At 37.7% G+C, this 125493-nt stretch overlaps 3 protein-coding genes across 4 annotated transcripts; 2 read left to right on the plus strand and 1 right to left on the minus strand.

The window, feature by feature from the left end:
• The first annotated feature begins 1689 nt into the window (after positions 1 to 1689).
• SIRT5 (sirtuin 5) lies at positions 1690 to 23696 on the plus strand. Of its 2 annotated transcripts, none has more exons than XM_036737138.1 (9): positions 1690 to 1971; positions 8049 to 8191; positions 10608 to 10741; positions 14154 to 14379; positions 16030 to 16117; positions 17087 to 17140; positions 19554 to 19677; positions 21200 to 21315; positions 22058 to 23696. In XM_036737138.1, the coding sequence occupies exons 2-9, from the start codon at positions 8068 to 8070 to the stop codon at positions 22131 to 22133; spliced, it is 942 nt and encodes a 313-aa protein (XP_036593033.1). In that variant the 5' UTR covers positions 1690 to 1971; positions 8049 to 8067; the 3' UTR covers positions 22134 to 23696. The 2 variants fall into 2 exon arrangements, with proteins under 2 accessions (XP_036593033.1, XP_036593026.1); XM_036737131.1 differs by having other exon boundaries at positions 1721 to 1829.
• A 6024-nt stretch (positions 23697 to 29720) lies between these two features.
• On the plus strand, positions 29721 to 34560 carry NOL7 (nucleolar protein 7). The gene is made up of 8 exons (XM_036753671.1): positions 29721 to 30031; positions 30173 to 30233; positions 31341 to 31399; positions 32379 to 32410; positions 32963 to 33014; positions 33547 to 33668; positions 33760 to 33837; positions 34421 to 34560. The coding sequence occupies exons 1-8, from the start codon at positions 29763 to 29765 to the stop codon at positions 34507 to 34509; spliced, it is 762 nt and encodes a 253-aa protein (XP_036609566.1). The 5' UTR covers positions 29721 to 29762; the 3' UTR covers positions 34510 to 34560.
• A 908-nt stretch (positions 34561 to 35468) lies between these two features.
• RANBP9 (RAN binding protein 9) lies at positions 35469 to 121263 on the minus strand. Its single transcript, XM_036753663.1, has 14 exons — positions 120645 to 121263; positions 103204 to 103315; positions 76299 to 76351; positions 74771 to 74938; positions 71058 to 71080; positions 66702 to 66886; positions 62148 to 62260; positions 60793 to 60901; positions 59879 to 60069; positions 58529 to 58673; positions 58151 to 58272; positions 56420 to 56571; positions 39600 to 39711; positions 35469 to 36979 (listed from the first exon to the last, which is right to left on the minus strand). Exons 1-14 carry the CDS (start codon positions 121225 to 121227, stop codon positions 36849 to 36851), a joined length of 2199 nt encoding a protein of 732 aa, XP_036609558.1. The 5' UTR covers positions 121228 to 121263; the 3' UTR covers positions 35469 to 36848.
• Between the last annotated feature and the right edge of the window lie 4230 nt (positions 121264 to 125493).

Below are 125493 nucleotides of genomic sequence, written 5' to 3' on the forward strand. Positions count from 1 at the left end.
AAAAAAAAAAAGTTTTCTCTTTGCCTATGTTTAATTTCCGCAATTTATTTTTCTTATTGCTATAGCTAGCATTTCTAGTGCTACATTCAATATCTGTAGTAATGATAGGCATCTTTGCTTACCCCCTATTCTTATTGTAAAAGGCCTCTAACTTCTCTCCATTACACATGATGTTTGCGCTTGGCTATAAATACTATTTACTATATTAAGGAAAGGTTCATTTTTTCCTATGATTTCTAGAATTTTTAATAGAAATGACCATTGGATTTTGTCCAAATGGCTTTTAAGTAACTATTGATATAATCATGTTTCATTTATATTATTAAAATAGTTAATTATATTTGTAGTCATCCATATGTTGAACCAGTCCTCCATTATTGGTATAAACTCAATCTGGTAATAGTGTATCATCCTTCTAATATGTTGCTGTAGCCTAATTGCTAATATTTTGTTTAACATTTTTATTTCAAATAGGATACTAGTCTATAGTTTTGTCGCTCCACTTTGTCTCTTCCTGGTTTAGGTATCAAGACCATATTTGCATCATAGATTTGGAAGATTGGAATTTGGGACATTGGAAGAGTATCTTCTTTTCTTATGCTGCATCTTATATATTATTGGAATGAATTTTTTTAATTGTTTCATCAGATTCACTTGTGAATCCATCTGGTCCTTGAGTTTTCTATTTAGTGTTCATTTATGGTTTATTCAATTTCTTTTTTTTTTTAAGTTGGGTTAAAGTCAATTTGTTTCTTTCATTAATCAGCATATTTTATGTTTTTTTGTTAAGTATCCTTCTACTCTTAAGTTTCTGTTAATGCCAAGTTAACAGCCATTCAAAAATAAAGAAAATGTTCTCTTTTCTAGGAAGAGAAAGCGAGAGACAGTATTCAAGAAAGGAATCCACCATATCAACAAAACCAGGGGTGTCAGATGTCAATGAACAAATGCACAAAGTATAGGTAATAAAACAAGGTGACCTAGAATGCCTAACATAAAGAGTTATATTTACACTTAAACAGTATCACTGAGATTTGGTGGGATGGTAGCAATGATTAGAGTATGACTCCCCTTTAAAAGCAAAAAAAGTACACATGATAGTGGAGTAGTACTCTCTATTATTCCCATGAGAAAATCTGGAAACCAGAAGAAACAAGCAGGGTGGAGAGTAGTTGGATAAGGGTCAGTAGAGGAAAAAAACAAAAACAAGGCTGTTAAACCAGGTCCTCCTTAGTCTTAATGCCTTCCCTCATAGATTACGTGCAATTGCACCCGGACATATCCAATAATTTGTTCGTACCTAGTCTTTCCACTAGATTCCTTCAGGAGAAGGATTGTCTTTCACCTCTTTTATCACATCCCCACGCTTAGCACAGTACGGGGCACTGGTTAGGCACTTCAATGTTTGTTGATTTGACCTGACTCATGGGGAGTATACTATTCATTACCGGTCAGCAGCGTTTCAGACAAGTTTTCCTACAAACAGATGGAAAGTGTGACATTCCCTGCCTAGGCAAGGGAATGGAATATTCCAGGTGGACCAGAAATCACGCTTCCACGGCTACACCACACTTTGGGGTTGGTGCTTTGATTGACTCCTGCGGGATGCGTTCTCTCCCCTCCCCCACCGCATTCTGCAACCAGAGAGGGCTCCGCCGGATGGCACTAAAGCACCCGGAGCGTGATTGACAGCAGAGTCTCCGCCTTCCTCCCCGCCCCCTTCCTCCTTCGCCTCTCCCGGGGGCGGAGAGCCGGAGCCGCTGCTGGGCTTCGGGGGGTGGTCTAGCACCCGGCACTTCCTCCTGGCCCGCCTTCACCTTCCCCTGCAGGTGGGTGCTTGCCTGGGGGTTGCCAGGCGGAGCCCACCTCCCCGCTCCCGGGCCAGCGGGGCTCTGCAGCAGAGGTGGGGCCGAAGCCACCTGCATCCCCCCGCCCCTCCTCCTGCCGCGACGCCGTCGGGCTTTTGCCACGGTGGGTGCCCCCTCCTCCCCAACCCTCAGGTCCCCGCCCGGCCCCCGCCCTTAGCTGAGGCATGAAAGGGAGAGTGTGAGCTACGTCCCAGCCTGCAGCCGAGGCAGGCCCCGGGGGTGGCCGAGGGTAAAAGGAGGCTGGGAGGAGAGCGCGGTCCAGGGAGCCCCGGAGGCGGGATCTGCCCACGGGCTAGGAAGGAAAGATTCCCGCCTGTGCCGGGGGTGGGGATGGGGGTGGGGGCGGGGAAGAAGCTGCCTAAAGGCGGAAAACGCCGTAGTCGAAACTACCACCACCCCACCATCCCCCGGTAGGCTAGGGAAATGGCGGTCAGGCTGGGGGTGGAGAAGGGGCGGTCCTTCTTGTTGTCGGTGGTTGGTTGTTTCAGGGTCAGACCCGCCCCTTTCCTCCCCAGCTCCAATCAGGGAGGCCCTTGGGCCGCACGCGCTCACGTTCCCCCTGACCTTGACTGGGGCTCTTTACCAGGTGAAGCGTGGTAGGCGCGTGCTGAGCCCCGCAGCCAGGGTCCAGAGAGTGCAGGCTTACCCCGGGAGCCTCTCACCTGAAAGAGAGAAGTGAGACCTAGCGAAGGGGCCCCAGCCCAGGGCAGTGGGGACTGAGAGCGAGACGCTGCGGGGCGGGCGGGCAGCGGCGTTTCAGGGCCTACTTGACCGTTTTATCTTCAAAGAATTCTTGATTAGTTTCATTTGCGTATACGTCACCTTCTCCCAGTATCTCTCCTGCCCAGACAGCCATCATTAAAATAAATTAAAACAATTCCAAGCTGGGAGAAGGATCCAGCTTTATCGAGCATGTATTAAATGGTTTCATTAAGCTAAACCTTAGAGATAGAAAGAAATAGAAAACAAAAACAAACCAAAAAACCCCAACCAGGGCCTGCCTTCGGGGAGCCCACATTCCAGTCCCCCTGTGGACTAAAATGGACAGTAGGTAGGTGGTTTGAGATGGGGCAGTTTGACACCCCCACTAAATGAGAGAAGGGAGGAAGGTGTGTTCTCATCTTTTCTTCACAGGCAAGCCTAGTCCTTTTCCAGTGCTTCCATGCCCTGGGCAGTTGTGTTGTAGTCTCATTCTCCATACTTTCATTTGGTATTAGTCTAAATATAGCCACTTCATATAAGTCTTCCCACCCTTCATCCTTTATATTCATATTTATATTTCATATTTTTTTCCAACTATGTTTTCATCCTCTATCAGTCAGATCAGCACCTTCTCTCCAACCTAAAAGCACTGAGAATGAGAATGAGGGCACAGTGCCCTGGGTCACATTGCCAAAGGGTGTTAAGAGAGCAGTGTACCTGGCTCAGCTTCCTCTCCACCGCAGCAAGTTGGCTCTCACTCACTTTTTTTTTTTTACTACAGAATAATATTCTATTACATTCGTTGTGAGAGATGGGTAAAAATTAGGGAAAGTTGGGTTTCCACAGAAGAGTTGAGTTCCACAGGATAACTAATTGTCAGCTTGATCAAAGGAGGAGTAAAAATCAACCAGGTTGAGGGTCCCCAGCCAGTCAGAATAAAGTTTGTGGTTTTGCAGAAACCACAGATTCAGGATGTTAAGAAAACTGGTCAGATAACGGTCAAGGTTGAAGAGAAAACTGGGTCAAATGGCTACCATGCATGCTTAATTGGCTAATTGAATATTACCTTACACACTCATAGGGAGGAGTTTTCCACCATATTTGAACATGGGACATATGTTGAAGAGGGGGGAACATACCAAGGAATTGCATGTTGGGGGTGTATAGGGAAGACTGTTAGCCAGAAGGGAGAGGACCAGTCTGTTCTCTGAAGGGAGGTACTGAGCTGGTGGTGCATCAATCTATGTCAGTCTAACAGAATAAAGTTGGTCTCACTCCTGTACTCCCTGCTCCTCCTTCCTAAAGAAGGGTGGATTCCACTCCTGGCCAGGAACATTTATCAGTTCCTTTGAATTCCTCAATAATAATAAATTGCCCTTGATACCTGAATTTCAGTGTCAAGCGTATTTCTAACATTCATATACCACAGTTTGTTTAGCCATTCCTTGGTTGATTGACATCTACTTTGCAGGGGTTTGTTTTTTGCTAGTACAAAAAAATGCTGATAATATTTTGGTGTACCGTAAGGGATCTTTCTATCTTTGACCTCCTTAGGGTAAGATGCCTAGGGATAGGATCTCTGGGTCCAAGAGTATGGCCATTTTAGTCACTTTCTTAGCATGGCTCTACTGCCTTTCCCTTTTAACTGAACCTCACTAACTTTGCTGGAAAAGGCTATGAAAAGAGAAATAATGAGTTTATGTGAAACACAACTTTTATTGAACTTTTGAGCAGTATGTGTGCTGGGGAGAACGCTGAATTTGGACCGTCCTGACTCCTGCCCTTCTTCAAGTAATTTTACTGAGTCTCACTTTCCTCCTTTATAAAATGGAGATGACAGTATTCATGCTACCTGTCGCACAGGGTTGTTTTGAAGGAAACGCTACAAAACTTTTTGCCCTGAAGACATTGGATCTTAAAATTTCACGGTGGTGAGTCAAGAAGTATGGAAAGTATACTGGACTTGGAGCCGGAAGACCAGGTTTAAATCTAGGTTCTAGGAAAATAACTGCCCTGTACCTCAATTTCCTCATCTGTAAAATGATTTTAATAACATTTCCTACAAAAGTTAATGTAAAGCAGTTACCACAAGAAAGAGGAAAGGGGAATTTTCACTTGTTCAATCAAATCCAAAGGCTGGTAGCTAGTTGCCTTCCTTCTCTCTTGAGACGATTACGTAGGGAAGCATTTACCAATAGTCCTTTTCTCTAAGACAGTCATCTGAGAAAGGTGATCGTTAGCTTTATTAGCTGCCCTTTTCTTCCTCTCACTTGAGAGAAACAACACATCATTTGAAAATTATAGAATCACCTGTCAGTAAGAGTCACAAAAGGATTTGTTAAGTATATCCCTACATTAGCCTAGCTTTTTGAGAAGAGCAAGTCTATGAGTTCTCCTTACTTGGAGATGTTTTACCTGAAGTTACTAAAAGTAGAGGAAGAGTCTCTGCTAAATATGCCAATGAATTTCTCATGTCACTTGTATACTTTGTTAATTACATTATTTTATTCAGAAAACCAGATGTATTAGGAAAAGGGAGTCACACATAAATATGGAAGCTGTGAATATGTGCATGCAGATGCATATCTGCACGTGTACATATCTGTATATATTTTATATGCTACATAGCATGTCTATTATGTATTTATAGATTACATATACACCTGTATTTGTCTATTTCTTTGTACCCTGATTTAGTTGAAAAAAAAAAGCCTCATGGTTTCTTATTAATCATTGACCTTTAATTCCTGTAGATAATATGGCCTTTCCTCATTTTTTAGTAAAAACTGTGAGGTCATGGATTAGTCCCCCTCATAGGCCAGGGTGAAAAAGTGATACTCCTTTATGTATGGAGAAGGACCAAAGTCCTACTTTCCAACTGTTACTTTCTTCTAGGACCTGCATTAGCAGAGCCCTGGATACCTCGGTGACACCACTGGCCTGGCAGAATATATACCAGTTGGAATTGCCTAGGGTACAAATCATATCTGTGTTCCTCCATCTTGACAGTTGACTGGCCCCAGTAATTTATCTCATGTTCAGTTGGTTTTCAGTCATGCCCAACTCTTCCTGACCCCATTTGAGGTTTTCTTGGCAAAGAGACTGGAGTCGTTTGCCATTTCCTTCTCCAGCTCATTTTACAGATGAGGAAACTGAGGCAAACAGGGGTAAGTGACTTGCCCAGGGTCACAGGGCTAGTAAGTGTCTGAGGCCAGATTTGAACTCGGGAAAATGAGTCTTCCTGACTTCAAGCCTACCACTCCATCCTCTGCCATCTACCTGCCCCATCTCACATTACTAATGATGATTTGTATACCAAAAGGAAGAGTATAGCATACAAGCTAGCTACGTAGTAAAAGTTTGGGCACTGATAGACAGCACAAGGGCTGTTCTTTGACTATAATTGGAGAATGTCTAATATAATTATGTATTAAATGGGATCGGTTAGCTTCTCCTTTAAAGGAATCTCACTTTGAATCACTTTGTAAAGTAAAAACTATTTTGCAGTGTGACTATACCTTGTTTGTTTTTTCAATTAACAAGCATTTATTTTCTCTCTTCAACTACAATTTTAAAAGAAAAAAAATAAAGTTCTTGTAACAAAAATACATAGTCAAGCAAAACATAGTCCTTACATTGGCCATGTCCAAAATAATTCACATCTCTGTCTGTACCCTGGGTCCTTTCACTTCTCTCTCAGAAGGTGGCTCACATATTTCATCATGAGGCCTCTGGAATTATGGTTGGTCATTGCATTATCAGAGATCTTAAATCTGTATTTTTAATATGGTTATTCAGAAGTATGTTGAAGTTAGCCAGAAAGGCTCCTGAGAACTGATTTTTAAATATACCTCAGAAATTGGCAAATGCTACAAATAAGGACTTTATTGTTTTATTGTTTCCACTGAAGAAAGTGATGGAGAAAATGTTAATAGTGCAGATTAAACTTAAGGGTGTGTCATGTGTACATTTCTCCCCCCCCTTCCGGGAGATAGTTGTTAAATATTTACTACTGTACTCCTGTGGTTTATTGTATAAATTGTTCTCCTGTTTCTGCTCACTTGGCTCTGCATCAATTCATACAAGTTTTTACAAGTTGCTATGAAATTGTCCTCTTTATCATTTGTTGTGAAACAGTAGTAGAATATATGTGTATGTTGCTCATTTAATTTATGTGTATACACATGAGTGTGTCTAGATGTGGCTTGCAGGAAGGCATAAATAGATGAGATTTTTTTCCTTCCACCCTTCTCTCCAAGAGAGATTAAAATTTAGCTACAGACCCCTTGGTTAAGAACCTCTTCTCTTGGCAGATTTCAGAAAAACCTGCAAAGACTTAGATGAACTGATGCTGAGTGAAGTAAGCAGAACCAGGAGAACACTGTACACAGTAATACCAACACTGTGATGATCAACTCTGATAAACTTAGCTCTTCTCAGAAATACAATGATCCGTGACAATTCCAAAGGACTCATGATGGAAAGTGCCATCCACCTCTGGAAAAAGAACTATGGAGTCTGAATGCACATAGAAGCCTGCTATTTTCTCTTTTTTTTCCCTTTCTCATGGTTTTCCCTTTTGTTCTGATTCTTCTTTCATAACACGACTAATGTGGAAATATGTTTGATATGATTGTAGATATATAACCTATATCAGACTGCTTGCCATCTTGGGGAAGGGGGTGGGGGTTGGACTCAAAATCTTATAAAAGTGAATGTTGAAAACTGTTTACATGTAATTGGAAAAAATAAAATACTGTTAAGTGGCGGGCAGGGGGAAAGAAGCCCTGCTCCATCCTCTCCTAGCATTTTATCTGTACCTCTTCCATGCATTTGTCACATCATGTGTACCTCATATTATTTTCAGCATTTGGGTTTGTGTTTTATCTCCCCTACTAATTGAAAAAGGCATCCATTTGACAGGTTTTAATTAAACACAAAGCTCTATAGTAAGTTAGATACACAAAAATAACTAAAATGTTGCATCTGTTGCTCTCATGGAGTTTACAATCTGGTGAAGGCTGGGGGAGAAGGAAGAGGCAGGAAATAGGACACATACACGAAGATGCAATGTTGTACAATAAATGCATGCATAGAGATAGGAAATATCTGCATGTATAGAATACAATGTGAGGAGTATAAAAGGACTTTGCACGGTAATCGAGGTGTTCAGAAAAGGTGTTCTAGAAGAAGAAACATTTGGAATAGGTCATGAAGGATGGGTAGGATACAGAAGAAGACAAGAGATACTTTTGTAACTGGAATAAGCAAAGATAGGAATGAATCAGTTGATCGATCGATCAGTCAAAAGCATTGAAGTGCTTTGTGTGTGTCACGCGCTGTAGGTGCTGGGGGTAGGGAGGACAGAGGTGTACCCTTCTTAGTGCCTAAGAAATCCCAGTGAGTGCTTGGTGAATGAGTAGCAACCAGAGAAATGTGTTTTCTGATCATGTCCATTATATTTTTTGTCCCTTCAAGAATTATTAAGGAAATCCTGATGAGTCTGCTCCATCTTGCAACTAGACATGTGATTCTCCAAGTGCTTCGTGAATTGGGATTGAAGGCTCGCCCAGCCCATAAAACCTTAAAGACTTGTGTAGCGATGTCTCATCCAAGTACAAGTAAGAGAACTTTATAGCTCTTTCGTTTTCCACGTTGAGTTCTGAAAGAATGAAAGTTATTGTTTATTAGAGAGCTAAAGGTGGCATAGGGAGATTCGATAAACATTTACTAAGGACCTGTTGTGTGCCAGGCACTGTGCTTAGCTCTAGGGATTCAAAAAGAGGCAAAAGACGGTCCCTGCCCTCCAGGAGCTTACCATCTAATGAGGCTTAATGGTGAAACTGGCCCTAGGGAAAACTGAAAATATAGGCATCCTTGTTTTCATAGCCCCCCTGTGACCCTTTCTGTGCTTTGTACCATCCTAAGCACTCCACCCTCCCCAGAGCCTACAACCTGTTTTCAGTCATTTATACCTTGATGTGAATTTCATCTGTGTGTTAGCATTTAATACCTTTTCTCTAAGTGTGAAATGAAAGCCAATTAAGGAATTTCTGGTGTCAGTAGGGAGGGATTGGGAGGGGATTTTAATTGTCTCTCAGGGTTAAGGAATTTACGAGGGTACCTCCTCTCAATCCTATGTTCTTTCTATTATATTATTTCTCAAGGTTTTTTTTTTTTGGTTTGTTTTTTAAAATCAGCTGAGGAATATATTTTTGTTTAAGATTTTACAAATCTTTAACATAACTAAATTTGAAGCCTAGTCATCAAAGAATCAAAAAATTATTTTTTCCCTTTTTTATGTGGTAATTTTTTAATTAATTAATTTTTTAAAATTAATTTAATTTAATGTGGTAGTTCATTTTTAATAGTAACAACCTTTTCATATTCTGTTGATCCACAACATGAGAATGCTTTGGAAAGACTTTCAAGGTTAAAGAATTTTAAAATATCCTTATATTCTCATATTTTCTTGCCCCTCCACAAAACCTAATTTCAGGAATGAGTTTAGTATTAGTATCAGTCACTTGCAAACTATTCATATAGAAAACATGGCCAGAGAAAGGAAACACAACAAAATTATAGCTTTTAAATCTTTGATCACATGGGGTATCTCTCTTTAGGAGGTTTTTGAATATTAACCTCACCTGGTCATATTTATTAAATTTCACAAGCTACAGAATAAGCCTTTTATTTCCAGAATATACTTTAAATAGTTTTCATTTTTGTTCTCCAAACACTAGGAGTATTCATTCAGTGTTTATGATTTACTTAACAGTATTTGAAGGTAGCATCCATATAGACAATTAGTAGCTAAGTGCTGTTACCCTTTTAAAAATATTTTTTAAACTACTTACACATTTTCATATTGGCTTTTGTAGTGTTTTAGTAGATTAGATCGGTGCAGACTGCTTCAATGAGTCAGTTATCCTTATTTGAGTTCCTCTAGGATGAACATTTGTAGTCCCAATGTAGCCATTTTGGGGTAGTTGTTTTTTTTTAAATGTCTTTTCCCAGTGATTTCCCAAAGTTATGGATGTTCAGCAAAGGGTTGAGGTAATTGAGACCAAACTGGTATGAAGGATTAGATGAACTGTTTAAGTTTCTTCTAACCCAGTGATTCTCAAAGTGTAGTTTTCAGAAGAATGTCCCCAAAATCCTTTCAGGGCATCTTTAGGGTAAAATTATTTTCCTAACAATTCTGAAACATTACCCGTCTGTTAAAATACTCTTCCCTTTTCCAACTACGTCTGTCTGTGAGGCTGTATTGTCTTCATGTGCTTCAGCCAAAACAGTGAATCCCAAGAGATTAAATACAGAAGCAGATATGAGAATCCAGCTGTCTTTTATGACTTTAAAGAGATTTGCAAAGATATATGAAATATTTTCTCACATAAAATTTGTAAAAACAGTTAATGTGTAATGGTTTTCTCTTGTTTTTATATGAATTAATAAATGTTTTTAATTTCTAATATTGATAGATATATAATAATATAAATATAGATATATGTAAATAAATATATTTAAATCATTTGAATTTAAGTATATTTATATAACCTAAATTTAATAATAAATAAATATAAATATAAGTCACATAAACAAAAGATCTTTGGGAGCCTCAGAAATTTTTAAGAGTGCTTTTTAAAGGAGTCCTGAGACCAAAAAGTTTGAGAACAACTGCTTTAGCCCTCTACCATACTAAGCACATAGCTCCAGGACTATAGGAGGAGTTCATTTCCTTTCTCTCCTTGACAGCAGAGCAGGCATTTCCCTTTTATTTTTGTTGATACACTTTACAAAGTGGTGGGGCAGGAAAGTGGTAAAATAGAATCAATATATACAATATCCTGGATTTGAGACATATTTCTAACTGCAGAGTAATTTTTTTTAGGTTAAAATGCACAAGCCCAATTTTAAGGTATGCATCCTAAATGTGAGGTTTAGAACTATAGGAAATGGGCACATGTAAATATGTGGCTATGTGTGCATATGAGTAATATATCAAGTTTATCTTTTTTATGCCTCCTTGTTTTTTAGACATGGCAGATTTTCGGAAAGTCTTTGCCAAGTCAAGGCATATAGCCATTATTACAGGGGCTGGGGTCAGTGCTGAAAGCGGTGTGCCAACGTTCAGAGGACCTGGTGGTTTCTGGAGAAAATGGAAAGCTGAGGTTGGTGTTACATTCAGAAGTTTAAAAGTGTTCTGTGACTAGCCTGATGACTGATAATGTTAATTAAAGTGGGCTTTCTCCTAATTTTGGTATTAGCCCTATGTACTGGGTGAGGCTGATCCAGTGGCCCAGGCCTGGAATTGGAAGGAAGAATATAAGACAGAGGATATAAACAGGCAATTTGCAAAAGAAGAAATAAAAGCTATCAGCCATCATATGAAAAAACATATTCCAACCCATTTAATAATAAGAGAAATACAAATGAAAACCATTTTTAGGTTCTAACTCACCCACAGGACATGAAAAAGATGACAAAAAGGGGAAAAGATAAGTGTTGGGGGGATTATGAGGGGACAGTCACTAATGCACCGTTGCTGGCACTGTGAATCGATCCAACTATTCTGGAAAGTACAGTAATTTGGACAAAAAGTCCCTAATACATCTACATCTACACACACATATGAATATGTATGTGTATGTACATGCATGTGTGTATACATGTGTGTATATGTATATCTATACATACACATGTGTAAAATGTATTTTAACCTAGAGATACCACTACTAAGCATATACTCCCCTCCCCCAAAGAGGCAGAAAATCAGATATAAAGGTATTAATAGGAACAAAAATATATATATAGCTACATATATCACTGTGTAAAAAACTTAAAGTGAGTTGATGTTCGGTCATGTCTGACTCTATCTGACCCCATTTGGGGTTTTCTTGGCAAAGACACTGGAGTGGTTTGCCATTTCCTTCTCCAGCTCATTTTACAGATGAGAAAAGTGAGGCAAATAGGGTTAAGTGACTTGCTCAGGGCCACACAGTAGGTATCAGGGGCCAGATTTAAATGTCTGAATATAAATCTTCCAGACTCAAGGCCCAACACTCTAGCCACTGCACCACCAGAGGGACTGGCTAAAGACGTAATGGAATTGTGCCATAAGAAATGACAGAAGAAACAAATTCAGAAAAACCTGGAAAGACTTGTATGAATTAATGTAGAGTGAAATGAGCAGAACCAGGACAGCAATTTATGCAATGACTACAATAATGTAAAGGAAAATAACTTGGAAAAACTTGAAAATTACTGAAAAATCAATGTACTGACTTCATAGACTGAAGATGAGGCATGCCTTCCCACCTTTTGGTAGAGAAGAAACTCTGACAGTCTTCCCTTATGATTCTGATTCTTTTAAGAAGGTAAACTAGGCCATCTTTTGCCACGGTTCTTACCTAGCCTTTAATTACTTAATGGGAATTGCCCCAGACAGACTGAGATTTGGGGAAGACTTTAAAAGACCAAGATCTACTGCATCCAGGGCCATCTCCAATAGTCTTGACTTATATCTTGCCACTGGACTCCGATGACTGGAGGAGAAAGGGAGGTCAGTGACTTTGCACAGCTTTACCTCACTTGAATCCAGTTAACTCACACCTCAAGACATCACCCTCCTGATGTTATCAGTCGTCTTTGAGAATGAAGGATGAACCACAGCAACAATGAACTAGAGGTGATGGTTGAGACACACACATTTCAGACTTGACCAGAGTACAAATGTGTTTTGCTTGACTAGTCTTAGTTGTTATAAGGAAGAATTTTTATTTGGGGGTGGGAGGTTGAGTTAAACTGAGAGTGAGTAATAATATGGGGGTGAGGGTGGGGATGAAAATGAATGAAAAGGGTGTTGATAAAACGCTTGCAAATTTACAAAGAAGTGAGCAGCAGGCAGTTCAGAAGAGGAAATAAGCGTGGCAATGCTGGTACTATCATGTTAAATTTACTATACTTCATTAATTTTTTCACTTATCAAGCATTTATTTTCTTTTGTTTCTACCTTCCTCTCCTATTGAGAAAGAAAAAAAGAAAAACAAAACTTCTAACAAATAAATATACACTTTTTAAAAGCTATATGTAATAGATAAACAATTTTTACACAACCTTCTTTTCTATTACAAAAAATTTTTACAATTAATATTTAGGTTTAGGTCCTTGCCTTCAAGGTTGAGGAGTTTAAACTTTGTGCTGTAGACAATAGGAAACCATTGAATTTTTTTTTTTTTTTAGCAGTGTAGGAGCATGAGCAAAGAGATGTTTTAGGAAGATTTATCTTAGCAATACAGGATGAATTAGAATGGGGAAATACCACAAACAGTGGTTACTAGTTGGGAGATGATTAAATAATCCACACTAAAGTGACAAAGCTATGAACAAAGCAGCACTGGTGAAAATGTTAAGGAAGAGATGATTGGAAGAGCTATTTTGAAGGAAGAATCAGAACAGCATGATGATAAATCAGATGTGTTAGGGGCAAAGGATAAGAGTCAAGTGTAACAGGTTTGAGACTTGAGTGCCTAAGGCAGTGTGGTATTGAAGAAGTAAGAAAGGAGAACTGGTTTTCTGAGGGAAAATAAATTTTATTTGGTGAATATGATGTGATGGAAAATTGACAAGAACAGAAATACTCCTGGAAGATTGCAGAGTGAAAGACTAGAGGGATAACTCTACTTGATCCCTTTCAGAAATTACAGGAAAATATCAGGCATGTGAAAACAATTTTAGAAGTCATACTAGAAACATCAAAAGAAAAATCCCAAGCGATATGGTTCAACAGAAAACAAACACCCAAGAAATTAAAGGAAGAACTCAGATTAATTTTTTTAAAGTCACGAGAAGAATTAAAAGCAGGATTCAATATTTTCTTTTAAATCCCCTGAGGATCATAGAACTGATGGCAGCTAAAAATCTCAAGGGGAAAATATCAAGGCTCAGGTAAATAGAGATTGGCGTGGAGAATTTGGAAATATCAATGGGTACAAGGTAAAAGCAGGATCAGTGGAGAGGGAGAAGGGTGAATGCCTCAGCTACTTTGGGCCCGATAGCCCAGTGTTTGTATTGTTACATATATACATAGCAACTTATAAAATGTTTTTAAATTTAAATTATGAATTTGATAAACATCAACAAATGAGCATCTCATCTGCAAAGAATAACATAAAAAGAGGATGGTATATGAAATTGTGACTGTTATGTATGGCTTATTTTTTAACGTTCTGTATTAAATTTAACATGGTAGTACCAATGTTTCCCCATTGGTCTGTACCCCCTTCTGAACATCCTTCTACTCCTTTATGTAATTATCAGATGTACTGTTCCTTCTAGAGAGAACCCCAGTTTGTCCTGGCAGGGGTTGACTATCTCAGGTTGAAAGTACTCTGAGAGTCAGTACTGCTAAAAACTACAGTGCATGAGCCCCCACCAGTGTGGTTACCTTTAATAGTTCCCAGCCCAGAGCCTTGAGAGATAGGTAAGAGACATCTTCTAGTTCCCAGACTTGGTGCCTCGGCTTCAGAGATGGGGCTGACTGATCACATTTTGATAGTTCGTGTGTATTTATTGCCCCTCTAGGACCTAGCTACCCCTGATTCCTTTATGAAGAATCCCTCTAGGGTGTGGGAGTTCTACCATTACCGGCGCGAATTGATGCTGAAGAAGCATCCCAACCCAGCCCACACAGCAATTGCAGAATGTGAGGCCCGGCTCAGTGCGCAAGGAAGGCGTGTGGTGGTCATCACTCAGAACATCGATGAGCTCCATCGCAGAGCAGGCACCAAGAACCTCCTGGAAGTTCATGGTAGGGACTCTGTCAAGGAGGTCTGCTCAGCTACATACCCTGATTTGGATAATATACATTTTTTATCCGCTTTATTTTTTCCATTTCAGATGGTTAAACCAATCTCTTTTGAAAAATTACACATTCATTCATTAGCACTTAAGTCTAAATTGCTAAGTAAGAATTAATAGGTTATTTTTTTCAAGAGCATTTTCATTTTAAGAAGGAATAAAGTCAAGGAAATAAGTGAATAATTATTGGGAAGTGGGTATTTCAAGTGGGCAAGCAAAATTTAGGGCTGCCAAAATTTAGGTAACCCATTCCATCTCGGGCATAAGGCAGTAACAGATATAAGTGAGGCTTACATATTGCCACTCTCCTTCATTCTGCTGAGATCAGCTAAATTACTGAAGTACTAATTAGAAATACTAATATGCTAATTACTAAGTAGTTATAGACACCTAATATGGGCCTAGCCCTACAAGAATTGGGTTTTTGTGCACTCTTTTTTATTTTCGTGTAGAGACATGGAATGTAAACAGTGGGAAAAATACTCTGCTAAAGAATTCTTTCCCTCTCTACCACTGTTGTTTCTTGTTCCAAAGAAACAATGTCAAACTTTTTTTTAAGCAAAATTTTATTTTAATAGTCAAAGTTGTCAATTTTTTTAAAATCCCCATTTGGAACATTAATCAAATGTGGTCCCTGCCCTCAAGGAGCTAAAACCTAGTTGGAGAGACAAGGCATAGATATGTTTAACATTTGTCAGTGACTTGGATAAATACACAGATGATGTGGTTGTTTATTTTTCAGATTATCACAAAGCTGGGATGAATAGTTAATATCCTAGATGAGATAGTTAGGATTCAAAAGGACCTTGACAGATTAGAAACTAGACTGAATGTAATTAGATGAAATTCAACATAGGTAAATGCAAAGTCTTGCATTTGAATATGACACAGATATTAGATGGAAGTTAATAAACATTACGAAGCTCATCACCCAAAATGTCATCATGGAGATTAACTCAGGTTAGATACCCACACCTTCTCAGATGCCTCTCTCCTCTGATTGGAGTGCCGAAGGGTGGAACAATAAACTCTGCCCAAAGCCTTCCTTTGTAGAGGCTTCCTTTTTGTTATTTATTTACTTTTCAGCTTCAGAATTTTCCAGCTAACTCTTTATCTTCCATCAGCTGCTCTGCTTGGTTTTAATACCTCCAAAATCACACCCCATTGCGGGTACCCTCTGGCACCCTCATATGCACACACCTTTTCAGTTTTCTGTTGTATATTGCCTTTCTTTATTAGATCGTAAGTCTCTTGTGGGCAGGGACTGTGTTTTTCCGTTTTGCATCCCCAATGCTTAGCACAGTGCTTGGCACATAGTAGGTGCTTAATAATGTTTACTGACTATGACAATGATTGTGACTGTGAGGGGCCCACAGTCTGGCAGTTACATGGAAGGCCGGGTAGAATGAGGGAATGACAAAGTAGATAGGGCAGTAGTGCTAGAAACAAACCCAAGCCTTCTTGGCTCATTTGATGGTGCTGACTTTGAAGGCCTCTATACTAGCTGATCTCTCAGGTCTCTGCTGCTTTAAAATCCTGTGTTCAAAAATAGAATGACTTTATCAAGAATGCCGATTGTTACTTGATTTATGTTTTTTAGGCAGCCTATTTAAAACGCGATGCCTCAGTTGTGGAAATGTGGCAGAGAATTACAAGAGTCCAATCTGTCCAGCTTTAGAAGGAAAAGGGTAATTACACTATGCTGTTAAAAACAAACAAAAAAAAGGTATATGCTGCAACACTGTTATCTTCTTCTTAGTAGATGTAGAAGGGGTCGTTTGAAAGCTTTCTTCATGGACTTTAGACCCCGAGATTCACACAAAGAGTAACTTGACTTAAGGATATGTCCAAAGTTTTAAAACAAAAGAAGCTAAATAGGATTAGTATTTAATACAGGGTATCCCAAAAGTCTTAATGCAGTTCTAGGCTTTAATAACCTAATATCCATTTTTAGCTTTTTTAAAGCTGTATGAAGTTTTAATGGCTTAAAACTTAAGACACCCTGTTATGACAACTGTAGGGCTAGTACTGTTAAGTGAATATAAAAACCTAATTATCCCATGTAACTCTTTGAGGAATGAGTTTCATTTTTATTTAACTATTACAGTAGAGGTGTGTTCTCTCTGGACTACTGAAATAACCTCCCAATTGGTCTCTCTGCCTTAAGTCTCTCTCTACTCCAACCCATCCTACCCATGGGTAGCAAAAATTTTTCCTAAAGCTCAGGTCTGACCACTTCATTGCTTGAGCCAATTCCAGTGGCTCCCGTCGCCTCCAAGAGATTAAATATAAACTACTGTTTCTGGCACATAAACTCGTGATTTGTCCCTACACTTACACTGCCCTCCCTCCTCACCTGCATTTCTTAGAATCCCTAGTTTCCTGGAGAACTCAGGTCAAAGCCCACCAAATGCATGAAGTCTTCCCTGATTCCCCATAGCTGCTAGGACCTTCCCTCTTTACTCCCCCCCCAAAATTACTTTGTATTTATTTTTGGTTTATCTATCTATGTGCATGCTGTCTCACTCTATAGAACGTAAGCTTCTTGAGGGCAGATCTTAGCCCTTTGTATCTCCATTGCCTAGAATAGTGCCTGTTACTAATAGGTGCTTCATAAAGGCTGGTTGATTGATTGATTGATCTTATTTTAACTCTAGTGCCCCAGACCCTGATGTTCCAGATGCTGAAATCCCCATTGAAAAGCTTCCTAGGTGGGTAAAAATTATTGCCTGTCTCCAATGTTCCAGAAAAGGAGGAAGGAAGAACCAGGGACAGAAGTCTGGAAGTTTGTGTAGTTCTTTCTTTCTTCAGTCAGCTGTGAAAACTGGCCTTTGTCAAAGAAGAGAGAAATGTTGGCTGTGTCTCATTTACCATTCCTCTTTTTTAGTGTTTTGGGGGCCAGAGGTACTCTCAGTAACTATGCTGTGAAGGAGCTTTTGTTCTCTCTATCTGAGCTTCTGTTTCCTCCGCAGTAGAATCGAAGGGTAAATCTATGATCCTCTTAGAACGAGACAGTAAAAAGAATTAGAGAATTTATGTAATAAGTAATGGGTATAATATCAACGAAAATCATGTAGACTTTTCAAAAATTGTTTCCAAGAGTGTCTTGTGGTAATTTTCAAGGAACCAGACACAAATCATAACAAGACAGAAAGAAAGGAAAGACAAATTAAGAAAGTATAGTTGGTAGCTACGGCAAGGAGGCACAGTGGACAGTGTCAGGCCGGGAGTCAAAAGGACCCCAGTTCAAATCCAGCCTCAGATACTTACTAGCTGTGTGACTCTGGGCAAGTCACTTAACTGCCTCAGTTTCCTCATCTGTTAAGTGAGCAGGAGAAGGAAATGGCAAACTACTCTAGTATCTTTGCCAAGAAAACCCCAAGTGAAGTCATGAAGTGTCAGACATGACTAAACAACAAAAACAGTGGGTAACTAGAAAATTAATACTACATGCAGAAACTATAAATAAGAAGGTCTATCTAAAAGGGTTTTTATTTCCTTTACTCCTTCCTTGAGAAGTCTGGATTTGATATATTAGCAAGAATTCTTCATCCTTTTTGAGTCATGGACCCATTCTCAGAAGAATATTTTTAAATGCACAAAATAAAATAAATAGCATTACAAAGGAAACCAACTATATTTTAAAGTACAGGTGTCAAAAAAAAATTTTTTATTTGAGGACCCCAGGTTAAGGGGCCCTGTATGAGAGAGTAAATAGCAGTGATGTGGTGAAAATGGTGTTTAGGGGGGGAAATCATTATAATAATTTCTAATTTCTAATAAGTTGGGCTGAAGAAGAGACAGAAAGAAGACCAGTTAGGAGTCCAGTGTGGTAGCAATAACAATTTTAATTTATTTGATACTTTAAGGTTTGTGGAATTTTGTCGTTCAGTCATTTTTAGTTGTGTCTGACTCTTTGTGACCCCATTTGGGGTTTTCTTGGCAAAGACACTGGAGTGGTTTGCCACTTCTTTCTCCAGCTCACTTTACAGATGAAGAAACTGAGGCAAATAGGGCTAAGTGACTTGCTCGGGCTCACACAACTAGTAAGTGTCAGAGGCCAGATTTGAACTTAGGAAGATGAGTCTTCCTGACTCCAAGCCCAGCACTCTATCCACCGTGCCACCTAGTTGCCCCACACCAAACACTCTACGTGTATTACCTTATTTGAGCTCCACAACAACCCAGAGAGTTAGACACCTCTGTTATTTTACCTCCCCTCCTCCCTCCATGTTTTATAGAAAAGGAGATCAGCACATAGAGAACAGTAAGTGATCTTCCCATGTCATACAGTCCCCTCACTTAGTTCAGCTTTTTCCCTCTTTTCCATAACTCAAGATTTAAAGTGATGAGCACCTAAACTGTTGTGAGAGGAAGAAAGGATGATTCTTTCGACATACTTAAGCACTCAGACGCGTTTGTGATCTCACTAGTGTATCCCCTCCCTCCCTCTGAGGGAGCAGATCACAACCACAGGGTCTTTCACGTCCTTCTCAGTTCTTCTCCATATTTGTTTGTTTTCTGCGACAAGACTCAGTACGCTTGAGGAACATCTCAGGGTAGTGATACAACATTAGATAAATAATATAATTACGAGTATCCTTGATGTGAATGGACGCAGCAACAGTCTCTTGTGTGAACACCAGTCTAGGTAGTGACACAGAGGCTCATACTAAAAAAATTGTCCACCAAGGGAAGTTTTTGTCTTTGTATTGTCAAATACTACATTAAACCCCTGAAATGTGAGAGGTTGTTGAGACATTAATGGGGAAAGGGGCTGTATGAAAAGAAGTGAGGTAAGTTAAAAATGGCTTTAAAGCCCGAGTTAATAGGAACAAAATAGTGCTCATGATAGGAAACTGAGGAAAAAAGGCACGAGATTAAGTTGAGAGAGGCTATATAGAATATACAACAAAAATAAAATAAAGTCACTGCCCAAAAAGACGGTGGAAAACGTATAACATACACAGGTCAGGGAGGTATATTCTCCAGTATGAGTGCAAGTGCAGAATTGGTGGAGTGAGTGGGGATGGTGGTTGTGGGGGTCTCACGGATGCCAAGAAGGCATTAACTTTATTCTAGCTAGGATTTCAGCAGCTAGGTGACTAATGTCCACATTCACAGGTGTGAAAAAGAAGATTGCAGTGGGCCCCTTCGACCGCATGTGGTATGGTTTGGAGAAAATCTGGACCCTAACATTCTTGACAAGGTCAACAAAGAGCTTGCTGTTTGTGATTTATGCTTAGTGGTAAGTGATTTCCCTGCTTACTCAGGCCAAGTATTTTCTAAAACTTTCCATAAGGTTGTTTAGAGGTCCAAAAAAAAAAGTATATTGAGGTCTTCTACCAAATAACAAAGTAGAATAAAGGTGTTATTTTTTTTTAAATAGCATTATCAGACTTATGGACAGGAGAAGAAATTATGAATAAAAGAGATAAAGAATATTGTGAGGTATAAAATGGTTAATTTTGATTACGTTAAATTAAAAAGGTTTTGTACAAATAAAACCCATGTAGTCAAGGTTAGAGGGAAAGCAGAAAATTTGGGAAAAATTTTATAGACAGTTTTTCAGAGGTCTCATATCTCAACTACATAGAGAACTTTGTCTAATTTATAAGAATACTTGTCATTCCCCGGTTGATCAAAGGATATGAACAGGCAGTTTTTTGATGAAAAAATGAAAACTACATATAGTCATATGAAAAAAAAATGCTCCAAATCATTATTGATTAGAGAGATGCAAATTAAAACAACTTTGAAATATCTCACACTTATCAGATTGGCTAAAATATGACAGGAGAAAATGACAAGTATTGGAGGGGATGTAGAAAATTGGGACAGTGATGCTGTTGGTGGAATATCAGATCCAGCAGTCTGGAATTATGCCCAAAGAGTTATAAAACTGTATACCCTTTGACCCAGCAATACCATGATTAGGTCTGTTTCCCAAGGTAATCAGGGAAAAAGGAAAAGAACCTACATGTTCTAAAATATTTATAGCAGCTCTCTTTGTGGTGGCAAAGAACCGGACATTGAGGGAATGCCCATCGATTAAAAAATGGCTGAACAACTTGTGGTATATGATTATGATGGAATACTACTGTGGCATAAATGATGAGTTGGTTGATTTTAGAAAAACATGGAAAGGCTTGCATAAAATACTGATGAGTGAAATGAGCAGAACCAAGAAAACATTGCAGACAGTAACAGCAATATTATTTGAAGAACACTTGTGAACAACTAAGTTATTTTGTGTATTACAAATACTCAAATCAACTACAAAGGACCTAGGAAGGAAGATACTATCCACCTCCAGAGGAAGAACTGATAAAGAGAAGTGCTCATTGTATGGTTTTACATATATACGTATCTATGGAAAATGGTGTTCTTCTCTAGGGTGGAGTGGGGAGGGAGGGAGACAGTTCAGAACTTAAAATGTAACAAAAAATAAATTAAATTTCAAAATTTTTAATGACATTAAAATATAAAAGACTAGACGCGATGTTTTATTCCTGTAGCCTTTAATACAGTTTTAAAGGCATCTTCTCATCTCTTTTTTCCCTCTTGTATAACTAGAAAACACCTAGAGATTTTTCTGTTTTGTTCTTTTCGAACACCTGTCCCTTTGTATCCATTCAGCTTGAGCTGTTGCCACACCCCTGGATCCCCAAACCTTGTCAGAGTTTGTGGAACTGGGGAGTTGGGGGTGGAAATAAACTTAACTATCAGCAGTGTAGTGACATTGCTTCTTTGATCCTGCTGCTCTCTAGGTGGGAACATCCTCTTTGGTTTATCCTGTGGCTATATTTGCCCCGCATGTATCAGCTCGGGGAGTACCAGTGGCTGAATTTAACATGGAAACCACCCCTGTTACGAAAAACTTCAGGTAAAGACATGAAACTAAATGACAAGAGGGGCAAGGTGTGGCAGGTGTGTCTGCAGTGACTTCATCCTTTCACGTCTGTGCTAGAGGAAGAGAATCACCACACAGAGGGCCCCATTTTAAAAGCTGGCCTGTATCAGCCGTATCGGGACCAGTTACTTCAACACAGACATTTGACTATTATTGGCCATTTTGAATGTTAAGAGAAATATTCTGTTATTTAAATTTATAAGTAGAAATCAATTGGAAACTGATTTTTCAACTACTTAGTTTTGAGCATTATATTGTTTAGTTCCCTATAGTGGACATTTGGAACCCTATCTTTTTTTTTGTCCCTAAGTAAATACCATACCTCAAGTATTTATTGCCCCCACATATATCACACGTGTGGACTTAATAATTTTCATACTTATTGTATTCTCTTTTTTTAAGATTTGTGATTGCTGGTAACATTTAAATTTAAATACTCTGTCCCTTTAACTATCTTCTGGCCCTTTTAATTTGCTTTTTATTAAGCAAATAAAAAGAAATAAAATACAGCCCTCAGTACATAGCTGCATAATCTGAAAAGACAAATTCCTGCATTAGCCATGTCTGAAAATGTATGTCTCTTTCTGGATTTTAAGTTCATCACATCACAGGTCCAGCCCCTAATGCTATAATAGATAAGAATTATTTTAAAGAAATACATGATTTCAGTGTGGTAAACCATATTTCATTTCAGTATTCTTCATTCTTGTTTCAGGTTTTATTTCTCAGGGCCCTGTGGCAAAACTATCCCTGAAGCACTTGCCTGCCATGAATCTGAAAAAGTTTGTTGATTATTTGTGAGCATGAGAAGAAAAGAAATTCATTCACAACTACTAGGTTACACATAGTTAAACTAAAGGGGGGGTGGGAAGAAGGTAGGGGGAAAAAAACCTTGTAGATAAACAGAGAATGGCCCCCTGCCCTCAGACCTGGGAATGTAACCAATCAGTAGATATTATGGTGGTCAGTCACAATGATGATATCAAACACTGACCAGCAAACTACTCATTACATTTGTGTTGGACTGAAACCTGACTCCCAAATGATTATTCCATATTTTATAGTCATGGCAAAAACTATTTTCAGCTATCTAGATTTATAATATGTAATTTATCTGTAATTCTAATAGTATTTTTTTATGTTTCTAATGTGAGCATGTGGATTTGCTTTTTTGGGCAGGGGCTAAAGTATTGCCTTTCCTCAGTTCTGGTGTTTACATAAGTACTTTGGCAGAAAATAAATTCATTATAATTTATTGTGTAAAGAGGTTCACCCAAGGTATTCCTCTGCTGGTATACTTTATTACTATGTTTTCTGTTAATGTACTTTAATGGTGTGGCACATGTTATTTATGTTTGATCTTTATTTATGTTTGATCTTTATCTTAGCATCACCCATCCTCTCAGCCTTCTGGCTTTTTCATAGTCTAATAGGCCAATTTCATCATCATCCTTGACTTTGCCTTCTCATTCTTACATCCAGTCATTTGCTACATCCTGTTGTCCACTTCCATAGCATCTGTGGAGGGGGTTTCTACAGTGGGGTATGAGAGTACCCCCAAGATCAATATGTCTGGTTTTTTTCCCCTTCACTCTGGGATTACTTCCAAACTAGCTGTCTTCCTTCTTGGTATTAAAACAGTAAAGCCATCAATTTTCAGGAAAAATTTATCTAGGTGCTATTTGCCTTAAAAACTTTTACATGTAAAATTTAGTTCTTATTTTTTCTTAAAACAGATTCTGGAAGTATCCCAAAACTCCCTAAGATATTTTAGAATGGGGGGAGTTCCTAGAATTACCCAAAATCCTCAGAGTTCTCCCCAGCAATCTTAAAATGATTAACCTCCAAATTCCTTAAAGATTAATTGGCAAAACTCCAAAATCTACTAAAATATTTTTAGCAGTTCTGCCAGTTTTGTTTCTGTAATTCCAGTGTGGCCAAGGCTAAAATGATAGGAAAAAAGTGTCTTGTGGGTTTTTTTCTCCTCATAACTTAATCTCCTGAGGAAAGTCTAAAGTGGGAGTTCTGCTTACTGGGACAGTTGACTGAGTATGAAGCTTCATGAATCGTCCCCAGGATTCTAAACTCTCCTGCTTTCAGCCTTTTAGCAGTTTTTCTCACTGGCTGCATTTTCCCTTTTAGAACTCTCTCAAGGTAACAGAATCTACAAACACAACACATGACAAAGACTTCCTACATTTTACAGAGATACAAAAACAGAAGAAATCATAAGACAAACACATAGAATATAAAGAAGAAGCCCCTTTTGGGAGCAGATGGGCAGAAACTATCACTTAAAGTTGTTCAGCAAAATCAAAAGTTCATCTGATCAGAATAAAATTTTTCAGTCACTAGTCATAATTTCTTTAATTTGCAATAATGATAAGAACTGAATTAGAACTAACACAAATTACCTGTTAAATCACTTACATATTTATGTCAGATGTCACAGTCTCCTCGATTTGAAAAGGGAATTGGTGTATCAGGGCTGTGGCTTCAAGGGCCTCCCCCTTCCTTTCTTCATCGTCAGAGTGAGGGGGTGAATCTTTCCCAGGGAGGAGCAAATAAATGTTTTCTGGGAGAAGTGGCTTATAAGAACACAAATCTCCAATCTCCCATTTTAACTCAGTGATATAATCCTGATTGTCCAGGGAGTTTGGACGATGCTTTTAGAGGACACAAATTTGGGTTTCTCACTTTCTTTTCACTCCACAGTTTGTTTGATGTTTGTTTAACAGAAGCTAAGTTACTTTTGGGTTCTCATTTGGTGGTTTGAGTAACCGTTTTGCTAAAAGCATCCCACTCAGGATACTTAATTTTCTTGGTAGCTTCATCAAGAAAATTCTTAAGGTAATTTACTTTATCCCAATCAAAAGTACTCCAGGTTGGCCAATAATGATTGGGAGTGGAGGGGAAGAAGGCACAGGAATCTTGAGTCAATTTCTGCCAGTTCATCAAATACCTGCAGATTTCAGGCCCATGATGTAAGAGACATATGGCCGGCCGCTGTCTCCTTTAGAGGGAGACTTTAGCATCTTTGGATGTTTGGTTACTTATGGGAACTTGACCAAGATCTTAATTTATTTTGGAATCTTTTCTTCACCAAGTAATGTGGACTATCTAAAATGAAAACCAGGCCTTTAATCTGTCCCCAACTCTAAATAACCTATAAAACCTGAGACTTACCAGTCTCAACCATGGGATCTTCACCAGTCTCCTGCCATGGCCACAAATTCCTGAGCCCCTTGGGCCTCAGAAGTTGATCAATGGTATCCCTGCCTGGCCTTTACCAGCCCTGGTGTCCATCCATATCCAATCCTGTTTTTCTCCTAATAAATGGACTCAACAGAAAGATGGGAGTTTGGGATTCAAGCTGAGGGCACTTAACCAAACTCCACAGGGGGAGATGGCAAGCTGGACTGGTACTAAAGCACCTGCATGGCCCCTTTGGGGGACACAAAGAAGCCCCTCACCATGATGACTCTTACTTCTGACACCAGAATGTGGGCAGCCAGGTAATGGAGTCCACAACTTAGAAGAAGTAGGAGCAGTTTATGCTTGAAAACCATAAAGGGGAGGGGTTAGGGTAAAGAATGGACAATCTTTCCCAGGAACAGGTGGGACACAGAAGCAGGATGTTTTGCAGGAACAGTGACCACAAGGCTGGTTTGGGCCAGTTCTGGGGGCACAGCTCAGCAAGTGATTACCAGCAAAGGTGTCTGGGGGTAAGCAAGACTTTGGTTCACTTCAGGCTCCTGATTGGCCCCTTTGACAAATACGCTTACTCTGTGTCCAGTGCACCTGTCAGGTAAGGTAACTCCTAGAAAACTGGCATATTAGTCTCAGGGATACCCTCACAGGGAGGTACCCTACACTGATGAAACTCTAGGTGGAATAGTAAATAGAGTGCTAGCTTTGAAGTCAGGAAGACCTTAGTTCCAATCCTGCCTGAGACATTTACTAGCTGTGTGACCCTGGACAAGTCACTTAGCCTCACACTCAGTTTCCTCGTCAATAAAATGGGGATTGAGACCAGATCGTCCCCATGCATGCCCTGTTACAAGGGAAAGCTTCTCCACCCAGGTGATGAATTTTTACTAGGATTGTTGTCCCTTGGGTTTTCTCCCCACTATTTACTTGGAAAGGAGATTTGAATCCTTTGTATGAAGCCCATGTTTATTCCTTTGCCAATTATTTAAATCCAAACGAAAACATTTTGCTTTATTAAAAATGCTCTAGGTAGGATTCCTAGCACAACCATAAATTAGCTCAGTACTTTTAGAGGTACCCAGTCGATCTGGGTTAGTGGATCCAGGCAGCTGGGGAAACTTTCCAAAATACCTCATAGTTAAGGAAGGAGCCTGTGGGAATTCTAGAGCAGAATGAAAAGTCAGCTACGAGTCAGAGATATGACATAGCATTAACAAAATCTAATATCAGTTAGGCTACATTGTCAGTTTATTCTAGCAGTACAAACTGAAAGACCAAAGAAGCTTCAGGAATAGGTAGCAATGTCAGAGCCTTTGAGAGTATGCATAGAACCCATAGTTTGTTTTATTACTGCCTGAATGACCGTAGGCATCCGTTTTTCAGTGAATGAGGATTTTTTTGTGTGAGCGGAGATGTATATCATTGTATGGATAGTGTGCTATTAACAATGGGTAGTAGTAAATATTTTTATATCCTATTAGCAAAATATTGCATTAAATAATATTAAAATCTTTCTCCTCAAAAGCAGTTCAAGAATTTATCCGGAAAATGTGGCTTTGTTCTGACAAAAGCCCAACCTACACAAAATGATTTAGCACAGACTAGATTTAAATTTTAATTTTATGTATTTATATATTATTATATATTATGTGTCATATAACATTATATTAATATAATATAGAATATAGAATTAGTATGATATATAATATATGGTTATATATTATATATAAATATATTTTTGTTTAATTAATACATTTAAATTTTAATTTAATTTGCTCCTTGGGGGAAAAAGGTGTTTCACAGATAACACACCGGAGGCACAGGAGCTTTTGGACTCCAGCCTCTAATAGGTTCACTCTTGATCCGGTCAAACAGGAAGGCTAGGAAGACAGCTTTGGAGGGGTTAATAATCTTTCTTTATTCTAGTCTAGTCTTCTCAAAGGGAGTTGCTGATGGCGGAAGCACCAACTCCTACAGCATTCCCTAATCACCCTTCTTGCAGGGGCCAGCAAGAAGTGGGGTGGGGGGGGGCAACTACCCCTACATCTTGATGGGGTCAGCTGAGAGAGTTCACTCCCCTAAATCCCCTCAAGCCTCAATGGGGGCTGGTCAAGGCACACTCAGATTCCACTATGGGTTCCCCGTAGTTCACTCACTGACCAGTGCCCACTTGCTTTATAGGGCAACAGCCAAAGAAGACATGTTGCCCACATTAAGCTCAGAGGTTAACTTTAGCAATACGTCATTCAGCGCAAGTGTAGTAAATATCAGTGATGTCACCCCCACATCTCATGGTGCAGTCACAATAGGACTGTCTATTGCTACGATTCCAGGAATTACTGTCTAGGATCCTTGGGGCTATTCTGGGAGTTATTATCTAACACCTGGAAACTAGACATTGCCGTGGTCTTGGCTCCTAGGAACCTGAACTCTTAAAAAGGATGACAAAATCTTCCTTACACACAAAAGGGTTGGGTTTTGAGCTGAGCCCCTGAAGTCAATTCAGCCAATAAACATTTTGTAAGCACTCACTATGTGCTATGCTTTGGATACAAAGAAAGGAAAAAGTCCCTACCCTCAAGCAGTTTACATTCTGATGGGAGAAGACAACACACCAGAAAGCTACAAAGGTGGGGAGGGGAAAGTTACTTAGGAAGGGAGAATGGCAGAGGAGCACAGCCAGGTGGGAAATGTTAGAGTTGGCTGGTTTGGGCTTTCTCCTTAAAGAGAGGTCCTGAGAGGAGCTCTCCACTGTCCCAAAAGAAGGAAGGGGCCCAGGACCAGAGGGTACCAATGAGGCATGAAATTCAGTAAAACATTTATCAATTGCTTTCTATGTAAAAGGTGCTGTTGCTGGGCCTTCAAAGACAAAAACAAAAGATATGTAAACAAGTAAGTTCAAAATATTATAAAATAAAAGTAATCTCAAAAGGAAGAGAGTACAAATAACTGAGGGGAAGAAAACATCAGATAGAGGTGGCACCCAATATGTGTTTTGAGGAGCTAGGATCCTACAAGGTATAGTAAGGAGAGAGTCAATCCATGCATAGGAGACTACTTGTGACAAAGGAGGCAGGAGACCAGACTGCTGTCTGGGGAGCAGCTCTCAAGCTAGTCTAATTAGAAAAGAAAGCGCCTGAAAGGGGCAGCTAGGTGGTGCAGTGAATAGAGCACCGGCCCTGGAGTCAGGAGGACCTGAGTTCAAATGTGCCTTAAGTCGCTTAACCCCAATTGCCTTTCCCCCTCCAAAAGAAAAAATTAGAGCTATAAAGAAAGTCTGTGAAGGAGGAGCAGAAATTAGTCTGGAAGAGTAGGTGAGAAGGGATAGTTTTCAGTGTCTGAGAATTTTCTGGTTTATTGTCAGGCCTATGAAGAACGACTCTGTTATTTTTTGGAGGGTGGGTGGGGGGGTGGGTAACATTCTCATGCGTCAGGAATATTAATTTGGTAGTGTCAACAGAGCTTTGAATGCAATCCAGACTGGATGGTCTCTAACCTGGGAATGACTGGAGCCACAACAGAGTAGCCAGAGGCAGGTGTGTCAGGAATCAAGTAGCTGTTTAATTAGTTTCAGAGAGAGGAAAACAGTTGCCAGTGCAGGAGGCATTAACCCGTTGGGTACAGGCAGTGCTTATGGACATGCTGGGCTGGATGACAACATAGTCATTTTTAGGTCTTGAGTTACTGTTCCCACCAGTCCTGTATTGTCCCAAGTGTTTGGGGTCATGATTACCCTGTGGGGTACAAAGCCAGAGTTCTGTGATGGGGGCAGGAGTTCAGTACAAGGAACAGGGATTGTGAGCATGTCAGAGATGTGATGGATGTAGGTCCCTACATCTCAGGTCCCTGGGAAATAAGGGGAAGGAACACCTAGTGCAAAACACTTTGCCAGAGGGTGAGATCCTCCAGAGTGCAAAGGATCATTGTTATGCCAAGCTCAGGGCACAGTCTGCTTGCTGAGCCTTAGCTCTGGGAAACGGGGTGTCTCCAAAATATTTTGACAGTAGCTGTGTGGAGGATAAATTAGAGAGGGAAGAGACTGGAAGCTGGGATACTAATGGGGGGTGGGGTATTGTGATGGTCCAGGTCAGAGGAAATGAAGGTCAGCACTATGATGATAGCTGTGTGAGGGGAGAGAAGGAGACCTGTGGGAGAGATATCTTGGAGAGGTAGAAGACAAAACACTTGGCAATTGATTCGATAAGGATTCAGGGTGGGAAACTTAGATGACTAGAAGGATGGTGGGGGTAGTGCCCTAGAGAGAGGAAAGGAAATTTGGAGAAGGATTGAATGGGGGAGGAGAAGAGAAATTTAATAATAATGGCTAACAGTTCTATATTGCCTACTATGTGCCAGGTGGGAGGTAGGTGGGATTATTATCCCCATTTTACAGATGAGGAAATTGAGGCACACAGGTTAAGTGATTTGCCCAGAGTCACACAGATAGCAGGCACAGGAAGTTAGATTTGAACTTGGGTTTTCCCTATTCCAGGCCCAGCGCTCTAGCCACGTGCCATCTAGTTGGAACATAAGTGCTATGTCACATTTGAGGTTCCTATGGGGCATCCAATCAATCAACAAACATTTATGGAGTACCTACTATGTGCCAGGCCCTCTGCTAAGCACTGGTGATACAAAAAGAAGCAAAAGACAGCCCCTGCCCTCAAAGACCTTACAATCTTACAGGAGGCAATAGACAAATACCATGCAAACATATACAGGATGAATAGGAAATAATTAACAGAGGGAAACAGTTGTAGCAAAGGGCTAGAGTAAAGGAGAGGGATTCTTAGTGTATTCTTTAACTCAGGGGTCCATAAATTACCACAGAACAGTTTTTATATTTTGAAAAACGTTAAAATTTTAAAATTTCATCCAAGCTCAAGAGCTGTACAGAAACAGGCAGCACCGTAGTTGGCTGACTCCTGACCTGGCTGAACAGCACTTGAATCAAATTAACCAACAAGATCATAAAAATTAGTTGGGGTGGGGAGGGGATTGGGGAAGGAAGGGACAAGTAAGTTGCAGACAGCCTCTCTCGCAGAGAGGAGCGCATGCGCAAGTCCGGGCGGGCGCTTACCACGTGGCGCGCGCCCTCCAGACCTGTTGGGGGCAGCAGCAACCCCTGCACGTCTCCGTATCACGTGACTTCCTCTTGATTCTCTACTCGGAGCCACTTCCGGGTCACGGGGCCGGAGGTAGAGAGCAAGATGGTCAATCTGCGGCCGCGGAGGGGTCGTAGCACGTTGTCGGCCGCGACGGTGTTGGACCGGAGGGACGAGGAAGAAGACTCAAAGGAGGAAAACTCGGAAGAGGAAGAGCCGGACCTAGAGTTCCCCGATGGCGGCCCCGCAGCCGGGACGTTGGAGGAGGAGGAGGAGGATGAAGATGAAGATGAAGCCCCAGAAGAGGTGACGTTCGCCAGCGCCCAGGCGGAGGCGAAGGAAGACGAGCGGCGTCTGCGGGACACGCTGCGAAGGTAACACCCCCCCCTCACCCCCACCCCCAAATGGCGCGGCCCGAGGAGGGGAGTGGGCGGTACGCGGCCCCCAGCTCCTGCGGGCCTCGGTCGTGCCCACGCCCCCCGCGCGCCTTCAGCTCGCCCTGCCTTTCTCCGCAGGGACAAGGCGCTCCTGAAGGAGAAGCGGAAGCGGCGGGAGGAGCTGTTCACGGAGCAGAAGGTGAGCGCACGGGCGCGGGACCCCGGGGATGCCCTTTCCCCGCCTGCGGTCCTGGGCTCGGGCGGCTCCGGCGGCCCCCGAGGTCTTCCTCCTTTGATGCACCATTCTCGCCTGCAATCGGGCTCTTTCCCTTCTTCTCCTCTTTCCTCCCCCCAGGGACGCCCTCCCTCCCGCTTCTCGACCCCCCCCCCCCCCCACCAACACACACACACTTTGCTTTCCTCTTGGACCTTGTGTCGCAGCCGCCTGATTTGTGACTAGATTGGGAAGCTCCGCAAAGGCAGGAAGGCACCTCAAAGACACTCAGAAGCCTAGGATCCTGATGGACAGTGTCACCGGTGTTGACCCCGCTCCGCCTCTCTGCAGAATGGGTTTAAATTAGCTCCGCGGTGCCCTTGGCCTATGTGGTAGATTTCAGTGCACGGTGTACTGTTTACCTGTACTGACTTGGCTGAGATCCGTGAGAAGGCAGGCTTTTTCCTCCCCGTCTTTAGTTCCTGTTATCTGTCTAAATTTGATCTTAATTTTGAGCCTTTCTTAGCAAGTAAGAGTCCTGTAAAATATGTTCTTCCTTCGTGGAAAAGTAGCGGGCATGAATAGTGTACTCTGGTGGAGGAGTGATTAATTTCTCTATAGACCCTCCTATATATCTAAAAGGAGAGGAGGTATGAAACGGAGGCCCCTCCCTTCGCCTCAGTCTTTAAAAAGCATGATCATTTACCTCGCACTGACCAAAAGTCAGGCCTTTTTTGATACGAAATTCCCAGGGTTGCTAAAAATCCTTTTTCTCAAGAAATGTGAACATTAAAAGGTAGGCATTAATTCCAACCCAAGCGGGGGGCGGGGGCAGAATTTTTGTGAGTGCTCGCTTAAGAACTCAAGTCCAAAAGAGAAAGTTAAAATTCACTGTAGGTGAAGGCTAGTACAAACCTCGAACCTCGGTGTCATCCCCATTCACAGGCACACAGGTCATAAGGAATAAGAATTGGGATCTGAACTAAGGCCCTTTTATTCCAAAACTCACACTCTTGTTTATATCATGCTGACTAATGCATCTTGCTAAGTGCCTTTGGTGGTAATTTTAAATGCCTTTTTTTTCCTCCCAAGAAAAGAAAACTGCTTCCTGCCACTCTTCTAGAGGAGTTGACTGCAGCTCCCCAGACTAAGTAAGAAATGGGTTTTGCTGACTTACGATTATAAAAATGTCTGGGTTCTTCTCATATTTCATTTCTTGAAATGGAGTCAGCAGTTGTAGTACTGCTCTGTGCTACAGCTCTGTAATTAAGGGATGCAGGACAACTTGTCACTAAGAAGCTCTTCAAACGTTTTAATCTAATGGAGTTAGGGAGACAAAGTACCTCTCCACTTCTTTTCAGACTAACAGGAAATACTCCTGTAAGTCATACCTTCCCTCTTTATTTTTCTAATTGGAGTGATAGAGTATCTTACTTAATGTCTTCTAATATGAATACTGCAAGTATTTGAAATTCTGTGTTAACTTAATATGAGGAGTCTTGATTTGTATGCTGGTTTAATGTGTACTGACCCATCTTGTTTTTTTAACATTGGTATGTTAGGAAAATTGGTAAGCCTCAAAACCAGATCATCCCTATTTACCTTGCTTCTAATAAAGCCCTCTACTATCTTTTACTACCCCCTCCAGCCTTACACACAGTTCATTTTAATTAATCTGGCTTCCTTGCTCCGCCTTGGACATTGCATCTATGCATTTGCACAGGTGGTCCTCCATGCCTGGAAATGCCTTCCTTCTTCACCATCCCCTATTAGAATTCCTAGCTTTCTTCAAAGTACTCCTATTGAAACTATTTTTGATCCTCAAGTATTTGTTTTTCTCATTACTTTCAGTAGACTTATCTTTGTACGTGTCATGTTCCAGAAGTAGAATATAAGCTCCAAGGGGATTGTTTTTACCTGCTTAGTGCCTTCCACATGGTAGGCCCTTAGCTTTGTAAACTGAAAAGTTAGAAATTTGGGGGGACCTTGGAGAGTCACAAAGACTTCCAAAACTGAGGTTCTAATCCTGTGACATCTAATTTTGTACGCTCTCCTTCATTAGTTGTAGAAACCAAGATTTTTACTGATATCAGCAGCCATTCTAATCAATTATTTTTCCGTTTTTATTAGAATAACCAAATCATTACCAAGACTGGAAAAAGGTATGAAGTATTGTGATTGTTATGTCACTTGTAAGCTATATGTAGAGGTTGTGTTTAAAAATCAGGTTTTATCTGTACTTGAGTGTGGTAAGAGAGGACATTAGCAGATCATAGCAAAACAGGTAATCTATTGCCTCTTTTATCATTAATGTAGTTAGCTGGAGAAAGGGAATTCATGCAGTTAACCAGGTCATAGTAATTTAGATTCAATTAACTATGTCACTAGAATTCTCATGTTCTTATTAAGAATGTGGGTGCCAAAGGACTTCCATACACATGGGAAATATAAGTTGTTGCCAGTTTGCTAAATTTTGTAGGTAAAGCAACTGGGTGGCACAGTATGAAAAAGCATTGGGTCTAGAGTAAGGCATAAGGAAGACCCGAGTTCAAATTCAGCCTATGACACTTAATTAGCTGCACAAGTCACTTAAGTTGTCTCCCTCAGCTTCTTCACTTATACCTCAAAGGATTGAGGATGAAATATTTTTAAATACTTAGCACAGTTTCTGGCACATAGTAGGTGTGATAAATGCTTATTTCCTTCCCTCCTAGGTAATACAGAAAGTGAGAACAATGGGAAAAAAGAAAAAACGACATCTACAAGGTAATAAGCTCTGGGATACATGGTTTGGACAATACATTTGGAGAACAATTAATGGAGCGAATATCCAAATAAGATCAGTTTTAGGAAAGTATAGATAATATAATATACGCAGACTTCCAAAATTTGGATCTCTTGTGTAGTGATTATGTTGTTTGAGCTCAGTGGAAGTTTAAAAACTTTGAGGCATTCAACAAAAATATTTTTTAAGTACCTAAAAGTATTGGATGCAGGTTTGTTTTTGTTTTTTTCCTAATTCAAATCGACCTCAGACACTAAACTAGCTGTGTGACCCTGGGCAAGTCACTTAACCTGTTTGCCTCAGTTCCTTTATTGATAATAATCCCACTTACCTTCCCAGGGTTATCTGTGAGGATCAAATGAGATAATTGTAAAAGCATTTAGCACAATGCCCAGTTTATTGATCCATTATGATAAAGAATTTTTCAATTTTTTTCTTTAGTAGTATATCATAAAGATTTTTTAAAATATTCATTTTGCTTCATTCATTTTAACTTTTCATTTTGGTTACCAGAGTAAAGAAGAGGTACGTGGCCTGTAGATTAAAGGACCAAGATCTGCTAGATTTAAGGCAGCAAGCAGCCAAAGGCTTCATACAGAAGTATTTATATGGTCGAGGGAGCAACAGAACTACTGGTAACTTGATTTCATATATATTAGTTGCCTAATTAACATTAATAAATATGCCTTGGACAAAAAGTAAAAGTTATCTTTTTTTTACTTTCAGTAAACAAATTTCTTTCCCTTGACAACAAGAGATTGCCAGTTAAAAAACCTGCAGTCCAGTTTCTGAATAATAATTGGGGTAAGTTAATAATTTTAGTTTCTTCTTCTTTTGCCTGCTTATTACTAGGCAACTTCAGGGGTTGGCTAAATAACTTTTTTTTTTTACAGGGAGAGAGTTTTTTTAAAAGAAAACAGTCTCTTGAAAACAGGTCCAAACTATAGTTTTGTGGACACAGGGTCTATGGTTTTTACCATATTGGGTCCAGCCCATCTTAGGGTGTTGTTTGAAGCTCAGACATGTCAGTTAAGTATTGTCATGGCAGTATTACATGGCAGTAAGCATTGTCAGAGATGGACTTCAAATCCAGGTTTTTCTGAGTTCAAGTCTAGTGCTCTATCCACTATACCATGTTACTGTTTACACACTGTAATTTCTGTTAAGAAATTAACATTGCACCTTGACTAGCTGAAGTCATTTATAGGCAGGCATTGGCCTCTAAGCTTTTTAACTAAATCATTTTTGCCATATATGATATGCATACTTATGTTCACGGTTGATAATAAATTTTTTTTACTCATGCTCCAGTTCTTAAAATAAATTTGATTTGCATATGCCATAAGAATGACTTTAATGTAAAATGTTCAACATTTGTTTGTTTTAGGAACAGAGAGAAAACAAAGTGCCAAGAAGTTCAAAAAACAGTGGATGCATAAAAAGAAGCTAGCTTCCAGAAGACCAAGTATTACATAAGTTCCATTAAAAAAAATAACACAAAATTTATTAAAACTGTTTTGTTTTTTAGAACTTGTTTCTTTTTCTACGCTTTGTCACCATTTATGCACTCAAGATTTTTTTGGCTAGTAAGAACTGGTCCTACTTACACGGTGGATTAGGAACTTCCGTGTCATTCTGAAGTTATAGGACTTGAGCTCCATGCCCCTTTATGTATAGGACAGATTGCTTTGGCCATGTTTATTGTCATTTCTGGTCCAGAATAGGAATTGTCTTCTACTTGGGAATATTACTGTGCAGTACATCAGACCACCCCCCAAAAAATAAAAAAAACCTGGGTTGTAAAATGAAATGAGTGGTTCAAAGAATTTTGGACCCCATATGATCATAGATTTTCAAGCAGAAGAGCCCTTGGAGGCCACTAAATCCAACTGCTTCGTTTTACAAATAAGGAAACTGAGGCCCAAAGAGGTTAATAACTTGCCCAGTCACACAGCTAGTGTCTGAAGCAGAATTTGGACTCGGGGCTTTGTTTCTCCGAGCCCAATGCTATGCCCCTAGTGCAACCTAGCTGCTTCAAAAGACTGGGAAGCTTTCACTCCTAATGCAAGTTCGCACATTCTCTGCAACTTTTCTTATTTCTCTAGAGCTTATAATTTGAGTGACTGCAAAGTTCACATAGCCCAAATGGGTTCAAGGTCAGCTTTCTTTCCACTATGCCACACTGTCCCTAGAACTTAAAAAGTATATATCAATTAAATCCCCAAAGGTTTTCCTTCACAGCCTCTCTATAATATAAAGAAGCAATTTTAGGAAGGGAAAAAAACCCTAACAAGCAGAGCAGCGAAAGGGTTTTTAAGGATATCTGCTAACATTTTGAACTCCCCACATGTAAAAGCCTACTTACAACTACTTAACTAAAAACAATGATGAGTAACAATAACATTCATTTCCAAAAAGACTGAAGGAAAAATGCCTTAGGTATGTACCAAATTTTATTAAAAACAGGTCTAGTTTGTACCTTGCCATTAATTAGTGTAACAGAACTGATCTAAAATGGGTAAAGAGTAAGATGTCTTCATTCACCATAGTCTAAAGGACTCAACAGCTTATAAGCAAAGCTTTCATTTCTTTCAAAGCAACTGGAAGAAACAACCAATACTAACAAACATGTTCTTGGTCTAACTTCCGTAATGCCAAATAAATACAGACTTAGATGGATACTTGTTCTTTGGTACAACCCATCCTCCTGAAGAATGAATTTCCCCTTCCTCCATACCACTGACTTGTTTCTTTTTCCCCTTCAAGCCTTAGGTACTGAACCTACTGTGAAACAAGCTACTAGACTGAACCAGCACTCCCAAATTTATACTGCTCCAATAGTCATGGCCAAACTAAGCAGCATTAGTATTTTAATTTAGTTTTACTTTGCACCCAATTTTAGTTTTATAATTTAAAATTCATACAACTCTTAATATCTGTAGAAGTAAATTTTTAATGGCTGGTTAATTATATCACTACATTTTTATTGCAATATAGTACTCATTTAAGCACTTAAAAATGGAAGGTGTACAAAGATTAAATTAAGACACTGTAAATTGACTAAATATTTGGTTTTTTATATAAATAAAGGTCATAACCACACTGTTGACATGTAATACTGTTATAATACAACAGTTAAGCTTGTGAGTCTACAACAGAAGTTGTCTGCAGTTAAACAGGAAACAAAGTTGAAAAAGACCATGTTAAAACAAAACTACTGGGACTAACAGGTTGGGATTGTAAGTAGCAACAAACATATTCACTCAGCTCCTGAGTATTTCAAGTTTTACAGTACACATTAAAAATGATTTCTTCCATCAACACTATAAATCCAAACTGTCAGGTGTTTATGCACTTTGCAAATTACAATGATTGATCGCTAATAATGGGAGCAGGAGGGGGCTGGAAAGTCTCCCAATTTGAAGTTTACATCACCCACATGCTAACACAAACACAACTTGTTCTATAGTTCCTTCCCCCGCCTCCCCACCCCCCCAACCCAAAGAAGCAGGATTTTGGGTTTGGTTTTTTAGATAATTGTTTTAGAGGATTTTTAATGATCAAATTTGAGTATCTGAAATTCAGCAATATTTTAACTCTTAGACAACTAAGAGGTTAAAGATGGAAAATAATTTCTCCTAACACTAAGTTAGAAAATCATTTGCATCATGCTGTAAACTAGGAAGCAATGTAAAGCGACAAAGACCTGTCCCCAGTACATAATTTTAAAAAATCTAAATTTCAAATCGGCAGAGCTGGTCTATTTCCATGTTGACTATATGCCACAATATAAGTCTGAGCTCTTAAATGCATAGCTAATGAAGATAGTCTTCCACTGTGGCAAATGCACAGGATCCAATTCCTGATCGGGCCATCAGTCCTAGACATTGTGTGGCTTGTCCCATTGCTAGGGCAAGTGGAGGTTGCTTTGGCAGATTGTGAGTCTCTGAAGGGGAAAAGAAAATTCCATAATGAAAAACAGCAACTAGGAACTTTTATTTAAAGGACATGTATGTTTAACCAAGAAATACCTTATGGAAAAGCATTTATTGAGCATAAAGCAGGGCACAGCAATTGTGCTAGGCACTGGGAATAGTGAGAGGGAGCAGTTCAGGCACAGGAGACAGCCCAAGTAAAGGCAAAGAGTTTGTATCAGAGATAGAGCTGGATATGAATAACAGCAAGTAGGCTGGTTTGACTGGAAGGGTTAAAGCTTATGGCTGTGTAGTCAGGACTGCAACCTTTGTATTAACAACACAAACTGTCCACAAATGAGAATACCCTTAACTACACAGTTAACTTTGAATAACAAGGCAATTTTAACCCATTAGTCATTGTAGGTACATATTACCAATTCGATCAGAATGTGTAATGGCTGAGCAGGCCTATTCCAATCTGGCATCTGAGAAGAACATAATTTGTTGGGGATATTATCCTTGAAGAAAAGCCTCCTTGAGAAGCTCAATTAGATCCTCAAAAGTTTTAGCTTCCCTTTCGGCTGAACTAAAGACTTCTACAAGTATGCTCTGAACTTAACATCTTCCTTCTTCCTTGTAAAGTAGGAATTTCTAGGAAGTTTCTTTTTCTTCCACTTAACTGAGCTTGACTAATCAGGACTCTTTTTTTTAATTGGTGCTCTCCTTTCTAACCAAGCTCAAACACAATAGTTACATGTCAAAATGGGGTAAATTTTTGGTGTTTCTTCTTCCATCTCTGCTTCATCTGACAAAACCAGCTGAGAAGACCTAAAAACAGTTGTTCAGGCTGATCAATGCAATGACCAGCCATGATTCTGTAGGACTGATGATAAAGCATGCTACCCAGCCCCTGACAGAGCTATAACAGATTTGAGATACAAAATGGGACATTTGGATGTGGCCAGTGTGGGTCCGTAACTGGCCCTCTTCTGTACAATCTTACGTGATCTCATTAGCTCCCATTGGTTCAATTATCATCTCCACTGAAACGACAGAGCCAGAGAGCCAGGTGGTACAGCAGGCCTGATGTCAGGAAGAGGGTTCAAATCTGGCCTCAGATACTTACTTTTGACCCTGGGACAAGTCACTTAACCCGTTTGTCATCACTAAAATGGGGGCAGTACTAGCACCTACCTCCCAGGGTTATTGTGAGGATCAAGAAAGACTGACTTCTAGACTAAACATCTCCAATCCATCAAGTCCAAAGCAGTGCTCACTCCACCTGCTCCACTGCATTCATTACAAAACCGATCCTATTACAAACGAGAGCACTAATATTCCTCCCAAGTCAGCCAAGCTTACGCCCTCAATGCCATCCACTATTTGCACTCACCCTACATTTCCAGTCTGTTGCTAAATCTGTTACTTCTCCCATCACATTCTCTCTCCATTCACAGTCATGACTGGTATAGACCCTTGTCACACCTCATGCCCAGATTATCACAGTAACTTTCTGGTTGGTCTTTCCATCCTAGTCCATCCTCTACTCAGCTGTCAGAATGATCTTCCTAAAGCATAGGTGTGACCATATCACTACCACCTCCCCACTAACATCACCCCACAACTCCCCCTCCCCCAATCAAATATAAAACCTTCTGGTTGGTTTTTTAAAGCCCTTCACATTCTGGGCCCTTCCTAGTTTTTCAGTCTTCTTAACACAATATTCCCTTCCACATACTCTACAATCCGGCAACACCAGCCTTCTTTCTATTACTTGAATGCAATGCTATTTCCTACTTCCATGCCTTTTCGCAGGCTATCCCCCATACCTGGAAGGCTCTACCTCCTGATTTCCTGGGCTCCCTCTAAAGACTCATCTCAAATTCCACCTACTGGGAAAAAGAGGCTCTTCTCAGTTGCTGAACCCCTACTCTTCCCTGCCCCCACTGCTACTAACTTCCCTTTGAGATTCCCAGAAAGAGCATGCCAGAGCCAGGAGTGCGCTTACATGTACACAGTGGTCTGAACTCTGTGAGTCTCCCTGCTTCCTTTGAATCTCACCTGCTTGGTACACAGTAAGTACTTAAATTCTTTATGAGTCACTTTTAACAAAGGAGATGAAGTACACAAAGAGGCATAGTGTAGTACACTACTTTAAAAAATTAAAAATTTCTTATTTTGCTCTTGATTTCATCTAGTCTAGGGCTTAGATTTAAGTATGACTGAAGGGCAAATTCAAAGACTAAAAAGTTAACACAAGTAATTTTCTAATAGTGTTAGATGCTCCCAATTATTTTTTTTTGGGGGGGGGGGGTCCTTATTTAGTCATGTCTAATTCTTCGTGACCCCATTTGGGGTTTTCTTGGCAGAGATACTGGAGCAGGTTGCCATTTCCTTCTCCAACTCATTTTACAGATAAGGAAACTGAGGTAAACAAGGTTAAGCAACTTGCCCAGGATCACATAGCTAGTAAGTATCTGAGATCAAATCTGAACTCAGGCAGATGGATCTTCTTGACTCCAGGTCCAGCACTCTATCCACTGTACCACCTAGCTGGCCCCCAGCTGCTTTACCAGTCCTAAAATGCTAGCATCCTCTGCACAGAAATTCAAGGGAATCAATTACATCCTGCTTTTTAATTGTACTTACCTAGTATTGCACTGTTCAGAGCTGAGCACACAGGTTCTCTTTGTATTGGATCAAGTTGGTTTCCCACTGGACTGCTCCAGGGATCTGAATAAGCAAGCAAGCTGAATGCATCCTGTTGAGAAAATAGTAATGAGCTCATATGATCTGGCTACTGTATACTATCAGTTCCAAACTGAGAACCAGGGAAAACCTGACTGTAAGAATATACCAAGATAATTCACTTAATTTGAGCTATCACTCCAACCTCTCTCTTTCTCTCTCTCTGGTATTCCCAGTTACCCAGAAGGCAATTTTTGAAATTCTGCACCACGCTGTTGGGGAAGCAAAAATGAGCTTACCTGCTAATTAGTAGAATGACAAACACATGAAAAATTAAATTATAAGAGAAGAAACGGCATAACAATTTACTATCAAATAAGCAGTGATAATAAACAGGATTAAAAATTCAAAGAAATCACTTTGAACTAGGGGGCTTCGTGAAGCAGGTGAGACTTCGCCTGGGTTTTAAATGGTAAACAGGATGTTGACAAACAGGAAGTAGAGAGTATCATCCTTTTCGGGGGAGGGGGGAGGGGAGAGGGGGTTGGATAGAACCCTTGGGATTCTGGGGTGAAGTTAAACTGTGTTTCCTTGTAGCTTTCTTCCTCTTCCCCAATTTCGCCCTTCTTCAAAGGGGCACTTTGCAAAAAACTGCACTATGCTGCAAGTCACAGAGCACTGGAGCAATACTAAACTAACTTACAGACGCAGAGCCAAAGCAAGTCATCAAGGGGCTATTTCACTGAACTAGACGTTTTAGTAACAAAATCCAACCTGAAGAACAAAAGATCAGAAACGCCCAGGGAAATACTGGGGGGGCGGGGGAGGGGGAGTAAGAGGTAAAGGGGGTGCGCATTACCAGATCTTGAGCTGTATTTTAACTTGTGGTTGAAAACAGAAACCTGATCAATGGAACAGGCTAGTTTGTAAATGAGACCTAGAAACACAGCGTCTTGGTGTTAAATAAAACTCCCAAGCACAAAGTACCAGAGAAAAAACTGTAAATCAGAAAGAACAAGCTGGGAAAACTGAAAATTAGGTTGGTAGCAACTGGGTTTAGGCCACCTTACATCTCACAGCAAAATAGGTTCTGAATGGGTAATCAACCTAAATACAAATGGCTGTATCATAAAAAAGAAAAAAGACAAGAAAGGAAGGAGGTTCTTGGCACGTCGATGGATAAGAGAAAAAGTATTTACCAAATATACAATTAGATCACAAAAAAATTAAAACACTTTGCAAAAACAAAATCAAAGCAGAGAGTGAAGGGAAAAATCATTAGACTGTAAGCTCCTTGAAGGCAGGGGCTGTCTTTTGCCTCTCTTTGTATCCCCAGCGCTTGGCACAATGCCTGGCACATAGCAGGTGCTTAATAAATGTTTACTGAATGTTTCTGATAGCTAAAATAGATAGGAAATTGATATAAATACGTAAGAAACACTATATTTCCAACAAATAAATACTCAAAAAATAGGAACAGGGATTTTTCAAAAGAAGAAAAGCAAATTATAAACGACCACATCAACAACTTTGTATCACTTCATACCTAAACTGGGAAAAATAACAACATACCAGAACGGTATACGCTGGAGTGACTATGGGAAGACCGGCATAATAACACACTATCAGGGCTTCAATTATTCTGGAAAACAATCTCTAATTATACCAGAGCAACAGTTTATACCTTTGAATCATTGATCCTACAAACTATCACGCATCCCAAGAAGTCACAGAGGGGAAAGGTCTCACACACAAAAATATTTACCGTAGTGTTTATTGCAGGGAAAAAAAGCAAGAAAGAGTGGGGGACAGTGTCCATCAACTGGGAACAAATTGTGGTACATAAGTATAATGGGTTACTGAGCTATAAGAAATGACAAATGTGAAAAATCCAGGGAAACATAAAACTTAAGCTGATGCATAACAAAGCAAGCAGAACCAGAATAATTCACACAATAAAAACAATAATGCAAAGAAAAACAACACTGTAAAACATCAGGACTATCAGAAAGCTCATCACGCCGTGACCAATCGTGACTTCAGAGGGCTGACAGTGACGCAGGCCTCTTACCTCTCAGCAGAGAATACTATAAAAACACAAAAAGGCCTACATCGTTAGATACAGTTAATGTGTAGATTTATTTTGCAGAGCACTTCTTTATTACATGGGAATGCTGAGTGGTGAAAGGAGTATAGGAGCCACTGGGAAGGGAAAGTGAAGTTTAAAAAAGAAAATAATACTGATACAATATCAAGCCTTGATGATTTTTCTTAGGCGTAGTAGAACAAGGAGTCATAAAGTCCTGAATTAAGCTTTCAATTCTAAAGCTATCACTAACTGTATGCTCTTAGGATCCTAGTACCACCACATATGTAAACCTGCCAACTTCTGAGGTTATTTAGCAAAACCTTCAAAAAATCAGTTCACCTCTCTGGGTCTCATTTTTGCATCTGTAAAATGAGGGAGTTGGACTGTATGGTTTTATAAATTATGTGGGAACACTAATTCTGACCTTGCTGTTCATAAATATGGAATTAAGTTTCCATTCTGGTAAAAAAAAAAGAAAAAAAAATCAAGTCTTTCATGAATTCATGTTTATGTGACCCTTTTATTTTGAAATCTGGCAGTTTAGTCTGAATAATCTACCTTAAAGTACAAATTTACTGGTTGAATATTCCAAAAGACTATCAATGGATTGCCATCTCACAAAGCTCACTATCATCTTCCCTGCTCCCCTCCCAACTTATTTGCTGCCAAACCTTGGGAGCTCCAGGATCACAAAATTGAAGAGGTGACACCTCAGAAATAACTGAGGTCCATGGGGGTTAAAGCCAAAGTTCAAACAACTCAAAATTCCTCTGACTGCAAATCCAGAACTCTTTCCATTACATCACAATATCACACCACTCTCTGGTTCATCCCTCTATAAACCCTTTATATACAGTCACTAAATCCCATCAACCCTTAGTTTGAATCTAACCCCTTACTGTCACTCCCATACTATATAGTTGCTCACTGCCTCATGCTTGCACTAATGCAACATCCTGCCTGATAAACTGTCTACTATCTCAGTGATCCAATTTATGCTTTATACTGGTGTCGACCGATTTTTTCTCTAGGACTGCTACCATTCTGTCACTCCTTTGCTCTCACATTTGTAGCAGCTTCCTACGTTCAAAGACCTCAATCAGTCTCGGTCTACAAATCTGAGCCCTATTCCACACAATCTTTTACTCCAAACAAGGAATACTACAAACTGTCTCCCAAATACAAAATATTTATTTCTAATTCTATGCCTTGGCTCATATTGTTGTCTGAATTAACCTGAAATACCTTTATCTATCCTAACCTAAATACCAAAGTTACTAGGGTACGTTTTAACCCAACAAGCCACAAATTTCCCTCAATGCTAATTCTGTCTTCTGCTCCTAGCCTAGATCTAACCATTTCTACGAAACTTCCCGACCAAACCAGGGCACACTGAACTCTACCTCCTCTGAACTATTTCTAAAAGAGCTAGAAAAGGTCCTTTAAAACCAAGGTCAACCCCTTGAGGAAACTGAGGAAGAATCTGAACCATGTTCCTGACTAACCCAAGTGTGTTATCCATTGCATCAGTATTTCATAGGGTGACACAGCAGTCATAGATCTAGAGGTGGAAAAAACCTTGAAGATGAAGTCCAATTCCTCATTTTACATTTGACGAAACTGAGGCCCAGAGAGTTTAAGTGGTTACACAGGTAGTTAATGGGGAGGGAAGGGAATAAGCCAATTGATATGTGCCATGCACTGTGCCAAGTGTTTTTTACAAACATCTTATTTGAACCTCACAACGATCCTTCAAAGTATCATCCCCATCTTACAGTTGAGGAAACCAAAGAAAACAGAGGTTAAATGACTTGCCCAAGGTCATACAACTACTAAATACCTGAGTCCACATTAGAACTCAGGTGTTCCACAGTTCCTGTTTACTTCAGGCCCAGCATTCCACTGTGCTGCCTCTGTGACAGAGACAGTATTTGAACTGAGTCTTCTGATCTCAACTCTTGCTCTGGCTATACTGCTTTCTTCAGTGAACAGCCTTTAAATTTTACTTAATCAAAATTACCTATTTTATAATCTCCTAGGTTATACATTTTCTCAGTTACAAATATGGATAGGACCTTCAAAAATTCTATCTGGTTCCAACTAATTGACATCAACCTAAATGGATAAAAAGTTCAATGTTTAGTTTTAAATGAAAATGCCAACAACACAGGCAGGCACAAAGGCCCCTAACTCAGAAATCTGAGATTTGTGGAATCACAGATTACTAGGGAAGAACTAGAAGAATCTCCAAGATGTATTATGTTCAAGTAATCTATAATATTCCTCCCCCTCTATCCAGAGGAATCCTGATCCAAATAGTAACCCTATGTAACCCTCTCTTGACCCTCCCCAACCCTCAGTAAACCAAGTTTAAAATGAATGATGGAAAGAACAGTCTTTTCTTTCCTTGGCTTTGGAAGAACCTTTATCTCTCAGAGAATCACCTGTCATGTAACTCCCCACCTTTAAGTTGTAGACCCTTATCAACATCTACATTGTGAGCAAGTCTGTCAAAGGTCTTGCTACAATCTAGAGACAAGTACGGTTTATGACATGTTCCTAATCTAGCTTTCCAGTAATTGGGTCAAAAAAAAAAAAAAAAGATAAGCACAAGACTTGTTCATGGTGAACCACATCAGTTTCCCACAATACTCAAATTGCCAAGCTTTTCTGTACTGCTATTTCTCTTTAATTGCTGTGTTCTTTCTTTCCACCAATAAGAAGCTCCTTTAAAAAAAAAAAAAAGGATCTTGTCTAATTTTTTTTTCCTATCCTCAAAGCATGTAGCACTATGCTTTACACATACTAAGTGCTCAATAAATATCTAATTGATAAGATAGTAAGGCTTATAATCAAATCTTCTAATACTACTTGGAAAATGCTTTGGGTATCCAATTGGGTATAGCACAGGGTTATGCGTTTATTCCCCAAAGTCAAAGTTTTTCATGGTAAAAGTATCATATTAAACAATTAGCAACAATTAGGTCCCAATTCAATATCAACAGTAAAGAAAATTCACAACCATTTCCTAAAGACTTGATTCATCAGTTGTAATTTTCTTACAGATTAAAATAAAAGGAATTACATTTTTTAGACAAAGAAACTAAGGTTTAAGTATGTAATATGCCAAAGGAAATGGAAGAAAGGAAGGAAATCACCAATTCAGAAAAAGAATCCATAATCATGACCGCTCATATTGAAGTCTAACAGACAAGAGTGGTTTCAAGCAAAGTCCCTGGAAAATGGTTAGTATTAGTCTGGAGGAAGAAGGGGTGGTGGAGAAATAGAAAAGAGATAAAGAAGAATAACACCTTTGCCCCCAAATATTTATCTATTGCTATAAAATACTCATCTTCATGAGTCCAAATATGGCCTCCACACACTTACTAGCTTGGCTGTGTGAGCTGTGCAAGTCACTTAACCTGTTTGCCTCAGTTTCCTCACCTGTAAAATGAGCTGGAGAAGGAACCAAGCAATTGTTGTTGTCGAACAACATGCTTATTGAAAGACTATTAAGCATGGCAGTTCGGTGACACAGCAGATAGTGTCAGGCCTGAAGTCAGAAAAACTTATCTTCCTGAGTTCAAATCTGGACTCAAGATACTTACTAGCTGTGTGACCTCGGGCAAGCCACTTAATCCTGTTTGCCTCAGTTTCCTTACCTGTGAAATGAACTGGAAAAGGAAATGGCAAACCACTCCAGTATCTTCGCCAAGAAAACCCTAAATGGGCTCATGAAGAGTCAGGCACGACTAAAATAACTTAACATTAAACACATAAAGCACTTTATACCTATTATTTCATTTTAGCCCCACAACAACCTATACGGTATTAGACAGTATTATCCCTATTTTATAGAATGTGAACCTGAGCTGCCTAAGTATTTGAAATACAGTATGAGTTGGGGTCTCCCTGCCTCCCTCCACCAGGCCAGGCTGCCTCTCCATGTGAAGGTTCGAAGTCCTGCTCTCTTGTCTGACCACGGAAGCAAGTCACTTACCTTCCCTGAGCCCCAATTTCCTTAGGTAAAAGATAAGGGCGAATGACTTACCATCTACCTTTCAGGCTTAGATCCAAGATCCTATAAACTCAAAGTGAACTGCTGGCCAAGAAGCAAAGTTTGAGAAAGTGATCCGGATTTCTGTAACATGGCTTAGAATTCAGGAGCAATAAGACTCTTGGCAAGAAATGACAAAGGAAGAACTATACCTAAAAAGGTCTAGTAAAAACATTTATCACTTTGGCCTTACGAGAACCTGAGAGGACTATAAATTGAGAGGGGAAAGGGAAGGAGAAAACTGCCTATGTAAATTTAACAAGCCTGGTACCACAGAGGAGCAGGTATGACATAGGAGAAAGATTAGCAAAAAGAACTGACATCTTGAAACAACAGCTAAGAAGAGAACAAAACCTGTAGCATCAGATATCTACATACAAATATAGACAATATCTTAATTCTAGGATGCAAATCTAACACCATATATATCACTAAGATTAGGTGGGATGGCATTCATAGCTAAAATGTGGCACTGGAATGGAACTAAAGAGTTAAAAGGAAGGATAGGACAAGCGAGTCATTGCACATTTAAAAAAAAAGTCGTGAGGAAATCCAAGGAAATGACGTAGTAAAGAACATTTAGATGTGTCTACCCAGAGTAGAAAGAAAATAATGCTACTGTAGACATAAACTATAGACCACTGGAACCAGGGGAGGAATTAAATGAAGAATTTAGAAAACATCAGAAACCTGGCACAGAAATAAGTTTCAAAAATGTGAGATTTCAACTATTTAGACATCTGTGGATATATTCTCCCTGCCAAAAGTGGAGCAACTGATGTGACTTTCCTTAATAATTCAATTCAATTTACACTTATTTAAGGAACCAACTATGTAAAAAGAGGTATTGTGCTCTGTACCAGAGATACGAAGACAAAATAATCCTTTGCCTTAGAGGAGTTACATTCAACTAGAGGTTGCAGGGCAAAGAATTTATGAAAATTTAATTCTTTAAAAAAAAAGGGGGGGGGAAGAATCAGTAAGGGGAACAGGTTGCTAAGGTAGAAACAACAGTAACCTAGAAAGCAACTAATTATTTCTATTATAATCCATGATAGTACAAGACAAGAAAGTGAGTAGTATGAAAAGCAATCTAAATTAGGGGAAAAGAGATTGCAAGAGGTTCAGAGGATCCAGTGGCCAAGTATTTTGAAAGGAAAGTTTGCTCAAGGAGTATGGGAAACACTCAAGACTGAAATTCTGAAGATAAGAGCAGAATGAGTGCAACGAGTTAGAGAAAAAGTGAGTTTGTTGAAATAACCAATGTGGATGTACAGGAAACAATGATAAGGAAACAGATTTTTCATTTTTTTTTTTTACACAAAGGCATATATAGAAGATGGGGGAAAAGGGAAGATAACAGAGAATGAATGCCAATGAAGAGCATGGTACTGCTAGTATTGTGTAACACTAAAGTGCCAAAGACGAGGCTGGCAACGAATGCTAAGGACAAGACAACGAGTTTTTCAAACTACACAGAGGAAAGAAGGAAAACTTAATTAAAAATACTTGATAATGAGTAACAGTCTGAAAGCTAAAGGACTCATTTTATTTTTGTTTTCTTTCCTAAGGAAAATGATCTTGAGCCTGAGAAGCAGACAAGAAAAATGGTTAGCATGAAGTAGAAACCCAAGGTGAGTAAAGATTTGGTAAGACGACATTTCACATCCTAAAGTACTGAAAAGGCTAGCAGATGTGGTGGCTGACGTCCATCAAACAGGAGAAATGACAGAATTGGAGAATATTGTATTACTTTTCCAAAAAAGGGATGTTAGATTCTGCAAACTGTAGTCAGTGAGCACGGACTTCTGTTCCTGACAAAACTGTAGCACGTATGAAGGACGTCTCGTGTGAGCACTTAGCAGGGGAAGTAGCATCACTAAAAGTTATCACAGCTTTATCAAAAACACTTTATTCAAGACATTGATAAAAACGCTAAACAGCAAAGAGTTTTCCCCTCAGGTTGACACTGAGGCATCACTGACTACTCTCTGAGTCTAGTCATTCAACTGGTTCCAAATCCACTTAGCTATATAGTCTAATGCATATCACTCCAGAAATCTGGCAGGGGAGACTTTTTCAAATGCTTTGCTGACATAAAAGTATGTAGTGTATTCCTTTGCTCTACCCCATGTAGTCATTGTCAGGCATGAAGTGTTTTTGAATAAAGTAATAAATCATGCCCCTCAAATTTGCAGATAACACAAAGTAAGGGAGGGCAGCAAAATGACTCAGCATCTGAAAGATCTTAAGAAGCTACCACATTGGGCCAAATCCTAGATGAGATACCAATGACTAACTGTAATTATTTCCAATTTATCCTATGTATGGACTGTTTGTACACAGTCTTCACATGTTCACTCTTTCATTTAACTGTGAGCTCCTTGACAGTAGAGACTTTCTTTTACCTTTTTCTTGTATCCCTGGGGCCTGGCGCATATGGTAGGCACTTAATAAACGTAATAATCAAAAAACCAACTTCACAAGTTCAGACTCTCAATCAACACTCATTAAGTGCTAGGAATAAAAACGGAAGTGAGACAGACCCTGGTGTCAAAGAACTTACATTCCAGTGGAAGGGAAGAAATGGGTCCATATTCATGAATAAGTGAATACGTTATATTATAATTGGGGAGAATCAAGAAAGTTCTCTTGAAATACATGGCACCTGAGGTGGACATTGAAGAAAGCCAAGGGTTCCGAGAAATGGAGGTGAGGAAGAATATTACAAGCATGGGAACAGCCTGCCAGGCGGCTGCAACATAGAATATGTGAGGGAGTAAAATACAATCATCACATAAAGACAGACTGGAGTCAGAGTGTAAAGGACTATAATTGACAAATGAATATTTTATCCTAAAGGCAACGGACAGCCGCTGAAATGTCTTAAACGGGGGGCCACATGGTCAGACTTAAACTTTAGGAATATTTCACTGTGCCAGACAGCTTGGAGCAGGAAACCAAGAAACCAACTAGGAGATTATTGCAATAGTCTAGAAATGAGATTATTGCTATTTGAACAGAAAAAGTGAGCACAGGCAAGACACACTTAGAGGCAGAATTTACAGGACTTGGAATTGACTGGAGCTGGGAAGTGATGGATATCACCTAGGTTTTGAACCTGAGTGACTAAAAGAATGGTGATATCCATAAGAGAAAGAGGCATATTAGGAAGAAGGCTAAGACTGGGTGTAAAGATAGTATTCTTTTTCGTACAAGTTTAGTTCAAGATGGTGGTGTAGGTTTGGAGCTCAGGAAAGAAAGACTGGATATACAGATATAAGAGTAATCTGCAAAGAGATGATAACTGAATCCACGAAAACTGATGAGATCATGGAGAAGCAATGCAGACAGAGAAGAAAACAAGGCCCAACACAGACAGAGCCTTGGGGTATATCTATATACCGAATAAAAAACAGATAATGTTTCTGCAAAGGAGACCAAGCAAGACCAGTCAGACAAGTACAAAGAGAACCAATGGGGGTTCATAAAAACTCATTGAAGAAAGTGTGTCAAGAAGGAAGGGGTGTTCAGGAGAGTCAAAGGCTGTAAAGAGAACGAGAAGGATGACTGACAAAAGGAACCCTGAGAAAGCAGTTTTCAGTCAACTGGTGGGGATAGAAGCCAAAGTGCAAGAGGATCAGACATGAATAGGAAAAGATGAAATAGAAGTAATGTATGTAGACAGCTTTATTGAGGAATGTGGCTGTAATGTTTATGATACAATAGTTTGAGGAAGAGATAATTGTTCTGCTATGCTCTTTCCTGGTCAGGCCCTATAATAATAATGACAGCAGGTACCATTATATAGGCTTACTATTCCCATTTTACAGATAAGGAAATAGATTAAATTACCAGCACAGGGTTCACACAGCTATTAAGTGTCTAAGGCTGTATTTGAACTTGGGTCTACCTGACTCCAGGCTCCATGTTCTATAAAGTGAACATTATACCGTAAACTATTCTACTACGTTTTCTTTCTAGAGCTTTTTTTATGCCTTTACCATTTATCAAGTCACTTTTAAAAGAAGTATGATGCAAAGGCTATTTTCACGTATGACAAAGTTTTTCACTCTTTTTAATGTCTAGATAGGAATTGTCCAGAATTTACCACCTTCTTCCCACCCCCACCTCCCAAAAGGCTAAAATAAATGACTTAACCTTCAGAGCCTTGTTTCTTCATGTATAAAAATGAGGGGTCTGGGCTAAAATGACATCTGATATACCTTCTAGCTCTAAATCTGTGATTTCTATGATTACATAAAGAGATTAAAAGGGGGGAAAAAAGTGACATTATTTCTATGATGCTTCAAAGGCAAGTTAACTCTTCAAAGTTTTACTGACGTTCTGCTTTTATGTCAGTTATTCCTCCATATACTCCTTGCCACACCATCTCCCTATATCACCAAATGACATCTCCCCTTTTCCCTTGTAACAAAAGACAACCAATTAAGCAAAATCTACCAGCACATAACAGTTTATGCAACATTCCATATTATAATCTACCCTCCCACCCCCGTTCTCCAAGAAAAGAAGGGAGGTACAATCCTTCAACCTTTCTTAGGGCAAAAATTAGTCATTAAAATTTATGTTTGGCTTTGTATTAGTGATCTTTTGTTTACATTATCGTAGTCATTGTATCCAAGTTCTGCTTCCTGAACTATGCATCAAGTCACACTAGTCTTCTCATGATTCTTTACCTAAATATTTATCATTTCTTACAAGCATAATAAAATGCCATTTTCTAATAATATTCTATATACTACAATTTATTCAACAATTTCCCAATTCAACTGACACTTGCTATTTGTAGTTTTTTACTACCACAAAAAGTGTTGCTATGAATATTTAATTTAGGAATAATATGGGACCTTGTTTCTACTTTTAACCTTCTTGGGATAAAGCTAGCAGTGGAATCTCAGGATCAAAAGACTGTAGTTTAGTAACTTCTTGCATAATCCTGAACTGTTTCCCAGAATAGTTTTATAAATACAGAACTCTACTAACAGTGTATCAGTTAGTGCCAAGCAACCCTTATTTCCTGTTTCTCCTTGCCCCTCTGACCAACCCTTGCTACCCTCCCCAGCACTGCCCAGTCCTAGGTCTTGAGCTACTCACCAGCAAGCTGCCTCCCATCTCTCACAACCCAGAGCCAATTCAGCTACCCATCTCACCTGCATCTAGACAAAAGTAAGGTAGGGGAATTGAAAGATATTAGATGGAAGAAAAACTGAAAGGGGAGGAGTTATGATGGGAGTTCTTCAAAAGGAAGAAATAAATCACAATTTTCTCCAATTCAATCTATAATCACAGAACATCTATAGGTACAGGATGCAAAATGGCATTTTCTGAGCTTCCTAGAAAGTAGTAACTCAACAACATTCAAATGGAAGTCCAAAGGAATTTGATAATTGTACTCCGCCTTTTTACAGTTCTTGCTCTCTACCAACTTTAAATGAGAAAAAAAGAGTATAAAAATTTGAAAAATTCTTGCAATCTGTACGTGGTCCTAAAATATCTTTAAAAATCTGTCATTTAAAATATTTTAAGTGATCTATACTAAGACAATGAAAAGCCAAATCAAAAATCAAAAAGGAAGACAAAATGACCTCTAAATTATTTTCATGTAATCTCTTTTAAAAATTAAACTACAGTGTATTCTCTCATGTTTTCATGGAAAATCATTCAGAAGTTTATGGATTAGCTCTAAACCATCTTTAAGTATACCTAAATAACAGAAGTCTTGTTAGCACTGTTACCTAACAAAAGTTTTCTTCTAGTTTCTTCTAAATTTCTCTATAGCACGTTATTGTACAAAAATCGTTTTGCCAAATACTTGAGCTGATTTATTTTTTGTACAAAAAGTAATCGAATTATATTCATGTAACTTATAAAATCACTATATAATCATACTCCTTACTTTTGAAAAATAGATTAAATGAAACTCCAACTAACTAGAACCAAGAACAGAAAGTCTCTTGCATAAACAAAATCTCAGTGAAATAAGTCATTCTGGATAGCTAAAGACCAATACAAAACCTTTTTATAATTGAAAATCTTCTTAAATTATATTACTTTCCTGCTTTCTGGCTATAATGAACATATTTAAACATTTTCGTTTTTGATTAGTACCAGTGAGAACATTTTTAACATAATGGGATATAGACACTGAACTACAGTACTGATAACTAGTGACAGGTACACTTCTTCGCAGGCTGATGTACAACACAAGTGGTTTATTGGCTCTTCTTTGTGCGCCCCCCCCCAAAAAAATTCTATTTCCACTGTATTAAGGTACAGCACAGATAACTATACCAGCTCCTCAATGACTTCCCCTATTCTGAACAGACACACTAGAGATCTCAAATTTCAAGAAATATGCCAGACTGCTCCCCATACAACTGATATGTAGTATGCCTCCAAAGGGTATGGATTCAGTGGCTACTTGGCTATAGGAGGTGTTCTTTTGTCTGGCTCCTTGTCTCTGTCTGCTCCTCTGCCTTTGTGATCTGCTCCTCCCCAACCCCTGCTGATATCTCTGTCACTCTCTCCCTTTTTTTGCCTTCTTGTCTGCTCAGTTTTCAGATACGCATGAAGCCAAGAAGTCTGAAAGAAAAGGCAAGCCTTTTCAGGACTATAGTCTGTGGGTCCTTGAGCTACTTTCTTGCTGAGAATCCGGGTCTTACTCAAGTACCACAGCACAGGTGGTTGTTGAAGCAGTGTGGCACGGTGGAAAAAAAAAAAAAAAACATTCATTTTGGGAGCAAAGGAACTTGGTTCAAATCCAGCATGGCATCCAACACTCACTAGCTGTGTGAGCTTGGGCAAGGTGCTTAACCTTCTTAGACCTCAGTCATTCTCATCTATAAAATGAGGGCCTGTAAGGGCCCCACCACACTCTTGACATGGACAACTTTTAGGTTCAGAATCATTCTAGAACACTAAAATGCAAATATTTTGTTAAAACAATAATCATCAAACAATAGATGCCTCCTTCTACATTTTACTTTTAGGATAAATAAGCAAATTACAACAAAACTAGAAAATAAAATCTCACAGGACGTCTTAGGTTGATAGACATTTATCCCATCTCGTACTCATTTTTATTACACCTGGGACTCAGTAACACTTGGTAGTATAGGGAACTGTTTTGTCAAAGTCAGGGTCAAGAGGAAGTGGTATATACTTTTCCTTTTCCCTACCTCCAAGTGTCAATCTCAAGGTCACTACAAATGTCACCACTTTCTTTTCATCTTCTTTCTTAGAAAATCAGAGGTAGCAATGCCTGGCTGCAATGGACCATCCTTAGAGAGCTAATATGTTGCATTAGAAAGAACACAGGACTTGGGAATCAGGAGGATGTGGTTTTCAAATGCTGGTTCAGATACTTACAGCCATGTTAGCTGGCCAAGTCACTTAAAACCCTCTCAGTCTATTTCCTTACCTGTAAAATGAGGATAATAATAATAACACCTACACCTCACAGGGTTGCTATGAAGATAAAATAATACATGTAAAGTACTCAGCAAACCATAAAAATTATATAAATATTACCTGATTTTATAAGCAATTTGGAATTAAACTAAAATAACACCCATATCCTTTAACCTAGGATTGGTCTTTCTGTCAAAAGACAGAAAGGTCTCCTATATATCAAAATGTTTATATATATTTAGTGCTTTTTTTTGTGGTAGTAAAGAATTAGAACCAAAGCATATGCCCATCAATGGCGGAATGGCTAAGCAAATTGTGGTACATGAATTTAACAGACTATTGCCTCACCTTAAAAAGCAGTATGAAAAATTTTATAAAATGTGGGAAGACTTATATGAACTAATGAAGAGTGACACAATCAGAACCATGAGAAAATACAGATACACACACACACACACACACAAATGGAAAGAAAAAAGGAGTTCAATGGTATATGATTATAAAAGACTAAGTTTGGCCCCAAAGAAGAGTTGGAAAAAATGTACTGCCTACCCTTCATTTGCAGGGATGTGGACTATCGATATGAAATAAGGCATATACTGTAAGAGTTAGCTGGTGTGATGATTGGTTTTGCTCATCTGCCCTCCCCTCACTATTTTTTATTCTGTTACAAAGATAGCCTACTAAGTAAGGAAGAGGGGAGGGAAATACTGTGAAATTTAGGTGATGCAAAAAGTTATCAAAAAATCTTCAAGAGAGAATAATGGGGCATCCTTGATACCGCGCCTCCTCTTCTTTTGAAGAAAGAAGTAACATAGCTATATTTCATAACTGAATGAAATTCAACAATTTAAAAACAAGCTGCTTCATCTGTATCTATTCTAAGCATTAGTATAAGAAAAGGAGATACACAGATCACTCCTGCTCTCATGGAGTTTGGCTTCTATTGGACAGATAGTAGTATAAAGTTAAGGAAATACACAAAAAAGATACAAAGTAAATAAAAAAGCAATGGTAAGGGAAACACTAAGTGCTGGGTTGGATGAGGCTGGTCCTTCTGTAGAAGGGGACCCCTAAGATGTACTCCTAAATAAGCTAAGGATTTTTTTTAAATTTATTTATTTATTTTTAGTTTACCACACACGGTTCTACATAATTTTGAGTTCCAGATTTTCTCCCCTCCCTCCCCCCTCCCTTCCCAAGCCGGCATGGAATCTCATATAACTACCATGTATAACTTCACATTGAATTAATTTATACACTAGTCAAGTTGTGGAGAAGAATTATGACCAATGGAATGAATCATGAGAAAGAAGAAACAGAATCAAAAAAAAAACCCCAAAAACAAAAACAAAAGAGAAGCAAAAAAGGGAAGCATGTAGTGCGCCTCAATCTGTATTCAAACTTCACAGTTCTTTCTCTGGATGAAGATAGCATTCTCCATCGTAAGTCCCCTGGAGTTGTCCTTGCACCTTAGGTTGCTGAGAAGAGCGAAGTATGTCAGGGTTGGTCCTCACGGAATCCATATATCTGTGGCTGTATAAGCTAAGGATTTTGAGACAAGAAAAGCATTCTACACATGGGCAAACAGCCTGTGCAAAAGAAAGGCATGGTGGGACATGGAGCTGTCACTACCAGAAAAGAGTAAGTTAGATAGTTTGGCAGGAGCACAGAGTGCATGAGGGAGAGTAAGATGAAATCAGACAGGAAAGATCAACGGCAGCCAGATCGTAAAGTGTTTTAAATTACAAAAGACACCAAATGTATTTGATTCTAGATGCAATTAGAAGTCTCTGAAAGGTTATCAGCTCAGCAGGTATGCCGGAGAGATACTGAATAGATCAGTGACTTGATTCAGTGAGACCAAAAAGGAGGACACTGCAGTAGTCCAGGCAAATAGTAACAAGGGCCACAAGGAGTGGTCTGTGTAAAAATAAGGATATGAGAAATGCAAGGGACCATCGTGGAGGAAGAAACACAAGACTGGGCAACAGACTGCCTATGGGGAGTAAAGGGGAATGAAGGGTCAAGAGTAACTCCTAGACCACGTAACTAGGTTACTGGAATGATATGCACATCCTTGACAGTAATGAGGACACAGAACTCAAGAGAAAAAATGAGGTCTGGATACATAGAATTGTCAGTTACAGTAGATGAGATCCCCAAAAGAGAATTCAGAGAAAAAAGAACAAGACCCACAGGAAGGTCCTTGGGTACAAACACACACAAAAAAGGGAGGACACAAATAATGATCCAGCAAAGCAAATTGAAAAAGAATAGTCCAATGGGAAGGAAACTACAACAGAGACATGTCCTGAAAACCACAGAGAAGACAGCATGTAAGTGGAGGGATGGTTAATGGAAAGTGAGAAAAGTCTAGACATCTTTCTCTAAAAGTCTGGCAAGAAAAAGAAGAAAAGACATATCAATAGTATTAGGGGATGACAGGGTTAACAGTAGACTTTCTGAGCTTGGGAAAGATACGTAGGTAGCAAGGAAGGAGCCACTGGATAAAGAGAGACTGAAGATGAGCAAAAGTGGACAACAGAAGGGGCAAGCTTCCAGGAGACAAGTGGGGATGGAATCAAAGGGCAATTAGAGGGGTTTGGAAAGCATCAGCTAATTCCTTGAAAGTGGAATAAATGAAGAGAGTAGGGATGATAGAGAGGATCTGAGGTATAGGAGTAATAAAATCAAAGTGATGGCACAGATATGGTTATGTTCTTCCTCATGCACTCGTAGGTTTGAGAGTGGTGAGCTGGATAGCAAAGAAGATTCATACAAAATTTTACACGGCCAATGTAATCTCAGACAACTGCTGTACCTTCAAGGGACATGCCTGTATGTTAACACAACTCAAGAAAGATGCAAATTTCTATACAGACACTATGTGCATTTGATCTGTACCTCATTCTAGATAATGACTATGTATTTTTTAATATTTTGCTAATGAAAGAAGGTCTTAATTAAAAGCCCTGGCATCTTAAGTCCTCTACTTCAGCAGCAGTCCTTCTTGGAAAGGAAATCATACATCTCTTCTCTTACCTACTATAATTATGTATGTTGCCCAATAAAACCATTCTTGATTCTCAACTGAGGGGGTGTCACTAATAGAGAAATTTTTTTTTTAAAAATAAAACCTACCAACAGCTTCAACTATAATGTTTTCCCCCACCTTGACAGCAAGATAAAATAACTCACTTTTAACATTTTTTTATTTGCAGTGTTCTTGCCACATTCTCTCCTTAGTTGTTCGCTCATAGCTTGTAATTCTCTTCCAAAGTGGATCATTCTTTCAATGGCTGCTTGACTTCCTCCACAGAGCTGTCGCCTCAAGTGATTTGAATCAACTTCTACAAGAACAATGACCTTCCATCAGTAATGTTACCAAAAAAAAAATTAAACCTATTATTACCCTAATGAAAATGACAATATAATCAAGACAACTCCACTCATGAAATATACCTTATATTTCAATTAAGAAATATATATACTATATACTAAAATGAAGTCTAACTTAGATGTCTAGCTTTAAAGCTTCAATTAACATTTAACATTATTTTATCCATTTATAAAATCAAGGAATCCAAAGGATAAGCATGAATTAGGGGCAAGGAGGCTCAGATTCCTTTTCCTGATTTCTGTGTAACCCCTGGGCATCTCATTATGGTGGACTGTGTTTCTAATGCTTTCTTCAGCTTTTCCAAGCCAGAAAAGCTTAAGATACACAAACAGGTAAATTATAAGAGGGCAAGAGAGGAGTAAAACTTAGGCATAATGGAAAATGTTACTTTTAAAGCCCCCAAGCAGCATGAAATCAAAAAGGTCACATTATGTCAGTCTGCTTTAAATACTATACAGGAAATAATGGAATAACCTATTGAGAACAAGGTAAAATAAAATTCTTTCTGGTAACCAAGAGGTGGACTATTTAACCCTTGAACAATCTCACTAACTCTTTACTAAGGCCATATACCTTAAAAATGAAAAAAGTCATGTAAGAAAATGGTTCTACAATAATAATCTTAATTGTCAAATCACTCTCTAAAATAAAGGATGCTCTTGCAAAGTTGATTCCATCATTAACATAAATAGAAGTTGCAGATGCTTTTAAACTACATTTTTTTTTGCTTTAAAAAGGTATATAGCTCTTTGTTAATTAGTTTATTTTTAAAAGGGTAATACATATCCTTGCATTTATAAAGCACATTTCCTTATAAACACTCTAGGAACATTCGTTTCTTTACTAACAATTGAATAAATGTGTTTACCTCAACACACTGAAGAAATCCAATGCTGCCATGGAGTTTCTGCTGAATAAATCATTTAAAAGCTTCAATAATTTTAACTCTCCCAACTGTGGAGAATTCTGATAATCACTGAACTGTGTGGTACCATTTGCAATATAAGGTAACAGAACAGTGCAATTATGCATGCTATTAAGATTTGGAATGACAGCTCAATTATATGGAGTTCAGTTTGGCATAAAAAAAAAAGCCAACAAAAACTATCCCTGTCCAACTTTGACTTCTGAGCTATATTAAACAGGACTTTCTACATCCCCTACCTTCATATGTACATAAGGTTTTAACACTAATTTAAAAAACTAATTGCCACTACTGTCAATAGCTGTAATAATTTTATCCAGAAAAATAAATTACTTAGGAATAAGCCCCAAATTATTTAATAAGAAAAAATAATAGACAATTGATTTCCAAAGGAATTATTTGAAAGAGAATGGTAACTTGCTTCTGCTTTCTTCTTTCTCTAATAATCCCCCTCAAAAATTCAGATTAAGTATATTACTTTAAAATCCAAAAACCACACATCTGTAAGTTCAATTTGTGTCTGTCAGTTGTTAATGAGCATAAATAAGAACATAACCTTGCAGCTACCATTTTTATTAAAAATACAAGAAATATCACTGCAGACCCATTTCGGTGTCACAGTCTTCCATTTCGTGGTCATGCTTAGAGCTACCATTTAGGAAACCATTGGATGAAGTCTCTCCAACTCCATTGGAATAGTGATCAGTTTCCATGTCTACATCATTGCTGCAAAAGGAAAAAACAAACCTAATTACAAGAAATACCCTACTTGTAAAAAGTTTATTTTAAAATATAGTCTTGCTCAACCACATACTTCTAGTTATGTTACTTCATAACTAGAGGTATTTAGTCAAAACGAATATATTCATGATAATTACACAGTTGACTCCTATCAGATGATCTAGACATGCCCACCTAAGACCACACTTTTAATATGCTGCTACTAGAAAACTAAGCTATAAAGCCTACAGAGATTGCTTACCTGGTGAAGTTATTAATTTGTTGCGATCTTGACACATTTATACTATTCAGTTCTGGAACATTTAAACTGGTTGACTGGTGTTTACTATGACAATAAGATTGATGTGCTTTATTTGATATTACTCCATTACTACAACTTTCAAAACCTAAAGAAAACAGTGATAAAAGAAAAGAGGAATAAAAGTTTTAACAGTAAAAGAAAAAAGTAATTTAATTTGCTCATGTGGTCAGGGTCTAAATTAAATTAGCCCAGGCACCATACTAAATAACAGATTTCTTAAGGACATAAAGATTATGTAATCTGAGCCACTGACAACAAAGTATATTTTGCTAATGAAATTAAATCTTTTGAAAGGGGGTGAAGAAATTCTAACATTTATCGTGAGTTTCCCATATATGGGTCAGAACACGTTAACATCCAAAGTATTAGTACATATTCTCTAGTGAAGTGTATGGCAATCTTATTCAAAAGATGTAGATGCTTAAGGTAGATTGTATGGTGACATTTTACTATGGATTTTGGTGGATTTTACTGTGACAAATACAAATAAATAAGGTGTTCCCTGCCATCTGCTCTAGGTTATTACAAAATATATAGAAACATAAAATTCAGCCCTAGTAACTTGAAAATACTTCCTAAGTGACAACCCTTATCCTTAAAAAGTTTGGCCCCCTTCATTACACTTTGACCAGATTTCAGATAAACTCTCACCTACCCCCCAGCCCCCATATATTGTTGGATAGACAATGTGAATGTTTTGCTTGCTATGCATATTTGTTACAACAGTCTTTCTCTATTCCTCCGCCCCTTTTGGAGAAAGGGTACGAGGGGGAAAGAATAAATGCTTGTTAATGGGGTGGGGGGAGGAAATCAATAAACTGTCACTTCCACTCAACTGCTAAGTTTTAATGACAATTTATATATTAATGTTCCTATAGATGTTTCACTCTCTCAAACCCCAAAATAAGAAGCCCAGAACCATGGGATCACATATTTACTGTTTTAATGGCCATTGGAGGCCATCTAGTCTAACCCTATTTTTCAGCTAAGACACCTGAGGTACAGGAGTGAAGTGACTTGTCTAGGGTAACAAAACAAAGTATCTGAGGTGGGATTTGAACCCAGATCTTCCTGACTCCAAGTCTATATATATAGCACATCCACAAGAGCAAATATCATTGGGTTCTGACCATGATGAAATCAACAAAAGAATACCAACTAATTAAAAATCAGCACTTAATGTTTACTTTCAAAAGAAACTTTCTGAAAAATATTTTATGGTACTTTTTTACCCACTTATTAAAAATTGTAAGGAAAAGCAAAATACCAAGTTTTCTAGATGAACCTCACCAGGAAAATGTGTGGTGTTTCCTCTGCCTGATGCTAAACTGTGGATATTCATTCCATGGCTGGGGCTCATGCTTGGACTACTAAACGGTCGAGGACTAACAGGATAACTGTCTTGAGACTTTGGACTCCGACCTCCTAAACACCTTACTTCACTATCAGTACCATTCACCATTTCTATAAACTGCCGAACCCTAAAAAATAAAAGAAAAATGACATTATAGTATACATTACACAAAGGCATCCAACTTGGTGCTTTATCTTAATGTATTTGACAGCATCTTGGGTATTAACGATCTGAATTTTAAGTGACTGATTCTGGAAAAAATTTTCAGAATTTTGCCAAAATTGTATGTAAATACTAGGGATGACAGGAAGAGAGGGCAGGTTTTGTTGTTGTTGTTAAAAGGAGTGAAAGTAACCAATAATTTGAGATGAGATGATTTAAGTTAAGCAAAATATCAAAATATGATTTTTTTCAATCATATTCCTAAGAATGATGTTAAGATCTCAAGAAAATTAGTATTCATTCAAAATGAGCCTGTATAAGTTCTACTCTTGCATTGAGATTTTCTATATGAAATATAACTCTAGGACCAAGATTTTTTTAATGCAAAAAATATTGAGGAAACAGGTTAATTTTTTAAAAAGAAGTCCCTAAAACATTTATTGCAAGGAGCTATTTTTAAAATTAAAAAAAAAAAAAAACATAGCATGTAATCATAGATCCCACAACGAAGAATTGTAGAAGTAAAATGCACAAGTCAGATATCAAAATATCATGTGTTTTTTAACAATGCATATTTTATTTAAATGTTCCATTTTAAAGGAAGAATCTTACAACTATTTAAATAAAAGCAAAATTAAATTTAAAGTTATTACACTATTATACATCAAATAACCCAAGAGAAACTCACTTTAATGTGAATAAAAGATTAGGATTTCTTTCAAGTAAACTTGGATATAACTGTTGTGTTGTTTCAATGGCTTCTCCCATTCTTCCTGCTAATACCAATTTCTGAATTCCTGTTCATTAAAATAAAATAAAAAGTTAACTTTTCAAAAACCTAAAAGAATAAGTCAGGTAGCTAAAAGTCTGCAATAATTGTTTATTATTTACTCACAACGATAGATTTCTATTCCTCCCTTGAAAGCCTTGGTCTCAAACAGAAATGAAGAGCCACATTTTGGGTTATAGGCATACCATAAAGAATAACATTAAATGGCTCACTTTAAAAAAAAACATGATTTTAGGCAAAACAATATTACTGGAGGAAAACTAAGTTATACGAATACTTAGTATTCAATACGGTGGAATAAGCAAACCAGTATTAAGGGAAATTAATTATACTAGGGCTCATGCAGTAACTCATTCTCCCAAAAATATGATTGTGTTTCAGCCAGATTAACACTACAAGTATTTTTTTGTTATAATGTATAAGGATGTTATTTTGAAGTAACACTGGTCAGGCCACTATTATGTTTGGTTATGCTCATATAATAAAAAAAAACAAAACAGAAAAGTTATATATCTATGTTCAATAAATACAATATAGACCAATGTACAAATAATGATGAAAACGCTAAACTACAGTTTCCAGTATAATTATAAAGATTAAAGAATCATAAAACAAATAAACTTCTTTATTAGGTTTTCATTCCTAACCTCTGATTCTTGTCCAAAGAAATAAGCTAAGCTTCACATATTAATATGGCTTTAAACTGAACAGTTTTTTCAAAAGCAGTTAAGTATACGCATGTCAAAAGCAAGTATACTCATGTCAAATTGCCTCTGTTACAAATAAAACAAAAACTCTAATGACCATCAGAGTTAAACTAATTTGCCATTGTAGCAACAACCCTGGCCTCATTTGCACCAGACCTCACTGATTATTTAAATCATTTCTAGTATCTTCTACATAAGAATCTTTTGGTTTCAAAGTTAAGAGAATACATGATTTTTTTTCTTCTAAGTAGGTGCACGAAGGGCTTAGCCATCAATCACAAAGACATTTCTTACCAAAAATTTTCACAAATTATTTTTGTATCCATACGTAGAATTCTATAACAATTCTCTTTCTTAATCATTCTCTTTGAAGTTGACTATCAAAATGTTTATTAGAATGAACTCTGTAGATCTAAAATTATTCTAAAATCACATAAATGAATAATTTAAAATAATAAGCACTGGAAGCAAACTTCACAAAAATGATATAACTGAAAACTTAAACCCTAAATAAAATACATAAACCATATTACATAGAGTTCTTACTTTGTCTATTCTTAATTGAAGCTAATTCTTCTAGTACGGTCTGGTCTGTAGATCTGGCAAATGCTTCTGCTGTGGCACAGTACCCATGATGTACTAAATAAGATGAAACCATTCTTTAAAAAAAAAAAATGAACATATCCTTAATTGGAATATATACATATATTTCATTCTATAATTTGTGTTCAAAAGTATTTCTCAAAAATATAGGAATATTTCAGATCTCAACTTGTCTAAATCATCATGTATCACATACATCTATGTAGCTTTTCTAAAAAGAAAAAAACGTTCCAAAGGCCAAACATGCTTAAATTGCTACTTCCTATAGGTCTCATAGGCATAAATAGCATCTTTTTTCTAAATGTTCACTCCCTACCACACTAAGGTCTTCCCTTCACAAAGTCATAGATTTAGAACTGGAAGGGACCTAGTAAGTCACCTACTCCATAGACGAGGAGAACTTAAGTCCAGAGAGGTGAAGTATTTTGATGTCACACGGATCACATGCAGCTAAGCCATGCATGATTCAAACCCAGGCCTTCTGACTCCAAATTCAAAATTCCTTCCACTGAACATGGTACCTTCTTACGTATCCTCTTTCATTTCCACTGACCATACTCTTCCCCTAAATTCTATGACTATATTCAAACGTATGTATTCAAATGTGGCCTCCTCTACCCGGTGATTAGCTAAGGTGTTATTGGGGGTGGGGAAGAATAGCTGAATCTCATTCAACATTTATTAAGTGCTTCCTATATGCAAAGAAGGCACTGAGACAAATAATACAAATTCCAAAAAAAAAACCAACCAAAAACAAAATAGTCCCTGACTTCAAAGACACTCTGCTGAAGAGGATGGGACATGAGCACAGTAGTGAATGATCAAAACGAAGGAGAGATCCAGATAAAGTAGCATGAAACTATCTGATGGGGAAAATACTTTAAATTGGGGGCAGGTAGAAGAGAACAAGAAGACTATCAGAAATGTGGCATCTAAGTCAGGCTATCAAGCAAGATAAAGAATCTGAAAGGTAGAGATGCGGAAGGAATACATTCTAAGCTTAGAAAGAACATACTAATCTCAGATGTAATGTCAAGTTTGAGGATCAGCTAAACTAGAATGAAAAGTACATGAAGATTTATGTGGCTGGAAAGGTAGATTGGTATAGATAGAATTAAATGCCAGTCAGGATTTAAGTTTGTATCTTTTACTGGGCCTGTGCCTCAGAAAGTTTATTCTGGCAAAATGAACAAAGGAGACCAATTTCCTGGCTAGCACTACAGTCCAGGCAAGTGGTTATGAGAGCCTGAACTAGGGTTGTGGCTGGGTGAATGTAAACAAAGAGACAAATGATGTCATCGAGACAAATGGGAAAGTTTAGAAGAGGTAAAGCTTTAGCAAGGAGAGCGGAGTTCCAACATTTTTTAGAAATGCTAAGTGTCAAGTATTGACGGAACAGGAGGTAAATATATCCAACAGGCACCTGGATATATAGGGCTGGAGGGGAGGGTAGAGATTTGGACTTAACATGTAAATAAGACACTTGCTAGAAAAAAAATTAAATCCATGAGACCTGATGAAAGAACAGAGGGAACATGAAGGTACGAGTGGGCAATGAGAAGAGGGCCCAAGACAGAGAATGGGAACAATTATGCTTTTCACACGCAGGAGAGAGGTAAAAAAAAAAGGAGCTAGAAAGTAAAAAGAGAACCAGGAAAGAAGGGTTGTTGCCATGATTCAAAGGGGGATCCTAAGGTTGGAAGTAGGGAATGATCAACATAATTAAAAACTATAAAAGCTCTAGGAGATAAACACTAAGAAAAGGCTATCATAGATGAAGTAGTTAAGAAATCACTGGTAACCTTCAGGGAAAAAAAAACTGAAAAACTAAGGCAAAAATAAAAACATCATTTAAGAATCCTAAATAAGAAACTGTTAACATAAATTCTAAATAAGTAACTGGTGAGGGATTAATCTCTCAAACAATACTGTTGAACAGCACAGACAGATAAACAGTACTGAATTATATTGAATATAAAGTCAATTAAATTATTTATAAAAAGATTTCATATAAAAGACAGGAACAATCTACTGTTAATTAACATAAACCTTATGATTTTCTGAAATACATACTGAGGCAGCTAGATGACATAATGGATAGAGTGGTGGGTCTGGAGTCAGTAAGAACTAGGTTCAAATCCAGCTTCAGACACTTACTAAGTATGGGACCCCAGGCTAGTCAGCCTCTGTCTCAGTTTTCTCAACTGTAAAATGGGGGTGACAATAACAGCACCTTCCTTGTAAAATTCTTGTGAGAATCAAATGAGATAATATTTATAAAATATTTAACACAGTGCCTGACACATAATAGGCACTATATGAGAATTCTATAAGAGAATGCTTATTCTCTTCCCATTAAAGTAAACTAAATGTTTTGCAAAAATTAAGTGAATCTAACTTGACCAAAGAAAATTTACCAAAGGGAACAGTTTCACCAACAAAACTATCTGTTAACTTCATCAACTAATCTATTCAAATTTTTTAACTAAAACTACACATATCTGCTTAGAGCCTAATAGATTACCTCTTCTTTCCTCTTTTACAAGTATGGACCTCAAAGAAACAAATGTCAACTTGCTGACATTATTATGCCAAGGGATCTTGGTAACTAATTATGACCCAGAAAAATCAGAGAAACTAATAAAACCATAATTATTCTCCCACAAGCCTCTAATAGCATACAGACATAACCATCCTTTAGGTTATGATAGTTTTATTCCTGACGACGACTTTGGTGTGCAAAGTTGGAGGGCCCTGCCTCTTTCAACGTGCTAATCGAAGCTGTCATGACCTGCCACCCTAAGAGCCATCGGCACTAGAGAAGTAGGTGACCCCCAAGGTTATCATTCATTTCACTAGAAGTGGAGGGACATTTTTAATACTATCTTTTAATGAATATCATTTTTTAAATGCTAAGCTAGGCTAAATATGCAAAAGCACAAAGTATTCAAGGGATTCGAGCCTTACCTAGGATACACAAATGCCTTGTCCAGCTTCTACTGGTGAGCTCAATTAACCCCTCCAGAAAAATTTACTACCTAGCAAGATGGAACAGCAGATACGGCATCAGACTGAAGTTAGAAAGACCTAAATTCAAATCCCCTTTCAGACGCTTAACTAGCTATGTGAACCTGGCCAAGTCACTTAACCTGTTTCTTCATCTATAAATTGAGAATAATAGCAGCGCCTACCTCCCAGGTTATTGTAAGGATCAAATGAGATAATTAGAGTGCTTAGTATGGTGCCTGGCACATAATTAAGTGTTATATAAATGCTATTTATTGTTGCTGTTGTTATAAAATTTATCCTCTATCAGTAAGTCTAAATATGAGCAATTACTCTGCTAGGTATACATGACTGAGAGTGTGATGCTTATTTTTACATATCTAAATTCTTAAAGCTGTATTATATATTCTATGGAATTAAATCCTGTGAGGATGATAAATGGCTCCTCCTAATGTCTGGGGAAGAAAAAGGCATTAATTTGGATATAAGTAATGTGTAACCAATTATGATTCAAGAAGGTGTATTTTTTAAGTCTTCTAAGACTGCCAAGTTGCCTTCCAGATTTCTATTTAAGAGTTTATTATTATGTAACTCAATCATGTTTGTGTTATCTTCCCAATTTCAGATTTGGGTTCTATAATAGCTTACTGGGGAACAGAAAATTAGATCTATCTAAAATGTATGATCTGATTACACTGTCTAAATTCTATTTCGAGTCATGGAAGTACTGGAGGAATCTTCACTTCTGCTCCTACATGCAATTACATCAAAATCAACAACAATTCCTAAGGTTCACATATTGGAGAATTCTGGCCAGTCACTCACTAAATCGATGGCCAACAGCAGATAAGGAAACAAAAGTCTCACCCCAACAACTTAACAGTGCAAGGCCCTAATCTGACTTGTCATTTCTAGTTAACTGCCTACCGTCCCATGCACAGCTACTATGTCATCCAGACAATGTTACCTACTTTCCTCTGTCAAAGTTCTATGTCAGACCCAAAGGTTTATATCCAATCACCCATTATTTTTATTTTAATCTCAGTTGTTCAGTCATTTTTCAGTCATGTCTGACTCTTCATGACCCCATTTGGAGTTTTCTTGGCACAGATACCGGAGTAGTTTGCCATTTCCTTCTCCAGCTCATTTTAAAGATGAGGAAAGTGAGGCAAACAGGGTTAAGTGACTTGCCCAGGGTCACACAGCTATTAAGTATCTGATCTAAGGCCAGATTTGAACTCAGGAAGATGTTCTTCCTGACTCCTAGACCATCACACTATCCGCTGTGCCACCTAGCTGCCCAGCTAGTGTCAAAATTAAGTCAATTACTCTGTGACAGAAATTCAAAGTTCATCATTAAGGTGATCATAATTAAATAAAATGGACTGCTTTGCATGTGAAAAATTTCTCTGAATACCAAAAGAATACCAACTGCCAAAATAGTTTATAAAACGCAATTTTTGAAAATTGTTCAAACTACTTCACTCTTACTTTTGTATCATGGTCTGCCATTCTCCTTCTCTATCTCCAATAGGAAACCGGTCTATTTGTGCCTGTATTTTGGTTCTCCATTCTCGCATATAGTCTTCTATATCAAACACAAATGGATGTTGCCCAAAATTGGCATCTACCACCTCTCCTGGTGTCTGTAGCCCCACAGTAGGATACAAATTTGGCTGTAAGACAATATATTTCATTAGTTTCTTTCCTAATACTCCAAATTTTAAAAATTCTTTCTTGGAAAGAATGTTTCAAAATCAACATTTTTTTGCTATAATAAATGTAGTTGGTATTTTAAAAGTATAAGCAATTACATAGTCTATTTACAACCACCAATTAGTAGAGGTTATCTAAAATCATCATTACATAATCTAGTCCTATAACAGTCATCATAAGAAATATACAGAATGTAAAACAATCAACAAAAATCAGTTATGCAGGAAGGTGGCAAAGTTTTTCTCCTGACAAAACTGTTTCTAAATACGTATCTTTCTGAACCATCAGAAACTAATTCTATTTGAGCACTCAAGTATTTGTCAACAGCATTATGTTATCTGAAGAGACAATTTCTGTCCTCAAGAAACCTATACATGTTAATATACAAATGAAATAATGTATATAAAGCACTTTGCAAATTTTAAAGGTCTATAGAACTGTGAGTTATTACTATGATTATTTAAGTATAGATAGATATATTCATACACACTTGCATGAGGAGAAGCCATTTAGATTTATTTTTAAGGATAGGTCTCCCTACTTCACCCAGGATACAAATGGGCATTGAACTTCTGCTCTGCTTTTGGCCAGGGCCAATTCACCCCTCTTTGGGTATGCGTTTTGTACCTCCCGCCCCTCCTCCCCCATACTAATGCTGCACTTAGTGCAAACACCCAATCAGCCTAACCCACTGAACCTCAGAACTCCCAAGTTCAAGAGTTCCATTAGGCTCAGGTTTGTTCACTGGTAACAAGACTACTGGTGTGTGCTACCATGCCTGGCTAGACCCTGCTCTTAGATACACTCTTGTAGATTGTAGACCACATCTTTAAAGTGTGTTGATGTGAAATCCTTACTGTATATGTTGTGGATCCTGACTGTGCCTATGTTATCTTCATCTTTTAACATTTAACAGAAACTATCAAATAAAAAGGTAAAGGAGATATTCACATAATCTTTAGGCAATGTTGAATAATCAGACTACAAAAAGTGAGGAATTCCTATATACACGTCTGAACAAAATACACACACACACACACACTCTCTCTCTCTCTCTCTCTCTCTCTCTCTCTCTGTCTTTCCAAGATGGGGGATGGATTAGAATGCTTGGAAAATAAGTAGACATTTAATAAATGCTTGAACTGACTGAGGTCTAGGGGCATATGATATAAAATTTTGTGAACCTAAGTACCTGAATGTCTAAGGAAAATTATTGAATACCAATAAAAGACCTCTAAGATTTGTGAAGGTAATCCAGTTTAAAAGATGACAGCATTGTGTAGAGAGTGTTCAAGTACTCCTGGCTCTTTCATTGGCTGTTTAACCCTAGGCAAATCACAACCTCTATGAGCTTCAACTCCCTAATTTGTGATACTAGCCTCACATATTTCACACAGGTTATTATGAAGATCTAATTAGGTGATGTACATAAAAGTCCTATGAGAAGCATGAAGCGCTGCACAATTATATGTTAAATAATAACGCATAGATGCTTGACATTAGGGCCCTTCACTGATACATTCATTCAAGGAAATTAGAGAAGATAAAAAACAAATATTTTTAAATACATATTAAAGGGCATAAGTACAACAGGTTGAAACCAGATGCTGTAAGCACTATCTGATATGAAACCAGAAATCAGAAACAAAAGGAAATAAGAGAAAACAGAAACTCTACTGAATTCTCTAAAATCCTCATAAGGGAATGTACAAGTAAAATAAAATCCAAACTGTCATCTGTATTTAACAATCTTCCTGATTCAACAGAAATATACTTTTGTATCTGGAAGAGAGAGATCTACCCCTACCCCCTTAATTTTGTTAATAAGGAAACTGAAGCTTAGAGAAAGCACATTATTTTTTCTATTAGAAGCAATACTTAGAAGATTGTTTTTAAAAACAATTAAATAAAGACTTATTCTATAATAAAGGTTATTAACATAGTGAACCCCATCCATAAAAGTAATAACATCACAAAAAAAACAGCCAGGCATATTTTTATAATATACTTATTCAACACTGAATTTATTGTTCTAATGAGTAATAACTCATTTGTAATAAGTTATTACAAATTTGCAGAATAGTATTAACAACAGAAATTCAAACTTCAAAATATATAAAGTTTGCTACCAGATGTAAAATTACATGATTCAATGATAAGCTGAGACAACTTAGGTCTAGCTCATATAAATTAATATGATTTCTCGATATATAATCAACATTATAGTAGAAAATTTTCATGAGGGTGAGGAAAAATGAAAATCATAAGTTTTGACTTTCTGAAAATATAGGAATTGATGTGAAATGCCTGTTTTCCAATGACACATATAGGATTAAGCAGATTGCTAACACTGGTTCATTGCCTGCAGTGGACCAGAAATGAGAGCCTTTTTATAGATCCTTTCCTATGTATAGTAGAAAACCAGACAAGAACTTTTATGTTCTTTTCAAATGTTAAAAAAAGAAAATGCTGAAAACCTCCTTTAATCTATAGTATAGAAGAAAACTAGTTCAAATACACATGTACAGAATTCAAGTTAATTTTTTAAAAAAGTTTTATTCTACGAAGAAATGATGTAAGTGTCCACTCTTTAAAACTTTTAGATATAAATCATTTAACTTTTGTGGTTGTTTTGTGTGGGAACCAGACCACTGATTTTACTGACAAAACAAACTCATTCCATTAATGCAGAGAGGCACCTGTTCTGTAGCTTACAAAGTGTCAGGGATGTGCAAGGGGCACTTAGGTTAAGCTGCTTCTCTAGGAATCACAGTCAGTTTATCTTTGAGAAAGGCATTGAACCCATTTCTCCCTGACTCCAAGATTAATTCACTATCACAGTGCCTCTTGATTTAATTATTAATAATACATTATAGGGACAACTAGGTGGCGCAGTGAATAGAGCACCAGCCCTGGAGTCAGGATGACCTGAGTTCAAATCTGACCTCAGACACATGACACCTACTAGCCATGTGACCTTGGGCAAGTCTCTTAACCCAGATTGCCTCACCTCCCCCTTCCAAAAAAAATAATATATTACAGTAAGCTTATTGTAAGAAGGGAAGTTTCATTTTTTAAAAAATACTACTAAAAGGGCAATCATGTTCCTAAATCCATAACTAAATTAATCAGACTATGGATTAACACAACATTTTGCAAACTGGGGTGATGATCCCTGAAAGAACTGTCACAAAAATTTCTGAGGGCATTTCAAGCCCTTAAGCTGCAGAGAGGCAAATGAGTGTTTTGGAGGGCAGTGGCAGGGCCAGCTCTCCCCAGTTTTTAGTATCTTCAGCTTGCCCAGCAGCAGATTTGGTCTGATCTGTTGCATTCATCTTGTGTTGGTAAGGAGCAAACAGCTCCTACAGCAGAAACATGACACAGGATACGGGTTGTTCACATAGGCCCTTGTGGCTGTGATATGCAAAACAGGAAATCTTTAAGAGAAGACCTTGGCTGACTGATGGGTTGGATTCATGCTACATAACCCTGCTTAATGACAGAAAGAAAATAATTTAGTAATTTAAAAGTAAGAGAAAACCAGTAGCAAAAGTGCCACTAGAGGTTCTCTTCTCAACTCTCTTATCTCCACATCTGCCCATAAGACGGAGTTATTTAGTAAATGAAATGTGGCTTGATCTACTGTAACTCATTCTATAGACTTAGCACCAATGTAAATCAAAAACCAGATAGACACTGAGGCATTTTGTCTGCTAGAGACAAAATCCAAAGGACTTTATCACAAAGCTTTAAAAGCAGGTAGTGATTAAAAATTAACATACAATCTTTGAAAAAAAATTCAATAGTACCATTAAAGGTGGAATTTTTAAATCTTCCAACATAAAATTAAATATTTAAAATTTTTTAAATTTTATTTTATTTTAAAACCCTCTACATGGACCAATTCACAAAAAACGAAAGAAAACTGTAAAACTGGATATAACGGTTCAGTCCAGTTTCTAGCTTAGGTCTACATCACACAGTAACAACAGGAACATGATCTCCATGCATGGCATCTAAATACTAAATATAAACACATACAATGCATACATATTTATATTTCTTCCATCATAACTTTATATATACAAACTAAGATACAAAATATACTCTCAGAAGATAGTTATAGCTTACCGGTAGGTCTGTGAAGGCTATACCTGTAAAATACAAAAAGATAACTAGTATTAGAATTGCTTTTCAAAAAACAGAATGCTACACACCTGGATGACATCAGTTTATACAAAACACTGACTCTAATGACAAAGGGTGGTGTAATATAGAAATAGGTCAGCTCATGGAGTCAGTAGACACAATGTGAATTTCAGCTCCAACATTTATTAGCTGGCCTCATTTGTAAAATAAGAATAACACTTCTAGCACAATAACACTTTTACCGCACTTTGTAAACCTTCAAACTCCCTATCATGTATGAGTGATTGTTATGCTGACACTGCTCAAAATATTTTTCTAATCACACTTTAGGAATTACTTTTAAGCCCTAGAAAGCAGTTCCAAAGAAAATAAGTGGCAAGATTTGCCACCATAATATAGTCCAAAGAATATACTCTGAAAGCAATTACAAAGGCTAGTTCTAAAAACACTTCAAGAAACAGCAGCACTATTATAACAAGGTGATTAAAGATCAACATCCATTTGGATGTGTGAGAACTAGTATTGTCATTTAATTTTTTTTAATCATTGTTATAATCACATTACACAAGTTTGGCCTAAAACAGGGTACCACCTGTTACAAGGAAGCTTCTGGATTCAGAACTCCCTTGCCTCCCAAACCACTATTTTTATAGTACCTTAAAAACATTTTTAAAACAGAAAACTTTCATGCTGCAATAGAAATACAGTACCATAAATGGTTCTCTTAAGTTTTATACCAAAAAAATACTAATTTCAGCAGAGAAAGTAAAAAGTCTGTGCACCAAAGAAAATTAAAATTCTTCAGAAATCTAAAAAAAAGAAGGTTAAACAATGCAAAACAGGAAATTTTATGTTATTTTCTAATACCAGTACAACGGCATTGACAAATTCTTAAAAGGAATTCCCTATCTTCTTTGCAGACATCAATAATGTTATAACATGAACATTTTCTGATAATCATTTGCTTTACTAAAGACAAGATGGCATTGATTAAAACCTTTCCAAACATTTCCTAAAGATCTGAATAGCAAATCTATTTCCGTTTTAATATCCTGTAAAAGGTTAACAGCTATCAGAGAAAACATACATCTAGCTCTCTACAGTGAACTACACATAAATATACACATACACATGCATTCATTTTTAAAAGCTGGGTATATTTTAGACAATTTTTTAAAGTAACTCCAATTTAAGTATTCAGCTGAAAATTATAAGAAAATCATTTAGTTGCATGCAACTTTTAAAAAGAAATACATGAATTTGACTATTAGCTCATTTACCTTTAATAGTCATTGTCACTTTTTTTCTAAAAACTGTTTTAATTTAGTATGTATAGGAAAGTGTTCCAACAGATCAGATTACAAAATATAAGTAACCTATTAAGGATAGAAATCAGACTTCCTAGGAGGTATGGCTGAACAATAATTAAATGTTACTTGCCTGGTCTGGAAGAAATGCCTCAAACACTGCCCCGAAGTACTCAAATTATTTATAAGTACTTAAGACATGACCCTATTAGGTATCCTGTTCTTCCCTACCACTTTTAAATGCTTAAGGGAAAATATATTCAAATTTAAGACTTGCGAAAATTTGCTAGTAGTTGATAAGTCAAATGGAGTCAGTCTCCTTCCCCTCCCACTTGCCCTCCAAAAAAACTCTTTTAAATATAATATATTTTAAGAACCTTAACTAAAAAGACTACCTGTAATCATGCTACCTTTTAAAATTATGGTTTGACATTGACATCTTTTACATACAAAACTAATTTCTTCTCGGTTCAATAAAAGATCAATATTGTACATTCAACCAAACACTAAACAGACAACTCTTACCATAATGTTATCTCTTAAAGTTTAGAGGTAACTGTCTATTATTAGATGTATTCAAAACTCTAGTCTCATTTTCTCCAGTTTAATATAATGTAAGATCAATCTTGTACATTCAATTAAACATCTTGAAAATCCAAATCAAGCAAGAACACAAAGACTGTTTTGACAAGTTTGCACTAGAATAATATTAACAGCAAACAAATAAGAGAGAGCTTATTTTCCTAGAGAAAAAATCTTAGCCATTACAATCACCTTGAACCTTTAAGAAACATATATGTAATCTTTATTAGTGGCCCTGATCAAAATCCCTCTGTGGACAGCCATAAAACAAGCATCCTTTGTGGTGCAAAGGAGGCAGAGATAGCCTTTGCTACATTAAGATGCCATAAGCATTTGACCAGATTCGTAATCATGTAATAAGAATTTGAAATTTTAATTATTAGATTATGAAAAGGAACCACAAATCATACACAAAGAGTAATAACAGACAGTTCAAGGAACTATTGTTATTACTAATATAGCTGGGGATTCACACATTTCCTGGGAAGAAGTGCTATGTTATGGTGGAAGGATTTCTAAGATATAGAGTAACTGGTATATTCTGATTTTTAAATTCTATTTCTTTGCTAAGAGCAATTTCTTCCAGCCTCCTTTTCATAGTCAAAAGATAGTGTATTTATATTTATCCTATTTTATTTTTGCCCCCTCCCACTTCCCCCGAATAGAAATAATTCCTTGTTAATAAAGTACCTGTTTTTATAGCTTATTGAGTTTTGGCTGTTTTTTTGTGGTTATTCTTTGAAGTATGCACTGAGGCTGTCCCCAAGAAGGGCGTTACTACCAGTCCCAGTCTTCATTCTGGAAGAAGGTAAATTGCAAGTGGAATTAATTGTAGGTTGGTGGCCTAAGAAATTGCTGGTAATGTATGAGCCAATTCCACGATTTTAGGCCAAAGTAAAATTTCGGCAGCTAAGGAAGGGTAGAGACTGATGAAGGTAAGAGCTGCAAAAACCCAGAATTGGAATACATTATTCCTAGCCTTAACTTTTAAATGCTATAAAATGACTCAAATGGCTAAATTTTTTAAAGTGCTAGGGTTGTTCTTTTCTTTTCCTTAAAGAATGGAATTTTAGATAGCTTAGAAAAGATTGTAAAAATCTGCTTCAATATGAAAATCATGCAGTAAGACTGAAGCCTATATTCAACTTTAAATGTGTTACGTGTTGTGATTTAAAAGTACTATTTTTCCTAGTAATTTTTCAAGTTTTAGGTTTGTCCAACCCTTTACTAATCCTTTTTCTCCCTTATGACCCGCCCTATTTTTCTTTTTTTTAAAGAAAATACCTACTCACCTTCATGCCTCTATATTGCAGCCACAATCCTTCATCCATCCTTCTTTAGCAGGATATTCCTCACAACATGTTAAAGTCATGTACTTTGCTGGTAGTAATTAATCTTTTTCAACCATACTGCTGTTCCTCCCCCCTACTCCCCAAGGGCTGATGATGCTACGTGAGAAGCATTCTCAGCTCTTGCTGCACCAGGAAATGAACCACAAAATAAATCTAACCTAAGTTTTCTATACAGCAAAGCAGAAAACTCCTTAATCTAGATATTTCATGGTATTGCCATAGTTCCTTTTCCTATCTCTGAAATACAATATAATTTTAAACAAGAGTAAAAATTCCCACAATTTTCACAAATTCATTCATCTGACTAGAACACACAACCCTATATCTACAGCATCTACAGCAGATAATCAAAAATCAAGTATAACTACAGTTGTAAAGATGACAAATGTGAAAAAGAACCTGTTCTAGAATCAGAACATTTGCTTATTTTACATGCAATAAATTATCTCAGTACCTAAACTATGTCCATTCTTTGTGTAGAAGCAGGTATTGTTGATAAGGTTTACACAACAGCCAATGACATCACCAGTTGTAAAAGTTGGTCCATAGGGTTGTCCCGTTCCAGAAGAACAAAATGAATGTCCATCATCTCCATGGTAACCATATGAATGTTTATCCCAACCTAAACCGAAAGCAGTAATTTATTTATTGTACTTCATATTTTATTGTAAGGAACTTACTTTCTTTGTACTGGATTTATTCATTTAAGATTAATGATAAATACATAAAAGCCCATTAGAAGAATACAGAAGTGCTACAAAAAAAATCTCCTTTGTACATTTAAATCTCTAATCACTGTATTAAGAGTGTTTTTAAACATTATAATGGTCTTGTGATTAAAAAAAAGAAGTTACAGATATGAAACACAGGGTGCTTCCATATGACAAAAAAACAAAACATGTAAATGTATTATTTGCAGGGTAACTTTACCATGTTCTTTTCTGAAAGGATGTTCATGTATATTATTTCCTGCCTTTTACATGATATTTCAAAAGCAACCCATAATTTAAAAAAGAGAGAGAGATGGAGAGAGAGATGTTCTGTTCTACTCTTGTTTGACAGGACAGGGTTTTGATAATAGTAGATCACCTTAGTTAACTAGGTGATTCAAATCTAAAGGTTAAGCATTTTGTGATCCCTCAGGCAGCATCACTTATAATGTTAAACCATTTGAACAGAACCTAAACTACAGATTATTGCTATCACAATGCTATATTTACATTAGAATTGGTAACTTGCATTTTGTATTAACTGTCATTTTAAACAATAAAACATTTGAAATATACCACTATGCTCTTTATGTTTTTTACAACATTTATTATTACATAGATGTTAAAATGCCCTAGCAAGACATCTAAATACAATTTGAAGCCAAACTGAACTGGCTTGTGTTTAAAAAAAAAAAAAAAAAAAAGCATTTAATACAGCTTTGCATTAATGGTTTTCATTTCAAAATTTCAAAAAATCCAACTCAGTTTTGCAAACTAACAGGAGGGAAGAATGGTGCGGATAAACATAAGATTCACTAAGACACATATTTTGGAGATATATTTGCCATCCTACTTATGTTTTCCTTAAGACAAATATAAAAATCAGTTTATATTCCTGAGTACACACCAAATGGGTGAGGCAGCTTAGTGGTTGGGGAAAGCCCACATGCAGAAATTAGAACTGAAAAGGTTCTAATTTTGAAAGTTAAAAAACTATAAAAAGGTACAATGATATACTCTTAGCTTTGCATTAACCTAAATCACCTCTAAGGTCCATTCCAGCTCTAAATCTATGATCCTAGGAATAAAAGTTACCCTTTTCTTAGTCTGTCTTTAAAACAATCCAGCCTCCCCTTAGAATCCACAACTTAGACAATCAACTAAAATAAATATTCTTTATTCCTCGCCCATTTAAAACTGTCACTAATCCCAAATATGAAGACAAATAGCAGCTACCTGCAGTGCTACACTATACTTCAAACACAAGTATACCTGGTAGTCTATTCATGTTCACACCTTGAGCAGAAAGACCAATTCCCATGTAACTGTAAAAAAGAAAAGCAGGTTATTCCTTATGTAAACAAATTATGAACAGTATATGACACAATCAGAAACATGCTTAAGACACATGGAGATTGATATAGTGTCAATAGATTTGTTGGGTTTATAGGAAAAATCACATTCATATTCATTGAGTTACAAAAAAGAACTATCACCCACCCAAGAGGACCAGGGCCAATCAATAAAATACACTCAGTTTACAGAAAAACAAAACAGCAATAATAATTACTCCTTTTACCAACACTTATAAATCCCTTCCTACTAACCTACTGAGGATGATCTTTAATAACCTCTTATCTGCCCAATCAAAAACACAAAATCCTTTTTGGAAGAAAGGAAGAAATTTTTCAAGCAGACCAAGTAGAAAAATCAAAGGAAAAGACATTCTCGTATAATGGAATATTATTAACATTTTAAAATATTTATTTCAGAAATAAAATGATTGTGAAATAGACTTTTGGCAAGCTGAAAAAATCTAACACAACCAAGACCCAACGATTTAATTATCAAGATGTTATATGAGCTAAGAGTATGAGGAAAAGAACCAGACATTCTACCTGAGTAATCATGATTATAAGACAAAAGATGACATTAAAAAATATCAAGGAATAGTAGAAGGGGCATAGATTTCCTATTTTCATTGTGATACATTTCTGTTTACTATATTCACTTATAAAATGTCTTCCTTTTTTATCTCTATGCTAAAATAAGTGTCAGGAGTGCGGGAACTGTAGTTTTATCCTTGGCTCAGATTTAAAAGACTATGTCTATAGTCTCATTCTCTCTCTCTCTCTCTCATACACATACACACACACGTAAGGCATCAACAAGCAATATGATAAAATGAAAAGAATAAAGGATCTGGAATCAAAGAATCTGGGTTTTAATCCTGATTCTACTACTTGCTATGTGACTTTGGGCAAGTCACTTAAGCTCTTTCTTTTTCTTCATCTGAAAGTTGGGGAGAAGCCTGAGGCTGGGTCATGATTCACAATTTAAGAAGAAGTGCTGAAGGGATCCAGAGTGGAAAAAGTTTAAGCAGCCCTGGACTAGATGATCTTGAAGTCAATCAACCAACAAGCAGTTATTAAGCACCTCCCTGAGTTCTAGGTACTGTGCTAGATGCTAGGAATACAAAGCAAGACAAGGAAAAGAAAAGAGACAGGAAAGAAGAAAAATAACTCCTATTCTTAAGGTTCTTACACTCTATCAAGGAAGACAACAAATCTAAGTAAATACAGAATTAATTTTTTTAAAATGTTGTAATAAAATAGAATTCAGGGGAGCTCTAGCAATGTGGGGCCAGAATCAGGCTTCATGTTACAGGCGGGTGCTTGAACTATGTGTTAGAAGAAGAAAAGGATCCTATGAGGTACAGGAGGAGGGAATAAGTGCAATGCAGACATAAGAAACTGTCAGTACAAAGGTACACAGAGAGAAGATGAAGTATCTTGTGTGAGGAACGGAGAATTGGCCAGTTTGGCTAGGTAACAGAGGGCAAGGATAGGAAGGTAAAATGAGATTGGAAAGATAGACAGTGATCACATTTTGAAGGGCTTTAAAAAACAAAGTTTACATTACATTATTATAAACAACCACTGGAGCCACTGGAGAAAATCACTTTGACACCTATGTAGAGAAGAGTTTAGAATGGGAAGAGATCTGAGGTAAGGAAACTAATTAGGGGACCACTGCAATAATTCAGATGACATCCTGAACTAAGCTGGTAGTTATGTTAATAGAGAAAAAGGATTGGATATGAGAGAGGTAAAGCAAGAGTTCTTAACCTAAATTTTAAGGAGTCCATAAACCTGGATGTGGGGGAAAAATACATTTATTTCAATATAACTGGTTTCCTTGGTAATCCTATTTATTTTATTTTGTGCATTTAAAAACATTATCCTAAGAAGGAGTCCATACCACCAAAAAAGATTAAAAGCCCTATCACAGAAGTAGAAACATTAAAATTTGGCTACTGATTAGATGTATGGAGTGAGAAAGAATAAAGGGTTAAGGATAATGCCAAGATTAAGAACTTGAGAGACTAAAAGAATAGTGATCTCATAAACACACATACTGAAGTTTGGGAGTAAGATAATGATTTTTTGGGGGACCTGATACAATTGAGAGAACTATGAGATATCCAGTCTGAAATGTCTAATAGGTATCTGGTAATGGTAGACTAGATAGAGCTTGAGAGAGACTTCTACTGGATACACAGAACTGTGAGTCAGTCAGTCAGTCAATAATAATAGAAATGAAATACTTAAGCCCATGGAAGCAGCTCTATCTCCCAGAGAGATAGAGAAAGGGAAAAAAAGCACAGGGCAGAGTCTTGTGAATACCCATAGTTAAGAGGTGGGATATGGACAAGGAGACAGCAAAGAAGACTAAGAAGGAGCCATCATACAGGTAGGAGAACCAGAAAGAATAGTATCATAAACACCCAAAGAGAGATAACCTAAGAGCAGAGAGAGTGATAAGTGATAAATGCAGCAGAGAAATCTAGAAGGATAACAATTTTAATAAGACCATCAGATATGACAGTTCAAAGATAGCTGGAATGTCAGTTGTGTAAGAAGCAAGAATGCAAAGAGTTTAACAATAAGGGAAGAAATAGAGGCCTGTAGGTTTACATACTTTCCCCCAAAGGTCTGGGAAAAGGGAAGGGAATAGATACAAGATTACAGCCTGAAAGGACATTAAGGTCTAGTGAAAGGTTTTGGCCAATGGAGGAGGCTTGGGCATATTTAAGGGTAGTAGGGGAAGAGCCAGTAGAGAGGTAGAGGAAGGGAAGGTGGGGATATAACTGAAAGGACAATCTACTGGAAAACATGAGAAAACATAAAATCAAGGGAACAAGTTTTGGCAACAAGGGGCACCTCATTATCAGTTGGGAAGAAAGGACAAGACTCTTTCAAGCAAACACCTAGGATCCCATATTTAGGAAAATGCTCCAAGGAATGAAGGAGAACAAAAAAAGTAGTAGTTATAAGGTGGCTGAAACATGGTGTTTCCTCTTAGTATTCTCTTTTTAAATTTCAGAGTACTTCTGCTCTAAGTAGGTAAAGGAAAAATTGCCCACTAGACCCCCAATTTATTTTCTTGGCATAGTATCTACTAGAAGCATTGCCAGAACCCTATTCCTTGGTCAAGTTTATGCCTTTTACCTCAGGTATCAAAGGGAAGATGGGAAGCTAGCCAGGAATAGAATAGTAAATATGACTCATTAATCATAACTCTACCCTAAGGAGACTGCCTCTTTTTTTTAATACCCCTTAGAAAAGAGTGTAAACGGTTGATTTGTTACCTCTGTCCCTTATAGTTCATCCCCTTCCCTTCCACCTGTTGATTTCCTAACAATTTATTCAATGTCAATCAGTTTCCCTACTAACTAATCTAACTTAGATCCACAAACTTAATTCAATTTTTTGGTTTAACATTATATCTTTCCGCCTTGCCATTTACAATGCAGGCAGTACACTTTTATTCACTACTCTTTTTGTGCTATTATGAAAATAAAAAATTGCAGCATAAGATCATTGTCAGTCAAAGCTGAACAAAACCCCAGAATATACGTATGTTTTAGGGCACACATAATTAGGATATCTATCACCAGCACAATGTGAGCTTCCAGCATTAGTTTTGAGGGTTCATTGCTTCAGTATTACAAATATTCAATTACCAGAAGCACAAATCATTCATTTAACAAATATTTATTGGAGAAAGGGCTTAAACTCATAGCACTGTGCTAGGCACTATAGGTGATACAACGATGAAAAGGATAAGGACAAACTGAAAGAAACTTCAGAAGTTATCTAGTCCAAACCCTGCATTTTGATAGATGAGGAAACTGAGGCATAAAGTGATCTCAACTGACTTGCTCAAGGTCACATAGCAACTCAGTTATTAGTAGCAGAGCTAAGATTAAATCCCAGGTCCTCCAGTTACAAATTCTTACTGCTATATATTCACAGAACTCAAAATAAGATTTAGTTATAAAATCAAGTGGGTAATGGGAAAAATATTGGTATAATAGCTACATGTATTTTTTTAAAAACCTACTTAGAAATGTTTATGTTGAAAACTAAAAATAAACAGTTTTTGGAAAATATTTATTAAAAAAATTTAGAAAAGTGGATTGCACAAATTCAGAAGCTTTTGGAGGGGGGCTGGAAAACTGAACAGTTTAGACGCAAAGAAATTTAATTTTATACTTCTTTGATAAGGCAGTGACAAAAATAAGATTTCCAACAATCTTTGCCACTGTTTAATATTATCTTCATCTTTACTAGTGTCTGCAACAACACATGGGAACCTTAGCAACACATAAGCATACTCCCAATAACCTTAAAATACACTGCTCCTGTCTGCACACCATAAATTTCTCCCCCTGCCTTTTGATTGACAGAGTGATCAAGTCTGGCCAATAAGAAAGTAACTGTTAACCAGGACCAGAGACAGCATGCTTTACCTACCAATACCTAGTCCCACCACAGCCTTGGACTGGGTTTCTGGGTTTCTAATCTCATAAGTAAGTGCTCTCACTTAAGTCTTCTCCAGAACCAGACCTCTCCCTCACTTCCTGGCCCTCTCCCCAAGTTCTGTGCAGCTACTATAACTGTTTATAACTTCATAATAAATCTTCCAGCAAAGATCTACCATACTGTACTAGAGACCTTTCTCAGAGCCCTTTGAATGTTTTCTTAAATAATATTTTCCCCAATTACATGTAAAAACAGTTTTTAACATTCGCAATTTAAAAAATTTTGAATTTCAAAATTTTCCCTCCCTCCCTCAACTCCCCCCTTCCTGGGAAGGTAAGCAATCTGACATAGGTTATACATGTGTAATCATGCAAAACATATTTCTATATTAGTCATGTTGTGAAAGCAGACAGAGACCAAAAGGGGAGAAATAAAGTGAAAAGTAGTATGCTTTGATCTGCATTCAGACTTCATCAGTTCTTTCTCTAGAGATAGAGGGCATTTTTCATAGTGAGTCCTTTGTAATTTTCTTGGGTCACTGCACTGGTGAGAACAGTTAAGTCATTCTCAGTTGATCATCATACAATATTGCTGTTACTCTGTACAATGTTCTCCTGGTTCTGCTCACTTCCCTTGCATCAGTTTGTGTGGCTCTTAAAATTCTCTGAAGAATCACTGGAGCGCTCTAGTTGTCTATTTGCTTGTTATCCTTCAGACTAAACTGGCTCACCTCCTTTTCTAATCTTATACGTCTTTGATGCTACTGCTTATACCCAAGTTATCACTAGTAACATGGTGTAGCGAGTCTCTTTCTTGGAAAGAGTCTAAAAGCAGCCTGGCCAGGCAAATCAAACTAAGGCCATCACCTTGACTGTCATCTCCCCTCAGACCCTGAACCAAGAGCTGCCCTACTTCCCATCCAGCCTCTAGTCATCCTCTCAGGAAGGAGGCCCTGCGGAGACGTGACCTGGCAACTGCTGTCACTAGTGCTGCAGTCCAGCCTCCTCAGCACCAACAGCTCTGGAGCCCCAGAGAACATTCTTACCACCAAGGGTCCTGCCACCGTCAAGCAGTTCAACATCAGAAACTGATAGTAACAGTAGAAGTTACATTAAAGAGGATGCTTTGCTGTCTATTTTGCTGATGTTCCCTAAGGACCATGGCACCTTTCCGTCTGACTTGCAGCTGACCCCTCTTATATGCGTTGTCTCCCCAGTTAGAATATAACCTCCTTGAGTGCAGGACAGTCTCAATTTTCTGTTTAGCACAGTGCTTTGCAAATACTAAACACATAATAAATGTTTTTTCATTCAATCTTTGCACTGCCTTTACAGTAATTATTCTTTTTTAAAGTTGGGTTTAGAAAAACTCAATTGAAAATGAGGGGAAGGGGTTAACATTTTAAACCTTCTGAAGCCATGCTATTCCATGATTTACAGCCACATGTCATCGCAGGGAGAAATCAGAAGTTAAAAGATTGGTGTTTATGGCAAAGAATAGTTTGGGATCCTTGTTATGAAGATCAAATGAGATAATGTGCATTATAAAACCAAAAATACAATAACAGATCCAACTTTCATCATTAATAAATTACTGAAAATGATATAAAATTTCCCAAATATGATCCAGCTTGATCTCTTCCCAATTCTATCTCAGACTGCTGCCCATTTGCAGTTCATAAGTTCTGTATTGATGGTCTAATTCAGTAGGCTGTCTATCTAACTGTGAGCTAATTTGGGTTGTAATATACAATATTCATTTACTTTTTTTTCCTATATGAATAGCCAGGTCACAATCTTTTTGAGTGGATCTCACTGAGGAGGTACTGCAGCATTTATGAGTTTGATGCAACAAGCAAAATGTTAGGAATATCTAGGAAGTCTCATATGTACTCCTATTTCAAGTTTAGAACAAGACATTGTTCTTAGATTCCAACTAATACATTTTAATAACAAAATTACTTTAAGTATTAAAGTGCTAGTATTCCAAGGATAAAGTGCCACTATAAAGGACCTCAACCAAGTTATCATTAGTCATTCTTAATACTCACATACTTGCTCATTTGTTCAAACACAACTTGTCCAATATTTATCCTAAGTACCTCAAATAAAACGCTAAAATTCTTTTGGAAAATGTAAAGTTTGGAATTTCACAATCTCTCAAAACCAAACTTAGCTAGGCTGGTCCTATGACGGCAGACATACCGTCCATCACTGGGCCTATACTCAAAACCTTCCCAGTATAGTAAGACCTGCTAGAGCTTGGACTCTATTGAGCCAGCCTTCAGGAATGTAAGGTCACATCACCTCTGTTCCAAGATAAAGCACTGGAGTAGGGCTTCTGAAAATTGTTTCAAAGTACCAACCTAACTAAATTCATAGAGGTTAATCACCAGAATGCTGGCCACCAGGTAATTAATATTTTTGGCCATATTAAATCTTGTACCATCTAAGACACATGTAATCTCTATCAGTGTTGTTTGTAAAGCAATAGTATATGCAAAAGTCTTTTAATACAGTGGTGTCACACTCAAATAGAACTGATTCCCTTTGGGCTGCATGTTGATTTTTTTTCCTCCTTGAATAATATTTTATTTCTTCCCAATTACACATAAAAACAATTTTAACATTCATTTTAAAAATTCTTTTCCTCCCTCTTTCCCTCACCTCACCTCCTCCCTGAGACAGTAAACAATTTGATATAGGTTATACCATGTGCAATCATGCAAAACATATTTCTACATTATCATACTGTAAAAGCAGACAGAGAACAAAAGTGGGGAAAAGACAAAAATAAAATAAAGTGAAAAGTAGTATGCTTTGATCTGCATCCAGACTTCATCAGTTCTTTCTCTGGACGTAGAGAGCATTTTTCACAGTGAGTCTTTTGTAATTGTCTTGGATCACTGCACTGGTGAGAACAGTTAAGTCATTCACAGTTGATCATCACACAATATTGCTGTTATTGTGTACAATGTTCTCCTGGTTCTGCTCAATTCTCCTTGCATCAGTTCATGTAAGTCTTTCCAGGTTTTTCTGAAATCAGCCTGCTTGTCATTTCTTACAAAGCAACAGTATTCCATTATAATCATATACCACAACTTGTTCAGCTAGTCCCCAATTGATGGGCATCCCCTCAATTTCCAATTCACAAAAAGAGTTGCTATATTTTTGTACAACTAGGTCTTCCCCTCTCCCCCCCTTCTTAAGACTTAGTAGCAGTATTGCTAAGTCAAAGGATTTGCAATTTTATAGCCCTTTGAGCATAGTCCAAATTGCTCTCCAGAATAGTTGGATCAGTTCACAACTCTGCCAACAATCCATTAGTGTCCTAATTTTTCCACATCTCCTCCCAGATCTGTCATTTTCCTTTTCTGTCATATTAGCCAATCCGATAGGTGAGGTGGTACCTTAGAGTTTTTTAATTTTCATCTCTAATTAATAGTGATTTAGAGCATTTTTTTCATGTGACTACAAATAGCTTTGATTTTGTTTTCTGAAAACTGCCTGTTCATATCCTTTGACTATCAACTGGAGAATGACTTATATTCTTCTAAATTTGACTTCTCTATATATTTGGGGAATAAGGCCTTTATCAGAGACACTTGCTATAAAAAATTTTCCCCAGTTTTCTGCTTTCTAATCTTGGTTGCATTGATTTGGTTTGTGCAAAAACTTTCTAATTTAATATAATCAAAATTTTCTATTTTCTATCTCATAATGCTCTGGGGTTCAGTCATAAATTCTTCCCTTCTCCATAAGATCTAACAGGTAAACTATTCTCTCCTAATTTATTTATAGTATCGCTTTTTATGCGTAAATAATATATCCATTTTGACCTTGGTATACAGTGTAAAATACCTAGTTTATGCCATATTGTTTTCCCAGAAATTTCTATGCACGCGGACTTTGAAAAACCACAAATTAACATTACTTACGTTGCACTCTTTTTATTTATTTTGTTAGTCATTTCCCAATTAATTCTTAGTATGCTTCAAGCTTAACGCCTCTGCTTTAAGGTATAGAGCTAGCTTATTTGATTTTCTTTTTGAGAAGGAGAATCTAAGTTTGTGGATATATATACAAATATATGTATATATGCCATATAACTAGAACTTATGAAATGTTTAAAATGCTATCCTGGGACTGAAAGTATAGGCAATTCAGGAAATCTTTCCCCCGATTTTCAAATGTTTAAAAAAAAAAAAAAGAAATTAACTTAAAGGAATGTATGTTATAGAACATTCATGGAGATAAATTTCATCACACATTTTCAGGAGACTGCTACAAAAGATCATTTAGCTGTACTATGTTTTTGTTACTATAGGCATAAATTGATTTAGCACCCAGTTTATAAGAAAATTCATTTGAACTGAGTAATCCACTCACAGATAATGCCAGAATTAACCCCTTTTTCAAGGAGCTCAAGAATATAGTTGACTTGCACTACACCTTAACCCCTACCACATCACAGCATAAGGATTTTTGATATACATGATGATGACCCCTCCCAATAATACCCTCTTGACCTTCAGTCTCATCTCCTAAATTCCCATGTTCTTCACTCTCATACCACCTCAGTCACAAACATAGATCGTTAAACTCTTGCTCTGCCAGGCACCAAAAGTAGTTCTACTTCCATGTTTGCCAGAATGGCATGACTGTTCTCTCCAATCCTTCAATCTCTGCCTCACTCCTCCTAATTATAGTCTTTGTCCTCACCATAACCTCTACCCTCCCTCCCTACCCTCCTAATCCATCACTCCTGATCTCACTTACCTTCTCTTTCATGGTCTTAAACCCAGGTCAACCAAATGCTATCAGCTACCCTTTAAACTCTTGCCACCTTGTCTTACCACCAATCTCACCTGGTGAGCCCCCGACCCAGAGTTATAGGGTTTCACAACGTGCTCTTTTCCTACTTCCATGCTGCTGAATGTTCCTGATCAAAGCCAGAGAACTTTGGAACCCCTGTATATTTATTTAATCTTATTTCAACTGTGCTCTTATGTGCGTATGGCAATTGTTTTATTTATCCTTGACTATCACTCTCTCCATAGTGGCCTTCCCATCTTCCTCTCTCTTCAAATTTGCTGTCACACTTCCTCACAAGTTACTATCCTAAGAAAACAGAGGGAGAAGCAAAGCCAAGATGGCATGATAGCAGGAACAAGTACAGCAAGCTTCCCTCCCCCCACTGCCCCCCCCCCAAAAAACCCTACTCCAAACATCTAGGAAATGCACCAAATTCTGATTGGGAAATCCAAAAAAAAAAAAAATCAAAGTGCATCATTTTTCCAGATCAGGTCAGCACTAAAAGACAAAAAGTCTGTGGACACTGATAATAAAGGAGCTCACTGTGTGGAGCATTCTAACACAGAGATGGGCTATACCTCAAAGCAAGAGGAGGTAGCAGGTCCTGCAAGCGGGGCTTCATCTTGTGTATGGTGCAGGAACAGGCACCAGCTGGTAGTCCTGTCACTCACCATCGAGTTCTGAATCACAAATCCAGGACAAGCTGAGGAGGGTACATGTGCCAAACGGCGGTATTCCAAGGCGAATGAAGAAAAGTTGCAAGCTCTAGCTATGCACTAAGCAAGGAACAAGTTCAGGAGAAAGCACTGTGTGGCCCAGACTCTAGGAGCAGAGATCAGGGTCTCAAGTTCTAGCTTCCAATCAAATCTGAAGCCTACAGAGGAATAACAAAGAGGATCCACAGTTCTGCCATTCTAAATCAGCAGAACTTTCCAGCTGGCTGAGTCCAAAAGCAGTCTACTGAGACTCCAAATTGGGCCAGCAAATAGGCCTGTTTTGGTCAGACTCACATCCAGGTTAGGAACCTGTAGAGCTCAGTAATCAGATTTTTTTTCCTCTACTAGACCACTGAATAGTAAAAGCTTTCAAGTCCCTAGTCTGAGCTGTCCCTGAGATCTTGGTATCTCACAGCAAAAACAACTGACCTAGAAAACAGATTGAGGAGAAAAAAATCAAGAATCACTGAACTCCCTGAAAGCCTAGACATCCTATTTCAAGAAATCTTATAAAGAAAACTGGCCAAATCTCAGAAACAGAGGGGATAGAAATAGAAAGACTATCCTCCTGAAAGTGTCCCCCAAATGACAACTCCCACGAACATTATAGACAAAATCTAGAATTTCCAGGTCAAAGAAAAAAATAATGTAGACAGTTAGGAAGAAAGAATTTAAATAGCAAGGAGCTACAGTTGGGATCACACAATTTAGCAGCCACCATTATAAAGGAATAAAAAGCTTGGAATTCAGTATTCCAGGAGTCAAAGTCAAAGTTTACAACCAAGATTGACTGACCCAGCAAAACTGAATCCCATAGAATTGGAAACGGAGGGGTGCCCATCAACTGGTCAATAGTATTAAGGTAATGGATTGATGCTGTACTGTAAGAAACAATGGCAGAGATGGTTTCAGAAAAACTTAGGAATATCTGTATGAACTATCAGAGTGAAATGAGCAGAACTAAGAGAATAATTTATACGACAATAATATGGTTAAAAACAAACAACTTTAAAAGACTTAGGAACTCTGATCAGTATAAAGACCAAGCACAATTTCAGAGTAATAATGAGGAAGCCCATCTCTCTGGAGAGGTTGAAAGACTCAGAGAGAATAGGACAAGAAGCAAAGGGAGGATGACCAAGGTAGAAGTTTGTTTTGCTTGACTATACCTGTTTGCAATAGGTGTTTTGTTTTTTTCTTTTTCAATTGGTGGGGGGGGGGAGAATAGTGGGATGGAAAAAAAGAATTCTGCTGGCTGAAATAAATGTTTTTTAAAAGAAAGCAAACAGAGGTGATGAATAGCAGGCTCCCTCTTCCTCTTCCTAGGTCACACTTTTTTCATCATATTCCAATCTTTCCTTTAAAGAAAATGCTTTGTAAAATTACAATTCAATATTTCAATTATGCATACAGAATACTTTGAGATGCTCCAATAACACAATCTTTCAATTCTCTCATCAAAACATTTGCATTCCTACTTTAGAGTAGATGAAATCTAACACAGACAATTATGCTTTCGAGAACACTTCAAAAAATTTTTCTGAATATTAACCCAGATAATGTATTAAAAGACCAAATACAAGCTTTAAACACATATGCAGTTATCTAAAGCACTGTTTTGTTCATTAAATGCAAAAACACACAAAGTTCAAAAGAAAGCAGAAGCCAAATGTTATTTCAAAACAAACTAGTACATGGGTTATCTGAACCAATATGTGAAATAAAAGATTTATGTCTGAATTGGCAAAATAAACACAGAGAATCCTCAGCAAAGTTTCATAAATCTAAAATTCCTGGCTTTCATATTACCTATACGAATTTTCACTTTAATTTCATTGTGACAATAAGATAAGCTATGAAAAAAAGTAAAGGAACATACTAGCATACCTACCTAAATATATTAGCAGTTATGTAACCATCACAAAGAAGGGTAAACAGAAATCCAAAGTACTATTTCTATGCAAGAGCCAATCATGTCAAATATGATAAAGAATACTTCAATGGCATTTTTAATTCCAGTCCCAAAATTCAACATAAAAAGTACTCCTCTAAGGTTTTCTTGAAGCACCTATTTTATTTTCTAAAACTACATACTATTGGCATTATATTTATATATAGTACTTACATAGCACACATATACACACACACACACATGCAGAGTGTTACCTTTTTCCTCTTTCCACAAGAAATATTGTGTAAGCACTTGAGTATTTGTTACAATGAATAAAAAAGGTTGTGGAATCTCAAAAATTTGCTTCAGTGCAATTAAGACTAGACAAATAATATCACCTGCAGTTCACTTTATAAAAGTTTGACTCAAATACCACAAAAATGAAGCAAATTTATCACAAACCAGACTCTTGCAAATCAGGAGACATCATGAAAACAAGCCAAAAAAACTATCACCCCACCATACATGACCCAAAGACTTCACAGGTAAATTCCATGTAAAATTTCTTGTTTCAAATATATGCTATTATATGACTATAATAAAAGTTTCTATAATCCCATAATAGCCTAAAAAGGCAAAATAAAACAAAAAACCAACCAGGGTCATCATATTAACAATAAATGCCATTACAACTAAAATACCCATCATAAAAAAGTTTGCGAAAATTTCTAAGTATGAGGGAAAAAAAAATCTAAATTATCCGAGCCCTCTGATCCTGAGATGTCACTGATGGGGTAATAATATCACCTACCTCCCAGGATTGTTGTGAGGATCAAATGAGATAATTGTAAAGCACTTATCAGCACAGTGCCTGGCACACAGTAAGTGGTATGTAATTGTTAACTATTATCATTATGAATTCAGAAGTACAGGAAGATTAATATGAAGTGGCAGAGAACAGATTAAGTAGAACCAGTAAAACAATATACACAAAAAATGACAACAATGTAAATGAAAATAATAAAAACCAAGCTGAATTCCATCAATCACTGAAGTACCAACTATATGCTAGGAATTGTGCTTGGTGCTGGCGACACAAAAGTAAAGAAAGAAAACATCTCTACACTCAAGGACATTTTAAATATATACAAGGTAGTTTTGGAAGGAGGGACTAGCAATTGGATGAGGGGGAGTATCAGGAAAGTTTTTCATGCAAAAGATAATGAATGAGCAGCATCTTAAAGGAAAACTGAGATTCTATTAGCAAAGGTTCCAAGCCTCAGGGTCAGCCAGTACAAAGACAAAGAGATGGGATATGAAAGAGTGTAACGCGAGAGGTACAGAGAGACCCCCGAGTTGGCTAGACTGCTGAGTATGGGAAGAGGAGTAATTTCCAATGTGCCTGGGAAGGTAGGCGGCTACAGGCTGTGTAAAATCTAAACAAAGGAGTTTAAGTTTTAAACTAGAAGAAGCTACTAGAGTTGGTGGAGGAGAGATCAAATCTGTGCTTAAGGAAAATTACTTTCATAGTTCTATAGGATGAACTAGGCTGGAAAAAGACTTGAGGCAGGCAGATCAATTAAAGCGCTACTGAATTATAGGTGAGACCCTGAATAAGAATTTGAACTGAAATAAGCAGCTATGTGAATGGAGAGAAGGAAACAGATTCAAGAAGTGTGGTAAAGGTAAGAATGGGAAGACATAACAACTTTAGTTAACTGGGCATGACAGGTGAACGGGAATGTGAAGTCATAATAAAGCAGAGCTTACAAACCTAAGACATAGGAAAGCTGCTGGTACCTTCAACAAAAAGAGTAGTTGGAAAGAGAAGGTTTTCTGGGAAGGACAGTGAGTTCAGTTTTAGACACTTTGAGTTTAAGATGTGTCTGGAACATCCAATTTGAGATGTCCAATAGGCAGTTGGTAATACAGGACTGAAGCTGAGGGAACAAAGTCCGGATAAAGAGAGAGTACTAGAAGTCATCTGTATAAAGATGGTAAATATCATCTTTAAGTCCCTGGGAGTTAATGAGATTACCAAGACAGAATATGGATGGAGAAGAGAAGAGATTTAAGATCAGAACCTTGGGGAACACCCACAGCTACAGGGTGTGATATAGATGATGTATCAGCAAAGGACATTAAGAAGGTACAGTCAGACAAGTAGGAGCATAAGTAGAAAATAGTATCAGGAAAACTCAGGAAGAAGAAAATATTTATGAGGAAAGGGTGGTCAACAGTATTAAATGCAGCAGAAAAGTCAAGAAGGATTAGGACTGAGAAAGCACCATCAGTTTTCAAAATTCAGAGAACACTGACAACTTTGGAGAGAGAAGATTCAATTGAAAGATGATGTGAGAGGCAAGATGAGGACAGAATAATCTAAGTACAGGCAGATGGTACAGGCCAACTTTTTCAAAGAGTTTGGCTGAGGAAGAGAAGAGAGATATAGGACAATAGAGCTTGAAAGGATACTGTCTAGTGAAGCCTTTTTTAAAAGATGGAGGAGACACTTTTTTAAGGCAGTAGTAAAGAAATCTAATTGATAGGGAGAGGGGTTGAAAACGTATGGGGGAGGAGGGGTTAGAATGATGTAGGTTGTAATCTGCTGGAGAAAACAAGAGAGGATGGGATCAAGTACACGCGACGTTAAGGGGTCGGCCTTGGCAACACGGGTCCATTGACTCTTTGTCAAGAAACAGATGAAGGAAGACAGGAGTGTGAGATGATGTTAAGGTGTTTTTAAATTAACAAAATGAAAGAAGAGGAAGTTCATATCAAATAGCCTCAATTTTTCTTGCCAAGTAAGAAGAAAGGTTCTCAGCTGAAAGAGTGAGGAGGGTGAGAAGGAAGAACTATTGAGAGCTTAAAGAAGACAAGGAGTTTTAGAAGCTTCTGTAGTGAAAACTGGGAATCAATTAAGGAGGAATAAAAGAAATACCTAGCGACCAAGATAATAGTATGGACCAATCTTGGCCCCTAAGAAAAGATAAAGAAATTTGCCTCCCTCCTCTTTGAACGCAGAGAATTTTGTAGTAAGGGATTACAGTTGTGGAATTTTGCATAGGACTTCCACTTAGGCCAATCTGTCAACTGCATTTGCTTGACTGTTTTTTTTTTCTTTGTTACAAGGGAAGGTACACTGGGAAGAAGGGGTTAGAAATATCTGGAAGCAAGAGGTAAAAACAAAAAGGACAACAATAAAACTGAAAATTTTTTTTAAGGTTTCCAGGTTCAAATCAATAAATAGCTATTAAACTAAACATAACAAAAATAGAAAACCAAAAGAATTTTAGACACTCATACTCATAATGAGATTTTCCAGAATGACAATTAAATTAAAAAGAGGCAACCTTATTCTTTCCGCTGTCATTTTTTTCTTCCTTTCTTTTTTTAAAGTAGACTATCCATCCCTTAACAATAATATTAAACATAGGGTAAAAAAAAGAATTTTGTTATCTTGCATTGTCAGGAATATAATTTTCTTGTTAAAAAAAACTGACTTCTTAGTATTGTATATTCCATAGGTATTCAAATCCTCACAAATCACTACAATTTTTCTTTCTTTTAATAAAGTTACTCTTTTATATGCTGTGATCTATATTAAAAAGTTGGGTTTAGAGTTTTCTTGTTTTTGTTTTTTGCTTTTCTTTCTTTGTGGGAGAAAATAGTTAAATAATAGTGTACAGTGAATAGTATGGGAAGAGGAGTATTTTCCAATGTGCCTGGGAAGGTAGGCGGCTCCAGGCTGTGTAAAATCTAAACAAAGGAGTTTAAGTTTTAAACTAGAAGAAGCTACTAGAGTTGGTGGAGGAGAGATCAAATCTGTGCTCAAGAAAAATTACTTTCATAGCTCTATAGGATGAACTAGGCTGGAGAAAGGGGGAAGCTATATGTAAAGCAAAATCATACGAATTAAATCCTAACTTACATTTTAAAAATCTTTTCATTTAGTCTTAGGATCCTCAGTATAAAAAACTGAGTCAGGCACTTTCTTTCTGTAATAGACAAAACAGGAATTTGCTAAGTTGTGATAGCAAATATGCCAAAAATAGGAAAAAAAAAAAAACCTAGAGAAAAATGGATTCTGGTCCATGGGGTTTAAAATAAATACATACTAGTTAACATAAATAATGCCTGGAAGTTTTGTAAATTGTGTCAGTCAAATCACTTTTCCACTGACTTACATTAAAATTTCAGAGGTGCTTTATCTTCATTTCAAATAGATCTTCAATTGGTAGTGACCTCCTAACACCTTAGCCTTAAGTTTTTCTGCCCCTCAGTTTCTGTCAAGTTGTTAGTGATCTGTAAACAAACACTTAAATGCATTAGAGGAGCTCACTATTTAAAGGAATCCTCTTGTATTGTAAATCACCACCCTTTGTTACCTATTTTCAAGTTCAAATTTTCATATTATTAGGTTCCCCTAAAAAGAGAGTATATCTATTTTAAAAATACTATATTCAGGATACTACACATGCTTACATGTAAGGATGACTCAGTATGATTGAAATCAGTATGAAAGTTAACAATTCCAAAGAATACAGGCATATCATGCACGTCTCTAAAACGTTTTGAAAATCTTGCTTAAAATGCACCACAGAAGCTCACTAGTTAAAACAACCTTAGGTAAAACCTCTTGTAAAAAATCTTTTAAATGGCAAATAATCATTCACTGAACGTACTTTGTAAAGGTTTGTTTGGGCCTTTGTTGGGAAGTACCTGTCCAAAGCAAAATTCATGAACAAGCTACATTTTTTAAAATCACCCCCTTAACTGATTTTGTAAATTCTGATTTTGGTATGTTTGTTTTTTGAAAAATACACAAACACTTTAATGAATAAGCTATGTAGGACTATTCAAATATATATAGTCTCTTGACAATGACCACTGGGGAAAAAAATAAGCAATGTAGGACTATGAAGTCTCCAAAACAAAATTAAAGCTTTTTTATAGCTAATTATACAAGCAAAGTTTTGGTGAATTCTTTATTACTCTCACTTCTGAGCTTCTAGTAAACTTGTTTTCTCTAGTCAAAATAGAGAACGAGAGTGAAAACTCTATCTTTAAAAGTATAGTATTTTTATTTTTAATATCATTTCCTAAAACAACCAAAGAAAAATGCATTTACTATATTCCAAGTTAGCACATTTACATAAGCAAAAGAAAACCACATTATTCTTAAGATTTATGTTTATAGATGATCCTCGCTTTACCCAACATATTTTCCTTAGAAGTTGTCAAATACATTTTTTTTTCCCAGCAGGGCAATTGGGGTTAAGTGACTTGCTCAAGGTCACAGAGCTAGTACACGTGTCAAGCGTCTGAGGCCACATTTGAACTCAGGTCCTCCTGACTCCAGGGACGGTGCTCTACTCACTGCACCACCTAGCTGCCCCCAAATATACTTTCTTTAAATCAATCATTTGAAATATACTATAAGTATTCTCTACTTAAGGAATCTTGTTTGTGAAATCTTTGCGAAAGTGAAGGATCACTCATTTAAATCATATAGAAATGAGTGTTTATATAAAAATAAAAATTCAATTCATAGTAACCCAACCAAAGGCAGAGTAATTGAAAGAGTCAGCAGAGACCATGGTTTGAATTTTGCTTCTAACACTAGCTGTGTGATTTTAGTCAAACTCCTTACTTAAACTGTGAGCCTCAGTTTCTGCCATCTGTAAAATAAGACTAAAACTTGCAGTACCAATACCTCGTAGAGTGGTAAGTAAAGTGCTCGGCAAATTTCAAAACACTAGGTAAATGAGGATTTCCTCTAAACATACTTAATTTATAAGAATGTAGCAGATGACAAGAAAACAAGCAAAAAGAATGAATTTAATCAGGAAAGCAACTTCCTAGGCCTATTTCAAAATCAGTACACGCATTTTAAAGCCCAATGTCCTATACCTATGTACATTTAAAGTAGCATATACTCAGAAGCGACGGTCAAAAAGATGAACATCAGGTACCAGGAAGGTCTTGACTCATCACATAAAGATTCAACTGCGCTGAACATATTTACCTGGATCAGGAAAGTATTCTAATACATTTTTCAAAGAGAGATTTTCGACAATAAAAAGAGAAATAGAAGACTTTTCCTGGTTTTTTTTTTGTTTTAAGTCATTTTTCAGTCATGTCCAACTCTCTGTGACCCCATTTGGCGGTTTCATGGCAGAGATACTCAAGTAGCATGCCATTTCCTTCTCCAGCTCATTTTACAGATGAGGAATTAAGGCAAACAGGGTTAAGTGACTTGGCTAGGGTCACGCAGCTAGGAAGTGTCTGAGGCCAGATTTGAACTCATGAAGTTGAATCTCTCTGACTTCAGGCCCAGCATTCTATCCATCATACCATCTAGCCAACCATTTTCCTGGTTAAACCTCAGCTAAACCAGAAAATTAAATGGAACACTCTACTACCTAGTATTCTGGATAAACAACTCAATTCAATAAACATTTACTAATCAAATTTCTGCCATACAGATATATCTCACATTTGTTCAACAGAATAAAAAAAATCACTATATAAACATAAATATTGAATATTAAATTTAACATGCACTTACTGTAATTGGCATTATTTATAAAAAAAAAACCACAATGAATCTGAGGCTTTCAAAGGTTTAGAAAGATAAAGGTCCTTGACCTCAAAAAGTTTTCAAACTAGTAGACCAAGAAAGTTATTCACAAAGACATAAAGTAGAACATTATCGTCTAAGGCAGCTAGGAGCAATGCAGTACAGTAAAAAAGGTGTGAAATGTGGAGCTGGCTTCAAATCCTGGCTCTGCCTGACCTGTTCATTTTGGGTAACTAACTTAACTATGGGTCTCGGTTTCCTCATTTGTAAAATCGAGAACGGCTAACCAACTGTGCTATATAAATGTAATGGAGTATTACTACATAAATAACTAAACTATGAGGAACTCAGAAACATAGGCAGATTCTTATGAACTAGTACTAAATGAAGTAAAACAAGGAAACCAACCTGTACGATGCCTATAAAAATGTAAACTAAAGAATAAAAAGAATTTGAATTTGTGTAATCTAGGACTAAGATGAGAAAATATACCTTTCTTGAAGAGCCCAGGGGAGGGAAACTACAGGTATGCAATGTTGCGTCTCTGTCAAATGCAGTCAATGGGTTAGTTGATTTTGCTAACAGTCCAGATTTGTTTTGTTTTAATCTTTGTTACAAGAGAAGACTTGCTACAAGATGAGATATATACTTAGAAATTAATATGTACAAAAACAAAAGGCATCAACAAAACTTAATAAATAAAATGAAGGGGCTATACTAAATGGCCTCTAAAGTTCCTAAAATGCCATATGAGCGACAGCTAGGTGGCGCAGTGAGTAGAACACCTGCCCTGGGGTCAGGACCTAAATTCAAATTTGACCTCAGACACTTGACACACTTACTAGCTGTGTGACCTTGGCCAAGTCATTTAACCCCAATTGCCCTGCCTCTCCCCCTCCCAAAAGAAAAAAAGAATATATTTAAGAAGATGTTACATAAATTCAAGAAGGAGATATCACTTATGGTTTATAGGGGTGGGGGAAATACCTTCTCAAAGAGAAATAGGGGAAGCCTTCAAAGACGAAAACTTGTAGTAGAACCTTAAAACCAGAAGAAAGCTTAAACATCATCTGATCTCCTTCATTTTCCGAATGAGCAAATTGATTTGAGCAGAACCTTGCATGGTAAACAGTTAAAGAGGAGATATGGATGAGGCAAAATTAGAAAAGTAGCCTTCTAGGTATATTATCATTTCTGTATGAGCAAAGGTTCCGGTGAAAAAACAAGGGGAATTAAAAGCGTAAATTGGTTTAGCTTGACCCATAAAATTACATAAAAGGAAAGAGTGTGAGAAATGTTTAGGGGGAAAAAGAAGTTGGAAAAAGACACCTAAACAATAAAATATGTAAGACTAAGAGTTATTCCCCAATAGATGAGTGGTCAAAAGATATGAAAACAGTTCTCAAAAGAAGAATTGCAAAGTATTCACAACCACAAGGGAAGAATACTCCAAATCGCTAACAAGAAAAATGCAAATCAACCAACCCTAAGCTTTCACCTCACACCTTGCCAACTGACAAAGACGACAGAAAAATGGCAAAAGTTAATACTGGAGGGATTGTGGAAAGATAAGCACACTGATACTTTGTTGGTGGAGCTGTGAAATGGCACAACCATTTTGGAAAGCAATTTGGAATTATGCAAACAAAGTGACCCTCTGAACCAGAGACTATTACTGAGCTTGTACTCCAACGAAACCATTGATAAGAAGCTTTCCCATACATACCAAAATATAGCAGCATTTTTAGATAGCAAAGAGTTGGAAACAAAGTAGATGCCCATCAACTGGGGAATGGCTAAACAAAGTGTGGTATGTGAAGATAATGGAATATTGCTATGCTTTTAAGAAATCATATGTGATGAATACACAGAAGCATGGAAAGATCTACATGAACTGATGCAGAGTAGAGTTAAAAAAAAAAACAACGTTCACAATAACTACAACAATGTAAATGAAAACACACAATCAAAAGCAAATGTAACAAAATTATAAAGATCAAGTTCAAATGAGGGGATTATTATTACACTCCCTCTGTGGAGGTAGAAGGTCTACAGGTATCAAACACTGCATATGTTTGGGGATTTTTTCAATGTATTGATCTGTTGTGGTGATTTTTTTTCTCTTTTTTTAATCTTTAAGAAGTACTATTTGTTATATGGGATGGCTCTCTAGAAGGGGAAAGAAGAGAGATCCTGAAGGTCAATTATAACAACGTAAAAAACGAAGACATCAATAAAAATTTGTATTTTAAAAAAAAAGGAGAAACACACACAGTGACTGGAAACAGACTGCTAAAGGCCCTGAATGCCAGGACAGACACTGTTGTAGACAACTAAAATAAACTGAAGATTTCTAAGGAAAACTGACCAATTAGGAAGTTATTGCGATAATCCAATTAACAGGCAATGAGATAGTAAACTAGACTAGTAGCCATAGGAATGAAAAGTAAAGGAGGGGGAAAGGCTATAACATCAAGGAAATTGGAATCAACAAGACAGAGAAACCCTTTTACACTGACAGCCCTACAAATACTTGACTATAACTATCATGCCTCCACTCCCTCCCCCCTCAACTCTTCTTCTCTAGACTAAACATTACCACTTCAGTTCCTTCAATCAATGGTCTTAAGGCATGAATCACCACCTTGGTTGCCCTCCAGTTTATGTGCTTCCTAAACTATGGTACTCAAAACTGAACACAATATACCCAGTTAAGGTTTTAATCAGACAGACTTTGTTTAGTCATTCAGTTCCCTTTGTGACTCCATTTGGGGTTTTCTTGACAAAGATACTAAAGTGGTTTGCCATTTCCTTCTCCAGTTCATTTTACAGATGAAGAAACTGAGTCAAACAGGGTTAAGTGACTTGCTCAGAGTCCCACTGATAGTATATGTCTGAGGACAGAATTGAACTCAAGATGAGTCTTCCCGACCCCTGGCCCAATAATCTATCCATCACACCACCTAGCTGCCTTATCAGATCACTTCCTTATTTCTAAAAATTATGCTACCTTTTTTTCCTGCACTTTACACACTTTAGTTTTATTGAACTTGTAGTCAGTTAACGCTCCAAAATCATTTTCAGATAAGCTACCATTTAATCCAGCAATATCTAGCCCGGCCCTCTGGGCTGTCCAGCATCACCAATTGTCTAATTAGCATTTCCAAATGGATGTCCAGGAGACATCTCAAACTCCGTATGTCCAAAAGAGACTTCATTCTTTCTCCTCAAACTCACTCCTCTTCCCAACATACCAATTTCTGTCACTGAGGTCTGAAAGTTTGGAATTATTCTTGACTTCATTCTCGTCCACTCCCCATATCTTACTGAATGTAGGCTTCTTCTCCAAAATTAAAGTATCTCTCCCATTCTCTTCAAACAAGTCACCTATACTACTCTTTCCATACTCAAGGATGTAGTTCATTTGGGCCAGGTAATTTCATCAATGGCAGGTAGATATTCCCTTAGTATTGTTTTATTTATATTGGCTATCAACTCCCTGAGAGTGGCAAGAAATGGCCTCAAAGCCATGGTTCAAGCCCTGCTTCTGACACATCTGGCTGTGCCCCCCTGGGCAAGTTACTTACTTCTCAGTGCTACAGATATCTCTTTAAGAACACCAGTTAAAGAATGAAGAAATTCCTCATCAGGTCCCCTATACCAGGGAATTCCAAGTCCAGTTCCAATGCCTTAGAACTCCCATTTGACCATTTTCGTTTTAGCCTTGCAATCCAAAGGTCATTCTCCTTGGGAGGGAAAGCAGAAACAAAGAAACAGCTGGAAGAGCTATAAACCTTATCTCATAGTCACTGTAACTTCTTCTTCCCAAGCAAAAGGGGAATCTTATCCCTTCTGCCTTTGATCCTCTTTCTCTTACCAATGTAGCTAAAAAGTTCCATGTTGTTCTAAGCTTTCCTCACCGCCTATACTCACTCTGAACTTGGGTGGACATTCTTGGTATTTTCCAGTATATATTCAAGTATATTTATGTCCTCTTCTTTCATATTCTTTATATGCCTTTTTAAAACCTAAGTTAGTGAGGTCTCTAGGCATCCAAATTGGTCTCTCCATTCAACTGTTTTTCTTCCTCATGATTTATTTTCCTTTCTGATAATTCCATTTTTGTAAATTTTGCAATCTCTCTACTACTAACTTTCCCTATATAATTTTAGTCCATGGGATTATCTTCCCTTCTTATTTGAAATCTGCTCTACCATTATCTTAAGGGCTAGTTTTTCTTCCCTCTTATCACATACCAGAGGATGGAGGACAATTTCCACATAAGGATCTTATAATTCCCACCTGAGCAACCAGCTCCTCCCTGTGAATGAGAATAAGATAGATATGGGAGGGGGGGGCAGGGAAGGGGGGGAAAGGAGAGAGAGTGTGTATAATTAGCTGCTCTGCTTTGGCATTAAAAAAAAGTATTCCAGGGGTCACCTGGAAAATTAATTAAAAGCCATCTCTACTATTTCATGCCTCTGTGTGCCAAGCTTGCAATCTATTTCCTAAAAGTCTCATGTACTATTACCTTTCTACGTAGTCTATCAGTAAACTAAGCAAACAAAATTTTTCATTTCTCCCTTCACTAATCTTTACTCAAAATGCTCTCCCCATCAGCTTTCGCTGGTTTTTTTTTCAGACTATCCCCTTCCTCTCCTTTAATTTACCCAGTTTCTCATAAAGAAGCTGTGTGCTAAGCTAAAGACAAAGTGAAACAGTTCTTCACAGTCCTACTCTTCTGCTGGCAAACTATAATCACAATCCTCTCACCTCCACCATAAAAACCCAAACCTTCCAACTATCCATCGAAATAAAAGAAAACAGAAAAAATATGTAAATGTAAAAAAAAAAGAAGAAAAAGTATATGAGCATATTCCATTTGCCCCTAGGTTCACAACATTTCATTTTAATTCACGATGCTAATAAGCACACAAAAGACTTTAAAGGAATATTTACTGAATACCAAAAAAAAATGGGCATTCAGCTATTTCTCTGGTTCCTGGAGAACTTAATAGTGTTGTTAATTACAAATTGTTAGAAATCATATAGTAGATGAAAGAACTTGGATGTCTCCTGTCTCATTATAACAGCAAATTCAGTTAAAAGAACAGAGGTATTCAATCTTATATCTACCCTCAAGTACTCATTGTTACTTAGGCACAAATAAGAATTTTTAAAGCCCTTACATTTGGCTTTGAAATGCATTATGTGATTTTTCTTGAAACCAATTTGCCTTTTTATAAGCCAATTTTATCAGTTTTACTGACAGGAATAGGGCACTTGACATTATCCCACTGGTGGGCCCACCGTGGATGCCAAGCCAAGCGCAGAAGTAGAATCTCACTACAATAAAGTTCACGGTATATCCAAAGTCTTCCTTTGCCACATGCCTGAGGAAAGGCAGCAGGTACGCTGCTGAGGGAAATACTCTAAAGTAACATGTAGATTCAGATTTAATTTTTACACCACTCAAATTTTCTATTTCATCAATATGATTTACATGTCTCATAGCCAAATTATAAATTAGACACTTTAAACACTAAAAATTACCTGGTAATATTTATATTACTGTCTAAAGTAAAGCTAAGTTATAGTAGGAGAGGAAGTCAAATTTTCTTTTAAAAAGAAGCAATATTAGGAATGACTAGTCAGCTATAGATCATCTATGCTACTGCTATACTCACACTTGATAAATCTAACTTTCAGTTTCTTGCTGACACTATCAGTTAGTGTCTATTTTACCGTTTTACTGATGTCACTACCATCCCTTATGTTCACATTATAGCCTATAGTCCAACAAGAAATAGGAGGGAAGGCTTTTAAAACTAAAAGACATTATCTTCCTTCATTTCCAAAAGGCACAGAAAGAAATTGAACTCAGTGAAGATTGACAAGCTTGCTATGGCTGGTATTTTGCATGGGTCTGATAGGTGACATACACTATTCCTAGCAATGGAGCTTAAGAACAGAAAGATAAGGGAATAAAGATGAAAAACAAAACAGTTCTAGGAGTCACAGCTTTATAGGGTAGTGGCTTCATTACTTTGTGTGGACTGTGGCAAATCTCTACACACTTACATTCACCTATAAAGAAAAACATTCCAAAACCAAAAAAATTCCAGCATCATACCTCACTTTGAATTATTTATACTTCTGCTCATTTTATTAGCATGTGCAACTAGGTAATTCCTAAATAAACTAGATAATTTCCTAATCCGAAACTGCATTCTTGAGACAGCATGCCTTCAAAAACAGTTCAAGGTCGGATTTTCGAAAGGAACCTAAAGTGACAATTTCTCATTTAAATTAAAATAAAACAGGCAGAGTTCATTCTCCTTTACACGTAGTAGGCACTATATACATGGTCAGCTGATATTATTATTATTGTGGCTGTGAATAAGGCAAACAAAAAATAAAAATATTTGGTCTGCCTGTCTTAATTTAAATAGATACAAAGGAAACATTTTTAATTTACAATAAGATTTAGAGAGATTACTTTAGAGTTGGTTACATGAGGAATGAGCTAGGAGTAAGAAGACCAGGGTTCAGGTCCCCACTCTGCCAACCTTGAGCAAGTCAATCTCTCAAGGTCTTGGTTTCCTTCTCTGAAAGTACTGAAGGAGGGAGGGAATAAGCACAGGCACTGTGGTAAGTGCTTTACAAATAAGTATTATCTCACTTGGTACTCACAACCGTTAGAGGTTGGAGCTATTATTATCCTCATTTCACAGTTAAGAAAACTGAGGCAGACAGACAGTGGTTAAGTGACTTGCTCAGGGTCATCCATCAATAATCTGGCCACAGCAGGTGCTCCTGACTCCAAGTCCAGCACTCCATCTATTGTGCTACCTAGCAGTGCCTCTAAAGCAGACTAGATGATCTCTAAGGTCCCTTCCAGCTCTAACGATCTGTGGTCCTAGGACTCTTATGAAACTAATCACAGCAAAAGCGACAGGTTAGAGAAACTTAAGAATGAAAACAAACAAAATTTAGTACACAGAAAAGAACTTCCTTGAAGTCATAATACTAGCATAATAAAAAAAGAAATATGACAAACTAGGACATCCTTTGTATTTTCTTATGTTGATCAAAACAAACTGGAAAATACACATGCATATGCTATAATTTTTTCAAATCAACAAATTTGTCTTCCTCCTTTCTTTACCCAATACATACAGTTCACAATTATTCCTTCACTTGCTATTTTATAAGAAAGCCCAGCTGCCAACATGCCTCAAATTAAAACAGAACTCAAATCTAAATTCATATGTACTTTAGTTTACAGAAAACTCAACCAAACATTCTTAAAATAATCTCATATCAAAAAGAGGTTTTAACCTCCAGACTGAGATAGCAATAAAATAATGACCAGCAAGCAGCTGCTCTTTCTCATTAAGTATTTACAGAGTCATTGCTGTATTCCAAGTTTTTCCTCTCAAAACAATCTATTTCAAATAAATGAATTTTATTCATTAATTTCAAAATATACCTGAAAAAATAAACAGATTAATCCTCTAGAAATATGAACTACTTGCTATAGCCTTAAAGCCTTTACATAACTCAAAAAAACAGACAAAGGAACAAACTTCTACATAAACTTCTTCAGCAAATTTAACACAGAAGAGTAGGTTTTGAAACCCTTTTTGGCTTGGCACTTGTTTCAAAGATTAACTACAGGTCACTGAATATCCAATATTTAGGCAGCTCAAATCCCATCTTGCCTTTACCTAATTCCTGACGCAGGAGGATCTGCGCAACGGTCCAGATCGTGATGCCAAAGCCCAGCCACATCTCCTGATCTATCTAGTGAAGAAGTATTTATCACTCACATATCAAAATTCTCTAGAGTTTCCACAAATCTGGAGAAAGGACAAGGTACTTGGGGATCTCAGGCCCTAAAGAGAACTCTAGGCATAAGGCCTTTGGGTTTAACAGCCTTACAATACAAAGGGGAACAGGGATCTGGGGGTGGCTACACCTTACCCACATCATTTTGAAAAAAGCAACAGGAAGGTACTAAGAACAATTCTCCCATTTCACTCCAATCTTCCACTCTGATTGAATATTCAATTTAAAAAAAACTGTTCTAAATGGTCTAAGACAGACACTAACTAGAAAAGACCATCATATCTCAAAGTACTGTTTCAAAATATTTTTAGTTTGAACTATTATTTAAGCTGAACCAAGTCTAATCTGATACCTTAATAGTAGAAAAATCAGACTAAGCCATAAAATGTGAAACTAAATCAACAACTTTATGTAATTTTAAAAGTAAATAGCAAAAAAAGAACACTTCAAATACAAGAGTAGTTTATTTACAAAAAGGTATGCTAATTACTTACCCATCTCTTCCCTTACTGACAATTTTTACTTCAAAATAATAAATCCCACAAGCTGCTGGTATGGGATGTGTGGCACGAACTGAGGCCGCATCTTTTGGAGTTTTACCATGACCTACAAATGACATGGGAAAGAAAAACAATTCATGAAAAAATATGCTTGTCAGAAGGACAGGTATATTTCTAATCCTGTCACCTCAAGTAACTAAAGATTTAGTAAGGCATATTAAGTTAATGATAAATCCTCCTTGTAAAATTGCACAATTCAAGAATTTTCTGGATTAATGTCATTTATTCAAAGATTTTTTTTAAAAACTTGGGAAGGCTTACACGAACTGATACAAGGTAAAGTGAGCAGAATCAGGAGAATAATCTACACAGTAACAGCAATATTCTAACAATAATCAACTGCGAAAGACTGAGTAACTGTGATCAATACAATGATCCACCGCAACTCCAAAGGACTCATGATATAAAATGCTAACCACCTCCAGATAAAGTAATGAACAATCTGAGTACAGATTGAAACTTTTTCCTCCCTTTTTTCTTGCTTCTTTTTTCCAGAACATGGCTAACACAGAAATAAGTTTTGCATGACTGTATCACAGGTATCACATATATGTAACAGGTAACACATTTATTGCCTTCTCAATGCGAGGGAGAAAATTTGAAACTGAAAATAAAAATAAATTTTTAAAAAAGAAAAGAATGGGTCCTTGAATTAAGTTCAAAAAAAAAAATTAAAATCTTGAATACAATGAATTTAGTGACCCTTACTCAAATATGAATCAAGCATTTTAAAAAGAGTTTCTATCTTAAAAGCAAAAAGGTATAGAGATCTATTGAGGTAAATGATTAGAAACTAATTTTTGCATATAATATATAAAAAACTGAACCTATTCAATTATCTTTTTAGATCACAAAGCTTTGAGGCTTTACATTACAGCACTTTTTCAAAGACTAAAACTTGACATGATTAGGTTTAACTAGTAACGTGGAATTGTTTTAAAGTTTAGATTTACCACTAATTATGTAGTTAGTTTTGATATAGCACTTGTCAGTAACTTTATATCACAGCGTAGCATATGGGCTTATGTTCTAAAATTTCTTCATTTCAACAGTTCATTGATCACATTAAAAAAACTGAGAAAGGCATCCAAGGACTAATCTATTTTTATGAAAGAAATAAAAAATCACGCCATCATTACGGAAATGTATTTCAGGGTTAACACATTCTTTATGATACTTCTCCATCTAAAAAAATGTATACCATCTTCATGCTGAAGTTTCCTTCTCCCAAATATAAGCTAAACAGGAAAAGGGCAGGAGGGACACGAGCATGCTGCCTTGTAAGCCTGGAGATAGGCCACAACTGAGGAATTCAATTTAACAAACATTAGTTAAGTGCCTACATGGGTACATGGCACTGCAACAGGTACAAGGGATACTTCGATGAGAATATCGATCAGTCAGTATTAGTAACCCCCTCCAACACTGCAGACTATAATATATCCATATTTTTCCTTCAGTAGGACTCTTGTCTCTGTACTCTCACACATATCTTCTATGCACTATCCTTCAGTTATTCTCAGACCTTTTCTTATCATATACTTCTAATGATGTCCTTTATGCTGCTTCTGTAAAATCTGTCAACAACGGTTGCAACCTATTCATTCTTGCCATGTACATCTCCATTGCCCTTTGGAATGACCATTTTAGTTTTTGAGACATCGTAATATTTTATGTTTTGCAACCATATAGCATTTCCAAATGATAACTGTTGTTAAAAAAAAAAAGACAGGTCTTTGTTTCAGGAAGAAACTTAGCACCAGGGAAAAAACTACTCAGTTTCCCCAAGATTATACATATATCCTTGCTCTCCTCCTTCAATTTAATTCTGTTCATGCATCCTATCTGTTCAAGAGATTTATACTGCTGGACCTGCTCTATCTGCCATTCATCTCACAGCCTATCACAATTAACAAACAGCAAGTATTCCTTATCTACTTCTTTTTTTCCTTCACTTGAGTGACTATGGATTTCAAAATTTAGGAGGATCTGTAATTTTACTGGAGTTATGGAATCAATGTGTTATGCCCAAACAAAAGCACCTGGAGGAATCTCTCAGTCTTAAGTCTGCACTGGTCTTCTCTGACACTGGCAAATGCTATCAGAAAACATAGATCTTGTTTTCTGCCTCATTTGACAAACATCAAAGGCTTAGTCAAAGCTCTGTTATTTCATCTTTCAGGGAATCTTGTACTATTGTAACAAGGGCCTTTAAGACGGCATTCTGTTCTAACAAACCAAACACTGCTAATTAACACAGTGAGATCTTGTACCTTTACCTTTCAGTAAATCGTGTGGCTGTAAAAAAAAAAAATGTGGCTTGCTACAAAATCTTGTGCAAAAGCCTATCCCCCTCTCCTAAGTTCACCAAGGCAACACCAGTCAAAGGGTTTAGGGATACAAAGTTGACAAAAAATATAGTCACTTTCCCTTGAGGAGCTTTTGACCCAATCAAAAGGATTACACACAAATATGTATGATACAAGAACGAATGTAACAAGTATTAAGAAATACAAAGTGCTATGACAAACATAAAGACAAACATAAAAGAAATTATTTTCAATCCCACTGTGAAATAAGTAGAGTGGACAGTCAGGATGATTTCATGGAAAAAGATTGCAGTTGAGATGACCCATCAAGAAAGTCTTTCAAAAGACGTATACATTACAGACAGCAGAAGAACAAGATCGATAAACAGTTTACCCGTAGTCCAGTCTATCTGAAATGTAAAGGGGATGACTACCAAAAAGGCTGGAAAACTAAAACCAACGTATAGACGGCCTCAAATACCGGACTAAGGAGTTTGTTTTTTAATCCAGAAAATAATGGGGAACTGCTGGAAGATTTTGAGCAGATGAGTGATAATGATGAGAAGCTACACATGAGGAAGACTGTTTTAGCAGTAACGTGAAGAAGGAAGGGACTATTCCTATCCTAAAGCATAAAGAAGGCCATGCAAGCCTAGTGCAGACTCTTGCAAGCCCTACTAACTTATTCAGCTATGCCAGAAACTCATTACACCTCACCTCAGAATCCATCTCTTCCTTCAAGACACAGCTCAAGTACCACCTTCTATGTGAAGCCTATCCTGATCTCTTCACTATCTTGTAGGTAACTACTTACTGTGTGCTTCTTTTTATTCTCTTTGCATTTATTCTGTATATATTTATATCATTACTGTCTCCCCCATTAGAATGAAAAACCCTGGTCAGAAGGGATTGTTTCATTCATCATAACTGTATCCACATCTCCTAGCCAGTACCTGACACATAGTAGGTACTAAATAAATGTTTGTTGATTAAACTTGAGTGGGCCTGACAATAACATTTATGTTTTGACTGAGGCCCAATCTCACTAAATATGGAGAGGATCAACACCAAACTGGCCAAAAGGTGATCAAATTTTCAGCCATATTAAACCTCAAAGACCAACCTGCTAAAAGAACACCCTAAACATGGATTGAAGTAGAGAACGGATTAGAAAAGAAAGCCTAGAGCATGATCTTCTAAGAGATTAATATTACGTGGTCAGTGTGAGAGGAAAAAAGGGGGCTATGTATCACAGAACTAAAATTACAAGATTTGACAAATAATCAGTGATCAACAAAGGAAGGACTCAGAAATGCCCCTAAAATTTTGAGCCTAGGAGAAATGCTTAAAATAACAGTGACTGAACTAATTCTCTATAATCCCCAAAATGACTGTTTCCAGAGTACACTACATATTACTTCAATGGTCTGATAAGGCATATTTTACCCAATATGAACTCATGTATGTCATTCTTTCACTCATTTTCTTAAAATACCTTCATGAGTATCTAGAATGCTGCTTCTTAAAAGTATGATTTTTAAACTAGCCACCTGATTTTTGGTCTTTGCTTGGAATATGAAACACAAACACACACACACACCCCATATAATGAAAACATCAAAGGAAATCATATCTGGCTAGGGATACACTTTAATAAGAGTAACATATTACCAATGTATATTCTACCAGCTTTGCTTATACCTATAACACACATAAGCAACATTTCCACATGCTCGGAGTCTAGAAGACATTTAATAAACTCAGCCTCTTCTTCCTATTACCTATTAGGTTTCCATGGAAAAGTGTGTCCATAGAAGAAATCTAAAGAAACCTGCTGCAGGCAGATGCTTCTGTTTTGTTAGCCTGGTGAATAGTAAAGGAGTATATCGAAATATGTATATGAAAAGATCAATTAGCCTTCTCTAAGTTGATTTTACACACTGAGGCAAGCAAGAAAATAAGTACAGAGAAAAGTCCAAGACAATTTTTAAAATATAAAGGCTTTTAAAAAATACCTTTAATTACTAGCGTATAATACTAGTCAACTCTTTACCCTATAAGCAATGTTCATATACTTTTAAATCTCAAAAAAATGTACCAGGGTAGCTCAGAAACCTATGCTATGCTTATTTAATGTTCAGAGACGCTATATGGTCACTATCTTATCTTTTAAATATCTAATACCAAATGACTTCAAATCTTGCATGGCTTCATGTTATTCAGCAAAACATCTTTTCTGTGAAAACATGTTGCATTTTCTGGAGAAAAAAAAACCTAAGCTAATTCCATAAATATTTTGAAAGCTTGTATCTTTAGGAATCTTTACACTAAAAGCCAAATAACTCAAGCCTGAAATTAAATTGAACTTTTTCTACATTCAACTTTTAAAAGACGAGTTAATTCAAAAAGCAGCAAACACTTAGTTAAGAAAACCATTTCCAAGGTATATCTATACACAAGGACCAATCTACATTTTCTTTGTCTACAATTATATACGATGAAAAATTATGTTCTAAATAATGATAATGCTGAGATACTGGATAATACAGAATCTTAATTTTTAAAAATCCACTATACTACAGGGTGTCCCTAAAGTCTGGACACATAGGCAAAAATGCATATTTTGAAATATTTGGAATATTAACAGACCTTAGCCCCCTTGACTTCTTTTTCTGGGGTATGCTGAAGGAGGTGTACTCAATGAAAATCACAGATGCAACACACTTGACTGAATGCATAAAGAATGAATGTGCTAAATAAAATTGACGGCAATGTGGAGTTACTGCATTGAGTTCACGCGAATCTTGCAAAGCACATCAACCTTGCATCACAAATGATGGAAGTCATATTGAAAATGTTATTTGTTAATATTCCGGTTAAATAAAATGCTGTTGAAAATTTCATTCATTTCATTTCTTGAAAGTATGCGTTTTTGCCTGTGTTCAGACTTTAGGAACACCCTGTAGCTATTGAGACATTTTCCAGGTGTTTAAAAAAAAAAAGAGTTGGAAATTGAAACATTTCTTGCTTAATCCTTAATCAGAAAAACTAAATTAATTTAATAACTCCACTCCCAGAACATTTCAATTAAGTAAAATTTTATTTTTAGCTGTAAGTAAATTTTTAGTTCAAGGATCAAAATGAAGTCTAATGCCTATTAGATTGTACTTCAGTTATTTCAGCTATATAGGTCCTATTTCTAAGATTGGTCCCCAACTATTATCTTAAATGTACCTGCTAAAAAACAATCGTGCTACAAAAAATTTTATAGACACTAGAGATAAACTAGAGATAAATGGTCCTGTGAATTTTCTCCATGAAACTCACAAAACATACTCATTATTTTAAAACCAAAGTTACTTTATGTTATAGTTATACTAGGTTTCATCTAGAAGGGCAAAATGTAGGCAAATCTAAACACAATACTAGTATATAAAATAATTTTATAGTTTTACCTAACAGGCCAACTAACAGGTAAAATAGCTGTCATTGGCTATTCACTCAAAAACAGACAGTTTATATTCACAGGATGAGGCCTAACCCAAGAATAAAGTTCATTCACTTCATTTACAGTATCAGAATAGCAAAATAAAGCTTTCTTTTAGGTTACAATAAAATCAATAAGCATTTATAAAGTGCCTGCTTTGTACCAGGTACTGTACTAAGTCATAAAGGTAAAAAGAAAAGCAAAACAATCTCTGCAGTCAAGGAACTTGGAATCTAAAGGAAGAGGTAACTCGTACTAAATAGATACATGATTTGGGAGTAGGGGAGAAAGTTACTGCTAACAACTGAGGGGATGTGGAAAAGCTCCCCAAAGAAGAGATACAGTACTTAGCTGTGCTGTACAGAAAATTATAATAGAGTTATGCCTTAGAGTGCTTCTAGTTGGTGGAGTTGTGAACTGATCCAATCATTATGGAGCCCAATTTGGAACTATGCCCAAAGGACGATCAAACTGTGCATACCCTTTTGTCCAGCAATACCACTACTAGGTCTGTATCCCAAAGAGATCATAAAAAAGGGAAAATGATCTACATGTGCAAATATATTTACAGCAGCTCTTTTCATGGTAGCAAAATATTGGAAATTGAGGGGCTGTCCATCACTTTGGGAATGGCTGAACAAGCTGTGGTATATGAATGTAATGGAATACTACTATGCAATAAGAAATGATGAACAGGCAGATTTCAGAAAGAAACAGAAAAGCCTGCACCAAATGATGCAAAGTGAAGTAAGTGGAACCAGGAAAACATTGTACACAGTATCAGTAATATCGTGTGACGACCAACTATGAATGACTCAACTCTTCTCAGCAACACAAATACAAAGGAATCATGAAGGAAAATGCTATTCACATCCAGATGAAGAACTGATGGACTCTGCATGTGGATTAAAGTTTATTTTTTTCATTTATTTAATTCTTTTCTATGGTTTTTTTTCTTTTGGATCTGTTTCTTCTTTCATGACTGTAGCTAATATGGAAATACCTTTTACATGATAGCACATGTATAACCTATATTAAAATGCCTGCCATTTTCAGAAGAGGGAAGGGGAGGAGAGGAGGGAGGAAGAAAAATTTGGAACTCAAAAATCTGTAAAAATGAATGCTAAAAATTGTCTTGACATGTAATTGGGGGAAAAAATAAAATACTATTTTAAAAAGGGGGAGTGCTTTCCAGGCATGGAAGATTATATGAGCCCCCAGAGTACTCTCCCTCCATTCTTAACCATTTTCTCCTCAGGGAACAGGGACTACAAGCATTAAATACCTACTATATGATAAACACAGTGATAAACGCTTTACAAATATGATCTCATTCAGATCTGGCAAGATCCCCTCATCCTTGGTATCACCTCTTATCAGTACCCTCACAGCCTCACTGATTAGAAGGGTGGAGTCATAAACTCATCATCCTCTTTTAAGAAGGGGAGACAAGAGAGACATCTCAGATTGTACTCATTTTTTATTCAGTGGCTTCTCCAGTATTTCTCCACACACCCCCCACCCTTTCCACCCACCCCACTTTCAGCTTTGTTTTGTGTGTTGTCTTCCTTCGCTAGACTATAAGCTCCCCGAGGGCAGAAACTGTCTTTTTTTTTTCCCATATGTATTTCTCTAGAGCTTGGCACAAAGCCAGGTACATAATAGGTATTTAATGTTTTTAACTACTGATCCTCACAACAACCCTGCGAGATAGGTATGATCCCCTCAGTACAGTTGAAGAAATCGAGGCAAACAGATTAAGTGACCTGCTCAAGGTCACACAGCTAGTTAGTTATGTAAGGCTACATCTGAACTCAGGTGTTCCTGACACCTGGCCCAGCCTTCAATTCACTGTGCCACCTAGCCAGTAGGGAGCTTTAGAATGCACAAAGTTGCTCCCTTAAACTCCTTATCTCCTAATTGCTCAATCTCCTTTAATGATATTACCAACTCCCTTCCTTCCAAGTCGTTCATTCCTTCATCCCACATAGGGATAGCTACATGGTGAATCTCAGCATTACTCAAAAAACTCAAGACACTGGTCTGACAATAACCTATCACTCCATCTTTCCCTGGGCCTCACCCCTCCAAACCTATTAAAGCCTCACACAACCTCCAATTCCTCTATTGCTCAGTATCTTCTTAGACCAACTACCTCTGCTGTGGTTTCACTTTCCTCCCTTCCCAACCTCAGCCAAGTAAATGCCACACTATCCACTGCTCTCTAATGCCTCATTCCTTTTTATCCTATCACAACTTAATTTTATCTAGAGGTCTGAGTTACTCCTATCAACTACACCCTAGGTGAAAATGAAATGGAGGAATATAATGGATATTTCCTCCCCAACTTTTAACTTACAAGGCAATCCTTTTGTTCCTCCCTAATTCCCTAACTCTGTGACAGCTCTGTGGCGCAGTGGATAGAGTGCTTAAACCTGGACTCAGGTAGATTCCTCTTGCTGAGTTCAAATCCAGTCTCAGACACTTACTAGCTGTGTGACCTTGGGCAAGTCACTTAACCCTGTTTGGCCTCAGTTCCAAGTCTGTAAAATGAGCTAGAGAAGGAAATGGCCAAGAAAACCCCAAATGAGGTCACAAAGGGTCAGACACGACTGAACAATTCCCTAACTCATTCTGCACAAAAATCTATTTCAAATCATATCTTCTCAAGCCTCCCACACTTCCTACCCATCCACCCCTACCCACTCTCTTGGTTGTATGTACTTAGCCTCTTATTTTACTCAGAAAATAGACCATTTATCACGACAGCTTTCCCCCTTCTCTTAATTTCAAAACTTCTGGACGTTATTCCTCACTTACTCCATCCCCCCATGCAACCCCTACCAAGAGGAAGCCCCTATTACCAATGCCAAAGCTCCACATATGAATAGGCCCGGCAAAAGCTTTAAATATCATCTGCTTCTCTCTTCTACAGCAGATGGTCCCCTCAATCAACCCATTACTCTATCTTCAACTCCTATCCACTGATTCTTTACTGCCTCTGAACATGCCCAAGTCACCCATATACTTGAAAAAATCTTCACTCAAGCTATCATTCTAATGATAATAAGAATCATTCTAATGAGAAGGGATCCCTAGGTTTCACCAGATTGCCAAAGGGACCTAGGACATAAAAAAGGTTAAGAAACTCTGCGGTCCAATTCACAGATCTGTTAATCCAGCTCTTCCCCTACCCACCCCAGCTCCACATCATCAAATACCTACTGAATTTCCAACCCAACATCCCAGAGATATCTGACAGTCAACACGTCCAAAACAGAACTCGTTTCTTTCCTTAGTTCTGGCCCTCACAGCTGTATTATTACCACAGCCTCCTAATTAGACTTCCTGCCTCAAGTTACTTCCCACTCTAATCCACCCCCTACACAAAACTGCCAAAGTGCTTTTCCTGAAGTACAACTCTGACTGTAACACTCCCCTCCTCTCTAAATTTTAGTAGTTTCCTCCTCTAGAATCAATAATGAATTCGTCTGTCTTCTCCAATGATTGTGCATGCCTCCTCCCTGCCCCTACCCCTCACCCCTCTTCAATCCAGCCCAACTGGTCTCTGGGTTACTCACACAGGGCACTTTGTCTCCAGTCTCTGCCTTTGCACTTGGCCATCCTTTATGATGCTCCCCCTTCACCTGTAACTCGTGAAATCCTTCTCTTCCTTCAAAATACAACTCAAGTACCATTTGATGCCCAACCTGATCCCAACTGTTAGTGCCCCCTCTTTCCTTACCTTGTATTTTATGTATTATCTTTGTATTTATTCTGAATTCATTCATATGTGTACTTCTTGTCTCCCCCAAAAGAACATAAGTCCCTTGAGCCTGGAGTTTCATTCTTTGTATTCTTAGCCCTAGCACCCTGCATAGTTCCTAGTATATAGCAGACATTTAATAAATGCTTGTTGATTGAGAGCGAGTGCAAAAGCACCAAGATGGGAGATGAAGTGCTATGTACAAGAAACGGCTAGTTTGTACGGACCATAACATGTGTGAAAAGGGATAATGTGTAAAAAGGTTAGAAAGGTAGGTTAGGACCAAACTGGGAAGACCATTAAATATCGAGCAGAAGAGTTTATACAGCGGTGGCGAACCAAATGGATTCAGTCAAAGGGCCACTGTTGAGGACTTAGAGGGCCTCATGTGACCTCAAGGCTGCAGGTTCCCCACCCCTGGTTTAACCTAAGGCAATAAGGAGCCATTGGAGTTTATTAACTAGCAAAGTAACATGGTCAGAGCTATGTTTAGGCAAAAATCACTTTGGCAGCTTAATATGTTAATTCTGGCAAGGTCTTTTATAAGCATGGGAAAAAACAGAGTGTACCAACATATCTGCCCAACCTGTTAGCTTGTTCCACTACCCTTTTATCCATTAGAAGGTAATACAACATTAAAATATTAGCACTGCTCCACATACTTCCGCACACTTTCAATATAACCTCTCAATTAAGATGCTATCATCCCAGAAAACTATGTAGATCCTGTTGAAAGCCAGGCATTTCCATTCCACAACTAAAAATTTTAAGTGACAATAAACTGGCTGGGAATAAAGAATAAAAGAAAACAGATATAATACAGCAAAAGAGAATACATTATTTTAGACTCAGCAATTTCTAAGGGAGAAAGGTTCTAATAAAATAGGTTTGTTATATTGTAATGCCAAGTCTCAAGCTCCAAAACAGGCTTGAATATTACTAACTAGTCAGAAATATATAAAGAAACTGGCCAGGATGCTGAAAGAATTTGGTACAGTTTTACACTTTTAAGATTGCTATATTTATAATGCCTCCTCTCATCTTAAATATGTACATAGAAAAGGATCCTGTACTCACTGGATATGTGCCAACTGCTGCAGTAAAGCCTGGCCTGAATCTGATTCCAAAACCTGAGCTAAAAATAAAGTAGAAGATCTGGAGATGGGTCAAGTAGGGCTTGGAAGTGGTATAGCAGCAACTGTCTTGATGAGTACAAGTTATTAGTCCTGCCCAGTGACCTCCAGATGAAGCCTCACTCCTACCTTTCCTCATCCCACTCACTCAAGATAAAATGCAGTAGGACATCTCTGATTGTTATTAATTTAGGACTAGTGCCCATTGCAAAGCATTAGTCTTACTTCTTTCAAATGTCTTTAAAAACTTTCCTTCTACTAAATAAAGAACTATCACTAGAAAAACATGAATATTTTGTGAAAAGTTCTATTAATTTTATTCACTAAGAAAATCTTCCTTTCTATAATTTTTAAAATAGTCACATTTTGGCAGTACAATACATAAAATATAGATACAGATCAATATTTTTAACATTTAGATACCAAAAAGTTGAGGTTCTGGTTTGTTTATTTAAGAGACAGTCCCAATCTACCTGTACACTGTTTAGGAAGATAGGAGAAAAATATATATTGCTTTTTTTTCCAAATACAGCATTCTGAAAAAAAAAATCTTAAATCTTCATTTAAATGTTTTGGCCATCTTATGGTCTGAGCCTTCTCATGACCAAATAAAAACAGAATATCACTAAAACATAACTTAGTCTTTCAGATTCAGATATAATACCAGTCAAATCATGTAATCTTCAAACAAATTATTGCTCAGTCATGTCCAACTCTTTGTGACCCCATTTGGGGTTTTCTTGGCAAAGATACTGAAGTGGTTTGCCATTTCCTTCTACAGCTCATTTTACAAAGGGGGAAAGTGAAGCAAAGAGGGTTAAGTGATTTGCCCAGGGTTACACAGATGGTAAGGGTCTAAAGCCAGATTTGAACTCTGGTCTTCCTGACTCCAGACCCGGTGCTCTATCCACTGTGCCTATCTGCCCAACAAATTACACATGGCAAAAACCTAACAAAATAGATAGTCTATCTTCCAGCACCGGAGTCCTGGTTGTTTTATCCTGCCTCTATTACTAACTATGTGACTGCAGGAATATCAGACCTTTTGGCCTGAAACCTTCATCTGTAAAATAACAGAGCTGAACTAAATGACCTTTAAAGTCATTAGAGCTAGAAAAGCTCTAAATTTATGATATTCTTTCCTTTAGGCCTTCAAAGTTCTCAACCTCTCAGAGACTAACCCCACCCTAATTTTCCCATTTGCTATACTCTTGCCCCCAAAAAGAATGGATTTGTTGCTTGGTTGGTTCATTGTGTTTGGGTGGGTGAGTGTGTGTGTGTGTGTGTGTGTGTGTGTGTGTGTGTTTAAGAGACTTGGAGAGGAGAGTGATAGAACTAATGAAAAGCATGAGGGAGAATTCCAGTCGGGCGGTGATGAAAAATCCTGAGAACTACTAATGGGTCACTGAAAATTCTATATAATTCATACTAAAAAAACCCAACCACTAACAATTTCCAAACCTTAAAAGAAACCAAGCACTTAAATAATACACCAAAGATATTCATCACTTCAAAATTTGAATGAAATGCAATTTCAATGCAAAAATTTAATGAAATGCAAAGATAGCACCAAATAATAACCTTAAAATTTCTTTATCATTTTCAGGTTACAGCAAACTAATGCCTGGTCATAGCACTTGACAAATTAATGTTCCCTCCTTACCTTCCCACTGTATTCCTAACCTAACCACAGCTTATGTAAAGTAGGTATCATGTTCATTTTAACTGGTCTACAACGTATTAAAAATGTACGGTTTTTTCCTAGAAAAATTAAATTAGACCCTCTAACAAAAAAAAAGCTAGAAAAATATAAAAGTTAATTGTCCAAAAAATTCTTAATAGGCAATGATAAAAATTATGATTGGCATTTTCATCCAGGGATCAGGAGACAAGGAATTTTTCTTCATCATATTTCTGTGTGGAGAAGGTAGATGGTACTCCAAGAGAAATGGGAAAGTGTAGCCAACGTAGCAGAAATAGCAGCAGTTAAATGTATTAAGGTTAAAGGAATATGTAACTGAAAGAAAGAGGCAGAACTACTGCAGTAGAGAAGTAGCCACTGTGTAAGTTCAGTTCTCTTCAAGAGGAAAACCTCTGAAATAACCTTCAGATTACAAAATAATATCCACCAATCTTCACTGTTATTTAACCCCAGAAGCCCCTGGCTACAGAGAGTCAACTCCTTCATGCCTTTCTAGATTTAAAACAAAAAGCTGATCTGGATTTTCTTTGATTGCAAGCTTTGGAGGCTTTAGTCACAGGTCATGTTATGAAATACTCTGAACTATTGTGAAATTCTGAACTCCAACTGGAATTTCACATAGCAAACAGCAATGTGAGGGAAGAAATACATCACTTGAGAATAAAAAGTAAAATTTCACCAAATCATTTCATTTAACAGAAATGGTACTTAAAAGTTAAAGGTTCCTCAATATTCAACTCTTACCTCCTGAAACAGGAAAAGTTCCCTGAAAGTCAATGGGAACCCGGAAAATCTATTTCCACCCTTCAGTTCCAGCCCTCTAAGGCTATGGAATAAAGGGACAACCTTGGCACTTCCAGGAAAGAGCATTATACTAAAGCAAAATCCTTCCTTCAGTTCAGGTGGGATAATGAATAACTCCTCCCTACTCTCTGTTCATCAAGACATGACACCCTCCTACTGGTTATCAAGCTTTTTCAAGCACTGATTATGTTTAAAATCATTATATGTACAAACACTCTGCTAAACATTTTTCCTTCTATTCTAGACTGACAAGCAACAATATTTAAAAACAGTTCTTCAAAAGTGTTACTAAATGATTCAGATTGGATTTAGACTATGGGTGTCCTGTACGCAATCAATGTAGTTTTGAAAAGTGATCAACTGAACTGCACTTTATATTAACTAAGGAGTTTACTGAAGAATCTTTGTACTGGAACCTTTTGTAAATCAACTTATTGTTCTCTCACTTGATTTCTGATTTTCTTGTGTAGGGATTTTTTATACATATGTAGTTTATGTATGTATATGTATCTTTCACTTAAGTGTGTATGTACCTATGAATACACACACACACACACACACACACACACACACAGAGTTAAATGAGAGCTTTTCATAGGAAGAGTAAAATTTCATTCATTTAATGAAACCGGGTTTTGGGGTTTTTTTTGGACATGATGGTCCTTTGACCATGGGCTCCAGCCATCTGAAATAATTAAGTGATGCCATCTAGTTCACCTTCTAGTGGTAAAGCAAGGTTTCACAAAGGGACACTTCAGCCCACTCAATTCAAGGAAAACTTCTTCCACCCCTTCATCCATCTAGGGTTTGGAAATATTAAAGGGCTAAAGGAGAGGTGAGGAGCGAAAAGCAATAAATGTAAGAAATATGGTCAAATGTTACTGAGTCTTTTACAGAAGAAGTTTGCCTCACAATTTCCTAATATTTCCCTGCTTGGTCTTTGCCTGTATTTCCTCTCATGTGAAAATTCAATTTTCAAAACCCAGATTAAGCTAAGTATAAACCCCCTCATTATTTATCATTTGAAATCAATAATATATTAATAAGTTCATAGTAAAGCCATTCCCATTTACCCTTTGACTTTTTGACTAGTAATTGAGCTTTGAAAAAAGTTGATTTGGCACCAGAATGACTTTTCGAAAAGGGGGTGGAACGAAAGTTTGAATTGCTTACCTTTCTATCACACTATATTTCTTGGCTAACCTATTAACCAAAGCTAAAATCTTACTGTAGATTTTTCAGAGCATTACTTTACCTTTTTTGACCACAATATCCTAAAATGTTAGAACACCTTAGGCTTGCCCTAAACAACAGATCTAAAGCGATGTGACTATTTCATGGCTTCATATCCATCTCTCCAGGGAACTCTATTGACAAATTTGAGAAATGCCAACTAACTTTCCTTGTGTGGGCAATATTTCTAATTGATTATTCTTTGAAGATCCCTCTATCCTATTAGGGTTTTTGTGTTTGAAGCATTAAAGTGACATACATACAAATAAAGAAGGCGCCAGTCAAACTACAGGTAAGTAATAACTTGGAAAATGTATACTTTAAAAATGGGGAAAGAGTTTAAAGTTTTGTTGGCTAAGAAAAGTTGAAAATGTATTTGTTTTTAAACTTTTCTAAAGGGCTAATTCAACACACAGCCTGTCAAATCTATCACTATGTTATTTTGATTTGATTGAAATATAATAAACTTTAATTCTTAAGTAAAAGGATTTAGCCCTACTCCTCATCAATTAAGGGAATGTTATGCATAGGTGATATTTCTCTATAGATACAACTCCAGTGGTTAGTCACAGCCCCTACAATGCAATCAACTTTGGAAAAGAGTCTGGCGTTGTTCAATATTAATCTCTCCAGTCACTTAAGGAATACAGTTTCCAAATACACATGCCCAATCCTTGCTTCTAACGCTAAGGTCTTATGGGTAGAATAAGGGAGCCACACGCTGGAAAAAAGTGTGAAACATGCAAAAGTATCCAAATGGTAGGTGAAATTCTAGATTGAACAATACTAGGTTAAGTCAAGTACAATTACATCTTCCAATTTTTTCTACATCTACTACATAAAAGGTTGTTCTTTCTAGAGCTGTTCACAACACCCCCTACATCATTCTCTTCTTTTGCTGTCAAGCAAAGTTGACTAGTTACTTTACATTTTTTCATCTAGACTCATATAACATGTAAAAATGACAAGCAGAAGAGGTAATAAAGGGAAGAATGGATCTGAGTAGAGGGAGGGGGAGGAGTAAAAGAAAAAGAAGCAGAGGAAGAAAATGGGGAGAGGGCAGAGGGGAAAACTGCAGAGGAAAAAAAACCATAGACCAAACATCAAAATGTAGTCCTCCAGAAACAATCTGTACTTAACCAAAAGTGAAGTTTCTCAAAAGTGGACCTTAGAACATCACAGAAAAGATAATGTGGCCAACAGCTTAAAAAAAAAAAAGAGGTACCAGTATTTTTGACATGTTGACTTCATGAAATGCACATAAAATATGCATTTTCATTATTCACTTTTAAAGTAGCTATGAAAATTGACCTAAAGAATAAAACCATATTTATGCCTAAGTTAAAGAAACTAAAAGTCCCTAGGATCTTTACTTCACCTAACTTCACTGAAGAGGAAAAGGAGGTCCATGACTTGTCCAAAATCATACTTAAAAAATCCAGAATAATAGCTAAAATTAACTGACTCCAGTGCATCTTTTCACCACACCACAGTAACTGGTTTCCATACTTATATTTTTCCATCAACGAAAGTTTGTAATAAAAATGAAAATCTATAAAGCCCAGCTTAGAAAACTTTTTTGGAAGCTATATCAAACATAAAGACCATATCCATATAGCATAGAACCACAGTAATAAAAATAGAAAATTAAAAGGGAAACAACTAGCATATTATTCTGAAATTTTAAATAATGTAATGATTTTAAATTGGCAATGCTGTCTACAAGAGTTGCAAGAGAAAAAAAGAAATCAATATTCAGCAACATCAGATTTAATGTACATAGGTCTTCTCAGTACAGCCAAATCATGCCAGTTGTGTGCCTGTAGCTATTCTCCTTTATGATTAAACAGTAACTCATTTATCTAGGTCTGTCTCAAATTTCACCCTGTATACTTTAAGGATTTAACCACAAAGTTGTTTTTGCCCTCCACATTTCATCTGCCTAAGATTCCATCAAGACCTTCTCATTGCAGCCAATCAAAAAGAGGCTGTTTTGAACATGAAAGCTCTTATTTCAGGTCTTGGGCCTAAAACATTAGATTTGTTTTCAGACTTATTATTTATTATTGGATGGATTTTTTTTAAAAAACAGGTCAGATTAATATATTTGCTGTTCGGATTAATATGGTTACTGTTCACTCTTAAGGGAATTTCAAACCCTCTCCCCACACAATATACAATTTTATACACATCTATTTTTCAGAAAGCTTTGTTTTGAGGGACATCTCCTGACAGTCACACAGATCTTGTAAATCACAAGTATAAAACAGCAATATCAAGACATTATCAAGTGTGAAATAGTCTTGTTTCCACGAAACTACCTCTACCTATATAAAAGTACAGATTATTTTAATGTTATTCTCCTTTATGCTAGGTTTCAATAGTCAAGATTTGTTTTTGTGGCTTCACCTTCTTGACACTTCCCTGTTGTGTCTGATGAAATATGTTGACTTCGAACTTGTGCCCTTGGTTCTTCCTTTTCTAAACAATTTCTGGCCTACTTTTTGGAAAAAACCTTCCACTAAGTAAATATCCATCTCCTTCGTGTTCCTGACCTCCTTAGATAAGTAATTATACTTAAGATTCTTTTTAATCCCTCCACCAAAATAATTAGAGAACCCTGGGAGAACAATGTAACCAAACACTGAAGATGTAAGTTTCCTCTACTTTAAGGGAGATCAGAAAAGAGTTTCGTTCTGACATTGTTGTAAAAATGTTTCCTTTCTGGATCCTTTCAAGGTGTCCTGTTACTGCTGCGAAGATTAGCACATCTCTGCTCAGAGTAACTGTGCTCACTTGTCTTTCCCCAAGAATCTTCCCAGTCGCTCGGATGTGGCCTGCCCCCCACCCCCGAATTTGAAACACTTCGAAAACAAGCTCAGCAGCGAAAAAACATTTTAAAAACAAAAGCACGGAAGTGGCGGGGCTCCGGGCCAGTTACCTTTGTAGTGGACCCGCAGGTTGTTCTGCGAGAGGCCGATGTAGCTGAACTTGTCCTTCGGGCTCCACGAGCGAGGCAGCGGCGTCTCTTGCTCGTCCACCGCCGGGTAGAGACGCTTGAGCCGCCGCTGAAGCTCCTTCTCCTGCTCGTTCAGGGCCGGGTCCCCGTGGGGGAAGGGGGCCGGGGCGCTGCTCCCCGCGGCCGCCGGCGGGGCCCCTCCAGCCGGGGGGGCAGCCGCCGAGATGCCCGGGGCCGGGGAGGAGGCTGCGGCCGGAGGCGGGGGAGGCGGCGGCGGAGGCGGCGGCGGGGCCGCGGTGGCCGGGGGCGGCGGCGGAGGCGGCGGGTGCAGGAGTAGGGCGGCCGCCCCGGCCCCCACCCCGACGCCAACGCTGCCGCCGCCGCCGCCGCCGCTTCCTGCTCCCCCAACCGGGGACGCGGCTGCCGCGGGGCCGGCCGGAGAGGAGCCGGCACTAACGGGGTTGGGGGCCGGCAGGACGACCCCCGGGGCCGGAGCCACGGCCGCGGCTGACACGGCCGGCAGCTGCTGCTGTTGTTGATGTTGGTGCTGCTGCTGCCCGGACATCCCGATCCTGGCCGAGACTCACACCCCCGACTCCTCCTCCTCTTCTTCTTCTCCTTCTTCCTCCTCTGCTCCCCAGGGGCGCTGCCAGCACCGGCCCAGTCCGTCTGTCCGTCCGCCCGCCCCCACCCCCCCCTCTCCCCGGAAGCAGGCAGCCGGGCCCGCGCGTCTAGGGGTGAGCGCGGCGGTTGGGGGGCTCGTGGGGGAGGGGAAGCCGAGGAGAGGCTGGGCTGAGAGCCGGGGATGGGGTAGCGGAGGAGGGGGGAGGTGAAGAGAAAGAACGTTGGCTCGAGCTCAGCGGTCGCGCGAGGCACTGGGACTGCCGAAGCGATGGAGGGAGACCGAGGGCGGGCAGGGGGAGTGCGCGAGAGAAGAGGCGGAGGAGGTCGATGCTGTAGGCTGCTGCTGCTCCGGCTGCTGCTGCCGCTGCTGCCGCTGCTCCCGCTCCCGCTCCCGCTGCTGCTGCTGCCGCCGCCGCCACCGCTGCCGCTGTTAGCCTGCGGCGGACTCCCCGGCGCAAGACGTAGCGCGCAGGCGGTGCTAGGCGAGAGAGGCGGGGAGAGAGGGGGGAGGGGCAGAAGGCCGGGACGGGGAGAAGGGCGAGAAGGAGTAGCGAGGGGGGGAGGGAGAGAGGGAGGGGAAAATGAGAGGCGGGGCGGGGAGGAATTGAAGGGAGGGCGCACCGTAATTCGGCCAAAGAGCGCGAGATCCCGGCGAGCTTGACTGGCCAGGTCCCGGGAGGGTGGAGAAGTGGGGAGGGCGGGGGTGTTGGGATGCCGCCGCTGCAGGAGATGCTGTGGTCACTGAGTGTTAGAGGGGAGGGGGAGGGGGCGGTAGAGTTGTCTCACAGCAAGTGCGCGCACGCGCGGGTCCGATCAGCTGGGCTTTTCCCGGGGATGCCTCGGGGACTCACCACTTCAGTAATCCCCACGTCCCCTTCGCCCCGGGAAGGAGTGCTTGGTTACGGAGCGTACTCTCTTCCACCACCACCACCACCACCCCTCCCCCCACCTCTTTTCCAGTATTTCTCTCATCCGTCTTTCCTCCAACCAGCCCTCAACTCAGGCTCATCTTTCCTCCCTCCTACTTTTACTTCTTTTTTTTATTGTCGCCTCCCTCCCTCCACCAGCAGCGGCTCTAGCAGCCGCAGCAGCCTCTCGCTTAGGCAAGAGTAATCGAGTGCTGGTGTCAGTGCAGCATCTCTTTTTTTGCAGCCCCCCCACCACCACCCCAGTCTACACCACTAAGCACCCACGGTGCAGAACTAAATGCCCCCCAGCAGGCAACTTCTAGAGTGGTACCGGTCAAGGTACCACCGGAACCTAGTCCCCGCCCCCCTTCTGTCTACTTAAACTTGTTCAGGATTGAAAACATGGTGAGGAGCTTTAAAAGTTCATAAAGGAATCCTCAGGTGCAATTAACAAACACATTAAGAGTTCCTATAATGCAAAGGAAAATAACAGTTTTTCATTGGAGTTTGCTTAGAGCTTGCCTCTCAGTCTCGCATGTCTGTTCTGGTCAGTCTTCCTCATTTGTAAAATGAGGGAATTACGCTAGATGACATCCAAGGTTCCTTTCAATTCTAAAAACCCATGATGCTCCTCTCCAGGTACATATAAATTTTACATTTTTCATGTCACGAGTATGTTGATACATAAAAGAAACTCATGGCTTAGTGGAGCCGTGAAGTACTGAGTTCAAGTACACAAGTGTGTGTGGTATTCACGTTCTGCCTTTGATTTACTACCTTACCAACCTCTGGCAAATCACTTTGCCGTTGGGGGGCCTCGGTTTCTTCATCTGTAAAATGAGGGGGTTGGACTAGATGGCTTTTGAGGTCCCTTCCTGCTCTATGACCTCAAAAGACAGTTAATCTCATGGTGACCCAGGAAACTCTCCAAAGCCTTAAATTGCTGATTTGCATGTGTGCCGGGACAATGCAGAAGGGGAATTCCCACACGCAAGCAGTCACAGGTTAGGACAAAACAAACCCATAAAACTATTAAATAAAACTTAGCTTCTTAAGTCCAAACAATTACCACGCTTATTTTTTTAAAAGTAGAGATTCCTATATGAATTAATTTTATGGGACTTTGTAAGTGAATTGTACTAGAGGAGTGTTAAATTAGCAGTTCTAAATATTAAAATATTTTCCACAAAGAGCTACATAAATTGTATGAGAACAAGCTTATAAAAATATGCCTTTGGAAGAACCTTTCTTCCTGAGACATCAAAGCACTTTATAGACTCATTCCTTGTAGCATCTTCCTTTGTCAAAGAGAGAAATACTACTATTTTGTAAATGAATAACGCTGAAGTGGAATGCCTTGTTCAAATTAAAAACAAGTCAGCACTGCTGTGAACAAGAATCAAATTTTGTGACTCCCAATCTAGTACCTGATTCACTAGGTTGGTACATCTTGCCCAGTAGCACAAACCTGACTTTAGATTGTCTGGTAGTCTATGTTTTTAGCATTCTTCTTTGCTCCAAGTATTCTTTTGTTTTCTAAACTGAATTTGTATAAGCAGATCCTAAAATAAATACTAAATATTGCATTTACTTTTTAAAATGTTATACTTATCATTTGTTTAGTCAAATAAGCTTTTAACATTTTGGAAAATAATTAATCTTTTTCCACCTCTAGGGTAACTGTGGAATATATATTGGTTTAATTACAGGTCCTGGATTTCTGCCCAGAACTAATAACTGTATGGTAAAGTTTATTTAAAATACTATATGATTCAATAAGACTGCTATTAGACAGTAACCTACATGTTGTTCTATAATGAAAATATCAAATAATCCTAAGCTGGTTAATTTGAAGTTTGTATTGTTTAGTTCTCACATTTTAACATAGTTTCATTGTGTAGGGTAAAAATGATGGAAAATTTGGAAGTGAACGATCAATCTTCTGCTTTTTTAAACGGGACAGTAAAGTCATATGTAGTCTGATATATATCTTAGATTTTTGGAGAGTTTCAGAGTAAGGTTTCAGAGTAAGGATAAATAGGCTCCCATGGACTAAAAGCTATAGAGAAAGTCATCCTGGAAAAGAATAGGAAGCTCCCAAGAATAAAAAATTCAATGAAGATAAAAAGGGAGAATAGTCTAAAAAGACCAGTATAGATACATAGGCATTGTAATAATATTGCTAATGCCTTGACAACTGTCTTAGATTTGTTATTGTTTTTTAATCAATTTTTACTGATAGCTTTTGTTTTAACATTGTCTAGGTTTCTCCTTATATTCCTCTTTCTTTCTTCTTCTCCCAGGGAGGCATCCCTTATAACAATAATAATAACAACCACAAAAATAATTAGGAACTCTACTCAATGCGATGACCAACTATCCAGAGAACCCACAATGAGACATGCTACCCACCTCCTAATAAACAGGTGATAGACTCAGATTACTGAGACTTTTTTTTTTTTACATGGCCAATGTAGGAATTTGTTTTGCTTGACTATACATTTTTTGTAACTGGATTACAGGGAAAGGGTGAAGATGGAAAGGAGAGAAAGTGAATTTTTTAGTTAAAAAAATAATTTTAAAAATTAAAAGAGGGGAGAGGAAATCAGCAAAACTAACACATCAAAAAAAAAATCTGACATTATATGCAGTGTTCCATACACATAGAGACTAACATCTGCAAAGATGTCTTCACATCTTTTCTTTGGGACCAAACCTGTACTCTATACTTTGTCAACATTCAGTTTTGATTATTTTATTGTTGTTCTTTCTATTTACATTGTTGTAGCTGTGCATAAAATTTTCCTGGTTCTACTTACTTCACATCGGTCCGTATGTCTTTTCGTGCTCCTCTGTTTTTATCATGTAATATTTTGCATTACATTCGTGTACTGCAGTATATGTAGCCATTCCCTAATCATTGGGCATCCACTTTGTTTCCTGTCCTTTATTATCATGAAAAGAACTGCTCTAAATATTTAGATGTATACAAAACCTTTCCTTTGGTTAACTGCCTCTCTCTACCTTAGATTTTAACAAACAAAAGCAAGTGCAGGTGCAAAAGAATACATTCGAATGTGTGCCACGGTGCTTAAAAAAAAAAAGTGGTAAGCACATGAAAGCCCAGAATGAGCTGAGGCTGTAGAAGAAAGCTAAGTAAGGATAATAAGAAAGGATTTTTTAAGCCATCTTGAAGAATAGAGGAAGATCAAAGAAGAGACAGGATCCTTCCTCAGGTAGATCAGACAATGACAATGGATGATGGAGAGGAGGCAGAGCTAATCAGCTCTTATTTTGCT

Source organism: Trichosurus vulpecula, chromosome 1, assembly GCF_011100635.1.
Source record: "Trichosurus vulpecula isolate mTriVul1 chromosome 1, mTriVul1.pri, whole genome shotgun sequence".
Classification (NCBI taxonomy): Eukaryota; Metazoa; Chordata; class Mammalia; order Diprotodontia; family Phalangeridae; genus Trichosurus; species Trichosurus vulpecula.

Excerpts from the sequence above, each read along its gene's own strand:
- SIRT5 (XM_036737138.1), top strand. The coding sequence starts at position 8,068 with ATGAGTCTGCTCCATCTTGCAACTAGACATGTGATTCTCCAAGTGCTT. Across the intron at positions 8,192-10,607 it reads GATGTCTCATCCAAGTACAA|ACATGGCAGATTTTCGGAAA; the intron begins GTAAGAGAACTT and ends CTTGTTTTTTAG. Across the intron at positions 14,380-16,029 it reads GAACCTCCTGGAAGTTCATG|GCAGCCTATTTAAAACGCGA; the intron begins GTAGGGACTCTG and ends TATGTTTTTTAG.
- NOL7 (XM_036753671.1), top strand. The coding sequence starts at position 29,763 with ATGGTCAATCTGCGGCCGCGGAGGGGTCGTAGCACGTTGTCGGCCGCG. Across the intron at positions 30,234-31,340 it reads AGCTGTTCACGGAGCAGAAG|AAAAGAAAACTGCTTCCTGC; the intron begins GTGAGCGCACGG and ends TTTCCTCCCAAG. Across the intron at positions 32,411-32,962 it reads ATTACCAAGACTGGAAAAAG|GTAATACAGAAAGTGAGAAC; the intron begins GTATGAAGTATT and ends CTTCCCTCCTAG.
- RANBP9 (XM_036753663.1), bottom strand. The coding sequence starts at position 121,227 with ATGTCCGGGCAGCAGCAGCACCAACATCAACAACAGCAGCAGCTGCCG. Across the intron at positions 71,081-74,770 it reads AAAGAATGGACATAGTTTAG|GTATAGCCTTCACAGACCTA; the intron begins GTACTGAGATAA and ends TGTATTTTACAG. Across the intron at positions 58,273-58,528 it reads CAAATTAATAACTTCACCAG|CAATGATGTAGACATGGAAA; the intron begins GTAAGCAATCTC and ends TTCCTTTTGCAG.